General features: G+C 44.6%; 1 protein-coding gene across 1 annotated transcript; it reads left to right on the top strand.

Moving 5' to 3' along the window:
• The first annotated feature begins 66,224 nt into the window (after positions 1-66,224).
• SLC14A2 (solute carrier family 14 member 2) lies at positions 66,225-122,079 on the top strand. Its single transcript, XM_060170218.1, has 19 exons — positions 66,225-66,404; positions 75,381-75,561; positions 76,550-76,739; positions 79,249-79,377; positions 83,749-83,941; positions 87,843-87,990; positions 89,268-89,402; positions 90,936-90,985; positions 91,488-91,662; positions 106,825-106,947; positions 109,317-109,399; positions 110,458-110,617; positions 111,418-111,607; positions 111,929-112,057; positions 112,916-113,108; positions 116,014-116,161; positions 116,797-116,931; positions 117,998-118,047; positions 121,003-122,079. Exons 1-19 carry the CDS (start codon positions 66,225-66,227, stop codon positions 121,201-121,203), a joined length of 2,793 nt encoding a protein of 930 aa, XP_060026201.1. The 3' UTR covers positions 121,204-122,079.
• Positions 122,080-144,179: the final 22,100 nt, after the last annotated feature.

Raw genomic sequence — 144,179 nt, 5'->3', positions numbered from 1 at the left:
CCATTTTGATATCTGTTGATCAGGCAAACACTTAAGGTCCACATTTCCAAATGAATATTCACATTTCAGCAGCATTTACATACATCTGAGAGAGCCCTAGCAGATGCCTGTGAGTTGCACTGTTTATTAGGTCTGCAGACTATTCAATGAGTAGATGATTTCAGACCTCCTCCCCACATTGTCACCCCAAAATTGAGCACTGAAACTTCACTCTCTCACCTTTCCCGTTGCTCTGGCCAGCCTAAGCCCTGCTTCCTCAGACCTCTGATAGAAGGCTCCAATAAGCTTATGTGGGCCAGGATGGCAATGGCAATGATAACTGAGCAGGGATTCATGACTTGGAATTGATCCACAGGTGGGATTCGAAAGATCCAAAAACAGCCCAAAACTGTAAGCAAAATATCAGTGAGCGTGTACTATTTAAAGTCAGCTTCCATTCACTTCTCAATGGTCCTTTACTAAGAAAAAGAAGGGGGGAGGGGTAAGAACCACAAGGTAAATCAGTTATTCTTCCCAGATACTATATATGCTTTAACAGGGACTTTCAATGCTTAACCCCTAATCATGAGCACCAGATAGCAGAGGACAGACATTTTATAACCATATCCAGAAAGACCCACACAAGGTATAGATAAAAATGTAGTATCTCTGATTCCAGAAAGACAACTTGCTTTCCCTCCTAAAGTCGACCTTGAACCCTGCCTCTAACATGCTTAAAACAATGTAGGAGATGAAAAAAGGCCATAGGAGTGTTCTCATATGAGAAACAATAGAAAGGCAAGATCATTCATGAGGAACTCAAGTATTTGGAGCAATAAGTAAATAAATATTCCATCCAAAGCCTGTATGCTCCCTTTGGATATATTATGCTTGATTTGAAGGTCAAGAGCATTACAATGCCCTGCTTCACCAAGGTGTTATGAAAGCTGAAGCTTGTGGTTTGCTAGAAGAATTTGCAGGGTATAACTATGCACCCCTTCAACATCCCCACTGCCTTCCACATGATGTGAAACAATGTGTTACAGTCCTATACAGTCAAAGCAGTAATTTACAAGAGTCAGCTATTCCACAGGGCAGGTAGGCCATATTTCAAAATGGGAAAGGGAGCTGTGGGGAAGGAGTGGGGGACCAGCAGATCAATTTACAAAGATCCTGTTTCTCTGCCACTCTCTTGACCTTTCAGGCAAGACCTAATGCCAATTAGCTCAGTTATAAAGTCCATAATTCTTGTGGGGAAGGCTGTGTGTAGCACATGATCATTTTACAACGTTTGCCCTAATTTGCAGCCCCCAAACATGGACTCCTGGGGCTGCAGGGTGGGGGTGGGGGCAGTGTGTTGGCAAGCGATGGGAGCAGCTGGAAGGGATCACAGAGCACAATTACTGTCTGCGCATGGCCACATCTGGAAAACAGCTCCGTGCTGGCTTTAAAACGCTATTAATGAAGAATGGAACCTTGTGCTGGGAAGGATGGTGGGGGGGGTGATAGGAGGAAATAACAGGGGCGCCCTTCTACCCACCTTGGTGGGGATGAAAAAACAACAAAGGAAACAGCGGGCAGGGTATAAGACCAAATCCAAGGAGGAGTGGGTGTTGACAAGAAAGGGGAGGCAGAGAGATGCCGTGACTTTAGGGAGAGGTCTCTAATCCTTCTCATTTTTGCCAACTTCAAAACTGGGTATCCACACAGGACCGGCCCTTTCTGCATCGACTGGGCAGACATTTGTATATGGTGTGAGATTTTAGTGGCACCTGGAAGGTTCCCAACTAAAAGAATGTACCCCACCAGTACCAAGTTCTACCACTAAACACCCAGTCCTGTGGTCAAGGGGTCCCCTCTCCTGACATAGATTTGAAAATGCAGATGCACCAGCTACCTTTGGGATCCCAGGCACATAGTATTTGCTCAATAAATATTTGTTGACTAGAACTGAATGAATGGGCTGAATAAGTCATTTTGTGACTATGACCAAATTAATTCATATCTCTGGTTTCTCAGCGATAAGGGTTACACTAGACCAGTGATGTCAATGTGAGGGCAGAGGGAAAGGGCAGCAGGTCTTTCCAAGGGGGTAAATCAAATTCCATGGGGAGGGGAGAAGGTAGCATTTGTGGTTTGAGAAAGACCATTCAATAGTATAATGTAGTTTTAGTTTGGAAAACTGAAGAATCTGCTCCTAATATTGATACAAGAGACTTCCTTAATATAATCCACAGAAATAAATGCTCGACCAAATCTTCCTGGCTGGTGAGGATTCATAAACTGACCTTAGAATTCAAAATGGGCACTTTCCATCCCAGCAAAAATCAGAGCATCTCTAGAACTCCCAGGGAAGGAGGGGGATTTATATTATCATGGATCAAAAAAGGCTGAGGGCTTCCCTGGTGGCGCAGTTGTTGAGAGTCCGCCTGCCGAGTCAGGGGACATGGGTTCGTGCCCCGGTCCGGGAAGATCCCACATGTCGTGGAGCAGCTGGGCCCGTGAGCCATGGCCGCTGAGCCTGCGCGTCCGGAGCCTGTGCTCCACAACGGGAAAGGCCACAACAGTGAGAGGCCCGCGTACTGCAAAAAAAAAAAAAAAAAAGGCTGAGAAACTCTGAGTAGAGGGATTTGAAGCTCCCAACTCCAATCTTTTCCATTGGGCTGTTTCATGTTCCCACACTGATCAGACAGATCAGCTTCTCAGGTTCCCAGGGACTAAGGTAAACTTAAAGGGACAGGGCTTCCCTGGTGACTCAGTGGTTAAGAATCTGCCTGTCAATGCAAAGGACACAGGTTCGAGCCCTGGCCCGGGAAGATCCCACATGCCACGGAACAACTAGAGCCCACGAGCCACAACTACTGAGCCCGTGTGCGACGACTACTGAAGCCTGCGTGCCTAGAGCCCGTGCTCCGCAACAACAAAAGCGACGACAATGAGAAGCCCGCGCACCGCAACGAAGATTAGCCCCTGCTCACCGCAACTAGAGAAAGCCTGCGCACAACAATGAAGACCCAACACAGCCATAAATAAATAAATTTATTTTTTTAAAAAACTTAAAGGGATAGTAAGAACACATTGCAGCGAGAACAGGGAGTCAGGGAGATATAATCAAACTTCACCTTCCTGGCCTTTGTGTCTGTTTCTCCGCCTGCCCGACACTGCATCTTTGACATTGCACAGGGGTGTGGAGGGCATGGCCCCGAACTTAGCATACGTTTCAGTGTTTGCCTGAAAACCCCGGAGGCCAGACCATAGACCTGTAGAGGTGAAAGGAAGCCTATCCACCCCTACCCGTGAGACAGAAATTCCCCATCAGTGTCTGTACAAGACACTCTACACCGTCTCATTAGATACCTCCAGTAAAACATAGAAACTAAGACCTTCAAGCAGCCTTGGGCTCAAGTCCTACCTCAGCCATCTACCAGAGAAGTGACCAGAGAAGGCCAATTTACTTAACCTTTCTATGTCTTGGTTTCCTTTTCTATAAAATGAAGATAGTCGTACTCCCCATCATGGGATTATCATGGGGATTAAATGAGATAATATGTGTTGTGTGATTTCCCTGCTGTTTGGAATTCTACATTATATGCAATCTGTGTGTGGTCACATTCAGGATGAGTTGAGCGTGTGTGCCGAAAATGACGTAGGCAGTTATTTCTGCTTAGAGTCGACCCCTCACATTTAACACCCATAGAGGGCGATGTTTGTGTCACTTTCCCACTCTTGAGAGCACAGGCTTCTGCATGCTTTTACCAATAATAAGTATAAAAAGTTTATACACATGAGAATTCTTTAAAATACTCTTACCAAAGAAAGCATTCCCCACATGTTCCAAATAAGCCCCAAATGACATATCTGCAGACCTGAGCGCAGCCAGCCTTCTGCTATAATGAAATATAGCATCAGGCCCCACCCATAAGTTTTAAGAAAAGAGCAGACAATACTAGTTCAGACAGCACCTTCGCTGGTAGTTCAGTTCTTGTTGGGAAACCTGCACCCTCTAAATGCCTACTTCTGCCCCCGTGGGAGTACTACCCACAAAAGGTGAAGCTCTCACCCAGATGACAGTTCACTAGATCTGTGTCAACCACAGTGCTGTGCTCTCCATCTCTCACCCCCATCATCATTTCCCCATGCCTCCCATTTCCCTTCCCTAACAGTTCCTGCCACCTCGATCTGGATGTTCCCTGTGCCAGTGTCTCTCTTAAAAAGGGGGTGTACACTCAGGCAGGCTGCGAGCCCTGTTAACATGTCTAAGTTTGCATTTACTTTCCTGCCAGCCCTGTCATGCCACAGCTTCAGGGACTAAAGCTGTGCACACATAACTTCCTAAGGAAAAGGTATTTGGAAACAGCCTGGAGCAGTTGGGTTTGATTCACAGTCTCCTGTTGTCCCCCCAAAATGTCCCCAACACTGTTTCTTTCAGGGTCCCAATTCCCAGCATCTCTGGACTTGAATTATGGCCATGAGAAGTTCTTACCTTCATAAGACATGTCAGAGGCCCCACTTATTGGGTCTGGGGTCTGTGGGTAAGCATCACCCCAGTGTGGCTTCCTCTCCTACTTTTGCCTGTTTTGTCTGGAGAGCTTTCTCTCTTTGAAGCACTGGGAGCCCAGCCATAGTTTCTTGCCCACTTAGTTACTCTTGCCTAGAGACCATTCACACTCCTAAAGCAGGTAAGGCGCATAGGTGAGACTATCCCCAGACCCACATGGGTATGGACCTATGAGGATGCCCTCTTCCCAACTCCCAGTGGGCTGTAAGAGTGAATTCAGCCTGTGTCTGACGATTTGGGTATTTCCAAGAGTGACACAGGCATAAACCAATCTGATTGTCCCTGGCCCAGCACAAGGTGGGCACTCAGAAACACTTCAGGTATAAATACTTTGTCAGTATGCGTAATTCCCAATCCTGGCCCACCATCTACCTTTTTGACCCATCTCTTACAATCCTTTCCAGCCACTCTGTTAGTTCACTTTTCCCAGCACTTTTTGCCCTCTCGCTTCCACATCTCTCTTTCTCTCTCCTTTACCAGTCCAAACCCTGCCTCAAGGCTCAGTTCAAGCACCACACACTCTGTGAATCCCAGGACCCCACCTGGAAGAGAGCTCACCTCCTTGAATAGCTATGCCTTGTGTCACTAGGATGACCTTGCCTCGAATGGTGTTAATCTGTGAATCTGGTTTACTCGACCCCACCCCAGTGGAACTGCAAGACCTCGAGTATCAGGCACAGTGCAGAGAAGGTGGAAATGAGAAAGGAATCGTGCTGAGGAAGACAGCCTCTGGGCAACCACCTTGGGCGTGAGCTTGTTTCTCAGGAGCTGGAGGAAGTGGTTAGGAATTGAAGGGGTGTAGAGGAGAGAAGAAGCCACAAAGGCAGCGTCACCATGGCAGGATCACAGAGGTGCTGCATGTTATGTAGGGAACAGTAATGAGTCTAGCCTCACTGGGATAGGGGGACGGGGTATAGGGAGGTGGGAGCTGAAGCCAGGTGATGGTCACATGTTAACGCTTGCACCTTGGAGAGCATGAAAAGTTCTAATTCCCAAGTGTCCATTTGGTCACAGACACCAAGGGACAAGGTGTTAGTTGGTCACTAAGGACTCTATCTTCCCAAAAAGTCATCAAATATTTTTGGTTTCCCTATGTGCCCAGCACTTTCCTAGGTGGATTAAAGGACACACTGAATTATAAACTAAAATAATCAGTGTCTTCAGAGAACTTAACAGTGTAAAAGAAAAGGTGAGGCACTGTGAAACAGCCACGATGCTAGTCAAGGAATATTGAGTCAGGCGGAGGTGGAGGCACTGAGCATTCCGAAGCTTAGGAATGGGAGAGTAGAGTGGGGGAGAGCAAAAGGTGCAGGTGAAGTTGAACCCCTTAACCCAGTGGCAAGAAGATGGGGTTTGGGTGGGGCTCTGATGATGGAACAGAGCGGGCTAGAAAGAGAGAAACAAGAAGGTGTGTTAAAGTGGGTTGGGGTGCTCAGCTCCACTCAGCAGAGAGGGGGTCTGTGCAGGGTGGCCAAAGTGGGAGGAAACACCAGAAAGACCATCTGGCCGGTTTGTGGAAGGTTCCAGGGTCTAATTAAGAGGTTCAGATTTTCTTTCTCAGGGAACTAGGAAGTTGGGCATCCCAGATACATGAAGCCCTGTGGTATAAAATGTGTCCGGTCCTTACATTCTCCTCCCAGATATTTCCATCCTGGATTTGATTCTGGGTCTTTCCTAATTAACTTTATGATTGCTGGTCATCTTCTAAACGTGTGGTCTTGGTGCCCTGTGTGCCATTTGACCAGATTACTAAAATCCAAGGGGCTGCTCTGTTTCCCATGTCCTCTGTGGAGTCGACTCAGTCCTGAGCTCTGATGGGGGTGCTTGAACCATCAGTGTCTATAGAGTCTTCCTCTGTCCGCATATCCCCACCCTGGGTCTCTAGACCAACTGTGAGCCATGCCCCTCCAAGGTCTTTCACTCACTTGTCGCTCGCCTATTCATTCAGACTGGCCTGCGTTGGTCTGGCGTCCATCGTGCTGTCACACTGATGGCATTTATTTGTATAGCACTTGGGGTCGATAAACACTTTCACATATTTTACTTGTTTACATCTCAGCAGCCCAGCAGAGTTGTATCATGCCTTTTCTAAAAATAAGAAACCTGAGTCTCAGGGACGCTAAATGGCTTTGTCCAAAAAATAAAAGGTCAAAAGAATCTGTAACTTACCATTGCTACCCCACAGATGACGACCCCATCCCCGCTGCCGGGACTTCCTCTCCACCCTGGTCTCCCCCCTCCCCCCACCTGCCTCTCTACCTTTAAACCCCTGGGGCTTAGCCCAGTTCCCTCTCCCTCCCAACCATGGCCTCCCATCCTCTCTCCTGAGTCTTCTCTTCTCCTAGGACTGGCTGACGACTAGGGTGCTGATTCCTGATGTCTCCTCACCTTCCCAGCTGCCTCTGAAAGAAACAACACCCCTGCATTCTATGGGATCTGATCCAATGTCCCTCCAGAGGAGCCAGTGTTAAGAAACCCTGGCTGGAGATAACCTTGATCTTCTCTGAAATGAGAATGAACCTCCGCCTCAGCCTCAGGTTCTGAACCCTTGTCCCTAAATCTCCTCGTAGGGCCTTCCATGCTTCGCTCTCTCTTCCAGTCCTGCTTGTCCCCACCCCTCTCCAGGAAGGATCTCTTTTACGCCGACTCTGGAAATTCTGAACAATGTGGAGTAGGCCCATCAGACTTGCAGAGGACACCGGATTAGGCTCTGGTATTCTCGTCCCTTTGCTCAGCACAGAACCAGTCAACTTAGGTCCTTCCCTGACAGAGCGATACAAAGATAAGGCATCTTCCCTGTCACCAAGACAGAAGCGACAGCACAGAGCAGTTTGTGGTTAAAGCCAAACAGGCAGTGCAGATAGGAGTTCTGAGGACTGGAAGGGAAGGGGAAAGGTGGCATGTGGAGTCACAGGCAGGGCCTGGGCCAGGCAGAAGACGTTTATGGTTCAGAGCACTGCAGGGGGACATCCGGATGGGGAGCAGGTCAGGAACGAGTGAGGTATGTTTTGGGGACAGTGAGGAAGCCAGGCAAGATGAAAAAAGGGTGGAGGGCCTGTCTGGGGGCCCAGCCAGCAACTGGAGACTTCACCCTCATCTTGCAGGCCGCCAAGGTCCCTGGACTTTGCTCAGTGGTCATCTTCCCTCCCTCTTCCTGTTCCCTGCAGCCCAGCAGAGTCTGGGGAAGCTCCCTTGGGAGGTCACAGCAAGTCAATGACTGGCTTGCTGCCCACCCAGCCCAGGTGTTCCAGGGCCAAGACAAGAAGTGGTATCTGTCACTGTAGCCCACATGCCCCGGCCAGACTGAGGTCACGTAGCTGCAACTCACTACTGAGGAGGCTGGGAAATGGGGTCCGGGACTGGGCTGGGAAGAGGGGCAGCCCACTAAGAGGACACCTCTCCAGTCTCTACCTCACGGACAGCCATGTACTCACCAAGCCAATCTAGCAAATGTTAACATTCTCTTATTTGCTTCAGATTTTTATAATGAGAAGAAAATATCTAGAAGGAATTAAACAGCCTGGGGTCCCGTTCCCCATTCTCTCCCCTCCCTCTGCAGAGGCAAGCCCTACCAAGATTTACATGTATTTCTTTCTCACTCTGTGTTCATACATGGATATATTCACATGGATCCATAAAACGCTGTGTAGTATTGGTTTACGTGGCATTCAATCTACATAAATTGTATCTTAACCAACATATTGTTCTACAATTTGCCTGTTTCACTCAACATTTCTGTTCTGGGAATCTATATATATTGATAACTCAACTCCATATTCTTTATTTTAATTGCTCTAGAGCATGTTATCATATACCATATTCTTCTTATCTGTTCCCCATTGATGGACATTTTGCTCAGATTTTTTTTATTTTTTTGTTATTTATTATTATATTTTTTATTTTTTCTATGCAAACAATGTTGCATTGAAATCCTATTTCCAGAGGCACACAGTTCACTATCCTGTTGTAGAGAAAATGCTGAGACTCTCCATTCCAGTCCAAATGCAATTATTAAGCCTCTATCCCACGCAAAACACCAAACTAAATACAAAGGATGCACCCAGAAGAGTTCCCGCCTTGGAGGAGCTTACAGTCTGGATGTAGGGATAAGCCTGTTAGAAGTGTGTGTGTTAAAAACTCTAGGACGGATGCAGACAGCCCATAAGCAATTAAGAGATAATGCGAAGTTGACTCAATACAGAGGAGCTGAAGGCAGTGAGATTAAGTGGAAAATCTACACGGAGATGGATTTTATCAGGAAAGCTTTCTTAAAAGAACTTGATCTTGATCAGGGCCTCAGAGAAAATATAAGATTGAAGTGCTCAGGGCTAAGTGCTCATGAACAGGAGAGAGGGCATTCCTGGCAAGGGAACCTTAGGAGCAAGTGCCCTGGGGCAGGACTAAGTGTGGAATGTGAGATGTCTGGTTTGGCTGGAACGCCTGGCGGAGATGAGCGGGAGCCGTTCTCTCATTTTCAAAGTTGAGCTCAGGCCCACATGCGGGATGGTGTCCACGTGGCCTGTTGCCTAGGGCAGCCAGCCCGGGTGGTATTTTTCCATTACCCTGAGCAGGGAAGAAGTTCAGTCACTTGTTGATAGCAATGTGACCATTCAAGGAGAAAACAATTAGGGATGCTGACCTCTGGGCCCTCGAGAGGAGGGAGGGAAGGAAAAAATTTTCCCCAGAGGGAAGGGGCCCGGGTGGGAAACATCCAAGAGGGTAATTGGTAAATATTATTGTTTCATACCATGTTTGCCTGCTCCGCTCAGGTCCCTCTGCAAGTGGTGAGTTTAAATCACAGTCTGACTTTGGCAGGTTTAATTGAGTCGCCACTGAAAAAGAAATTAACCCTGTGCTATTAATTTTTATAGTTCCTTAGGGCTTTTAAAAAGTGTTTGGATTTTCTAGGTCTTTGAAAATGAAAACATTAAATTTTATTAAAAGGAAACACAGGGGGGCTGGCAGGGCCCAGCCAGGCCCTGACCAGACTGTTGGTGGAAAGGTTTGGGCCCTCACAGGCAGCGTAACAAAACTTTTGTCCCTTTTAGAATTAGTGTTAGATGGTCTCCAAGGATGTGTGATGTCAGCCAGGCCCGTGTTCCCCACCGGCTCACCGTGGGTGCCCTTGTCAGTGCCACCCAGACCCTGTCCGACATCCAGACCTCCTGCTGGCAGCCACAGGCCTAGGAACAGCTGTGCGAGGGAGCTCCTAGCTGGGCCAAGGGGTACATAGGGCAGACCCAGCTTGGGGGGGGGGGTCAGAAAATTTTACAATTTGGGGGACCCTTTTGAAGAAAAAGAATTCAAAATTCCAAATACAAATTATGTTTGAAGGTGAGATTATATTTATAAAGAGAAAAAGCAGTCACAACAAATTACAAATTTTAAAAAGCTGACAAATTCCAGGCATCACAAAATCTAAAATAACTGTCTGACACTCATGTGTAATACTTTTCTTCCTACTTTTTTTTTAGCGACAAACTCTTTGATCATCTCTTTAAATGAGTATCATTTTTCAATCTCATTTTTATAGATAGAATACAAAGATAATTCAGTCTCTCCTCTAACAAGTTGATCCAATTTTGTATTTTATTATTCACGGTTTGAAAAGGTTTCTTTCCGTCTCACAATTTGTCATTGGTAATGCCACGTGAATTTCCAGAATTGTTATCAACTTTGGAAAAACCTCTGTCAAGTATCTTTCATGCATGAACTATGAGATTTCAGGGCATTTCAACTTCTCTTTTTCAGCAACAAATCTAAGATACTCTGTGAATTTATGAAACTTACTACCAGATTGTCATCCAAGTCCTCATTGTAGTGGCGTATAATGAGTTTTATGTTGTCTCCGTCAATGTCACTATTTCCTGTCAAATCAGCAAGACATTTAAACATGAGGATTCTGATAAATTCGATGTCAGTAATTCCCATCAAAAAAGAAACAAAATGAATCGTGCATTTATGATTATATTACTTTGCATGATCAAATACATTCCTGACAAAAGAGAGCTTTCATTTTAAGGAGGCAGTGATGGGAACAGAATCCTCTGCCCACAGACCTGACGATTGGAGGAATCTCCAACCCACCTACTGGCTTCTGGCTCTGTATGTGTTATACTCTCCCATTCTCCGTGCACTTCCATGTCCCGGCACCATAGGACATGCTCACTCAGGTCTCCCTCTGTGGCCCACACAGAGTCTGTCTGCACAGGGAAGCAGGGTGTTCCTTGAAGACTTCCCCCACAGTGACAGCTAGCCACATGCAACTTACAAGAGAATCGACTAAACACCATGTAAATATGTCCCACTAAACCCAAACCAACACACCCCCAACTCAACTGCCCCTTAGGTAGTTTCCAAAGGGGACACTCTGATGCCACCAAAATGAGGATAGTATGAGGGGGATAAATCAGAGGTGAAAGAAACAGTGATATTAACAGATTATAACTGATATATTTTACATTCACCAGCTACACGAAAATGTATGACCATGAAAACACACTGTGCTGATGGGGGCCCTGAAGTTGAAGTGTCATTAGCATCACAGAAAATTTACTTCTGCACACTATGGAAGATCTGGGGAGAGGACCTTGAATTAACTAACTATGCATCTGGAGACATAAAAAGAGCACAGGACTACACAAAACGCAAACATGACAAGGAAACTGAAGGGACTTGGTGTGGGGCTGCCGTTGAGGTGTAGACAAGTAGGTGGTCAGGGTGTGATGGAGCCCAGGAAGGCAGGAGGTGGACCTTGACCTGATTCAGATGGTGAAGAGGAGTGCAACTGTGTGTGTGTGTGTGTGTGTGTGTGTGTGTGTGTGCGCGCGCGTGTACCTGTGCCTCTGTGAGCCTGTATGCTTGGGCATGTGTCATGTGGCCATGTGAGCACGTGCAGGGAGGAAAGTAGTAAGGGATCAGCATGAGGTCTGCAGGGGGATCAGCCTGGCGTGATGGTGGACATCAATCCGTCACATGAGGAGGACTCTGAGGCCCAGGAAGGTGAGGGAGCTGGGCCCAGCTTCCACAGGTGGTCAAGGGTAGAACCCAGAGCCACACCAGGCCTCCCGACACCACGTCCAAGGTGTTCTCCTCCACTTCACACCCCAGCTTGGACTCCTTTCCAGGGCTGGACCAGCGCATCCTGACCTGCTTCTCCACAGAGAGCACCCTTCTCAGCACAGGAAAGATGCAGGTGAGCCTACAGTCATCCTGCCTCCTCCTGAGGGTCACTGTTGCCGTAAATCAACCAGCCAGCCCTGCCCTCTTACCCTGTCCCCATTTAAAGCCACAGGCACTGGGTGCCAGGTGGGCGTTGAGTTCAGGGGAGATGTGCCTTTTGCTTCAGTGGCAGAGTAGTGGTGTTTTGTGTACTGCTTCCTTAAGGAAACAAAGTAGGTGGGGGTCATTTCTGTCTCAGAAGTAAGAACTCTAGGTGATTTATGCATTGTTTCAGGTGAGGAAACAAGAATGTGGAATAACTCCAATATCAGTTCAGGTAGAAAGTAAAGGAATAATAGTAACTTTAGATTTCTAGCCCTGTGCTAGGCACTCAGCGTTCTCAACCCTATAACGGTAATTCTTTGATCATGCCCATTTTATAGGCAAGGAAACTGAGGCTTAGAGAAGTGAAGGTGTTTGACCAAGCCACACAGGTAGAAGTAGCAGAGGCAGGATTTCAATTCAGAGGGTCTGCTTTCAGAGCCTGTGTCTTAACCACTATGATCTACTGCCCTCAATGGAGAAAAGTGGGATAATGCTCTCATAAGCACAGAACATTGACCAAACCCCCTAAAACATGGAACCATTTAAAAACCCTCTAAACAGAAAGCTGATGTCAGCCCTCTCCCTGCTATCTCTGACACACACACATACATAACACACATATACCACACACACACACACACACACACACGTCCACATCACTGCCTCCCTGATCTGGCCAGACGTCCTCCCCGTGGCTGTCCCTATCCTGACAATTAAGGCTCCAGCCAGTCAGCTACCGATCTTTGACTCTTGTTTAATCTCCACATGAACCTTCAATACTTGCTGCTTTCGCCTTTTAATATTTCAGTGTATTAAAGGAAAAATCTCAGGGACAGGAGATTCTATCTCCATTAGCAGATAACTGCAGGACAGGGCAGGCAGAGAATACTTCCAGCTTTGCTCAGAAGGTCAGGTTTGCGAGAGATACCAGAGAGGGGGAGGGGGCAAGGTGAAAGGTTTTCAGAATGTGTGTGTGTGTGTGTGTGTGTGTGTGTTTTCAAGGTATTTTCATGTAACACTAAAGATGCATCTTTTAGTGGTCAATGGGAGTCTGGTGACTGATTTGGGTTGAGTATTTGAGAAAATCTAAATGTCAACTACTCTATTGTTCTGTCTCATTTTACAGCTGGTGTATGTGCACATAGCATGTGTGTGTGTGTGTGTGTGTGTGTGTGTGTGTGTGTGTGCAACTCACAAGGAGAGAAAGGACCAGAGAGTTAGCCTGACACAGGCTGAGGGATACCAGTTCCAAATTTTCTTCGTAACTCTGTTTACCATTGTTCATGCCAAGAAGTAAAGGCCAACGCCTTCTCCCAGACTGAAGTCATAAATCTCAGGCCTGTGGGAACAGGGCCCACCCTTCCCAGCAGAGATAGACAGAGACACTGGCCCAGACACACGGAGTGTGGAAACTTCCACTGGCCTGCATTTGACCTCCTTACCTCCAAGTTCTTGAATCTTAAAGGGCCCCTGGCTGACAGAGAGCAAGCTGGCTGGACAGGCAGATCCATCTGCCGGTTTTGAGCTGTTGTCCTTGAGCAGGGGGCAGCTTCTCTGTCTTATTCAACACCTAGGATGCCTGAAAACTTCGGAACGACTCAGAGTGTCCCTTACATGCAGAAGCCTGAGCTTATTTTTACTCTACTTCTGAAAAAGCTAAGCTGTGTCTGGGGGTTAGCTGGGCGAGTGTGAGGCACACAGGGCATGTGCGGAGGCAGGACCCCTGGGCCTCGCTGCCCTGCTCTGAGCCAGCTGCTTGCCTTCTGGGCCTCCACCTTTGCCAACCATTTCATTGGAGAGTTGTTGAGTTCAAAGTCAAAGTGGTCAGTTATGTCAAGAGGAGGCCTGTTTAAGAAAAAAAAAAAAAAAACCAAGTAAGTGTAGATAATTCGTGAATAACAGACCCAAGCCACGGTCTTTAGAAGAGAGCAATGAGGACATGGAGAAGGGAAGCTATGGTCTCTCAGAACCTGCCCCTCAGAATCACAGGGCTTGACCCAGGCTTGTCCTTCCAGTGTCCTGACACTAATTACTGCAGTTGAACCAGGGTGGGTGTTGAGCTGTCCTCATCCCCTCAGCCAGACACTCACAGGATGCCCAGCTTCTGCTCCTGAGAGGTGCTGGGGGACTGGGCCTCTCACAATGGCAGCGTCAGTGCCCCCATGATGATGGGCAGCCTCCTTTCTCTGTCTTACTGCTTGTTCCTCATGTCCCCAAACCCTTCCCTTCCACTGCCACCCCCAACAGGACCTTGCCCCACCCATTCCCTGCCTTGTCTGCCTTCTGCATTTTGTGGCCTGTGGCCGTGGGGCCATGCTGATTGGTGAGCTCTGTGGGTGTGGCTGGCACACCACTCCTCGTGCCTGGCACTGTGGCTGCCCAATACGGCACCTCTACCAAGAAGCAGGAGCCCGGCATGGCCTTGCCTTCAGAGAGCATGTTGTCTGGCTGGAGGACTGTGGCAGTCATTAGCACTGTTGGTTAAATATGCATGGGCCTCCCCCATGCAAGGCGTGTAGTAGGATTACTCTTCCTGCTGTCTGTGGAGCGTAGAGTTCCAGCCAATGAGTTGTGAGCAAAAGCGTCGTGTCACTTCCAAGCCAGGACATCTCATTGCTGAGGCAAGACCTCACAAACGTTCTCTTATCTTTGGCATGAAGACCAGCTGCTTCATCAGCCTGAGTCTCTGAAGAACAATGTTGATCAGAGCCCACCACCCCCAACCCCCATAAACCACGTCAGACATTTAGTATGAGGAAGAAATAAGCCTAGTTTTTTAATCCACAGAGATATGGGGGGGCTGTCACTGCAGCACAACCTAAGCTACCCTGACTGGTACAGAGACACTTGGAGTGGAGGGAGATCTTGGATGAGACGAGAGTAATAAAGGGATGTGCATGGTCATATTCTGAATGTTACAGAACTGGTGGTAAGTGCCAGATGCAGTGAAAGAAGAATTTATCACAAGCTGGCATGGTCCGAGAGCACTTCCAGGAGTCTGAGTAGGATTTTAATTAGGTTGATGGGAGAGGGAGGAAATGCTCATCTCCCCAAGTTCCCCTTAAAACTCAGGCGCTTATTCCAGCCACAATGCACTTGCAACATTTCATTAGTCAGGAGGGCATCAGGCTTCACCTGCATCCCTCATGACCCCCTGCCCCCATCCCAACTGCCTCTCTACAAACACCTTCAATCTTCTATGTATTTCTATCTTCTCTCACCCTTACCTCCAGTCTGAGAAAATGTGGTGCCTTCCTCCTGTCCACATCCAATCCACCCACCAACGCTCAGGGGCTCTACTCTCAATGATCCACCCTTCCCTTCTCCTGTGTTCATGCCTCCCTCTCCACTTGTTCCTTGTCAACAGCCTGTAAATGCTCTCAAATGCTTCCCTATTTGAAATAAAAATCACCTCTAAGCCTTGAATCAATCTCTGCTCTAGTCTGAATGATTAATTAATATACCAATTCTATACTTCCCTATTCCTTTAGAATCCACTATGAGCTTCCTCCTTACAAAATCAAATTCAAGATTTAGGAATCAAATGCTATAAAAGCAACTCAAGGTATATTTAGCCCAGACTTCATATCTCATCCCTGGCAAGCGTTAGCCACATTGCAATATATCTGGGAAATCAGTATTCTATAAAATAGGGATTTCAAGAGGAAAGTTTACTTTGGCTGGCTAAATGTGGGTAATTAGGCATGCGGTAATGACAACAGACCTGATTTACTGTGAAATGCTCATGCCATTATGGTAAAATAATTTGGCTCATTAAATAATCTGTCTACCAAGAGTACTGGTCCACACCCTTACCCACTCTCAATGACAGTGGGAGATAGAGCTCTGGGGTGGAAGTCAGGAGTCCTTGGTTCCCAGCCCCTCCACCAGCTAACCAGCTGTGTGACCTTGAGCCCATCATGCGCCTTCTTCAGGCTTCAGTTTGCAGCCCACCCACCTCCACCCTTAATCAAGAGAGCTTGACTAAAATCCATGCATTGGTCTTTAAAACTGCAAGACTATTTGATTCTTTCTCATCATTCTTTTCTGTGCTAAATTATAGTGTTGTCAAGGATGAAGAAAGAATTGGAACTGTATCAATTTGTTCCAGATAAGCAGGAACAAAGTATCTTTCATCCTGTAGCAAGTGTGCCATTGAGGGGAACCAGCTGGTGAGGGATTGACATGAGCTGGTGTGTGGTTAATATCTCTTAATAGAGAGGAAGTATAGGAAGAGCACAGCACCCTGTTCTCGTCCCAGCAACACCCCTGTTAGCTGTGTGATCTTGAACTTGTCACTTAACCACTCTGGGCTGCCTTTTGGCTCTAAAATTCCATGACATCTTACATGTTCTTGAAGACCCAATCTGCAGTCTCCCCAAACCCTCACCTCACTCTCACCTTGAAATGAATCTTTTTTTGGATTATATAGTTGGCACTTAACCCAAATAATGGATCTTAAAGAACCATGGCAGAGGTCCTTCCTCTCATCTCCCAAAGCAGCCTGCCTGGGCAACTTCCTACTCTAAGACCAACCATGCCTACATGTACCCAAATACTGGGGTCTGAGAGTGACAGGAGAGTAGAACAGCAGTTTAGAGAATTCACAGCTTACTCAGAGTCCACTGCTTTCTGGCACTCAGTACATTAGTAACTTGGAATTATAAAATTCTTATAAAAAGTAACCATCCTTCATATTTACATTGTGTTGAAGTCTGCAAGTAGTGTGACGCCATCATTTTAATTGATCCTCACAAGACTCTCCTGGGACTTTTGGCAGTATCACACGAAGGGCCAGGGACCTGGGCCATGGAGCCTCCTACAGCGCCGTTTGACACCAGAATTGTGAAGCAAGGGCAAAGAGGGTGTTAAGAAATTGGAAGATGTAAGTGTTTCCTTGTTTCTATATTAACAAATGCAGATAAATTAAGGAATTTACCCTATCTCCCTCCACTAGAGTAGAAACAACACAAGACCAGGGTCTTTTTATTGTTGTTGTTCTTTGTTGACTCCCAAGTGCTACAGTAGTGCCATGCATATAGTAGATACTCAGGAAAATTTTGATGAATGAATGAAGGCACATAGTATATGAATTTTTAAGCTCAAACTTGAGACTTTGGGGAAATGGTGTCATCAAAGACATGTCACTTTAAGCTCTAACCCTAGGCTCCTTGAAGTTCATTAGTTTATTTGCCCGAGGCTATGGGGCACTTCCTGAAGACTGGAAATTAAGAAGTGATTTATCCCACTTTACAGAGGAGGAAGCAGAGCTCTAGGAATGAAAAACATGCTCAAGGATACACAATCCGGAAGGAATGGAAGCCAGGACTAGAACACATGTCAACTTGACAATCATTTATTTAATAAATTCTGTGTGCTGAGCATTGTGTAAGTTGCACTTTTAAATACAAGGGAGCCACGAGGGACTTCTGTTCCCAGCTGGCTTTCTTCCTGGCAGCCCTGTTCTTTTTATTCTCTTGACAGCTGTCCATACCCAGGCCTGGCCTGTGGGTTCCTGCCATTCAAGATGTTATGCCACAAAGCCTTCCATTTTTCCTTTCAGACCCTGACAACAGGCTTGCCATCCTTTTTCAATTCTAAAGATTTACTGGTAAATTCTATGGGGATACACAGAGGAGTATAAAAAAACAAACATGTGATAGTTATAAAGTCTAAGAAATTGGACAACATTTTTACAATTACAGTCCTGATCTGTAGCTCCTGACTGGTTATTAGGCATTATATGGAAGTCTTCAGATGCCTACACCCAGAGTCCTTTCTACTGCTCCACCATACCTTCTCTTTTCTTTTCTGGGTCCATATTTTTTAATATGCCAGCCAAGATCACTTATGTCTGCCAGACTCCCCAGCCTGCCAAGACCATGGCAATCTGCTCCATTATTTGAAAAGCCACCAAAACTCAGAGACAACTGATATCTGAAGCAACAGAAACATTTCCTCATTGAACACTATCTGTGCTGGACCTTCCTGGGGCAGCAGTTTACAACCCCAGCTGCACATGAGAACCACCTGGGGAGCTTTGAAAATATAACAGTGCATGGACCCCATGCTGGACTAATTAAATCTAGATCTCTGGGGTAGGATCCATTTGCTTTTCATTTTTATCTTTTTTTTTTTTTTTTTTTGGCCACACCATGCAGCTCATGGGATCTCAGTTCCCCGACCAGGGACTGAACCATGCCATGGCAGTGAAAGCCCAGAATCCTAACCACTAGGCTACCAGCGAACTTCCCTGAGGTAGGGTCCAGATATGGATTTCTTAAAGCTCCCCTGTGATTCTAATATGTAGCCAAGATTGAGAACCACTGCTGTGATGAACTTGCTCCCTTTCCTCTGGGGTATCTGAAATTTTGTGGTTAGACTAGTCTTTAAAACTATTAGGAGTTAAACACATAGACTGGCTCCATGGAGCCAGCCAAGGTAGATTCCAAGATAAGTTTCAAGGGTTCAGGCCTCAGACTCTGTCTTCTTTCCTGAAAGTATGTGATCAGATGCCCCCAACACAACACCAACTGAATAGCCCTTTGACCTTAGAAAAATCTAAAATATTACCAGTGACCTATTATGCCAGTTTTCTCACTCGGAGTTTCCAGATTCCTTTGCCCACTAATAAGACCCTCAATACCTGGCCCCAACATCCTTTTCAAACTTTCACTCATCCCTCAACACAGACCCAACTGCTGGTAGATGGTTCCCATCTGCAAGCCCATTTTAGTCTATATATTTAATCCTGGCATTCACCCACCTGGGCTGATCAAAAGTGCCCTTCCTCACTATCTGTCTCTCCACAGCTTATCTTTAAGTCTCAACTCAAAACCCATTTTTGATATGTAGCATTCTGTGTGACCATGCCAGCTCTCAGAAGCTGTTTTCTCTTTGAGTTTATTGTCTATCACATGTAGCATTTATTCTGACACTTCAAATACACTATATGGCCAAGTGAGTGTGCGTTCCCCAATGGGCTGTAACACCTACATGTGGTAGAAACCAAGATTTCTTGATTGTGAATCCAATGTAATATAATAAGAATCTGGGCTCCCTTGAGAATTCTGAGAGATTTTTAAAAGAATGCTGCTAGAGTGTACATGCAATGAATTATTTGATCTTTAGAAAACCTTGTAAATAGCGTTGTTATTTTCACCATGTCACCAGTCCAGAAAACTAAAATGAGAATAGTCCATCTTTATCCCCAAATATACCAAGACAGACAGAAAAACTGGCATGAGGAAATTAAGACTTAGAGTGAGTCACACAGGCTTTTAATAAAAGCGGCAGAACCAAAATTCAGGGTCTCCACTGCCAGCTCAGTATTTTTCAACTAATAGAGAGGTTCTCAGACTTTATCATACATCAGAATCACCTGAAGGGCTTGTTCAACTAGTAGATCTGGGTGGTGCTGATGGGTATTGGCTATCAGCAGTACCCATCAGATGGATACTGGTTCACAGATGGGTACTGGCTCACACTTTTGAGAACAACTGTTCTAATACAAGATATTTCCTAAAAGAAAAACAGATAGAAACAGAGATTCTGTTAGAAACTTAAACCAAAGTCATATGGAAATAATAAGAAATAATAAATGACTGGGCCTATTTATTTCAACATATGCTTGTCTATGAGAGTAATTTGTTATAAATTGCAAATAAAAACTCAAATTTGTAATAAAGAAATCATTCTTATTAAGACTTCAAGCCAAAATATCAATATGTTCAAAGGGGTTGAAATAAATCCTAGCATGATAGATGCATAATGGAATAGAAATAAACCAATGGAATGATTTAAAAAAAAAAATGGCAAGGGGAGAATGGAAGCCAGACCACCTGAGCTCTTTGCAAATTTCTTTATGCAGGAGGGAGGTTGGCAGCTAATCAACTGATCGCTCCACCAATCTGCCTGTCACTTAATCAGTTGAACTTTGCTGCATATCAACTTTTTATCATTATACTCTGCTGACCAAGGAGTGGAATATGAAAGTAGCCCAACAGAGAGTTCCTGCTCGTGAGAAATATGTGATCCAGTTTCAGATACAAAATCTACAACTAAGAAAATTTGGAGAGCGATGTAGAAATTTTGTTAAAATTTAGTCACAATAATGTTATACGAAGAAGAAATTAGAAAAATCAAGATCAGGGTGAGTTGAAGTAAAAACAAAGAAAGAAAGAAAGAAAGAAAGAAAGATAGATAGATAGATAGATAGATAGATAGATAGATAGAAAATAGATAGATAGATAGATAGATCTTCATGGCTGTAACCCAGGAATTGGTACATGCCAGAGTTTCACTGATTAGTTATTCAATGAATTAATTAATGGATAAAAAAAGTTTAAGAAGTTCAACTTGAACTAGATCTTTTTGGCCTTTCCCACTGTGGAGCACAGGCTCCGGATGCACAGGCTCAGCGGCCATGGCTCACGGGCCAAGCCACTCCGCAGCATGTGGGATCTTCCCGGACCGGGGCACGAACCCATGTCCCCTGCATCGGCAGGCGGACTCTCTACCACTGTGCCACCAGGGAAGCCCACCCTGCACTAGATCTTTAAAACTGGGTAAGATTTGGATGCGTGGAGAGCAGGAGGAATGATATCTGAGAAAGAATGTGTCATGAGTAAACTGAGAGGAAGGAACCTGCTCACGTGTGTGTGTGTGTGTGTGTGTGTGTGTTTGTGTGTATGTGTGTGTGTAGTAGAGGAGAGTAGGGAGAAGCAGTGAAGAAGTTTATACTTACACACAGAGGGTTCATGGAGGCAAAGAGGATAGTTGTAGGAAGTAGGTTTAGGACAGTAGATTAAGTCCAGAATGTTCCGTAGGTCTTCAGAGCTTTTTCCATATGAGAGGAGCCTTTGCTGACCCTTGAGCTGAGAAGATTTATGAGAGATACTAAAATTGAAAGCAATACCATCGCACACATACCATCCTACCCTCAAGGGAGAAGGCTGGAGAAAGGCTGAGCTCCCTGCAGTTGACAGAATAGACTAAAGTCATGCTCTGTCTCCGCCCTTTGCACAGACCCTCTCCTAACATTTGCAGGTCAAGGCAAGAGTGCATATGGAGGCCCATGTGCGCCATATGGCTACATAGGTCAGAGTTATACATCAAGATAACAAACGTCAAATATTCAATACAATATGTCCCCTCCTCCTCCATTCACAGATATACCTTTATATCAACCTGGAAAACCAAGTTTGAATTTAGAATGCTCAGTTTTCTGTACCAAAGCCTAAGGAGGTATAGGGTCCAGGCTCTGGCCTATATCTCTTTCCTCTTCCCACCCTTGGCTCCATCCACATTTTAAGGGCCTTGTGCACGTGCATGTGAACATCCCAGACCATGTGTCCCAGCTCCTCCTCCTATAAATAGCCACCACCCGGCCAACCCTCAAGTCTTGGGGTGTACACAGCACCTGTGTGGTCTGTCCTCAGAAAGATGAACCAAAGAGGAGGCCCATGCAGTCCCTGGTAGTGGGCTTGGAGCCATTTGGTCAGGGAATTACAGATCCCAGGTACCCAAGGTGAAGTCTAGAAGAGGACAGTGGGCTACAAATGAGCATGTCTTTGTAGTCCTGTGGGTTTCTTGCCTAGGTGGAAGGTGTGGCTGGAAGGGGGCAAAGTAAGGAGCCTGGATCAAAGGCTCCTCTTGCCTGGGTCTAAAGGTGATTCAGCCCCTGACCTGCTGTGGGTCTGGATTCTACTGTTATAATCCACTGCCAATCAGTCTGCTTCCTCCACAATCCTGTCATTCTCTCCATGCTAGAAATTTCTCCTTTCCAGCTAATGAAGGAAGGGTCAATAAATCAGAATGCCAGCCTGGGCTCTCAGATGCACTCTTTGATAGAGAGCTCATTCTATGGGGAGCATGCCAAACAAAGCGTCCTGCAGGAGTCTCACCTGCGGAGATTTGTAGCCCACCCTTCACAGGCCCCCCTCCCCACACTCCAGACGCCTGCAGATCGAGGGCTTCAGAAGCCCATCTCATCACTTCCTTTTTAATCTCCATGTTAGCACTTGTGCCCTCCTTCAAGTGTTCCAAGGTAATTTTAAAGAATACCTCATTTTGCTTTCATTTTGCTCTGGCCTGGCCTTCCCATAAATCAGGGCTGAGGCAGGACTTGAAAGGACTGGGCTAATCAAGACTTCAATCTCGAGAAATGTTTAAATATAAATCAAAAGACTTGAAGGCTCTCCAGATCCTCAATTTTCTTTGAAACCCTGGTTTGTCTCATTTTCGTTTTCTCCCCTCTCCTTTTTTTTTCTTATTGGCCACACTGAGCTCTGAATTTTATCCTGGTGCCCCCAGAAATATTTCTAAATAGTTTTAGATGTTTTCTTTGAGGCATTGCACCAAGTGATACAAGAGGGCTATTACTGGTGCTCTGGGGTAGGGGGGTAGGGGCAGTCTATAGAATCTTGCTAGAACTGGAGGAATTTCAAATTTCAGGAATTAAATGATCCTAAAAGACATGAACAGTGATTCGGCAGTCAGAGGGAACAGGAATGAAATCAGCAGAACCATAACTTTGATCATGCCTCCTGTTTCAGATACCTTTGACTCTGTAACAAACCATCCAAACTGAGCGATACAAAATAATAGTCATTCTTTATAATTACCTCCCACGGGAATTGACTGGCAGCCCTTGCTAAGGGTCATCCATGAGGTTGCAGTCAGAAGGTGGCTGGAGCAGGGGTCTTCTCAAAGGCTCCCACACATATCTAGCACCTGGGTTAAGAGGGCTGCAACATCAGCTGGGTGTCCTTGGGCATCTCCTTCCCTCTCTATGTCATGTCTACATGTGGTCCCTCCAGCATGGTGTTTTCAGTGTACCCAGACTTCTTACCTGGTCTTTTAAAATGTAGGGTTTTTTTTTTAGATGTTGGGGGTAGGAGTTTATTAATTAATTTATTTATTTTTGCTGTCTTGGGTCTTCGTTTCTGCGCGAGGGCTTTCTCTAGTTGCGGCAAGCAGGGGCCACTCTTCATCGTGGTGCACGGGCCTCTCACTATCGCGGCCTCTCTTGTTGCAGAGCACAGGCTCCAGACGTGCAGGCTCAGTAGTTGTGGCTCACGGGCCTAGTTGCTCCGCGGCATGTGGGATCTTCCCAGACCAGGGCTCAAACCCGTGTCTCCTGCATTGGCAGGCAGATTCTCAACCACTGCGCCACCAGGGAAGCCCTAAAATGTAGGTTTTATTGTTATTTAGGTATGGTAAGATCAGGAGACAATTTCCATTGAAGAGATAGTTTAGCACACTCACATATCCCAAGAGGAGGGGGCACATGGAGAGCCACAAGAGGAAGCACCAAGGTCTGTTAGGGGTGGGGGAAGGGTGGAACGTAGGGAAGAGCCTCTATTGCATTTCTGTGGGAGGAACTGGTGGTGCTTAAGACTGGCTGGTTTAAATAACCTCAGCAGGCTCAAGGGCATAGGAGCTGTCCCTAGTTGTCTGGTATCAGGCACTGGTGTCATTAGAGTAGGTAAATAATGGCCCAGAATGTGAGAGCCCAATAAAGGAGGTGGCTGGGGTCATGGACTGTATTGGTTAGTTTGCATATGAAGTATGTGCTCCCAGGTGATTTCCTTGCTGTCTCTAGGAATTAGCTAATTTTGGAGGGACAGCCCCTTCAGGGTCAGCAAGACATCAAATATCAAAGCATCAAAATGCAGAAAATAAAAAACACGGTTAATACACATGGTGACTCAGGGCTCCAAAGACGCATGTCCAAAGCTACAGAGAGCCAGGCAGAAGCTATACTGCCTTTTATGAGCTACCTTCAAAAGACCTGCAGTTATCACTTGTCACTTTCTACTTATAAGAAGCAAGTCACTAAGGTTAGCCCATAGTCAAGAGGAAGAGAATCAGCTTCACATTTTTTAAATTTATTTTTATTGAAGTATAGTTGATTTACAATGTTCTGTTAGCTTATGGTGTATAGCAAAGTGATTCAGATATATATATATATAAACATATATATATATAAACATACATATATATATATAAACATATATATGTATACATATATATATTCTTTTTCATATTCTTTTCCATTATGGTTTATTACAGGATATTGAATATAGTTCCCTGTGCTATCCAGTAGGACCTTGTTGCTTATCCATTCTATATATAGTTGTTTACATCTGCTAATCTCAAACTCCCACTCCATCCCTCCCCCACTCTGCCTCCCCTTCAGCAACCACAAGTCTGTTCTCTATGTCTGTGAGTCTGTTTCGGTTTCATAAATAAGCTCATTTGTGTCATATTTTAGATTCCACATGTGAATGACATCACATGGCATTTATCTTTCTCTTTCTGACTTACTTCACTTAGTATGATAATCTCCAGGTCCATCCATGTTGCTGCAGGTGGCATTATTTCATTCTTTTTTATGGCTGAGTAATATTCCATTGTGTGTGTATATATATATATATATATATATATATATATATATATATATATATATACACACACACATATATACCACATCTTCTTTATTCATTCATCTATTGATGGGCATTTAGGTTGCTTCCGGATCTTGGCTTTTGTAAACAGTGATTAATGGCTTAAAGACTTAAAAGTAAAACATGGCACCATAAAACTCCTAGAAGATAACATAGGCAAAACATTCTCTGACATGAATTGTACCAATGTTTTCTTAGGTCAGTCTCCAAAGGTAAAAGAAATAAAAGCAAAAATAAACAAATGGGACCAAATTAAACTTAGAAGCTTTTGCACAGCAATGGAAACCATAAACAAAACGAAAAGACAACCTATGGACTGGGAGAAAATATTTGCAAACTGCGACCGACAAGAGCTACCTTTTGATGGAAGGATTGCCAAAGAATTTGTGAACATGTTTAAAACCAGCACACCTCCCATAATAATCTCCAAAACTTTAATGGCTAATGGGCCCCTTTCCCCATACCTTATAATCCGGAAGTCTTAGACTCAAAAGCTGTGAAGTCTAATTGTCCCTCTCTGTTAGCATCACATTTCCCCAGCCACAATGCTAGGCAGGGTGTTGTGGTCAGAATAATCTTCAGGACTTCCTTAAATGGCAGGAGCCAAGGAGAGGAATTGTGATCCCAATGCTGTGAGTTACAGGAACTTGGCACAGTGAAATTCATCACGTAGTCAACATACAAGTGTCAACTCTCCCAGTAGACATCCAAACTGCAAGGATGACATAACGAAAGGAGGAAGCCAATTCTGCCCTCCAGGAACATGCTCTCTGGAGGAGGAGAAAAGTCGTGAAACAATTAATGCAGGACGTGGAGTTAAGACAAATGATAAACTAGTCTTTGGAGAGGAATCAGGGAAGGCTTCATTGAGAATGTGGGCCTTAAAGGACTTCTCTGACATTGTCCCACTTTCATGATTAACTCACTCCCTTCCAAGGCCCAGAAGCCCTTTTAGCCAGAAGAACCAAACCTCCTGATCAGTCCCACAAAAAATAATGCTCCTACCTTCCCTGGAGCCATATCATTCTCCTCCCTAAGAAGGCTCTTCCCTCTCTCCTTCACTCATTAAAATCCTATCCTGCGTTTCAATCCACCTTTTCCATGACCCCTTTTCTGACTACCCTCAATCAACCACCACCATCTCTACCGCACTCTGAAGACATAGAACTTCTACCAGAAATCTCATCACATACATGTCACCATTTTTATATTGTTCACCATTATTTCAGGCTTGATCTGTTTTTCTCCCACTAGATTGAGGTTATTGGCAACCATAAACTACACATTCTGCTTGCCCTGAATGCCACCAACTGTCTCAAGGCCGCGTCTAAGTAGTTTATATATAGTATACTGGGCCATGATGTAAATATACAGTTTATTTAGGGCCCTGTACCAGCTTGAATGGAAAGAGTGCTCTTTTGACTAGTTTTCCATATTGGGACCCTACACAATTTGACTTGAACAAAGGACTCTGTGACCAACCAATTATTGAAAGGCATTGTTGTGGAAACAGCATTGAATTAGGAATTGAAGTTTTGGATCATCAAGCCTCCCCATCTATAACTGCCATTCTTGTCCTACTTCTCTCACAGGGAGTGTATCAGTTAGCTAGTGCTGCATAACAATCTATCTCAAACTTAGAGGTATAAAAAACAATTAGTTTAGCTCACAAACTGAAGATTGGCTTGGGAATGGCTGGTCTAGGACGGTCCTGCTCATGGGTCTGCTGGTACATGGAGGGTCAACTGCCAGTTGGCTTTGTGAGCTTGTTCATGTGGCAGAGGTCTTGGCTGGGATGAATCAGCTGGCTCAGTTCTGCTCCATGTGGCCTCTCATTCTCCAGTAGACTGGCCTAGACTTATCACATGGTAGTCACAGTGTTCCAACAGAGAGACCAGAAGCCACAAGGCTTTTGGCGGCCTAAACTCATGTTTAGCACAATGTCACTTCCACCAAGTTCTACTGGCCAATGCAAATCACAAGGCTGGCACAGATCCATGGGATAGGGAAGTTTATTCCACCTCTTTTTTTTTCTTTGGCAGTACACGGGCCTCTCACTGTTGTGGCCTCTCTCGTTGCGGAGCACAGGCTCCGGACACACAGGCTCAGCAGCCATGGCTCATGGGCCCAGCTGCTCCGCGGCATGTGGGATCTTCCCAGACCGGGGCACGAACCCGTGTCCCCTACATCGGCAGGCAGACTCTCAACCACTGCGCCACAAGGGAAGCCCTATTCCACCTCTTGATAGGACAAGATACAAAGGCTCTTTATAAAGGGCACAGATACAGAGAGAGATGGAAAATTGGGGCGATTTTTGCAGTCTGTCTCAGGGAGGTTATGAAGATCACATGAGATCACACATATGGAGGTCTTTGAAAGAATATACGACTTTATGCAAGGGATAAATATTGTCATGGGAGTTTCCTTTTTCTCATCAATGGGTTGGCCTGGTAGTGATGATCTAAGACACATTCAGGTGTTCACATTAACAGGGATGTTCAGAGAGCAGGGAACTTCCCCTCCTTAAATGGTTTTCTAAGTTACAGTTATTCTCAAATGTTTTAAAATTATGTTTCCTTCTCAAAAAGGGGGAAAATATGCTTCCACGACTGCAGATTTGCTGTTGCTCAGTATATGTCATTGCCATGCCTGCAGCTTCCACGTTAGCAGCATAGGAGCAGGTGGTTCACCCATTCATTTACTAGGCATGGGCCAGGCACTAGCTCTGCACTGGGGCTGCCATAGGCACTAGAGCTACAAGGACCAATAAGACCCATCCCTACCCTCAAGGTGCTTATAGATTAGTGGGGGAAACACAGTGCAAAGTACTGGAAGTATAAACTGAAACCTGTAGGAAACATAAAAAGGAGCAGTTAATTTTTCTTGGGGGGAAGCAGGAAAATCTTTGCAGCAAAAGTCAACTGAGTGCTAGAGAAAGAGCCTATGCACCATGCAGAGAGCTGAGAGAAAGGTACACCTGATGGAAGGAGGAGTATGTGCAGAAGCGTGGGGCTGTGGAAGGGGATGGGGAGTTTGTGGAGCCCTGAGATGTGCCTTGAAACCGGAGTGTATGATGTGTAGGATGGTGTGTTGGGATATTGATGCTGGGGAAATAGATTGTGGCAGACCGTAAAGAGGTCACAATACCTCAATCTTTAGGCAGAGCCATGAGATCAGACCTGGAAGATGTCTGCAGGCATCAGGGAGGCTTTCAGTCATGTAGGAAACCAGACAACGTGAGCCAGAACCATAGCGGGGTCAGTAGGGGATAAAGTGTCTGTGAAATATCATCTTTCTGCACTGGGAACACCTGAATGTGTCTTAGGAATAAGAAAGGGAGCTGAGAAGAGAGGGCAGGAGGGTTGAGGCCCCAGAGAGGCACCTGATAGGCATGGGCCATGTGTATGCCCAGCACTCCCAGCAGAGCTCAGTACCGCAGGGCAGGGCTGCAGGGTGGAAGGACAGGCATGGGATGACATGGGAGCAAGGGGGTCCAGTGTCCTCGAGAGAGACCCCCTGGGGTGACCCGGCTCAGGATCCAAGCTAAGTCGAGAGGCCACAGAGCAGAGAGTCCAGAGCAGCAGGGGGACAAGAGAAGGTGCTGAGAAGTAGCACTCTTCATGGGCAGGCTTCACAAGAGAAAAGGAAAGCCAGAGGCTGAACAGGAGGAGAGAGTCACCATGCCACAAGCATTAGGCGGTGGCCAGAAGCCACACCCACATCTGCTCTGAGTCAGAGAGACCGAGCTTGAATACTGGCTCTGCAAGTACACCTGGGGCAAGTGGTGTATCTTCTCTTAGCCTCAGTTTTCTTGTTTGCAAAATGGATATAATAATAGTTCTACTCACACAGCTGTGGAGAAGTGCTTGGCACATAAGCAGTCAGTGTGGGCCTCTGAGTCCTGAGCCAGCCTCCGGGACAGTTATTCAGTCTAGTCTCCAAGTAGCACAAAGAGAACCACAGTCTGAGCTGCTCCTGGTCTTCCAGAGAAGCTGCCCTCATTTTCCTATGAGTCTGGGGAATAAGCCCTCCTGTCTGCACTCCCTTGCAGACACCTCTGAGGGTCCTGTGGCGCCCACAGCCCAGGGCCCACGGGACAGCCCTACTTAGAAATTTCCTTCCTCCCTGAGACCTCCACTTCCTTCTGAATGTCTACAGCCTCATTCCACCTTCCAGCTCCAATAAATCAACCATCTGCCACCCAACAGCCCTTAAGGTGTTTGAAAACAGCTTCCGTAACTGCCGCCACCTGAGTCTTTCCGGTTTTTTTTCTTAAAAATATTTATTTATTTATTTGGTTGTGCTGGGTCTCAGTTGCAGCACGCGGGCTGCTTAGTTGCAGCAAGGGAATTCTTAGTTGTGGCATGCATGTGGGATCTAATTCCCTGACCAGGGCTCGAGCCCGGGCCCCGTGCATTGGGAGCGTGGAGTCTTAACCACTGTGCCACCAGGGAAGTCTCCCTTCCTTTTTTTTAACTAAACATGCTCAGTTCCAAACAGACTTATGTCTAAGTTTTCCTGTTTGCATGTTTATTACAGAAATAGCTTGAGGGAAACATCACTGGAACTACTGTCATGACACTTAATCCATCACTGAGGGTTCAGAGCACAAGGCCTGGAAGCGGCACCTGGGTTCCACCTACTTCCTGGTCACTTACTAAGCCCTTCAGCTCCTGTTTTCTATTGTCATTTTGATCCTCACAAAATCTCTGTGAAGGAAGACAAGGAATATTATTCCCCTCTTATAGACAAAGCAGTTAAGGTGCCAATGAGGCAGAAATGTGTTCAGGGTCACGCGGCCCATTTGCAGGCAGGCCAGCACCCTACAGGATCTCCGCACTCCCAGACCCACTGTATGCTTTGGAGGGCAAGATGCGGACCGGGGGGACCAGGCAAGGACCCATAGCAAGCGTCTGTAGGTGCTCAGAGGATGTTCAGGGAAAAGACTTGAGACTAGGCAAATTTCACAAAGAGAGAACTTGAAGGAATTGAGAGTCAGAAAGGAAACGAGAGGTGTCTCTGGAGCTGGGTGGGGGGGCCGGTGATCAAGTCATCAGGGTGAGGAGAGGAGGGTCTTGGGAGCAGCCTGAAGGATGGCTAGAGGAGAGCGATGCTGGAAGAAGAGAGCCTCCTTCACCCAGTGGAACTGTGTCCTCTGACTCCCCAGGGTGCCACTGATGGCTAGAGGGCAGAGAGAAAAAAAGCGAGACAAAGCTGTCATTTAGGACCACTTTCTGACATAGGTGGGCAGAGTGACGACAAGTGAGGTACAGATGAAAAAGGAAATGGCCAAATAGAACACGCGTGACCCCGTCCAGTTCAGAAAACCTTTGCTCTTGGCCCACTGGTTTCTGAAGCAGCACGAGCCCCAGCCACGGAGAGATGATGAAAGGAAGGGCCCGCCCTGGGCACCTGGTCCAGGTAGCTGAGTCTCTGCATCTAACAACTAAAGAGTGCAGCCCCTGATCTCAGGATAGACTGAGACAGCCCCTGACAAGTGAGGAAGGAAATGATACTGGGCCAGAGATGAGAAAACTTTTTTTTTCCTTATGTGCTACTGACCAAAACCACAACAATAAAAAAGAAATTAGGGTTTATTTATGAGAAGTAGAAAATATTCTTAAAACTTAAGAAGAGGATACAGAAAATAATCAACAAATATCATAAATGTTGAAACATAGAATTGAATCTAACTTGCCCATTTTAGAGATGAGGAAACTGAGGTCCAAAAGAGGGGGTGATTTTCCTATTATAAACAGCGAGCCTCTGGCCATGTGCTCTTTTCACCATCCTTTACTGTAACGTCTCTATGCTGTTCCTACGCTGCTGCTGGCACCAATGGACAGAGATCTTATTTCACATTCACTCTGCACTTCCAGTGAGACACCCCTGTACTCCAAAATTACCCACCCCCTTAGGAACACTCCAAACGATGAATTACCCCCCAACTTCCACACATGGAGTCTCTGAGTCCATTGCCCTTAGAGGGGTCCAGTCTGATCTCCTCACCACTCACCAGGGTCTGACATTTGAAGTCTGTCTCCTGCATGGAATCCCTGACCCCTGGGAGATGAGGCTTGAAAGGTTAAACGCTGTACATTCCAATTTTCCATTATTAGGAAGAGACATTGGGGAAGGGGAGAAGAAAGGAAAAGAGAAAATATGTCTGAGGCTTCTTTGCATGTTATACAAAGCCTTCCTTGTTGTGTTCCAAAATTCTCTTCCAGTCTTATCTAACATCACTCCCCCATCCTGTTTCCCATGCTGTGCCAACCCCAAGTTACTTGGCAACCTCATTCCCCCTGGAATGATCTTTCCCAGATTCTCTCCTGACAAACTCCTATTCATCCTTAAAGACCCAGCTCAAATAACCCTTCTTCTCTGAAGCCTTTCCTGCCCCTGTGTCTCACCCCTGTCCAGGCTCTGCAGGCTGTCCTATTTATTTGACCCCATCTTTACCACTGTCAGAGTGGTCTGCCCCAACTTCTGTTCTCACTCCCACTAGATCCTGAATTCCCCAGGAGCAGGACTGTGATTTATTCATCATAAATCTTCATGGTCTAAACCTTATACATAGTACTTATTCAATGATTGTGGATGAAAGAATAACTAAATAAAAACAATAGTACAGGCACTAGGGAAAAGAGACAGAGGAAAACACACAAAACTCCCACATTCAACCTGCACACCCAGAAAGGAAATCTTAGGAAACAAAACACCTAGAATAGAACTAACAGTGAAATATAATGTGAGGAGTGGTGTGTTGATAAACGAACTCTTTAAAAAAAAAAAAAAATCCCTAATTTCTAGCACTTGCCAATTTCCATGGTGTTAAAAATCCCACCACTACTGATTCCAAGCCACTAACCTGACCTCACTAAATACAGAGTTGGGAAGAAAGGGCACACAACTGGCTCTCACAAGCTGGCATAAGCCAGTTCCAGCGACTGCTGAATATAAGCCACATATGTAATTTTAAATGTTTTAGTACTCCCATTAAAATTATTAAAAGAAACAGCCAAAATTAATCTTAATATCTTAACTCAATATATCCAAAATATTACTTCAACATCCAATCCTTATAAAAGATCATTATTAAGATATTTTACCTTCTTGATTTCATAATAAGTCTGTGAAATGCCAGTGTGTATTTTATACTGCAGGACACCCCCCACCCCCACCCAGCCCTGAACTGTACATGTGGCTGGCGACCACCGGTACTGACAGCACTCGTCTCGAATCAGAGTCAGAGCAACACAGAGTGACAGGGACATCCTGCCATTTTAAGATTTTGTCAATGGTGATGGTTTTTAAAATGGCCTTGTCTTTTTACAACTCAGGCAGAAAGAGTGCTTGTCCCGTGGGTTGGATTAATTTCAGAGAGGCCAGATCTTCTGCACCTTAACAGGACCTCAGGCCTCCTCTCACCCACACGCCTGAACCCTCGGGACCCTGAGCGCTTACTAATTGCCACACATTCCTTCCAGCTTTCAGTATGCGAGACTGAAGGCTGCTAATGAACCCAGCTACACCCTCCCCTCCGCGGGCCAATTTATCATCAGAAATGGCCCTCCCCCTAGGGCTACTCCTCCCCCACGCCACTACTGGAGAGTGCTGGAGCCAGGGGAAGGGGACTGGAATTCTCAGAAGCTAGATGTCAGTGGAAGCACTCAGAAACGCACCTGTCGATTAGCCAAGGAGGCGAGTTACCGCGAGGAGCCCGCAGGGAGATGCCAGGCCTTCATCTTTGAAAGGCGGGTTCTGCGACTCTAAAGTGGTGGCCTGGCGGGCATTTGCAAGTCAAGGGTTCGGGCTCCAGCTCTGTATGACTTTCAGAAATCCCTTCATCTCTGAAGCTCGGTTTATGCTCCTGTAATCTGACACTGAGAATCTGGCAGCAGGTTTCTGCATATAGGACAAAATGATGTTTGTGAAAAATGGTCTAGAAAATGTTACATGCTGGAATATTGAGATCAAAATCAGCAGGCCTTAGTAAGGGATGCACAGGCTGGAAACTGGAAAGCCTGGGCTCTTTTCTTGGATCTGTCAGAAACAGGCTATGGACTAGTCGTTTTACCTCTCTGGACCTTTTCCTTAGCACTAGAATGAAAGGGTCCGTCTAGGTGACCGTTGAGACAGACAAGACAAAGTTCTCTTCCCTCCTGTGACAGAGACAGACAATAAACAAATATGCTGATAAATATATAATACGCTATTAGGCGATGATAAATACTATGAAAAAAGTGGCATGATTTAGGTACAGAATGTCAGGGAGTGCTGCCCTAGATGCAGTGACCAGGGAAGACTGCCTTGTGAAGACCTCAGTGAAACAAGGGAGTGCGTCACATATCTGGAAACAACGCGTGCAAAGGCCCTGAGGCAGGAGTGTGCCTGGCTAGTGCAGGGAGCATGGAGAATGCTAAATGGCTAAGGAGCGGAGCACAAAAGGAGAGGGGGCGAGAAGTTAGGCAGGAAAGATAGCTGGAAGCTAATTCTCATAAACCTTAGAGGCCTTAGCTTGGATTAGGGCCTTGTTCCCAGTGCATTGGAAAGTGATTTAAGGATCCAGAGCAGAGAAGCAGCAAGATCTAATGTTTCTTCTGGCTGCCGCATGGAGAATATTCTGTAAGTGAACAAGAGTGGAGGCAGAAGGGCAGGCCATCGCCATAGTCCAGACGATGCTCGGTGGGGGCTCGGACGGGGCCCTGACTGGCTGCACTCCCCGTGCCTACCCCAGCCTATTGCAGGCTTGTGCACCCTTTGAGGACTTGCTCTTCCTTCAGAGCCCACAGGTCTCTTCCCTCCATCCTTCAGTCATGTGTCAGTGGTTGGCAGGCACCGGCTACCTCCCCCTGTAAAGTGAACGGGGCTCCCACAGACCACACACTCCCAGGTGAGAGGTGGGCGTCCCCAGGCAGGGATTGGTGGGGAAGGGTTCAGTTTTGGGGAAGCAGTGGTGATTAAATGCCAGCTATAACTTTGACCCTTTACCGCTTTAAGAACCTATAATAGAATGTGCATGACTGAGAATAATGTTATAGAAAAATATTCTTATTCTGCTTTATTTTTTTAATTACACACTCACAAACACAGTCCCTTAACTGTTACTGATAACACTTGGCTTGGAACATACCACTGCACAACCAGTTGCTTTCACCAGTGTGGCAACATTGGGAATGAGAATCCCCTTCCAGGATACCCTTTGGGGGTACATGGTTATAAGACGTCCTGCCCTGTCCTCTGATTCTGTCCTCGTTGTACCTCTTGTCTCATGAACCAGAAGGTAGGTTCCCAGCAGGCAAGAGCCACATCTTCTTCTTCTTGGTCTAGTGCACTGTCGGCACCAGTTGATAGATAAGCAGAAGGCAGTAGGATCAGAGATACAAAAGCTTCCAGGGCCTTGGCTCCAGTTGGCATCAACACCTGCCCTTGTGACCCTGTTAAACTAGAAGGAATCTTGGAAGTCATTTAATCCAGCTCTCTGATTTCCCAGAGGAAGAAGCCAACCCCCAGAGAGGTAAAGTGGCTGGCCCAGAGCCACCCAGCTAGGAAAGGCAGGTGAAGATGGTGAAGAAGGAGGGGAGGCCACCCCACTCTCACCAGCCAACTGTGTTGGTGCTGAAGAAAAATGCAGCAGAACAAACCTCCATGTCAGGGCCGTCCTCAGTCATTCTAGGCAGTGGGAACAAACGGCAGAACTACCCCTATTTTGTAGGTAGAACAAGCAAAGACCAAGATTGTGCTGAGTGGTCTAGACCATATATTGAATTGGGGTTGGGGGGAAGGAGTGACTGAAAAAGCTGGGCTGGTCCTTTCTTAATCCTTGGAAAGGGATGGTTGGGATGAATATGATAATAATATGATATGGATACAATGATACAATATGAATATGATAATATAATATGAATATGATAATGTGTGATATGAATATGACTGTCATTCAGAGGGATTGAATTCTATGTAGCTTCAGAGAACAAAATGAAGGCCAGCAAAAGCAAAGAATGAGAATTTGGATCTGGGCTCAATAGGAGAGACAGCTGTCTGATCATTAGAGCTCTCAGAATGTAAAAGAAACTGCCTGAGGAGATGGTGGGCTTTCGATTGCTGGAAGTCCTGGACGCTGTCAAGAGGACCCCAGCTCTTCAGGCGCAGCTGGACTGGATGGCGCCTGAGGTTCCTTCTAAGCCTGATATTCAGCAGTTCTATGCAAAAGGAACTAGGCATTGGGTTTCCTCCCTTTGAAACCAGAAGGAGTTGCTCCTACCCGCTTGGCTGGAGGCATTCTCCCCAGTGAAGTCGTACCAAAGGATGACATCTAAAAGTCTTTCACTTCCTAAGGATGTGATGAAGAGAAATGGCCTTAGATCATGTGACTGCCATAGGGCCTGTGAAAGACTTCCTATACTGTAAGCTTAGAGATGGGGTTCAGTTGCCAGAGAGTGTTACACAAACTCCTCTCTGGGTGATCTCTGAGGAGAGGTGGCTACCCATGGACCTCAGTGCTGTAGATAAAGCAGTGTGGAGGCAGGGCGATGGACTTCGCGACCTCTCTACGTTCCCGCCAGCCCATTCCAGCTATAATTCAATGATAAAACCATTAGAGGGTCCAGAGGTGGTTTAGCCTCATTTCTCTCATCCTGGTGATTGAACACATTTTTTTAAATCCCATAAACCCTAAGCCATAATTCTTTTACAGCAGAGGGAAAGACAGGACAGTCATGCACAGTTTGAAGCAAGGGAGTTGCGGGGAGAGGTTAAAGGAGAGGAAGTCTTGTTTGGATTGTGGTTGTCTTTTTTCATTTGGGGTTGATTGGGGGGGATGTTAAATGTGAAGTTTGATGACCGAACAAAAGCAGAGCAAAAGAGAAAAAAGAATGTGAAAAAACTCAAACCTGCAGTTTTCTGATACATAGAAAGGAAATCCAAACTCCACTCATTATGGCGCATATTTCTGGCAGATCATAACATTAAATTACAACCCCGCAGCCTCGGCCAGGACCGGGGAGTTCTTCCCATGTGCTTCCAATTAAGCGCGTTTGAAGTTGCCCTGGATATTTATTTGTAGGGGATTTAATGCACAGAACGATTAAAGTTTGTTCTTGTTAGGAGTTTGGAGCTAGTTTGGGGGCCAGGGAGATGGAAAAGAAGAAAGCTAGGGAGAAAGGGGGACGTCCAGGTTACCCCCATGAATACGTGTGTATGTTAGAAAGTGCACAAAAACACATACACAAGCGCCCTTTGTTTTCAACATGGGGAGGGTCCAACATCTCTGACTGTGATTTTGTTTATAGGAAATCCTTTATAATGCACGTTTAGTGTTTCCATATGGAATTCTCTTAGGACATTTCCCCGCACCACCCTCCCCCCTCCCCTTTTTTATTTGGATAAGGCAAGAGAAAAGGGACTGTACATTCCAAAGATTCATAGTCATTCCGGATCAAATTCAATGGATTTTGGCAAGAGTTGAAAAACCCAGATGCAGGGCTTCAGTCTCCCGCTGAGCCGCCTCCAGCTGCGAGTGTCTGGTGGAGGTACTTTGTAAAATCATGAAAACCCTATTAAATTCATGAAATATGATATACTGTCATTTCAGACTAACTTTCCATTGAACTGTCCACGAAGAGAGAATTTGGTTAACTTGCAGAAGAAGGGGGAAGTGGCAAGGCTGGGGCAGGGTGGGAACAGGAGGCTCTATGGAGGAAAGTGCAGAGAGGTGCCGGGAATTCCTAAGAGGCTGCACATTCGGGTGGGTGTGGGGAGGTATGGGAGCTCCTCCAGACCCCAGCAGCACCAGGCTTCCTCAAGGTTTGACTCCTCCAGAAAGGGGGTGGTCACCACCATTCCTCTCCCTGTCAAGATGCTGACCAAGACTCCAGCTAAACCGGGGGATATTTAGGTTGCAGACCCTTGTTTTATACCTGAGGGACCCAGGATGGAGGGAAAGAGAATGATTCACCCGAGGTTCCTGAAAACCCAGGGCTCCTGAATCCACCAAAGCATGCCACCTCCCTGCACAGACAGGGCACCAGCTCTCTCTGTCTCAGATCAGAGCTGCTGACATTGTTTTTTGCAGGAACTCACAGACCCAGACTCCCCCCAACTATGAAATGACCCATCCTGAAGGAGTTGAATGCTCTTACTTCATTTCCTATTGAACTATAATTCACATCATAAACTGTTACATGTTTATTTTCAAACAAAACAGGGTGAGGACTCCCTGGAGATGAATTGGTTTTGTTTTCTGGAAACTGCCCCAGGACATGGCAACGGCAGGAGCTCACTTGTGTGTTCAGAGTTCGCCTTGCAGGTAGCCACGTGGGGCCCTCCTTCCCCAGGCCTTGGCACCCTAGGGACCCAAAGTCCAGACCCCTGGAATGGAAGGGTGCACAGAGCATCATGACTCACTTGTCATTCAAGCGGTGGTCCCTAAAATAGGAATGTCACACTCTGCAGGCAGCGACATCTCTGACCCAGTTGTCAGGGGTGGCTTCATGCATGGAAATGATCAGAATAAAAACTGACTTTAATTAAGCATGTGCAGTGTGCTAAAGCGCTGTTCTAAGGGCTTGGCAAGAATTAAATCATTTCATCCTAACAACGACGAGATGATGTCGTGATACCATTATCCCCATTTTGCATATGAGAAAACTGAGGCAAATTGCCCTAGGTCTCAAAAGAGACTAAGATCACGTAGCTGACATAGTCAGAGTCAGTTTTTGAACCTCAGAAATCAGGCTCCAGAGCCTAAGCTCTGAAACTACCCACCCCCCTCCCCACCCCACCCCCTCACCACCCCCGCCCAAACACAGACCTAATTACCAATGTCAGACACAGGTCTTAACTCTCCCCTTCTCACCCCATTGGAGGTATACTTTTTGAAATAAACACTTCACACTCTCTCCTTACCCTTTTGTTGTGTAAATACCCCCGAATGCAGCAATGAATTAAGTCACTAATACCCTAAACCAAGGCTTCGCAAGTTGTAATGAGCACACAAATACCCTAGCAATCCTGCTGAAATGCAGGTTATCATTCAGCAGGTTTGTGGAGGAGCTGAGAGTCCGCATTTCTAACAGGCTCACAGGTGCTTCTGCTGGGCCACGGAGGCACTTTGAGCAGCAAGGCTGCAGGTTACTCACCTGGCTGCTTCCCTACACCAACAGAGACTTCCTCACGAAGGCACACGCACAGGAGGCAGCTGGCAGGGCCAAAGCCATTTCACTAACATCACGGCTGTGACCCAAACTAGCCCTACTGCCACCCGTCAGTAGAGCCAACAAGTTCCCAAGCTTCAAGTCTCGGGCACTGGGAGAACTGGGGAAGGTGCAGAGTCTTTGGGGCCATGAGAAGCCCTTTGACTGAAATCTTTGCAGCAGCTGGCAACAGCCAGGCACCGCAGGAACAGAGTCCAGTATCTCTACATCCCTGGCAGGGGTGGGGATGAGTGTGCTGTAATCACTGAGGTCAGGAACAGTCAGCACCAATACCTCTCCCACATCTCGAAGGGAAGGCTGCTCGCCAAGAGACACTGGCCCAGTGTGGCAGCTTCCACCTTCTTGATGGTGAGTTTGGGCAGAAGTTTAACCTTTCTGGTTCCATTATTCGACATGTAAAACGAGAGGATCATACTAGAGAATCTTTCAATCTCTTCTCTCCTTCCTATCCCAATCTATGAGTCTCTAAATGCCTGTACAGTAAATAAAAATTCAGCCAATTATCTGCATGTCTAAATATTCTGATGTCTTGTTGTCAGTGCCACACATCAGGATATCAGATGGAACCAGGTTCCTTTCCATCTGGAGGCTGAGTACCATAAACACAGCTCTCCCACGAACCTAGGCATCCCATCCCCATCCACATCTTGGGAAGCAGATGCAGGAGGTTGATTGCCACAGCCAAGCCTGCTGCCAGAGACTGGAAGGTGGAGCCTAGTCCCCAGGGCTCTGCTTCACAGCCCAAACACACCAACTGTATTGTGCCTACCAGTTCTGAAGGCTTCACTCAGCCAAGAGAAACAGGCATTTTAGATCAGGAAGGGACAGCACTTGACCCCTGGCCTCCTCCATCTGGCTGTCTCTGACAAGGAGCCTAGTGAGGGGCAGGGGGCCCAGTGGACGTCTGGTCCACCAGAGCTGGGCTTGGATCCTCACTCCCCCAGATCTCAAGCTCTGTGATCTCTGATGTCACTGTGCATGTCATTCCTTATAAGACTAGGTGCAGAGTAGGTAGGCAATAAGGTGAAGCTATCCTTTCCTTCACATGACTGTTGATAATAAATCAGACACTCCCCAGATCTGTCCTTCAAACTGACAGAGTCCAAGGGTACCCCTGGAACCAGCATCATCAAACAACCAGCGATCCAGGGTTCTAAACCAGCACTGTCTAATAGAAACATAACATGAGCCATTGATGTGTGTTGCATACATAATTTAAAAGTGTTACTAAAAACAGTTTAAAATTTTTAAGTGTATTACATTTTTTAAAAGTAAGTTTTAATTAATTTTAATAATATATTTAATTGAGCCTAATTTATCTAAACTAGTATCATCTCAACATGTAATTGACATTAAAACCTATTAATGAAAATTTTCACATTCTTCTTTTGTACTAAGTCTTTGAAATTTGGTGTGTATTTTACATTTACGGCACATTTCAGTTTGGACTAGCCGTATTTCAAGTGTTCAGTGGCCATATGCGGGCAGTGGTGACTTACGAAACAGTGTGGATACAGAGAACCGGTGGGGGCACCATGCCAGGGGTAGCGTTTAGCCTTTCCATCATCTCTGACACCACGCCCCAGCCATTCCAAATAATAATCCTATTAATAACAATAAAACCCTAAGACTAATGTTCTTAGATACAATGACTAGGCATTTCCTCAATCTTAGGTAAAGGATTTTTAGAAAAGTTTGCTATTTTTATTTATCTCTAGGATTCCAGGTAAGGAAAAACTCTGGGCTTGCTCTTCACATGCAACTGGAAGGTATTAACACCTCACCCTCCCAGCCAGACTATTGCCCTTAAGCTCCTTCAATAAAAAATGTTTGAAACTATGACTGACCAGTGGAGAAGGCAAAAAATATACCTGCGGGAGCTCCTCACTGAAGTGTTCAGTGCTGTTTACTTTTTAAAAATGTTATTTAAATGAGGACCTCGAACACCAGAGCAGAGGACACTGGTAGGATAGACTGCATGGCTGCAGGGTTTACAACAGTCAGGGCACTGGGGGCAGAGGGAAGCGTTCGTGAATACGAATGGCACAGATTATTTGCTACTAAACTACAGATTTGAGAAGCACCACGGTATAGATTCCAGCACAGGATACCAGGCTAGACGACTCAAGGATGCAGAGTATTAGGGGTCTTGCTATAGCGATGAAGGATTGAAGTATAAGACACATCACAGAATATTGGGCATTAGATACGAGACTCAAGGGAGCCAGGGCCTGGGGTGAAGGGAAAGCAGAGTCTGAACAACCCATGGCCTCCTCCAATCAGTTAGTGGCAGCCTCCAGCCTCGCCACTCCCTCCCAGCCCTCCTCTCTCCCTCCCACACACTCTGCAGCGTTGCAGGCAGTGTCCTTGTTCAAGCTGCCTGACTCAGTCCTTGGGAGCCAGCATCAGACTGAGACTGCTGCCCCTAGCAGATGCATTAAGGAGGTTTTTGCCACCCCGACAATCATGAAGACAGTGCAGAAATGGGATCGTGGGGCCCGTGTTGCTCATGCTTCATGGAGGCCCTCCTGTTGAGCCATGTAGATTACATCCAAGAAAAAGAAATCCACCCATCATCATGGACGGGGGCGTGGGGGGATGTGGGGGGAGAGGCATGGGGGGGAAGGAGGCCTCCCCCAGCTCACAAGGACCCTCTCCCTGCCAGCCCTCCTTTAAACTCCACCTATGCACCCAGTTGCCCTCTCCCGTCTCTCCATGGCAGCATGAGGCTAAATTAATAAATGTGGGTAAACCATGTGGAAATGTTTGGCTTGCCAAGCGCTCTAAGTGAGTTTGAAATACTATTGGAAGCAGTGGAAATTGGCACCGCTATCTGGAACAAAACTGATCTCGCCCCCAGGACTCCTGAGATTGAGTTTGGTTAATTGAGGCATATGCAGATAGAGCAGGATCTTCGTTAGAAACTTGGTGGATATATTTCAAACCCTTATTGGGGAGCAGGGAGATATTATTAAAATATTAAAAGAGATGGAAAGACAGCGAGGATGGGGATTCTCCTGTGATGTGATAAACCCACAGGGAATTGCCCAGGAGTTGACAAGAGAAAGGGGGTACTTCTAAAGTGAGGTGCATTGGGCTAGGTTGATTTGGGTCTCTGAGAGCCAAGAATCATTCCTGCCATTGCAGGGACGTGTACTTTGGCACACACACACAAGGTGGGTAGGTACGTGCTTCCCTTCCCCAAACAGACTCATCTTTGCTACTGGCTCCTCCATGGGGCTCCTGATAAAGGAGGCAGGGGAAGAGGCACCCTGGCCTGGGGAGTGACATGGCTTCAGGGAACCAAGAGGCCTTCCTCAGGTGAGGTGTGGGTTTTGTTTCCTCATAGCTGTTGTATCGATCAGGGTCAACCAGAAGAACAGAACCAGTAGGAGATTAGATAGATAAATAGACAGACAGACAGATAGACAGACACAGACAGATAGACAGATAGATAGATAGATAGATAAATAGATAGCAGACAGACAGACAGATAGATAGACAGACACACAGACAGATAGATAATAGACAGATAGACACATAGATAGATAGATAGATAGATAGACTTATTTAAGGAACTGGCTTATGGCTTATGGGATTGTGGGGGCTGGCTTGGCGAGTCTAAAATCCATACGGGACTCTCAGCTGCCTGCTATCCTCACCAGTCAGCCCACCTCCTCTACTGTCAGACCCTCGACTACCTCCTGAAGCCTCCCCTCCTCAAGCAGCTCCTAGTGTCCTGGTCCCCTGAGAATGGCCTTTGAGCTGTCTGCCAACCAATCCCATCCAAACCTCAAACAGGTCTCCAAGGTGGTTGCCTGCATGCCTCCTTACTCATCACTTCTTACTTACATCAATTCTCAAGTGAGTTCCTGAACAGCCTCCTGGTTGCTCTCCATGCCTTCAAGTCCATGTTACCCAGTGTATTTCTAAGCTATGCACAGGGCCAACCCATTCTGTGCTAGGTCCCCTGCAGCTCCTGGTGCAGCTCCTCCCCTGCCCACTCTTTGCTTCAACTGTCCTGTGCTTTCACAGTTCCTGGACGATCACACTCCATCCTCAACCCTGATGAGGGCTATGCTCTCCTCTGACCATAGCCCAGGTCTTTGCCTCACCACCTCTTCCTCCCCATTAACGACTGGCTCAGAGCACAACGTTCCCTGGTGTGGGAAGCCCCTCTTCTGGGCTCCCTGAGCACCCCTGCTTCCCTCTGCCAGCACTCATCACTCTGTGGCATAACAACCTGTCCACCGCCTGCCCCTCCACAAACCAATGAGCATCGCACCTCTGCCCCCACCCCCTACCCAGCGCAGGTCCCGGCATCCACCTGGCTCACAATGCGCGTTTCATCAATGTTGGCTGAATTAATGAACAAGATGTTTGCCAGTAAAATTACCTCAGTGCCCCTGTTTCATCGCCAGCTCTTCCAGCAGTGTTCCTCACTTTCTTCCTCTTCCCATAGCTCCATCTGAAATTTATTGGGGTGGGGAAATGATATTTTTCTTCTCCCTCTCCTTTGCCCGTCAATTTGAGAACTGTTTTGAGCAATAATAGTGTCATGATAATTTATGGTGTAAAAAAGTTACGACCTGAAACCGTGGGGCCAGCTTCAGGAACTGAAAAAGCACAGAATGGCTGTCGCCCAGAGGGCGAGGTGGGCGGGGCGGGCATGGAGGCTGGACGCTGGTCTGAGGGGTGTGCTGTTCCCTCGAAGGCTGCCGGGAGCCTCAGCAGGATTCTCGCAGGGGAGGCACGGGCTCTAGCTATATTTTAGAAATACTCTCCATTGGCAACATGTGGCTGGGGCAGGGAGACCAGCTACCCAACATTTGAAAAAGGTGAGGGATGGAACTAGGCAGGGGCCCCCATGAGACAAGGAAGAATCAGCAAGATTTGCGGTTCCAAATCTGGGATGAAAATGGAAAACCTGACCATACAGGCAGATGTTCAGACATTTTCAGAGTAAACTACTTTACAGTCCCAATCTTTTTTCCATTCATTCAACAAATATTATTTGAAATGTGATTTCTTGTAAGCCTAGAGATACAACAAGTAAGGCATGGTCCCTCCCTGGGTGGGGAGGGGGGAGGTGCTTTATCCCGATGGGAGGGACAAACAGTAAACAAATGGGGGATGTTAAAGCAGCAGGTGATAGTGAGTGTGTGGGGGAAAGTCCAGCTGGGGCTGCGATAGCAGAGAGGGAGCTGGAGGATGCATTTCTGAGGAGCCATGACTAACCAGGGAGGGTATTCTAAGCAGAGGGAATGGCGCATGCAAAGGTCCTGGAGTAGGAGCAGGTTCCACATGTTCGAGGCAGGAGAGGAGGTGACAGGAAGGAGGTGACATCAAAAAAGTAGCCAGAGTCCAGGTCCTGGAGATGCAGTGGGCAGCAGAAGGACTCTGACCTGTGTCTGAGTGAGCTGGGCAGTCACCAAGATCTCCTGAGCAGGATCCCAGCTACATACTCAAAGGACCACTCAGGCCGCTCAAGCTGGACTGAAGGAGAAACTGGAGAGACTGGTCCTGGTCCAGAGGCTGCTCACATAACACCGGAGAGACATGATGGTGCCTTAGGCTTGGCCACCTAGCAATGAGCTGATGACAAAAGCTGATTCCACATGTGATTTATAGGAGCAGCTAATAGGAATAGCTGGTGCACCTGGGTGTGGAGTGTGAGAGAAAGAAGGGCCTGAGCCTCTCTGGGCACCTTAGTCTGTTCAGGCCATATAACAAAATTGCACAGACTGGGTGGTCTGTAAACAACAAGCATCTATTTCTCACAGTTTTGGGGGTTAGAAGTCAAAGATGAAGGGGCCAGCAGATTCGGGGTCTGGTGAGAGCTGGCTTCCTGGTTCCTAGATAGTCTTTGCACTGTGTCCCCACATGGAGGAAGGGACTAGGGGACCCTCTGGGGCCTCTCTTATAAGGGCACTAATCCCATCCATGAGGGCTTCACCCTCGTGGCCTAATCACCTCCCACAGTCCCCATCTCCCAATTCCATCACATTGGGGGTTAGGTTTCAACACATGAATTTGGGGGCAACTCAAAGATTCAGTCTATTGCTGTGAGTGACAGTTGCTCTTACTGAGATGGGGGAGCCTAGAAAGCTGATCAGGTTTGAGGAGGTGCAGGCCAATCCACACACACCCAACCAGAGGTATGAAACACATTTTACTAAGTGGAACTTTCTATAAATGGGCACCCACACTTTGACATAGCAGCTGTGACTGGTACATACCCTGGAGACCCTCAGGTGCCTTCTGACCAGAACTGAGTTAGCAGGGGTTTGCTGCTCACTGTGTATTTGCTCACGCAGCTTATCTCTATCACTCTTTACCCATCATAACATGTTACTCAGAGCCCCTCTTCCCAGTTTGAAATGATCTTTCTGCAGAGAGATAGACAAAAACACATTTGAGACAAAAGAGTTTACTTATAAAGAGTGGTGTGGGCAGGGGGCAGAACCTCATCACCATGGGGTGGGGCTGATTCAGGAGGCTGGGTCCCCCTACCCCCAAATTTCTCCCACAGCTATCTTGGTTGGTCAGCAGGGCCACATTATGACTTGTGGGGGCCCTAGGCACTTGGCTTTCATAGGTCCCTTCTTCCATAAAGAAATATTAAAAATTATATTTTATGACTGCATTGGTAATGAGATAAATATAATGCAGGCTGGATTATGTACATTTTTTTCTTATGATTTTAAAAGAAATTAAAGCATTTTTGTGGACCCTTAAAAGTACTGTGGGCTGTGCCTTCTGTGCGCAACGGGGAAGTCGCGCTGTGTACAGGGCGGGTAGGAGGGCGGGTCTGGAAGAGCACTGGACATCAGGAGAGCCAGGCCCTCATCCTGACTTCTGAGCAACAAGCTATTAAGAGCTCTGATCAGTCCCTCCACCCCTCAAGGCATCTGCCTCCCCAACTTTCCTAGGAGGGTGGAACTTGACCATCTCTCAGCTGCCTACTAAGCAGTAACCTTCCAAGATTCTACCTAAATCGTGCAGACCTCGAGCTTCATTTTTAACTTTCTGATCCCAAAGGAAGGCTCTTCCCCACAACTACAATATTAAACCTGTTTTCCTTTTCTGGATCTCCTTCTCTCATCAAATCATGTGCTGGTGTGTGCAGCCAATGATCTCCAAAAAGCAGCCATAAAACCATAATGAGTGTGGAGATACCAACATGAAAATGACAGAGAGAAAGCCATAAACATTCAAATAAATATATAAACAAGTCTATAAACTAAACTCTGGAGGTATTTTAAACACATAGTATTTGTATCTCTTACTTTGCGCAGCAGAACTTTCAAAGGAAATTCATTTAATTCTATTGCTCACACCCCTAACCCCTATCCAGGAGTAATCGTTAATAACAAGCGCAATTATCACCTCCCTCCTGATCAAGAGTTCATTTCAGAAGCTCATTCTCGAATTCATTATCATGCTGGAAATGAGCTGAATTGCAGTGGATGTGACCACATGATGAGCCCCTTGCTCTCCTTCCAACTGAGTTCAGTGAAATGCCTGCCACAGCCCTGGTCCCGACCTGCCCTGTCTGTTGCAAACGTAGTTACCTGTCAATACCTGGCCCGATTTAAAGAAGTGTGTCTGGAGTTAGGAAGAGAGCAGACAATTCTCTCTTTACTGTGAGCTTGATGGGTGGAGGGACGCCCCCCAGGGAGCATGACTGCAGCCCTCCTGCTGCAGAGGAGCAGAACCTGAGCTGGTCCGCACCACCAGCCAGAAATGGACAAGAGTGCACTGAGCACGCTTCCGCTGGGCCCTGTCCCCAGCACCTTCAGGTTCTTGCTCATCTAACCCTCACCACAGCCCTGAGGCAGATTCAGGGCCAGATACAAAGCCTGTGGGGCTTCGTGCAAAATGAAAATATGGGGCCCTTGTTCAAAAAGCAGGAGAAATCTACGGTTAAAGGTACTGAAATATAAATTTTTTTATTCTTCCTTGGGTAATTTTCTCACTCTCTCACTCTCTTGCTCCCTCTGCCTCTCTCACCTTGGCCTGTCATGGTGTTTTCATCTGCTACTTAATGTTGCACTGGCCAGGTGAGTGCAGACCGTCCCAGATACCAGGAGCCCCACCCTGCATCTCAGTGCAAAGACAGAAGGCCCACTGGCTGCCAGGTTCCCGTCCCCCAGCCCTCAGACAGACACACCTGGTCCAGCGTGGAGGAGTTGAGCCAGGTTTCTCCCCCTGTAAGACGTCACCCCAGCCCTCTGTGAACGGTGACCCCTCCCCCTGACAAGGAATGGCAACCTCTGTGCCTGGATTCACTTGGTACCAGGAATGGCCAAGATTCCTCAGGGTGCACCACCCTACACTTGTGCCCATGTGCCTGAACGCACTTGTGCACAGAGGGCAGCAGCCGTCCCCAGACTCAGGGCAAAGAGGGAGAGGCTAGGCAGGGCCCTGGGCACCTAGAGACGGGGGAGCAGGCGGGAGAGATCAGGGGAGGTAGCAGGAGGCAGGACTGAGTGTGAGCTGAGGATCCAAGCCTCCCCCACTCGTGACCCATTGTCCTATCAGACTGCACTCAACGCAAATTTAAGATTTTGAATAATTGAAGGTATTTGAGTTATGAAGAATTTCAAGATGGCAATTATAAAGAATCAAACCCCAAGCCCAGACCCTCTTAAGCTCAAAACCATGTACAACTGCATTGGTCGTGTGTCCATGAAGCCGACTCTGGGCAGATTATACCACTGTCCTCATTTTGCCCAAGGGAGAACTCAGGCCCTTAGTCTGCCCAAAGTCATGATACTTTGGCGGGGGTGGGGGACACTGAGACTCAAACTCAGTCATCTGGTTCCAGAACCTCATTCTTCACCACTTCCTTATGTTGTCCCTTTTTCCGTCAAATCTGGCTGCCCCTGTGCAGTACAGTACAGTACTACATGATCTTGCAGAACAGGCAAAAGAGAGTGCACGCCCCAATCTGCACTGTCTTATTCAGTCAGCTACCCACTGGCTGTGTGACAATGGGCAGTTCCTTAGCCTCTATTAGCCCAACCTGCCACATGGGGGTGCTGTGGAAAAAACATGGAGTCCTAAAGGTCCATTTATATAGAAGCACCAGTGTCACCTAAAACACAGAAGTGGGAGAACCTGACCAGAATCATCTCCTCCTTTCCCAGGCTTTTCCCCACCCCTCACCAGGCAACTGACCCCAACCTTGAATGTCCAGAGAGGAGAGCGTACACGCTTTGTAAATGTAACTGCTCTGTAGCCCAGTAAGAAAGGGACAAGGTTAGGCCAATTCACCACTCAGGCCACTTAGGGCTGTAATATTTTCGGAGTCCGGGTACAAATGCTTTGATTTCATCATCTAATTCCAGTGGGGTTTTTTCTCTATCTATTTAGTCCAATGGGGTAGCTCTCTCCATTAGTGATCCAGAAGGATGCCCCCAGCCCAGCTGACATCTGTACCACAGAACAGATGTTTGCTGAATGAATGCCTTTGGAGGAAAAGTCTGCATGATGTTTTTCCTCAAATGCATTGATCAGACTGACCCATGAGTAAGCACTGACTTGAGGAACACCAAATCTGTAGTATTGATACCAACCAGGGTTCTTGGCCTTCCCCAATCAATAGAAATTGACTAGAGGCCAGACAAGAAATGCAGGCAAGGCTTTATTGGGGCCCCTGCTGCAGCGGGGGGGGGGGGGCGAGAACAAGTAACAGTTTCCCTTGCTCATTCGTTCCCCAAGGGGCGCCGAGCTTGTTCCTTGTATGGGGTAAGGGTAGGGGTGTGTCCAGAGGGGTGGCTTAGGTGTTTTGCCCACCCCTTTGTGGTGTTGAGTGCAGGGGGCATGCACAGTACCCTGCTTTTGCTCCTGACACCCAGTTTTTGCTCCTGGCTCTTCAGAAGTGGCAGTTGGGCATTTTTTCCTTTGGTTTTGTGTATCTTTTGGTCCAGAATTCACCCCAACTGCATATGCACAAAGTTATTTTTAGTCCCATATAGTTTCTTTATGTTTTGTTGCTCGAGGGGAGGTGCGTCCAGGCGCAAACACTGCAGCAAATGTTCCCAGGTCCCAGCCTGTCTCAGTATGATGAGACATAGCTTTGGTGACCCTCAACCTCTGAGTCTTTTCTGCTGAACTAGAGTGACATGAGCTTTCTCAGACAAGGTCAGAAGCATTTCCTTCGGTCTCATCAAAGAAGCTGCTACTTTGGCAGCACTGTCTGAGAGATCTGAACGGTCAGAGCCTTTGGCATCGGCCACTGCAATAACTCCCTCTCGGTGAGGGTGTACCTGGCCATACATGATACCCAAGGGTCTCCATCATTCTGGGATTCAGGGCCTGTTCCAGGAGTGCCAGTTCACTGCCCAGATCAGGCCAAATGCATCCAGAAATTTGCCAGAACTTCAATTCTAAACTGCCGCCCAGAACGTTAACTCATGAACTACCCAAAAGCTGTAGATGAGCCATATGATGGTCAGGGGTTGTTGGGAACAAGAAATGAGGTAGCATGTGTAAAGTGCTCAGCACAGACCTGGTACACAGTACGTACTGAAATGCCAGTCTCCGATGGGAATGTACTCTCTCTCGGAGAGCGTTAGTGAGCAGAGAGATTTGCCCCTCCTTCCTGGGGGGTATTAGAGGCTATTTATCCTAGAGAGGGACAGTATGAGGGCGTTAGACACTCTGATGAAGGAAGTAGGAGGGTGGAAAAAGTCATTTGAGGCAGGCTGAGGAGTGCGGATCACGAAAACTGAAAACTCATTTTACTGGTAGGCAAGGTTTTTCCATGGTCCGGCTCTGGACACCCCAAGGACAGAGTTAGTGTGAGGTCTCTGGTGAAACATAGAAAACATCTACCCTCAGGTTCACTTCTGCTGCTGCTACCCTCCCCAGAGACTTAAAACATGTAATTGTAACGGAGCACATAAGCTGGTCTTTCCTGGAGAAACTCAAGTCCTTACAGAGATCAGAAGACACAAAAGAATCACTCAGGTCTTTCAAAGAATTCTCCTCTCAGCTTTTTGTTTCTTGAAGCCAAACAGCTTGTACTTCCACCTTCTAAAACGCAGACACTTGAGTGCTTTCTCCAGAGCAAAAATTGGTTGACACTCCCTGCTGATGAATTCAAACATTTTGACTGAACTCATTCAAATTCCTGTCAGGTTAGTCAATTGATGTCATATCAGATATCTGTCAGCATAACCAGCCAAGTCAATTATATACCTGGTCTTTTTAGTTAGTTAAACTTATGTCTAAAAACAAAAATAAAAAATCAAGATAAAAATAACCTATCCATTTATTTAGCAACTGACTAATAACTTCTATCAAAAAAGTACATTTTTGTCAAACTACTTTGATTTTTTTCACTGAATCTACTAAATCAATCAGTTGTATGTGGCGGTGCCTTATCGAACACGCAGGGAGGTGAACGTCAGAAATGAAATCTTCAAAACATGCCATCAGGACGGCCACAATATCACACTCAATCATCCACAATAACAGGGAGAAATGGGATCCTGCAAGAGGATAGGTAACCCCTAATCACAACAATTTTGTGCATTCAAGAGCATTTTTCTATTCTCCCTAGAAATTCCCCTTCCTGTCTCTTGTTTGTCCATAGTTGATAAGAAAATGGTGTGATTGCTCAGAATCTGACTGTGCCTGGATTGCCCTTCAACAAACAAGCCAATACAAGTTCACTGAAAACTGGAAGTGGACTGTATTTATTGGGACCCCTTGAAGGTTGTATTATACTGAATTAATTATGAAAGATGTGATTCCTACCCAAGTCCAGAGGATTATGATAAATTCAGTGTTTGATATAGTCAGTTTTAAACCTGAGCTAAAGGGTTAAAATCAGGTTCTTTTTTTTGTTACAAATGAAACCATTAAAGCTGGCTTTTGGTGCTGTGCTTCTCTAACTTCACTCTCCTCCCACTCGCCCAACCTCCTCCTACATCCCCTCCCAGGATGCTCAGAGCCCTAGTACTCTCCCAGAGCTCTCTGCACAGGGGGAACCATTTAATAGACCAAGACACACTGAGGGACCGTTGACTCTCTGTGCTCTTTCCAGGGCTGCCTGTTTTTTGACAGAAGATACCTGAAGAGATCTGGGTTTAGCTCAGAAGGGTAAATCACTAATGACATACAGTCGTCCCTCCGTATATGCAGAGGATTGGCTCTTGGACCCCAGTGGATACCAAAATCTGCAGATGCTCAAGTCCCTTATATAAAATGGCATAGTACCGTCTGCCCTCTGTATCTGTGGACGCAGATCCCATGGTATGGAGAGCCAACAGTAATTTCAGATGCCAGGTAACTGGGCAGAGTCCAAGTGGCAGCAGACATGATGTTAACAAAAGCAGGTATAGTGAAGAGCCATCTTGCTTAGGGAATCAGAACATATTCACTCTCAAAAATATTCATACAGAATTAAACGACCCACTTTTGTCTGATTCAAATCTTCCTCTGGTCAGATTTTTCTCCTGGTCACACACATTTCTGCAATGGGAATAAGATGATTATTTATTGTTAGTCACTCACCACCTACAATTCACTTTTCCAATTCTCCTGTGTTGCCTATACAGTGCCACTTTGTCAATCCCTGCATTTTATTGACTGTGTTCTGATGGCTGGGGTAAACAAATTACTTCAAGAATGGCTGTGGTGCAAAAACGGCATTGCTTACTGGGTTCTAAATGATGCACGGGTGTGTGATCCAGTTGGTCCTAATGTCAGCAAGCAATTCACCATTACAAGGGTGCAGGTTGCCATAACCCATCCTAGCAGGGACATAATTTTGTATGGTATATAATAATTACCTTTTTTAATTCAAGGAAGTATGGGACAATATCCAGATCAAATGATTTTGCAGATAAAATACTCCAAATTTTCAAGTCTACTCCTTTAAAATACACTGTGAACATACTACACAGTAACAACTCCACTTTATAAATGCAATAAAAGCGTCAATAACCAAGAAGTTCACATTCTTGCATTAGGCCAGAGTTCATTAATTGGATCTAGGGCAGGTTCTTACAACGCCTAGACCCAAGTCTATGCGCAGCTCAGTGGTCTCCAAATTTCTTTACTGCGCAATTCTACCATAAAAATATTTTTGAGCAGGCACCCCGATATGTTTGTTTAATTATAATTTATACTCTTGTACTTACAGCAGCCAATATGTCAAGGCACAATACACACTTAGGTGAGGGTCATCTTTAATGACAGTGAATGTAAATCCTTTTTAAAGTCGACTTCATTATTTTTATCTTTTTTTGGCCTAATTCTCATTTTGGCTAATTAGGTTGTCATTGCCTTTACTTCCTAATATGGCTGATAATGAGTTTATAATCAGAACTGAGGAAGCAATAGCACCACCACTTTTTTGTGTGATTTATTTGGGCTTATTTTAGTCAATCTTTCTTTATAATCTGAAGTTTCTTTTTTTTAATTAATTTATTTTTATTTTTGGCTGCGTTGGGTCTTCGTTGCTGCACGTGGGCTTCCTCTAGTTGCGGCGAGCAGGGACTACTCAGTTGCGGTACGTGGGCTTCTCATTGCAGTGGCTTCTCTTGTTGCAGAGCACGGGCTCTAGGCATGTGGGTTTCAGTAGCTGTGACACACGGGCTCAGTAGTTGTGGCTTGCAGACTGTAGAGCGCAGGCTCTGTAGTTGTGGCGCATGGGCTTAGTTGCCCCGCAGCATGCGGGATCTTCACGGACCAGGGCTCGAACCTGCGCGCCCTACATTGGCAGGCAGATTGTTAACCACTGCGCCACCAGGGAAGTCCTGAAGTTTCTTTACAAGAGTCTTATTAATTGACTGTCCATTTTGTGTAAATCCTTTTGCACCATGGGGGTTCCACTCTTTACCAGGATGATAATAATAAAATTAAGAAGAATAATATAAGATTAATAACAAATAAAAAGCACGTATCCAGGAAGTCTGACTCCAGAGCCTGCATAGGTGACCTGCAGTGCTGACCTTCACACATGGTACCCAATGTCCACACGTGACATGTGATGACTTGAAAAATGATCTGAGCCAAGACTCCTTATCTTAAATTCACCTTAATTTTTAGATAAAAATATACATAGAAGTTCTAGTATTTTCTACTCACACCCCAGTGGACTGTTCTATGTACCCTTCAGGATGAATGTCCCACTTTGGGAACCACTGGCTCTAGTTCACCTTAAGATACAGCCTATTCTGGAGAGAGGGGTGGAGATGCCTACTGAGACCAAATCAGACTTAATGTCCTGCCCAGGAGTTTTTGACAACCTGGGGGCACTGGGAAGCATTAAAGAGTCTTAAAGAAGAGGGGATATGACCTGATTTGCATTCTTACAAGATTATTCTGGATGCATCTAGAAGAATGGATTGTGGAGTATGCACAGATATCAGGACTTGTAACAGGAGAAATGATAATGGTCTGAGTTAAGGTTGCAGCCTTTTAAATGGAGCAAAGTGGGCAGATTCATGAAATAGTTAAGATCTGGTTATTAATTAAACCTGCCCAAGGTTAAACAGCAGGTAGGCAGCAGAGCTAAATTTAGATCCCAGGTCTCCTCACTCCCAATACAGTGATTTTTCTTCTGATTTGCCATGTCAGAGAACACCTGGTCCCTCTGTTTTATCCTCCCCCAGGGAGACAGGTGATCAGGAACTGAGCCTGGACAGCAGCTTGCAGTTTCCAACGGGGTGATGGAGGAAGGTAAAAGGAAAGGAAAAGCACCGCCTTCTCCAGATGTATTTATCTTTGCAGGATCCATGAGGGGCTCCATGAGAGTCTGTTTTCTGGGTATTGAATCCCATATTGAAATAACACACTTCCCGGTGACAACAAACAGAAACTCCAAGAAACTGTTCATTCAAGTCTAGGCTTTAATGAAAAACATAACCCATCCTGCTGAAGGGTGGAAGGTGATAGAGAGGTACCAGCTTGGGAGGAGAAACAGGCTCTTTTACTCACTCTCACCATGGTGCTCTCATCTCTCCTCTTGGCTGTTTGAAATCCTTATTCCTTTATGCTAAAAATTTACCTCTTCCCCAAATTCCTTTCTTATTACCCCTTCTCAACTGTCCCCTGCTCTAATCTCTGAACACTGGGTTTTTTCTCTGACATCTATCAGTCAGGGCTCAGTACAGGAAACAGAAAACCTTGCAGGTATTGTAAGCAGAAAGGGATTTAACACAGGTATTTAGGGGCTTACAAAATTTGGGGCAGAGTTGTAGGAGGAAGCTCTCTAGGTTGGGCCAGAAATTACTCCCGGAAACTACAGAACTGATTTACCATAGGAGCTACTACCTCTGAGGCCACCACTGAAACTTGAGTTCAAGAACCACCACTGAATTCCAGGAATCAGGAAGCCAGAATCACGAAGTCACTACAGCTACTGCCTCTCAAACCCCACAAAGCTGGCGGCTGAGCACCGAGTGGCAGAGAACATCATATGTCCATGACCTGACTCTCATCAGAAAACAACTGAAGTCTTCTGATTCACTTACACCTTCTAAATATTTCCTAAATGCCTCTAATTGACAAAAGCTGATTTTCTTCTAAAGCCTAGCTTCAAGGGATGCTGAAAATTTTGACATTTAACTTTCCAGCCTCTTGGGTATAGTAAGGTACCCTAGAAGGAGGATTAGGCAATCCAAGCTACAGGTTCCACCATGGGAATTTTCCAAATAATACATCCTACGTCATTTTTACATGTCTAACCATCCTTCAGTCCCCAGAGGAAGGAAATCATGTATTTCACATTCTTCAAGGCTACAGCCTTGCAAATGAGAGGCCCTTGCTAAGGACAGCCAAATAATTAAATGATGGAGTGCTTTAACTCTGTCAGTACTTTCTCAATTTGCTTTCTGATTCTGTTCCTGCATTTAAGTGTTGTCTCTGCCCCCTTGAAGGTAATACTGGTTAGTACTTCTCAGGCAGGTCCCCACAGAATGTGCCACAGGGCTGGATATATACATTCCTCAAACACTGGGTTGATTGTGTTTCACAGCTAATATTCACAGCCAAAAATATTCACAGTCAATATTTTTCCCAAAAGATATTTCTGCCCCATGATAATCAATAGGAAACAAATTTCCTGCAAAAGTGTGAGGCAAACAGATCTTTTTTATAGGTCCTGTCATCACATTTTGGCAGCAGACTACCTCTAAGCTGGTAAGCAAGTGCCCTCCACACTATTCTACAGGGTTGCTATAAGGATTAAGTAAGATAGCATAGGGTAACAATACCTACCACACTGTAGGTGTTCAATAAATATTGGTTCCTTCCTTCTCCCCAAGAACCTTTTCCTATGAAGAAATGCCTTTCAAGATTCCTGCTAAGAGACTGGCTAAAATCAGATCCTTGAAGAGATATTGATGGCTAATGTATTCATTAGCGATTGATGTGTAACAAATTGCCCAAAACTTAGCAGCTTAAAACAACAATAAATATTTATTATCCTCAGAATGTCTTTGGCCAGGAATCCAGAAGCAGCACAGCTGGGTCATTCTGGGTCATTCTGGGTCTATAATAAGACAGCAGTCAAGATGGCGACGGGGCTGCTGTCATCTGAAGGCTTGCCCAGGGCTGGAGGATCCACTCTGAAGGTGGCTCACTCACACAGCTGGTGAGCTGATGCTGGTTGTTGAGGAACTCCTAAGGCTGCTTGAGTGTCATCACGACGTGGCAGCAGTTTCCCCGAGAACAAGCGAGCCAAGAGTGCAAGGCTGTCTTTTATAACCCAGCCTCAGCAGTCACAGACCATTATTTCTACAATGTTCCACTGGTTACACAGGTCAGTGCTGTGACTACCAGCAGGCAAGGATCATTGAGTCCCACCTAATAATAGTCTAATATATTAGTTCTTTTTTCTCTGGATAAATAGAATTAGAGATAGAAGACAACTTTGAATTACAATTAAAGAATAAAATAAAAACGTATAAACCTTGACAAAGCAAAAATAATAATGGTAATAAAATTAATAAAAATTGATAAAAGTATGGAAAACCAATTTCCTCATTTTTCTTAGTGAAGAGGTAATCAACACTACCTAAAAATGAAACATGGAATTTTTTTAAAGATACTGAATTCTTGATTTTTTTCCAAATAGTTTTTCTGTTTTCTTAGTCTTAAAGGGTTATAAAAACCAAAAATATTTCCTGTGATAAACACTTATCTGAAGATCAGCAGTTTCTTTAGTTTCACTTTAATTCATTTTTCTTTTGTTAAGGTCACATAAAATTAAATATAATACTTTTAACTTTAAAAAATATTTTGTAAAGCATGATCCTATTTCTAGAAAATTATTTTTGTCTGTCCATTTCTCTGGCTGCTTGTGACTATAAGCAAAGAGTTGTTTGGAATGATAGATCCCCAATGTTTATGATGGCCTTTTCTGCATCTGGACAATGGAATGAGTTTTTGCTCTCTTCCTGTACTCTTCAGTAGTTTACGTTTTCACAATGAATGTATATGATTTTATGAACATGATAAGTATAAACATGGTTAAATTTTAATTTAATTACAATTAAATTAATTTTAATTTAATTCTTAAAAGAATATGATTATTGGGTGGGTTATACTGTCATATCATTTTTAATGTGTATTCCCAAAAATTTATGTCTTAGAACCTCAGAAGCCCTTGAAGATGTTATAGATGGGTCATCAGTTTTTAGAGGGGTTTTCCTGACTCTTGTCTTAGTGAGTTAGCATACAGACATAATGCAGCCAAAGACAGTGTGTTCAGATCCACAATGAGCCATTTTTCTTCTCCCAAATCTGTGGTCCCCATCTGTACCCCTAATCAAAGCTAGACTCCTGGTAGAGGCAAATCGCTGATCAAGGGGGTCTGTGAATCCTAGAATCCTGATTAAACCCCACTTCTTAGTTCACAGTTGGTTGCATGAGCTTTGTGCGTGAAGGAATTAGGAATATTACCAAAAAATGAATGTAATCATTATATAGAAGGCAAGGCCCTAGGAGAAAAAGGCCTAGAAAATCTGGAAAACAAAAGAAACAGGATACAAGATCCCTTAACACCCAATTCAAAGATCTCTTAAAAGCTGATGTTAGGGAAATGATGATATTAAAAATATTTCTACCAGCAGGCAAGTTTTTGGTTTCCATGACTTTTTTCACACTTGGTCTATGATGGTTTCTCACCGAGCATTTTGAGCGGGACAATCCCTTGTCATATAGGCTTGTCCTGCATATTGCAGGATTTTTAGCCTCCCCATTCTTCCTCCCAAACATCCTAGTTATGTCCCTCAGTCTCTCAGTTCACCAAGAGGTGCTCCCTTGTTTTCACTTCCATAATCTACACTCCCGCCATGGGAACCAGACAATCCCATCCCTGGGCACTTACAGGTTACCTTCTGGTTTCCCTTAGGACAAGAAGGGCTCTTTCTTTCTCACTGTTGAATCTCCAGTGGCTGGCACATAGTAGGTGCTCAACAAATACTTTTGAATGAAAGAATAACATCCGATATAAGACCTGCTATGAAGAAATTTTTGGAAGATTAACATTTCTAAATATTTACATCAGCCAATCCACTCTCTTAAAATCCCTGGTAGTTGGAGTCCTTAGAATTTGTGGACAACCCCAGAACATGTGGGTGGATAGAGGTAGAAACTGACACCGGTTGACACCCACCGCATGCCAGGCAGTGAGCTAGGCCCTCTGCATGTGGCCTTGCAAGGTAGTTACCAACATCCTGCTTCACAGTGAGGAAGGATCTGTGTCTGAGGTGGCACTGTGGTGACTGGCAGAGCTGGAATTTGGCTGGACTCCAGAGTCCATGTGCTTTTTGTTCCATCCCAGTGGGATTTGCTCATCAACACTCACCCTCCTTTCAGATGTTCAAGAGAAAACACATCTTCAGAGATTTCACAACAAGCTCAATTTACTTTCCAGTGATGTCCAGACAAATTCCATCTCTTCAGATTTTTGGCTGTTTAAATATAGCCGACTTAGCTCTCCCATTACCTCAGTCAAGCCTCAGGGAGTCAGAAAACAAGCAGCTCGGCAAATGCCTTCAGCCACTTCCAAATGCACACATTCCTTGACACCCAACTGATGCAACCCCAAGTGGCTTCTTTGGGCATCTGAAGAAAGATTGTTTTGTCAATCTGATTAGTCATATGGGAGGAGTGAGGGTGGGATGGAGCTGGAATTGTTAAGCTCCTCTTTTCCTTTTTAGATAGCTGGCCTGGGGGCTATTTCTGAGTCCAGATGATATGCCAGGGTGATGAAAAAGAAGCTCCCCGATTCCTCTTCTCTATCCTTCACAGGATTCATGGAAGAGGGGAGGAGGGGGAAGCCAAGCCAAGGGGTGTGGCAGCTTGAAGGCCGTTGCCCCATCAGAGCAGAGACAACTGGCTCAAGGGCTGCTGTCTGCCTGCCCCGCCCTGTCCGTCTCCTCCGCAGCCTGGTTTTGCCCCCTTTCCTTTACTACCAGCACGTCAGCGTCTACAGCGTCTACTGCGCTGTGACTTCATTTTCTCTTTTTTCCTCTCCTCAGTCACATCTTTTCTCCTTCTTCTTCTTCCTCCTCCTCTTCTTCTCCTTCTTCTTCTTTCTTGTGTCTAGAATTCTCTAATCCTTCCACTTTTTCCTTCATTTCTGCCAATCCCAGCTGTATTTCTCTTCTCACTACCTGCACAAAATGTCCCTTTCCACATCAGGTGGGGCTCTCTCTGTCCTCTCCTCTCTGAGAGTGCACACTAATCTCTTGATCACTGAGTGTTTTCCTCTTGTTGTGTTCATCCCCACTGAAGCTTCTGGCAAGGCTGCATGAGGCCGCCACAACCGAAGCCCCCTAACTTCCACTCACCCCAATGTGGGCCCAAGCTTCTGTTCTCTTCGGGGATGGGCAAATCCACAACCCGTCTGTGTCTCCTCTTTACATTCTTGTATGGGCTTACAAGGCAAGGTGAGCATTCGATTTCGATATTCCAACAACTGAATGAGCCTCTGTTTCCATAGGCAGTACATGCTTATTTCTGAACTTGTGCAGCCCTTATAACTAGCTTCCTTGAGAGTAGGCCATTGCTATGACCCTGAGCAGGTTGCATGGAAAGCAGGGACTTAGCTTCTGCAGGCCAAGGCACACACTGGAAAAGACTGGAGTGTTTGCTACATCCTTTCATCTGGAGATAGAGGACGTAATGACATTTAACTAAAGTCATACATCTTTTGTTTTGATTTTGTTTTGCTGTTCTTAAATCTGTCTGGTTTTGCTTGTTTACTGCATGCTCTGACCACTAAGCAAAAAAGTTCTGAATTGAATGAAGATCTTTTCCAGGCCCTCTCCTACAGCTCCCACAGCCCACCCCTGCCACCAGCTGAGACCCCTACATCTGTGCCACTCAGACCTGAAGGAGCAGACATGGGGCTCTTGTTCAAATGCAGATTCTGCTTCTGCAGGTGGGGCTGAGCTCCTGAGTTCAGAACTGGAGCTGATGCTCATCACACATCTTGAGCAGGTGGGAGCAGACTGTATGCAAAACAAGAACAGACTTAGCGACCTAGGTCAGCACCTCTCCATCTGTGCTGCACGTCAGCATCCCTGGGGAGTTTTTAACCATCCCAGGCTGCAGCCCAGACTACTTAAGTCAGAATCTCTGGAGAAGGAGCCCAGGCAGCAGCATTTTTAAAGCTCCCTAGAAAGAGACGATGCCCGTGTGCTGTCAAGGTTGAGGACTTTAGCTCTCAGGGTTTAAAGGAAGGGGCATTCACATCCGGCTGGAGGGAATGGGGAGGTGCTTTGAAAACAATTCATCCCTACTCAGTTCCCACCAAACCAGATGAAAACGGTGGCTTGGGTTCATCATGTGCAGAAAATGGCTTATGTGAAGCCAGTTTTGAAAACTGGGAGACTGAGGGAAAGCCAGCTCCTAAGCATGTTACAGCACATTGAGAAGCGCTGTCTAAAGCCGTGGAGGATGGGGCAGGCGGGATGCCGCACTGGGAGGATCCAGTCCAGTCGCCCCTTCGGCTGGTGCTTAAGAATGACCTGAGATTGAACACCGGCCCCTTAGCTGCCTCCCCTCCCCCTCCCATCAGTACCCCTCACCCCATTCTAAACGCCTCCACTCTGTCCACAGAGGCCTTCCATATTCACCTGCCTCTGTTTTAGCTGAATAAGAGGCTCCAAGGACAGCGCCTGATGGGATCTGTCCCAGTTTCTGCACCCTCCCAGGGACAGCCTGACTCCCCTCTCTAATCAGTGTCGCTTTCAGAAAGCAAACATCTGTGCCGGGAAAAAAATTATCAAAGTTTGGTTGAAAAGAAAGGGCGTAGCTCAAGGGCCTTACGGACATGCCAAACAAAGCCTTTTGGAGAGGTCAAGTACAGAACTCTCTCCCTGCCACGGTGGCAGATGGGGCTACACACCATCCCAGTTACACACGCAAAGTCCCAGCTCACACTGTGGTCCAGTTCATGAAAGGAGGCATGTGTTTGTACACACGGCATCCAAAGACCAAAAGCATAAACTATATACAGCCAGGCCCCTGGTATATGCATGCGAGGAGAGAGTCCTCCTCAGGGAAGAGTCCAGGACCCGTAGCAAGGGTGTCAGTGATGCAGAAAGAGCCCAGGTCTGAGCATTAGGAGGCAGGGTCAGCCCCAGCTCCTGTGTCAACCCCCGTGTGACTTCAGGCAGCTAGCCTCACTTTTCTGGGCCTGTGAAGTGAGATGAATACACCATCCTACCTCTCTCCACACATCATGGGATCGTTTGAGGAGACAAATGCAGTTATAGTAAGGAAAGTGCTTTGTAAAGTATGAAATACTATGCGCATGAAGGCTTAAAGCAGTGCAAAATGTGTAGTGTTCATAGTGTGTGCACGTGTATATGTGTGTGCAAGAGATACGTGTGTGTGAGTGTATGTATGATTGTGTGCGTGTGGCGGGGGCATGTTCATGAGTGAATGTGTGGATGAGTGTGTGTGTGACTCTTGCACTGTAAAACAAATCCCAGCCACCACATGGGTCAAAGACAAGGTCAGAGCACCTCCGGGTGGTCAGGAAGGTACCGTAGTGATGACAGGGCCAGGCTGTGGGCAGAATCAGGGTGGATAATGGAGAGCACCACACATGACCCAGAATCAAGCCTGAGGGGGCCATGGGGCCAGAGGAGATCTCCTGCCCAAGCCAGGGGCACATGCTCGGGCACAGGGGGCCCAGCCCTCAGGCAGAGCCGCAGGGGAGGGAGGACAGTGGCCTCCTTCAGTGCTGCTTAAGTTTTCCCCCAACTGATGGAAGCACTTGACGCATCGCCCCCAGGCGGTCTGCGGACGTGCCCAAAGCAGCCAGCTACATCCAGAATTGTTTATCTTAAAAATTAAAATGTTTGCACGCTACTCTTTTATAAGCCATGTTTGCTTAAATATACAACAATTTCCCACCAAAAACAATTAGCATGTGGAGCAGTGTGCATATCCCGTCCAGAGGTAATGAGACACTCAGACCTGGAGCACCTGGGAAGCTTTTTGAGCCGTGGCATGACCAAGTAGTGTTTTAAGCTAATATATCCACCACCGGTGGGGAGGTGGAAAGGGATGTGAGCTGGCCTGGACAGGGGAGGGCCTGGCCCAGAGGGAGAGAATAGACTGATGCAGACAAAGGCCCTCGAAGGGAGCTCTGACGGCCTGGTAATTGCTGCAGTTGGGATGGTGAGGCAGTGGCTCAGTACATAGCCCATGGAAGGGTCATCCCACTTGAAAAGTGTCAGCTGAGAAGGGTGTGGTGCGCACCTCTGAATGTCCTTCCAAACACAAGCTAGTATCTAAGGCGGAGATCAAAGGTCTGGTCTCTTACCTCCACCTCACATAGACTCCTGAGACTTTCAGCTGAGGGCCCTGGTTAAATTCCCAGCTACAGGCCCCAGCCCTGGCCCTGAAGGAGAGGCCAGAAAGATACGGCCCCCGGCACACTGGCCACCAGCCGTCTAACCCCAGACAGTCTGCTGATGGCCCAGAGGAGTTTTGCTGCCTCCTGACTCCCGTCCCACCCACCTGACCTTCTGGCCCCAGTGAGTCAGGCTCCTCTGAGCCCAAATCAAACTCATTGGGCCGGAGCTGCCAAGAAAAGCTCTGAGCCACTCCTAACAAGAGGCAGCACTTGGACAACATCTTATACAACTGACCCTGAGAAAGGCACCTCTCACCTAGGCCCGGTGGCCTGCCAGGCCCCTTCCTTTCTTCCCCAGCCTATCTGTCTATTGACCAGGCCTCTCCCTGGCCTCCCTGGGGATGATCCACCAGCCCATGGGCCTCTTCTGTCCCCATTCCAGCGTCCACTGAGCCCTGCACAGCTGATTTCTCCCTTTCAGCAGCTGTCCACCAAGCTCAGGGATCCGCAGAGCCCCTGGCCTAGGGACCCAGCCTGACTCAGCAAGGTCCTTCAGAGCGAAGTCCCTGGCTTTGATCCTGCTGTCATTGTGATCGTAGCAAGACGGCAGAGAGTCTGGGGGCCTTGTCTGCTGAGCCAAATCAAAGGAAGCTCAAGGGCTCTGCCCTAGAGAAAGGAAGGTTTGGACTCAATCCCTGAAGTGCTCTTATGTGGCACAGGGAGTGCGAGCATCCTGTGCCAACGTGATAAACAGAACCAGAGCCCGCGATGGGTAAAACTCAGGGGCTTGATGTCAGCTCCACAGACCCAAGGGTTTCCAGTAATCAGAGCTGTTCACAGTGAGAGCAGACTGCCTCATGGGATTGTGGGACCCCAGCCAACAGTCAGAGGCACTAAAAAATGGACCTTCAAAGTTTGAAAGAGGCAAAGGATATCCCTTTCTGTCCTACAGTTGTAGAAATTTATGGAAACTCTCCCTTTCCATAACTGTATCAATTGTAAAGTCTTGGGTAAAATTAATCAATTCAGTAAATATTTTGGAAAACGTACTAATCACTTTTCCTTCTCCAGAACACTGCAACCTCAGTAACTCAGCTGGGTGGAAGATGACGTAAATGAGGCCATTTTAGATTCACTCCCCATGACAAAGTCACGGGCAGACTTAAACCCAACAAGCCACAGCGAGGGGGAGCTTCAACTGTGCACTGATTCACACCAAAAACTCAAGAAACCCTTCAAAAAAAAAAAAGATGGGCTTCCCTGGTGGCGCAGTGGTTGAGAGTTCGCCTGCCGATGCAGGGGACACGGGTTCGTGCCCCAGTCCGGGAAGATCCCACATGCCGCGGAGCGGCTGTGCCCGTGAGCCATGGCCACTGAGCCTGCACGTCCGGAGCCTGTGCTCCGCAACGGGAGAGACCACAGCAGTGAGAGGCCTGCGTACTGCAAAAAAAAAAAAAAAAAACAAAAAAAAAAACACAGAAACCCCTCAATCACAGGCCCTTTCCTCTCATAACTGCAGGAATATGCCAGGGAGGGTGCAGCTTCTCTCCACTGGGCAGAGGCATGTTTTTACATTGCTACTGGAAACAGTCTTTTAGAGAAAAGAGCTAGAAGAAGAATTTCAAAATTAGTACAGTAGAGTGGAAGCCACACTTTCTGATGTTGGGAGGTGAAATGGGGTCCAAGTATATGGACTGAGAACTCACAGTCTGGCTTCTAACACCCAGCTTCGCCTTGGCTGCTGGCTGACTCCGGCTCCAGCAGGCCCACAACTGGGATTTCCTGGCACAAAACAGGTGTGTATTTTTTCAGGCATTTCCTTGGCTGGAGTGCTCGCCTGCCTCTTGCCTGCTCAGCCAAGCCCTAACAGGAAAGCCTGGGCTGGTCTCCCTGAGGCAGGGAGGTTGGGGAACTGCCCTGTGCTTCGACAGCAGTCCCTGCATCCCCCCCACCCTGGCCCACTTTCCCTCCACACCGAGAGTCTGCTGCCTCTCTCCCTGCTTCTCTACCGCCAGAGCAGCAGCTCCGTGCCCCCTGGGATAGCCTAAGGGCACACAGTAGGTATTCAACAGGGAGCTTCTTACAAAGAGGAAGGAGGGCCCAGTCTATCTGAGAAGCCTCCTTGCGGAACGTTGAGGCCTGGCTTTTTGGAGAGATAGGAGGCTGATCCAAACAACCATTTCTGTCCACATTTCTGAGGGAGAAGAGGAGGTGCGGGCAGCCAAGGAGAACGTTCTCACGCCAAGCAGATAATTATGTGTTCTTGGAAGCAGGTTTCATGGACTGGCTCAGAACTGAACTGGGAATGGGCTCTGAGGGCTGCCGCCTTCTGACGGGACGTGGCTCGGGCAGCGATTTCACTGTCCAGTTTTAACAAGTGGCCGACGCCTTATGGAAACTTTTGAAAGGCATTCTGCTTCAGACCAGCCAGTTTGCACCTCATCTGGTTGCTTTAGCCATCTTTCCCTTCAATTTGGGAGAACACGAAGGGAGGAAAATAAAAATCACTGAGCACCTACTGTGTGCCAAGAACCAAGTCAGCAGTTTCACTGTCCTAAGAACCCGTTAAAGAGGGAGAGACAGAGGCCCATGCAGCAACTCCTGGCAGAGAAAAGAGTGAAGCTGGGCATCTCAGCTTCCACAGCCTTTGCTCTTTCCAAACAGTGACCTTCTCTTTACAAGGCCATTTTTGCTGCACGTCTCGCCCCTACCCCAAAGCCAAAATTCCCCCATTTGAACAGGATAAACATTCCCATGGCAAAGGAACACTGTGTTCCCCAGAGGAGATGCAATCACGTTGTGGGCTTATGAAATAGGACACTGGGCTGAGGGCCTGGCCCCAGGCTGGAGGGCTGCCTGCCTCCCCCCCGCCTCCCCCAGCTGTGCCCTGCAAGGCAGTTGGAGTAATAGAAGGAGCCCAGGGTGGGAAACTGGGTCTAATCTTGACTCTGCAGCAAGCTGGTGTCTTCCCTGGGTCTCTGCTCCCTGTAGCCGTCACAAGGCAGCAAGTTTGCTTCAGAAAGTGCAGAGAGTTAATCCACGTGAGAAACAACTCTTGCTTTGCTTTCCTGGGCCTTGATTTCTCCATCGGTAATTGGGAATATTATCTGCATACAGGAGGGACTCAAAGGAAGAGAAGATGGAGCCTTTTTGGAGACACTCTGGAGAGTATTTCCGTTGTGCAATCATTCATTCTTTCCATAATCATTAAACATATATTGAGGGTTTATTATGTGTCAGGCTTTCTGCTGAGCAATGCAAATACAGAAATCAACAAGGTAACAGGCCCTGTTCTTAAAGGGCTCATAATATACACACACATTTTTCATCAAAAAAATATATAAATGTTTGAAGTCCCGTAGTTAGAAAACAATTCCTACTCCTGAGTATTCCTGAGCCGCATCACTATGATTTTTATCATGTTTCCTTGATTATATAATATACATCTTTCTCATATTTTAACATTTCTTAACTCAGGGTGCAACCTGCAATTTTAATTGCCAGCATTTTCTTCTTTCTTGGTTATATATGAAACAATGATACATCTTACAGTTGATAACATCTTAGATTCAATGAAATATGTTTGGGGAAAAAACTTATTTTTCAACTGGATTTTTAATGTAATTCACAGCCACTGAATTTAATACACGATTTTTCCAGAACATTTCTAGTTCATTCAGATATATAGTGTCATGCAGATCGTGTGTCTAGATATCTCACTGCCCCTCACGTTTTCAACTAGGTGACTTGGAAGGAATCGTACCAACAGGCTGGGATGCTGTATCACCTCTTGGCCACCAGAGGGAGAGAGTGCATTGGGAAGGGACAGATTCTCAGGCTTGCGGGCTTTCCCTCTCCTAAACCTTTCCAGGGTGCCCCCTCCAGGGCAGTCTGAAACTCACTGAAACGCCACCTGCAAACTCAGAATAGAGGAAAGGCCCTCTTTCAGAGCCATGGCAGAACGAGAAACAGGAGTTGGTTGGATCTGAATGATGTTTGCTGACCCATGCTAAAAATCACCCATGGTTCAAATGAGCTCTTCCTGGGAATGAGAACAAGTGCTAGACACAGCAGAGTTTTGCCTCAAAGTGCAGAGCTGGTGGGCAGGCCCACACCTTCTTAAACCATTCAACACCTGAGACCCACAGTGATTTGTAAAGTTCCCCCACTCTAGCAGTTACCTGTAGCTTTCCACCCTTCCTTCCCCCTTTTCTTCCTTCCCTCCTTCTCCTTCACTGAACTACTTATTTATCGAATACCTACTATGTGCCAGGCTTTGTGCTAGGAGCTGGGATACAGCAGTATAAGGAAAAATACTGGGTCCCATGAGGACATGTGACAGGAGACCATCAGGGAATGCATCACTGATAGGTGATAATTGACACAAAGGGAAAAGTAGGAGTCACCCAGGTAAAGAATGAGGGAGAAGCCTTCCAGGCAGATGGACCAGCGTTTACAGAGACCCTGAGGTAGAAAGTGCTAGAAGGAGGCCAGTGTGGAGCCCAGTGGCTTTCCCTCTGTAGCCACTGAAGGGATTTAATCAGGAAACAGACATGAGTAGTCTTGAGTGTTAATACGACAACTCTGACTGCCTGTGGAGCACGGCTTGGAGGAGAAATTTGAGAAGAGGTAGAGGTGATCATTTGAGAGGTTATTGGAGAAGTGACAAGAAGTAATGACAACTAAGTGGTGATACTGTACATTAAGGTGTATCTTAGAGATAGAATTACTGGATTTGGAGAGTGGAAGAGAAGGGAGCATGAAGTTTGACTCCTGAGTTGTCTGAAGGAGAAGCTTGGAAGGGGGAGGGGACTTTTCCTGGGATGGGCCCCTTTGAGGGAGGAGGACAGGACTTGGGAAGGGAACATTATGAGTTGTCTCAGTGTATTAAGTTTAAGCTGCTTCTGGAACATCCACATGCAAGTATGAAGTAAAGAATTAAATCTATGAATCTAGTGCTCAAAACTGGGCTGGAAATGTTAGATTTGGGAGTTACAGGTATGTAGATGGAAGGTTAACCCATGGCAGCACGGACCAATGAGGAAAACTCTAGCTCATACTGAGATGAGACTGTGTGCAGATCCAAAACCACCTCCCAAAGAAGCAATAAAGTCAAAGTCAAGGAAGACGTAATTGAGCTGGAAGAGGCCAAGGAAGAATGGCTGAGACAGGAAGAGGAGAAGTACAGAACTACGAGGGGGCAGGCAGACTAAACTGGAAACTAAGGATGCTGGGCAGAGGTTGTTTAAAACCAAGTCCTGGCATAAGCCCTGGCCCAGTGGTGAAAGGAAAAGGAGCCCCACATAGAGGGACCGGTGCACATAGCCTCCAAGAGATCATACCAGAGCTGCTTACTGCTCCTGGGGAAGGGAAGGGGGGAGGAGCTGGAAAAGGCACTGAGGGCAGAGGGGAGAGAGGGGGCACTGCAGGCCAACTGTCAGCAATATAAGCTGCACAGCAACTAAGAAAACAAATCTCTCTTAGACCCCCATTTTGTTGGAAGACCCAGATCCACATGTATGTATCAAGGGGAAAATATATGTACAACTAATTACCACAATAAGAGAGTACAATAGACGATATGAAAGGTAGAGAAAAAATATTTTAGTGATCAGAAAAAAAAAAAGAGATCTAGTCTAGCTGGGTGGTCAGGGAAATCTGCACAGCAGAAATGGACTTTCTTCTGGGCTTGGAAGAATGGGGGGATTTTGAAAGGTACAGGTCACGTGGGTTGAGGAATGGCTTCAGGCCCCTCTGGAGACTGGAGGAGTAGGTCCCTTGTGTCAGGACAGACCTCAGTCCTCCTGGGGCCTCCATCCAGCCTTGGTCAAGTCCCTGAGGCCCCATCCTGACTCACCTGTTCTTTCCCTTTCCTTTCACCAGTCACATGATCCATGAGTGACCGCCGCATGGAAGAGATGTCTGACACTCACATTCACAGCAGTCCTCTCCTGCCAGAGCCTCTTTCCAGCAGACACAAACTCTATGAGTCAGAGCTTACCAGCCCTAGCTGGCCCTCAAGCCCCCAGGATACACATCCGGCTCTGCCCCTCCTGGAAATGCCTGAAGAAAAGGTGAGGAACGTCCCTCCCAGGGTGTTTCCCAGGTGGATAGTAGGAGAAAGAGTGTAGAAAGATGCTGCCTCCCAGCACATGTGACCTAATGCCATGGAAGTGTCGCCGCTGGGGAGATTCTGCCCCCCATACGTGCTCACACCCACAAGCAGCCCTACTTGGCCTTAGATGGAAAATGTGGCTCTGTGTGCGACATGATTTTTAAGGACAAGTAGAGAATGCACACACACATACCAGTCTTCCAACCAGTCCCCAAAATCTTTCCCCTTACACCTGCACCCTTGAATTACTCTACTATCTCCAAAAGGAAGTCCTCATTCAAACACAGGCCTTCAGCACTCCTTGGACCCAGAAGCACCAAGGCAGCCCGGCTAGCTACAGATTCAGTGGAAGAGAACCCAAGACTGCTTAGGTTTTTTTAATGAGATGTAATTCAGGTACCGTAAAATTCACGCCTTTCAAGTATACATTACAGTTTTTTAGCATATTTACAAAGCTGTGCAAACATCATCATTATCTAATGCCAGAATATTTTTATCACCTCAAAAAGAAAATCCATACTCATTAGCAGTCAGTCCTCATTCCATCCTCCCCCCAACCCCTGGCAACCACCAATCTACTTTCTGTCCCTATGGATTTGCCTACTCTGTACATTTCATATAAATGGAATCATGTAATTTGTGGCCTTTTGGGGTTGGTTTCATTCATTTAGCATAATGTTTTTGGGTTCTTTCAGTAGATCATTCCTTTTTATGGCCAAATAATATTTCATTGTATGAATATACTGTATTTTATTTATCCATCAGCTGATGGACATTTGGGTTGTTTCTGCTTTGAGGCTGTATAAGTAGTAATCCTACTATAAGCATCTGTGTAGAAGTTTTTGTGTGGACACGTTTCTATTTTTCTTGGGTATATACCTAGAAGTGGTATTTCTGGGTCATATGGTAAGTCTATGTTTAATATTTTAACAAACTGCCAAACTCTTTTTCCAAAGTGGCTGCATTAGTGTATATTCTCACCAGCAATGTGCACATCGTGCCACTACACCTCCTCATCAAAATGTGTTGTTGTCTTTTTTGTTACAGCCTGGGTGAATGTGAAATGGCATCTCATTGTGATTTTGATTAGCATTTCCCTAATGGCAAATGATGTCGAACATCTTTTCATGTTCTTACTGGCCACTTGTATATCTTCTTTGGAAAAATGTCTTTTCACACCTTTTGCCCATTTTTTAAATTGGGTTATTGGTCTTTTTATTGTGGAGTTGTAATCATTCTTTTTATATTCTGGATATTAGACCCTGTCCAGATATATAATTTGCAAATAATTTCTCCCACTCTGTAGGTTATCTTTTCACTTTCTTTATCATGTCCTAGAAGCAGAGCTTTTCATTCTGATTAAGTCCAATTTATCTATTTTTTCTTTGATTGCTTATGCTTTTGGTGTCATATGCAAGAAAACATTTTCTTATCCAAGGTCACAAAGATTTACTCCAATGTTTTAATCTAAGGGTTTTATAGTTTTAGCTCTTACATGTAAGTCTTTTATCCATTTTGAATTCCCTTCTGTATATGATATTAAGTAGGGGTCCAATTTTAATATTTTACCAAGTGGATGTCCACTTGTCCCAAAATCATTTGTTAAAAAGATTATCCTTCCTCCACTGAATTGTCTTGATATTCCTATCAACAATCAATTGACTATAAATGTATGGGTTTGTTTCTGGACTCTCATTTCTATTGAACTGATTTATATGTTTATCCTTATGGCAATACCACACCACCTTGATCACTGTAGCTTTGCAGTAAGTTTTGAAATCAGAAAGTATGAGTTCTCCAACTTTGTTCTTCTTTTCCAAGATTGTTGTATCTATTCTGAGATCCTTAAATTTCCATATGAATTTTAGGATGCAACTTTCAATTTCTGAAAAAAAATAAAAAGGCAACTGGCATTTTGATAGGGATTGTGTTAAATCTATAGATCAATTTGGAGAATATTGTCATCTTAACAATATTAAGTCTTTCAGTCCTTGGACATAGGTTATCTTTCCTTTTATTGAGTCTTTAATTACTTTCAATGATGTTTCGTAGTTTTTAAGTGTACAGTCTTGCACCTCTTTTGTTAAATTCATTCCAAAATATTTGATTCTTTTTCATGCTGCATAAATAGAATTGTTTTCTTAATCTTATTTTTCAATTGTTCATTGCCAATGTATAAAAATAAATTTGTTTTGTATATTGATTGTCTATCCTGCAAACTTGCTGAACTCATTCATTATCTCTAATAGTTTTTTGTAGATTCCTTAAGGATTTTATGTATAAAAGGATGTTCCATCTTCAAATAGAGATAGTTTAAATTCTTTCTTTCCAATATGGGTCCCTTTTTTCTGTTTTTTTCTTACCTAATTCCTCTGGCTAGAACTTCCAGTACAATGTTGAATAGTAGTGACAAGAGCACACATCTTTCTCTTGTTCCTGATCTTAGAGGGAAAGCATCCAGTCTTTCACCATTAAGTTTGATATTAGCTGTGGGTTTTTATTATTAGGTTGAGGAACTTCCTTTCTATTCCTAGTCTGTTGATTGTTTTTTATCAGGAAAGGTTGCTTAATTTTTCAAATGTTTTTTCTGTGTTTATCAAGATAATCATGTGAGTTTTTTTCTTTATTCTATTAAACAATCTGTTGATAGTTTTTATAGGTTGAAACAGTCTCAAATTCTTAGAATTCTCTTCTGGTCATAATCTTTTTTATATCCTGCTTGGATTTGTTTTGCTAGTATTTTGTTAAGGATTTTTGCATCTATATTCATAAAGCATATTGGTCTATAGTTTTCTTTCTTGTGATTACTTTGTCTGGTTTTGATATCAGGATAATAGTAGCCTCATAGAATGTGTTAAGAAGTGTTCCCTTCTCTTCTACTCTTTATAAGATATTGGTATTAATTCTTTAAACATTTGGTGCAATTCACAAGTGAAGCCACCAGGACTTGGGGTTTTGTGGGAAATTTTGGTTTGGTTTGGTTTGGTTTTTAACTAGTTCAGTTGCTTTACTTTGTTATGAGTCAATTCAGATTTTCTATTTCTTCCTGAGTCAGTTTTGGTAGTTTGTGGCTTTCTAAGAATTTATACAGTTCATCTAGGTTATCTAATTTATTAGCATACAATTATTAATTTCTTTATAATCCACTTCCTTATAATCCTTTCTTTTTCTTTAAGGTTCGTAGTAATGCACCCTCTTTCATTTCTGATTCTAGTTATTTCAATCTGCTCTTTTTTTTCTTTGTAAAACTAGTTAAAAGTTTGTCAATTTTGATCTTTCCAAAGAACCAACTTTTCCTTCCTTCTACTTGCTTTGGGTTTAATTTGCTGTTATTTTTCTAGTTTCTTAAAGTGAAAGGTTAGGTTGTTGAGATATTTCTTCTTTTTTAACATAGGTATTTATATTTACAAATTTCACTCTACTCAGTGATTTAGCTGCATCCCATAAGTTTTGGTGTGTCGTGGTTTTGTTTTCATTCATCTCAATGAATGAAATATTTTCCAATTTCTCTTCTGATTTCCTCTCTGATCCATGGATTATTTAGGAGCGTGTTGTTTAATTTCCACATATTTTCCAAATATCCTTCTATGTTTGATTTCTGATTTCACTCCATTGTGACCAGAGAACATATTGTGAATGATTTCAATCCCTTTACTGATATTTTTATCAGTAAAAATGTTTTACTTATTTATGGCCTAGCATGGTCTATATTGGAGAAGGTTCCATGTGCACTATAAAAGGTATATTCTGTGATTGCTGGGTGAAGTGTTCTATAGATATGTATTAGGTCTAGTTAGTTTATAGTGTTGTTCAAGTCTTCTATTTCCTTGATCTTCTGTCTAGTTATTCTATCCATTTTTTCAAGTGGAGTATAGAAGTCTCCAATTATTATTATTGAGTTGACTTTTCCTCCCTTCAATTCTGCCAACTTCTGCTTCATGTATTTTGGGGCTTTGTTAGGCATGTTAGTGTTTATAATTCTTATACCTTCTTCATAGATTGATCCTTTTATCATTAAAATTGTTTTTCTTACTCTCTAGTAACAATTTTTGTCTTAGCAAAAGGTTTATTTTGCTGATCTTAGGATAGTCACTCCAGCTTTTTTTTTTTGGTAACGGTTTGCACAATATTATCTTTTTCCATCCTTACAATCTATTTACATATTTGAATATAAATTGTGTCTCTTGTAGACAAGATATAGTTGTATAACTTTTTAAATTCCATTCTGCCAATCTCTGTCTTTTAATTGAATTGTGAATCCATTTATATTTAATTTAGTAACTGATAAGGTAGGATTTATGCCTGCCATTTTGCTATTTGTTTTCTATGTCTTTTTTCTGTTTCTCTATTATTTCACTATGCCATCTTTTGTCTTAAACAGATATTTTCTAGTGTATCATTTTAATTCTTCTGTCATTGTTTTCTATATGTTTCTAGTTATTTTCTGAGTAGTTGCCCTGGATATTACAACTAAACATCTTAATTTATAACATTCTAGCTTGGATTAAAACCAACTTAATTACAATATTATCCAAAAGCTGTGTTCCTATGTAGCTCTATCCCCACCTCCTTTGTGCTGTTACTGTCATACAAATTATATCTTTATACACTGTATGCCCACCAACACAGACTTACAATTATTTTATGAAGTTGTCTTTACATCAGAAGGGGAAGAAGAGAATTACCAAAAATACATTTATACTGTCTATTATATTTACCTATGTAGTTACCTTTACCAATGCTCTTTATTTCTTCTTGAGATACTAGTGTCCTTCTTAATGTCCTTTCATATCAGCCTGAAGGACTCATTTTAATATTTCTCATAGGCAGGTCTACTAGCAATAAATACTCTCAGTTTTCATTTATCTCAGAATGCGTTAATTTCTCCTTCATTTTTAAAAATCTGTTTTGCTGAATATAGAATTCTTGATTGACAGTCTTTCTTTCAGCACTTTCAATATGTCATTCCACTGCCTTCAGACTTCCATGGTTTCTGAAATTGGGTGTTAATTCTATTGAGGATTTCTTGTATGTAATGATTTGATTCACTCTTGCTGCTTTCAAGAGTCTATACAAAATTACTCTTGTCTTTGACTTTTAATAGTTTATGATATGTCTAGGTGAAGATCTCTTTGAGTTTATCCTACTGGAAGTTTGTTGAGTTACTTTGATGTGTCTATTACTGATTTTCATCAAATTTGGGAAGTTGTCCAATATTCCTGCCCCTTTCTCTCTCCTTCCCTTCTGGAATGCCCATTATGCATATGGTGGTACACTTGATGGGTCCCACAGACCTCTGAGGCTATGTTCATTTTTCATCTTTCTGTTTTCTTTCTGTTCCTCAGACTGGATAATCTCAATTGACTTGCCTTTAGGTTTTCTGATTCTTTCTTTTTTGTTGTTTTTTTTGCGGTACGCAGGCCTCTCACTGTTGTGGCCTCTCCCGTTGTGGAGCACAGGCTCCGGACGCGCAGGCTCAGCAGCCATGGCTCACGGGCCCAGCCACTCCGCGGCATGTGGGATCTTCCCAGACCGGGGCACAAACCCGTGTCCCCTGCATCAGCAGGCGGACTCTCAACCACTGCTCCACCAGGGAAGCCCTGATTCTTTCTTCTGAGTGCTCCAAGCTGCTGTTGAGCTCCTCTAACAAATTTTTCATTTCCATTTTTATACCTTTCAACTTCAGGATTTCTATTTGTTTCTTTTTTATAATTTCCTCTTTATTGATAATCTCTATTTAGTGAGATTGTTCTCATATTTCTCATACTCTCCTTTAGTTTTTTTTGTTTGTTTGTTTGTTTTTTTGCGGTACGCGGTCCTCTCACGGTTGTGGCCTCTCCCGTTGCGGAGCACAGGCTCCGGACGTGCAGGCTCAGTGGCCATGGCTCACTACATGGCTCCGCGGCATGTAGGATCTTCCCGGACCGGGGCACGAACCCGTGTCCCCTGCATCGGCAGGCGGACTCTCATCCACTGTGCCATAAGGGAAGCCCTCTCCTTTAGTTTTTAAACATGGCTTTCTTTTGTTCCCTGATGATATTTTAAGGTGATTTTAAATCTTTGTTTAATAAGTCTGGCCTTCCTCAGGGACAGTTCCTATTGATTGCTTTATTTCCCTTGTCTCATACTTTCTTGTTTCTCTGCATGTCTCATAATTGTTTGTTAAAAAACTGGATGTCTTAAATAATGTGACAACTCTGAAAATCAGATTCTTCCCTCTCCCCAGATTTTGTCGTTGCTGGCTTGTTTGTTTAATGGCTTTTCTGAACTAGTTCTGGAAAGTCTTTATTCTTTTGTCATTTGTAGCCACTGAAATCTCTGCTCAGTCAGCTTAAAGTTTAGCTAATTATTGGCCAGAGATTTCCTTAAATGCCTGGGATCAGTAAGCTTCTCAGTCTTTGCCAAGGAGAGCTGTCTGTGTGTTGGGGCATCTTCAACACTCACCTAGGCAGTTTTCAACTCCACCTAGCCTTTAATTTCTGCTTTCATAGAGATTCAAACTAAGCCAGAGGTGAGAGCTTAGGGCATTCTCAGGTCTTTCTTGAGCATACATACTGTCCTGGGCATGTGCAAGCCCTACACATGCATGAGGTGTTCTAGATTCACAGCAATATGCCCAAGGCTTTTAAAGCCCCCTTTGGATATCTCATTCCCCAGTTTTTCCTTTTAAGGTTTTTGATGAGCTTCTTGTTTTCCTCAACTGTTATCCACCACCTCCAGCACATTTTTTTCCAATGTTCTCATTGCCTTAATGGAGGAGAGAATTTGAGGAGGTCCTCACTTCACCATTTCTACTGACATCTTCAAGACATTTAAGTTTTGATGCAGTGATGAGGTTAGAGAAAGCTGTAGACCATCAGTATACAATAGTAACATAATATGAGCCACACATGTAAGTTTAAATTTATATTAACTACATTTTAAAAAGTAAAAAGAAAAAGAAGCAGGTGAAATTAATTTATTTTTTATTGAAGTATGGTTGATTTACAATGTTGTGTTAGTTTCAGATATACAGCATAGTGATTCTGTTATATATATAACTATATATATATTATTGTTCAGTTTTATATATATATATATATATATATATGTTCTTTTTCAGATTCTTTTCCCTTATAGGTTATTACAAAATATTGAGTGTAGTTCTCTGTGCTATATAGTAGGTCCTTGTTGGTTATCTATTTTATACATAGTAATGTATATATGTTAATCCAAACTAACCATCCCTCCCCCCACTTCCCCCTTGGTAACCATAAGTCTATTTTCTAAGTCTATGAGTCTATTTCTGTTTTGTATATAAGTTCCTTTGCATTATTTTTTCTTTAGATTCCACATATGAGCAATATCATATATTTGTCTTTCTCTGACTGACTTACCTCATCTAGTATGATAATCTCAAGGTCCATCCATGTTGCTGCAAATGGCATTATTTCATTCTTTCTTATGGCTGAGTAATATTCCATTGTATGAATATACCACATCTTCTTTGTCTATTCATCTGTTGATGGACACTTAGGTTGCTTCCATGTCTTGGCTATTGTAAATAGTGCTGCAATGAACATTGGGGTGCATGTATCTTTTTGAATTATGTTTTTCCCCGTATATATGCCTAGGATTGGGATTGAAGGATCATATGGTAGCTTATTTTTAGTTTTTTCAGGAACCTCCATGCTGTTCTCCATAGTGGCTGCACCAATTTACATTCCCACCAACAGTGTAGGAGGGCTCCCTTTTCTCCACACCCTCTCCAGCATTTATTGTTTGTAGACTTTTTGATGATGGCCATTCTGACTGGTATGAGGTGATACCTCATTGTAGGTTTCATTTGCATTTCTTTTATAATTAGTGATGTTGAGCATATTTTATGTACCTTTTGGCTATCTGTATTAATCAGGTGAAATTAATTTTAATAATATATTTTATTTAGCCTAATATATATAAATACATATATTATTATTTTAATATTTAATCAATATAAAGTATCACTGAGATCTTTTACACATTCTTTTTTCATACTAAACCTTCAAAACCTACTTCGAGCACATCTCAGTTCAGATTAGCCACATTTTAAGTGCCAAGAGCCATATGGATACTATATTGGAAAGCACAGTTTTAGAGCAAGGAGTCCTGACCCAGGCATCCATAGACAAGATTGACGGGGATATGAACTTGGATGGAAAAACTAATTTATCTTTATTTTCACTAACCTCCAGTGAACTTTAGCATTTACTTCAATTATAAATATAAGCAAAGAACAACAGCCGTATTAGTAGTACCTGAGATTTTTGTCATTGTCACATGATTGGGTTCCCCGAGAAAGCTGACTCTGAGATGGAGAGTTGGATGTAAGAATTTTACTGGGGTGTATCCTTGGGGTCAATACTTGTAGAGAAGTAAAGGCAGCAGAATTAGGCAGAAGATGGGCTGTGAGGCAGTCACAATAAAGGCCTCAGGTGAGCCTACGGTGAGTTCCGGAGCTAGAATGGCCCTATAGAGTTGTCCTGAGTTGTTATCCCACATAGTCACTCATCAATGCTTTAAAATTATAATTGGTATTGGATCTGCTGCCCTTATATGCATAGCAGGTTTTTTTTTTAATACTGTGATAACTGCATTTCAATATAATTGGTTTTCATTGCAATCTTATTTATTTTATTCATTTACAAACATTCTGGAAGGAAGCCCACAGGCCTACCAAACTGCCAAAGGGGATCCATGGTTCAAAAAGTTAAGAACGCTGCTATGAGGAACGTGTAGAAGTCCTGGGAAGAGCAGGCCTGCGTGGGGCACTCTAGACAGCATTGCACAATGGACATTTATTTGTCTCATGATCCTCTACCTTTATCAAAAAATCTGACAATCTTCCCTACCCCCAAATGCCCCTGCTCTCAAAAAGCTATATTATTTGATGTTTTGTCATGGCTTCTCCTTAAAGGATCTTCGGTCATCCAGCGAAGAAAGCCACATTGTGAAGATTGAAAAACCCAATGAAAAGCGTAGAAGAAGAGAAAGTGGGGCAGCCCCTCAGGGCTCTTTGGGCCAAGGGGGCATCAGCCTCTTTCAAGCTGTGGGCTACCTCACAGGCGAGATGAAGGAATGCAGGAACTGGCTGAAAGGTAGGCCAATGCCCAGGGCAGAAGCAGCCAGACCAGGCCAGGCCAGAGAGCCAGCCCTCCCTCTGGCTTGGACTGAGGAAGCTGCTCCCACACTCACCAATGGCAGGGCCCCCACATTTGAGGTCCTCCAGCTCAGGGCTGGCTCTGGGTGGCCGTAATGTATCCTACTACCTGAATTCCCATGGTTTCAGAATTCAGTGCATTCCACTGATTTTAGTTCTTTGCAAATTCTTCACTCCTACGTGGAATAGATATAGGACAACCACATTAGCAACGTAGAAGCCATTTTCAAACAAACTGAATGGTCATTCCTTCACTTATTCCACAGTCATTTTCTATGTGCCAAGAAAATATTGGCCTCAGCCTCCCCAATGTTCCAGATTCTTCCCTTTTAACATCATTCTTCTCCTAGTTTCCCTAAACTAAATGTTGCAACAAATATCCCTAACCTACCCTCCCCCGCTTGCCCCCCACTTGTATATATTGTCCTGGAAACCAAACCAGAGAATGAGACAGAATGCATGTCAATACTCAATGTCAATACATAACTCAATGCTGATTTCACAGCTGGGCTAAAATCATTTCTTTCCAAGCCTTTTTTTCTCCAGACTGTATTCTTTGCTGCTCAGATACCAGCCCTCAACTGAGTCATACAGCTCTACACAAAAAGAATTTCCTTCCCTCCCCACCTCTTCCTTTGGACCAATAAATTTCCCTTGGAATGTTCCTGGGGCTTCCTTACCAACCAAGGTGATGGCTGGAATAACGTTAAATTGGTCTCAGCATGGTGCCTCAGTCTGTATGGCAAAACTGAAACCACTGTGGACTGACTGTCAGGCCACGCAGAGATTCGGGCTGGGCGCCAGACTGAATGAGGGAAAATGTCCTGGCTAGTGCATCCCTGTCTGCCTTGGTTGCCTCGCCAACCAGTGGTCCAGCAGGGAAGCACAGGCTGATCCCTGCTGATGACTCTGCTTATCTCTTTCAGATAAGCCCCTGGTCTTCCAGTTCACAGACTGGGTTCTGAGGGGGACCTCTCAGGTGATGTTCGTCAACAACCCTCTCAGCGGGCTCATCATCTTCATAGGGCTCCTGATCCAGAATCCCTGGTGGACAATTGCTGGGGGTCTGGGGACATTGGTGTCAACTTTAACTGCCCTTGTCTTGAGCCAGGACAGGTGAGTTCCTCTCTCTGAGGGTCTTGGGTTCTTGGGATAGACAGGTGGAGAAGTGTTTACTTGAGTGACCTTATCCTAGTATCAGCCAACCACAGTCTCCTGAGTATCAGCTTTAAACATGTCACTCAAGTTCTTTACACAGTTAAACTTCTCCTAAGTTCACAACAAGTGACAGTACCAGGCTCCATCTGACTGTAGAGACTTCTGGAAACATTCCCTCGAAGGCAGGTGCAGAGGAACACTTAAGCTGCTCTTCCTTCATGGAGCCTACAATCTAGTTGAGGAAGATAAGACTAACAGATAAGAAATGTCTCAGAATAATACAAGACAGTATATACTGGAGAGCTCAGAGAAGGCAGACCTCATTAAGTGTTGGGAAGTTTAGAGAGGGCAGCCTTGAGCTAGTAACATCGATGTGGGAGAGAGAAAGGCGAGAGGAGAGGGCAGTGAGGGCGTGGGGGGGTGGCATGGAGAAGGGAACAACAGGAGCTGAGAGGGGGCAGGTTGGGTCGGGGGGTGGGGGGCAGCTCTGCACTGGTGGTCACAAAGCCCAGTAACAACAACAAGTGCATTTTAGAGAACGGGACCATTTCCTCAGACTTTGCCATATGTTATTCCAATGGTTCCCAAACTTTCCTGATGGCCAGAAACACCTGGAGTGATTGTTAAGAAATGTAGTTTCTCAGCACCGCCCCAGTCCCCCTCCCTCCCAGAGATATTCCCATTCAGTGGGTCTGGAGGTGGGCGGTGTTTTAAACAAGATTCTCCTGGGTAGTTCTGATGATCAGAGAGGTCTGGGAATGCCCAGAGTCTCAGGTTTTTTTAAATTTGGTGGTCACCACTTCATTTGTAGATCATGAATTTTTAAAAACAGGATTTTTTTAATTAAAATAATAGAGTAAAATAAAACAGATTAGAGTAATCCATATGTAGTAAAGGTAAATATTATTTTGTGAAATTTTTTGTTTCAATCATGTTGGGTGTGTGTGTGTGGGGTGAGAGAGAGAGAGAGAGAGAGAGAGAAACTGGGCCATACTATAAAATATGAACACATTCCTTCCTTACCATGGGGTACTGTAAAAATATTGAAAAACACTGTCGTGCCTTGTTACCTGTGATTCTTCCTGCCACTTCACAAGGCAGACAGTGAAGATAAGAGGGTCCACATTTTGCAAGTGAGAGAAAGAAGGCTAGGAGGAGTAAGGTGCTCACGGAAGGAGCCACAGCCAGTGGATGGCAGGGTTCAGGCTTGGACACATGACCTGCGTCTTCTAGGCTGGAGGTCAGTGCTCTCCCTGGCATGTGGAAAGAGTGGACAGCAGATCCGGGGGCCCCTGGTGACCCCAGAGCCTGGGGAATGATCCGAGTTGCTTGTGTTATAACCAACGCTGCAGCCCCCCTGACATTCCAGCTCCACCAAGGCACAGGCGTGGGTTGACTTTTCTCCCATGAGAAGTGTCAGTGCCCTTCTAAGGTGGCCTTGGGGGACCACGCCAATTCTAGCTGGGAGACCATATGAGATCAGATGAATAAGAGGCTGAATTCTTTGGGGTGTAGGTCTGGTAGGTGACAGAAGAAATGGGCTCCAGCCAAGATTGTGTCTGTTTCAAGCAGTGGGTTCCCTATTCCTTGCCGCCACTCACCTACAGCCTCACGGAGAGCTGGCATAGAAATGGCCTCCAACAGGATCAGCTCTTGTCCTACTGTTCCATCACTGTTCGCCAAAACTGCCCTGAGGTGAACTCCATCCAGCCCACCTACAGGTCACCTTCAAGAAGCCTGTGTCCTTTCCTGCTCTGACAGTCTAATTCACCAACTTCCCTCCTGACCATAATTCACTGGAAAACTTGCCAAGCCATTCAAAGAGTTGCTCCATGGACTCTTCTTTTGCTCCCAGTTTTATGAGGGAAACACACACACATTCTCTGCCTAATCTTCCCAAATATCCTGATTAAGAATCTAAGACAAGTGTGCATTAGCTAAAAACCCAATCCCTCAGCTTGGTTTCCAAAGCCTTCTCTGACGGGTCCCACCCAACCTACCATGTAGCATCACACTCTTCCCAACTGAGCACTTTTGCTTCGGCCTAACTAATCCTACCCTTCCTTCAAATCCCTCCTCTGCCAGGGAGCCACCCCTGACTACCCCAGTGCTCTCTGAACCCTCCTTTCTCTCTGAAAAACCACACACACACACACACCCCTTCCCCGTGACACACCTCAGGTTTCTCTTAGATTTCCCTCTATATAAAGCAGTCTAGACTCCCCTGAGAAGCAAAGGGGAGCTTAGACACAAAGTGCATTATTTAATTCTAGATCAGTAAGGGTAATCAAGGGGTGTGTGTGTGTGTGTGTGTGTGTGTGTGTGTGTGTGTGATCTAGAAATGTGCCGGCAGCTGTGTGACTACCCTATACTCATTGACTAAGCTGACTTTTTTCTGTGAGCAGCAGGAGGAACAGACCCAGTAAGTGCCAACAAATTCACACAGTACCTCTGTTTTCAACCCCAGGACCACCATCGCCTCGGGTCTCCATGGATACAATGGGATGCTGGTGGGAATGCTGATAGCTGTGTTCTCCGAGAAGTTAGACTATTACTGGTGGCTTCTGCTTCCTGTGACCTTCACAGCCATGTCCTGGTGAGGCACCTCCTTCTTTCCGCTCTCGGACCTACAGGGTCCCAAGGTGCTGTGTCTGACACTGTTGTGGGGCCCAGTGTCTTCATAGTCAACCTGGTTTGTCTCTATCTTGCAAGAGTCCATGAGTTGAGTTGCAACAGAAGAGGATCATTTTGAGTTTGGAATAACACGGACCTTTCAAAGAGCAAACGCTACATTTTTTTTTTTGCAATACGCAGGCCTCTCACTGTTGTGGCCTCTCCCGTTGCGGAGCACAGGCTCCGGACGCGCAGGCTCAGCGGCCATGGCTCACGGGCCCAGCCGCTCCACGGCATGTGGGATCTTCCCGGACCGGGGCACGAACCCGTGTCCCCTGCATCAGCAGGCGGACGTTCAACCACTGTGCCACCAGGGAAGCCCTGCTACATTTTTTTTTTTTTTTTTTTTTTTACTGTGCTGACAACCTCCTCTGAATGATAGGCTTAGTAATAAAGGCTAACATTTACTGAGTATTTTCTACATGCCAGGCACAGTGCTAGGCAAGGGAGGACTATTACTGTCCCCAATTTACAGAAGGGAAGGCTAAGGCATGCAGAGGCTATGCAACCTGCCCCAGATGATGAACCCAGAGTCTGCACTATTCAACTCCAGCCTACATGGGAATCGTCTATCCCGTGGCCTCACCAAGACCCAAAAGCTGAAACTCACTTGTGATAGAATCAGAGAGCTTTCTTGAAACAAAATGTCTATATTTAAAGCATAGAATCTTTGAACAAGAAGCATCAGTTGAGGTTTTGCTATGCATTTGCCTCATTTTTCAGAAGGAATAAAAGTCAAGATGAAGGGTGTTAGCAACAAATAGGCCTCTTACATATGTAATGTTCAGCTCACTTGAACCTACAGTGGTTCCTGTAGCGTTCCTATAGGTTCCTAACCTATAGCGTCAAGCGGTCTGGTCGCACCCACTGTCACATGGTAGCAGGAAGCCTGAGGGGAGCCCATGTCCCCCAACCCCCTGAACTCTACCACTCTCTGACATGTCGACTGATTTTTAACATCTTTCTTTGGTTTCAAAGTCTGGAGTTACTAAAACCAGTTAGTTTAGTTTAGTTTAAGTGCTGTTCCGTTACTTTTTAGGAGTGTTTGCAAATAAATTACTACATTAAGCATTCTGGGCAATTTACATTTCTTCTTAGGATTTCTTCGTTAATCTATCAAAACAAAATGCTAACACAGTCATTTCTGTGGGGATTTCCTTAATGTCCCCCACACGCCACGCCTGAGGAGGAGGAGAACTTGTCTTCATTTGCATACATTTGGTTTATAACTACATAGATTAAGCCCCTCAGACACAGTGCACTGGGTGGCAGTGTGTCTACCGTGCCCCCATCCCCACCCTCACTTCCCAATTTAAAGTGAAAAAAAAAAAAAGAAAAAAACATTGGGCCCCTACGCTGGCTGAGCTCTGTGCTACTATCCGGGCACTTCATGAATCCACTCACACAATCCTGGAAATCCAATCCACAGCGTAGGTACTAAGTAGTGCTGGAGTTATCCAACAAACAAAAATTTGCTGAGGGCCTGCTATGTGCAGAGACTATTCTAGATGTCGGGGAGAGCTGTGAGCAAGAGAAAGTCTCCATCCTCTGGGAGCTGACATTCTTCTTGGCAAAGATAGAAATAAACTCATCAATTGTTCAGTAAAACGATCGTTTCAAGATATGATATGTGCTTTGAGGAAAGCAAAATGGAGCAAATGGGACAAAGAGTGATCCCAGACTTGGGTGGTCAGGGAAGGCCATTTGGAAGAGGAGACATCTGAACTGTCACCTAAATAAGAAAGTACCTGTCATCTGAAGATCTGGGTGAAGTATATTGCAGGCAGAACCAGTGGCATATGCAAAGACACCTACTGGAGAAGTATGATGTGTTCAAGAAACAAGACCAGAGGGGCTGAAGCCCAGTGAATGAAGGAGGGGTGGCAGGAGGTGAGGGCAGAAGTAGATGATGGCCAAGGCCCATACACCTTGTGGATCTAGTAAGCCTTTCTTTTAATTGAAATATAGTTGCTGTACAACGTTATATAAGTTATAGGTGTATAATATAGTGATTCACAATTTTTAAAGGTTATACTCCATTTATAGTTATTATAAGATTGGTTATATTCCCCGTATTGTACAATATATCCTTGTAGCTTATTTTGTACCTAATAGTTTGTACCTCTCCAGTAAGCCTTTTGAGTTTTACAACTGTGATGAGAAGCAGTTAAAGGGTTTTAAGCAGAGGAGTGATAGGATGTGGTTTAAATTTAAACAAATCACTCTGCTGGTAGTGTGGAGAACGGATTTTAGCTGGAGTGGGAGTGGATGCTAGAAGCATAGTTAGGTGTGCTGCAATAAGCCACAGAGGACAGGAATGCTTTAACCAGGGTGATGTCCATGAAGGTGAAGAGAAGTGGTTGGGCTTGGGATATATTTTAAGGAAGGTAGTTGGCAGGACTTTCTGGGAGGCTGTGGAGTTTGGGGGTGGGGGTGAAGGAAGACTCGGTGCACTCCTATAATTTGCCTGAGCACCTGGGTTGATGGAGGAGACGGAAAGAAAAACCAGTTGATGGTGAGGGACAGGACACACGTCAAGAGTTCTGTCTGGACATATTAAACTTCAGCATTCTGAGTAGAGATGCTGAGAAAGAAATTGGATGTGCAAATCTGGAACTTAGTGATTTGGTCAAGATTAGGAAGGCAGAAGCATATGGAAGATATTTCATCCTTGAAACTAAAGGTTATCACCCAGGAGGAGAGGATTCCAAAAGAGAAGATCCAAGACAGAGCTGTAGGATCTTCCAAGATTTAGATGCCTGGCAGAAGAGTGGAAGAACCACTGAAGGGGACTTGAGAAGGATAAGCTAGAGAAGCAACTAAGTGCAGTGTCGTGGTAGCCCTGACAGAAAGTGTTTCGATCCAGGCGGAGGATCCAACTGTCAAATGAAAGGGGCAGAGAATGACCACGGCAAGAGAGATGTCATCGGTGAACTGGACAAAAGCCATTTCTGTGGTGTGGGGAGAATATCCACCTGACTGGAGTGGGTTTAGGAAAGAATGGGAGTAGAAAAATTGGGGACAACAAAGATAGACAAGTTTTGAAGAGTATTGTTGCGCAGGGGGCAGAGAAAAGGGGCAATATTTGGAGCAGAAATAAGAAAGGGGGAGGATTTTTAAGGTAGAAGGTACTAGAACACATTATGTATTTATGAGAGTGACCTGGAGAAAAAGGAGAGGTTGAAGCTGCAGGAGAGAAAGGAGAGAATTGCAAGAATGAAGTCTTTGAGAGACTGGATCCCAAAGTACAAGGAAAAGAATTGGCCTGATAAGGGAGCAAGGACACTTCCATTATATGAAAAAGGCAGAGAGGAAGAGTATGTGGGAACAAAGCAGTCGGAGTATGAATCTTACGGTCGGGAAAATGAAGCATTTCTCATCTTGTCATTTCTGTTTTCTTAGTGGCGTAAAGCAAGGTGGTTAGCTGAAACTAAAGGGAAGCAGAAAGTGAAGAACTGAGAAAGGAGAAAATGCAAAATTGTTGTCTCAGCAAGTTGGAGTTAATTTGCTAGGGACGTATAGTAGGGATTTCAGGCAGTCTTAAATGCCCAATTGAGATTCATCGTACTTAATTAAAAGTGAGCCAATCAACTGCATCACATGAGTTCAAGTTTTGTCCTGCAGCTCACTGCTTGTGGGAGATGTAGAGTGTTGGGTGCCAGGTGGATGGCCCTTTCAGAGGAAACTGAGGCTAAGGAAGGTTAATTTCCTAACGCAGCTCACTCAGCCTGTAAGTGTAGGAGTTAGGATTTGCACCTCGCTCCATCTTTCTCCAGAATCCACTCTCTCCCCAAGGAAGACACCAGGAAGACAGAGGACACAGACAACTGAAGGTTTCATTTTCACATGGTGGCTCCTAGCATAATTCCAAGTACTTCAGCCGAATTGCTATATTCGTAGCAGCCTCCTCTTAGAAGGTTATTTAAAGCATACAGTCTAAATGTTATCACAGCCCACGATACATTGTGATGTACATTGTAATGACCCAAAGGCAATACATGACATTTTGTAAGGATAAGATCTTGTTTAGTTTTCTTGGTTTAAGAAACAAGGAAATATATAAATTATTTTGTAACATTTTCTATTGAAAACAAGTTATAAGACTTTTAAGTTTTGTTTCCCAAAGATGTAGACTTATATTGAACACCTTATTTCCAGTCCCAGGTAAATGGACCACTCGAGTCTCAAGGGAGCCAGGAATGGCTGTGCCAAGGAGAGGGGATACAGAGCTGACTAGACAGTATAGACTGAAGGATGAGCACAGCGATTAATCCTTTGTCCCTTCCATCTCCAGCCCTGTCTTTTCTAGTGCCTTGAGTTCCATCTTCAGCAAGTGGGACCTCCCGGTCTTCACACTGCCCTTCAACATCGCAGTGACCCTGTACTTGGCGGCCACGGGCCACTACAACCTCTTCTTCCCCACGACGCTGGTGGAGCCCGTGTCTTCAGTGCCGAACATCACCTGGTCAGAGATTGAGATGTCTTTGGTAAGTCACCAGTGGCAGGTGTGTGGGGCCCTGTTTCCACTGCAGACCGTCTCACTCACCACCACTTTGTGGATTACTCAGGCTCTCATCTTCTCTAGATGCACCTCCAGCAGATGATGGGTCTTAGCAGAGAGGAGGACAGGAAACGGTCACTGCCACCTCCATATGTTCTTTCAATAAACCCCTACTGAGGACCTTATTTGTGTTGGGCACTTTATCAGACACTGGGAATACATGGAGAACAAAACAACATCCCTGCCTTCATGACGCCTACACTCTGCACAGGGAAACAGATAATAAACAAGTTTACAGATAAAGGTTAAGTTGACAAGACAGAACGGTGGGATTAAGGGGAAAATATTAACTAAAACAGATAGTTGGGTGAAGGGTCAGGACACTAAAATAATGTTTAAAATTAAGATTTTAAAGATATTATCAATAGAAGATGGGGTTAAATTTTTGTTTATTTTCCATATCAGCGGTTCTCAAGCAAGAGTGATTTTTGCCCTCCTGGGGAAGGCAAATGTCTGCAGAAATGTTATAATTATCAAGACTGGGGAGAAAGGGTGCCACTGGCATCTAGCGGGTAGAGGCGAGGGATGCTGCTAGATATCCCACAATGCACAGGTCAGCCCCTGTCCCACAGCAAAGAATTAACCAGCCCAAAATTTCAGCAATTCCAAAGTTGAGAAACTCTGCTTTATATTCTATCGCACATGTACATATTCATTTATTCTACTGATCTCTAGACATCAGAGATCAAGGGATATAATAAAAACCTAACATAAGATTAGATATACAGAATCGTAAAATTTTGCCTTTGTTAATGAATATAGAGATAGCTAACAGCTTACACTAAAGCAAGTTTATTACGTATCAGACACTGTTCCAAGTCCTTAGCTTACTAACTCATTTAACCCTCATCATAACCCAATGCTGTAAGTTCTATAATCATCCCCTTTCACAGACAGGAAAACCAAGGCACAGAGAGGGTTAGATCCCTGAGGTCAAACTGTAGCTAGTGCCTCAAATATTGTTCACAATATCTGATTTCTGAGCCCTCCCCCCCCCCCAGCCAAGTCCTTGTCTAGATGTGCTTAAACCTCTGGGTGGCCCTGGTGCCGGGCAGACACCAGGTGGGGTGGACAGCACAGGCCCTGCAGCGTCAGCCAAACTCCGAGCCTGAACCTGTCAGAAAAGGAAAGGCTCCCCTGCCCCTCATGGCAAACACTGCTGCCAGCAATGCCAACCTTTTTCAGGCTTTTGTCTTTTTAAAAGCTTTACCTGAGGCTGAGGTTAGAATGGGATCAGAAGCAGGATTAGGGTCTAAATTCAAGACAATGGAAAAGACAGGAAAAGACAGAGCCCTGCATTTAAGCAAAAGCCCACCCTCTCAAATGGGAAACTGCTGGGGTCAGAGCAGGGACAAAACTAATTTTGAATCATCAGTGATCAGCCATCTGGCGACTGGACATACACGGCCTCAGGGGCACAACCCGCTATCCCTGAGCCCTAGGGGTGAGTCTGAGTGACAGCCACAGGGACATGTGGCACTGCCAGAGAGAAAGGGCCACTAAGCCCCCCACCCACCCTGCACGGTGAGGCTGTACTGTCCTGTGCTGAGGGGACCAGAGTGGAGACAGCCACACTGTAGAGGTACCTCTTGTTCATCTTCAAAACAAACAAAGTGGTAGGAGCCAAATTCAGATACCCTGAGGCCCAAGCACACCCTCTGAATTCCCCACCACCACCACTCTGACCACTGGCTCCTTTTCTTCTGCACATCCAGATCTGAGTTTTGAAGAATCAATGCCATTTCCCTCTTTCTCTTCAAAACAATGAGGGGAGTGACTTCTGTTTTGTTTAACCAGCTTGTTGTTGTTACACAAGGATTATCCGGAGTACATAGGAGGCCGGTCCTTAGTAAATTTCCACCGCACACCTGACTGCACTGCGCACCAGGGTATTGGCTGTGGCCCGGAGCACAGCTTGGAGGGACCAGGGCCACCATTCGCCAGGCTGAAATTTGGAAACCGGCAGAGCTTCATTCTAAACCCAGGCTTCACTCCAAAGCAGCTTGTCCCCTCATTCTTCTCATTCTTGCCTGCTTGGGCCTTAAACCTGGGTCCCCAGTTGGGAAGGTGGGAGTCGGATTCCCCGCAGCATCCTGCATTCCTCAGATGTAGGGAAGTCATGGAATATTTACTGAGTAGATTTCCAACCTGTTCCCACTCTGAAGCTGAGCTCCCTGGACTGGTACAAAGGGTTTTCAGGGTTTCTTTAAATGAGACGGGGCCCCTACCCTATGATTCCTTGCAGAAGTCTATAGACTCTGGCCCAAACAGTGCTTGGTGATTAAAAGGCCACCCATTCGGAGACAAGAATGGACATAGTTTAAAAGCTCTCTGGGACTCCTCAAATTCTCTAAAGAAATCATACTGACTCCAGAATTAAGTCAAGTTGTTAAAAAGAACAAAATTTCATCAAAGGGAGAAATGCAATGCTCCCAACATCTACAGTAGATTGTCTGTAGCTAATCCATTGGTCCCCAAGCTCTGTTGTACATTAGAGTCACCAGAGGCCCCAGCCATGCCTCCTGACCCCCCACACCAGTTAAAACAGAATGTCTGGGGAGGGGCCAGACATCAACATTTTTTTAAAAGACCTTTAGGTGATTCCAATGTACACAAGGTTTGGAAACCACTGAGCTAACCAACACATATTTATTAAGCACCTATTATGGGCCCAGGTAAAGGAGACCTGTCCTCAAAAAGGTCATGTGAGCTGGTAATGGAGAAAGGAGTTGGCAGAACCTTAAAGCTGGAAGATAGTCGGCTAGGACAGCCTCCCCATCTTACGGAGGAGGCCACCAGAGGAGGCAACATGCCAGCGGTTACACAATGACCTCCTGCAGAGCCCCTAAAAGCTAGAGCTCTCGGGCTTCCCTGGTGGCGCAGTGGTTGAGAGTCTGCCCGTGAGCCATGGCCGCTGAGCCTGCGCGCCTGGAGCCTGTGCTCCGCAATGGGAGAGGCCACAACAGTAAGAGGCCCGCGTACCGCAAAAAAAAAAAAAAAAAAAGCTAGAGCTCTCGACTCCCAAGCCAGTCCTCTCCCTGCCCTGTCAATCTCCCTCCTTTCCTTTTTGCCCTCAAAGAACTTTTTGCCAAGGTGTGGGTGGTTCAGCTAGGGCAAAAAAAGGCTATCTGACATCACTGCCAAATCAATCACCTCCAATTCCAGCGCCACCCAATGACTGTCAGGCCCAGGGATTTGGGGCTCCATGCTGTTCTCCAGATGTTCCTCGCGCTACCTTTCTGCAATGCGAAGTGCTCCTCCAGAGCAGGGGAAGTGGCTTCCCCTCCTTCCCAGGGTCCCACCATCCCCCAGGTAGCACTGAATGTGAGGCAGCCACCAGTAGACTAGGGGTCAAGCTCAGAGGCTCTAGCCTGGGCTTGGCCACAATGAGCTGGCTGACCTTTGGTCAAATCATTCATCAAAATGGCCTAGAATATTTCTAAAATTCCTGGAATATTTCTAGAATTTCAGAAGGTCTAGGGGAAATCCCCTAGTGCCTGAAATCCCCAGTGGCAGTCCAGGGAGGTATCCTCTGGTCCCCTCAAAGCAAAAGCCATGTGTCCCTCAGAAGCACTTCTGTCTGGCCTCTGTGTTGGGGGACCTGCCCGGCTTTGCATGAGGGATGCTCAGATGCCTGCCAGGTGGTGGAGTGAGGAGTTATTTGTTCCAGTTTGTGCCCTCCCACGTTCTCCCACACACTGGAGGGCACAACCATCCTTCCGTTCCACCCCATTACCCACCCAGGAATGGCTCACTCCTGGCCCTAGGGCCTGGTCCTTGCATTATCAGCCCACGCTCCAGTGACCTGGATTCTGTTGACTTTGCAGCTGCTACAATCCATCCCCATTGGAGTCGGACAGGTGTATGGCTGCGACAATCCCTGGACAGGTGGCGTGTTCCTGGTGGCCCTGTTCATCTGCTCGCCACTCATCTGCTTGCATGCAGCCATTGGCTCAATCGTGGGGATGCTAGCAGGTAGGACAGGGCCCCCTCTCTGCAGGGATCATTTTCCTGGGGTCATTTTTCCCCAGCACACAGCAAATTGTCTAGACTTATCTTCACTGGAGTTTTTAAACACTGTCAGGGCTTGAGAATTATTTTTCCATTTCTCGAGTCCGCAAAGGGAGCAGATTGCAGTAGCAGGATGTGTGGAGAGATGCAAAGGGACTGAGACGTGTTGGCCTGTAAGCTGAGCCCCTGGGAGCTGAGGGGTGGGAGGAGGGTAACCCAGTGAGGGTGGGGGCCAGTAGCAGACCAAGCAGAGGTATAAATGACCCAGCCCTTCGAAATTTTGACTAAGCTAAAAGGAAAACTTTTCTCAGAAATTGAATTACCATTTGACAAATGTCATTTAATTTCTATATATGTGTATATATACACACTTATATATGTAACTGCAAACAGTAGAGTCAGAAATAGACGTCGGGCGCTTTAAGAATAGGAGCCTGTTGATTTATCGCAATATTTTTCAAAAACTTCTTGGAAGCACAACTTTAAAAATAAATTGTTATATTTGGAAAGAATTTCAAACTTATCAAAAATTATGAAAATAGGGCTTCCCTGGTGGCGCAGTGGTTGAGAGTCCGCCTGCCGATGCAGGGCACATGGGTTCGTGCCCCGGTCCGGGAGGATCCCACATGCCGCGGAGCGGCTGGGCCCGTGAGCCATGGCCACTGAGCCTGCGTGTCCGGAGACTGTGCTCCGCAACGGGAGAGGCCACAACAGTGAGAGGTCCGCGTACCACAAAAAAAAAAAAAAAAAATTACGAAAATAAAAATAGTCCAAGAGGCACCCACAAATTCTTTACCCAGATCACCTGCTGTTCACATCCTACCCCTTTTGCTTCTCATTTCTCCAACTGTATATATAGATATAGCTATATCTGTATATACATAATGTTTTTCAACCAGCTGAAGCAGAACTTTTTCAATTGAAATCTTTCTTGCTAAAAATGCAGCTGCTCTGGCCAAAGGAGTGGGGAGGGCCTAGAGTCCACCTGTTTGGCTTACCCTCACCATAGAAGTAGTCATACCTCTGAGTGAAATCTTTGAAAAACAGTGGAAACCACTGCTCTCCTCCCATTTTTAGTTTCCTAAGACCAGACACTATTTGCAGAGGCTCCTCTGATGAGTAGGGGTAGCAGGTGTGGGGGGAACGACGGAAGAGAGGCCACCTGAGACCTGGCACCAGCATGGGGTGATCTTTGTGCTGTGACCCTGAATCAGCCAGAAATGCAACACCTTGTCCCACAGCCCTGACGGTGGCCACGCCCTTCAAGACTATCTACCTGGGCCTCTGGAGCTACAACTGCGTCCTCTCCTGCATCGCCATCGGTGGCATGTTCTATGCCCTTACCTGGCAGACCCACCTGCTGGCCCTCATCTGCGGTGGGTATCTGGGAAAGCTGGCAACCAAGCCACTCTGCTGTTCCTTGCCCTCCCCACTCCCCTGGTTATGTGACATCCATGGTGGCCACTAATCAGTACTGAGCAGTAGTGATGGAAGGACTGTGGCTGGGGTCCTATCACTAGAGGGTTTAATGGTAGAGTCCCTAACAGCTACGGGATTTGAGGCTCCTCCACTGTCAGATGGAGTCACCACCACTATCACTGCTACTATATGTACACAGTGTTATAAATTTCACAAGGAAATCCCACACACGTTTCCTCATGTGCTAGTGGCAGTGTTCCTGCCCTGAATAACTCTTCATTCAACCACTATTTGTAAGGCACCACTAAGCTCTAGGCCCTTGGCTAGGCATGGAGAATACAGAGGTGACCACATCCTCATGAAGCCATGGTCTAGCAGAGGAGAAATAATTGCACAATTATTCAGGCTAAGATATCTAAAAAGATGGTTGGAAAGATCCAGTGAGATGATGTATGTACCTGGCAGCACTGAGGTCCCAGAAAATGAGAACATAGCGCTAAGGAAGCTTGATTTTCATAGAGTAAACAGAGAAGAGAAGAGAAATGGACCACGATCATTACAACTGCACCCCAGCACCATGTTCTTAAAGGGCAGAATATCATCTAGAAGAGCTTTTCCTGTTTTTTCCCCACTTACGTGTGGGGACTGTAAATGACTTCCATGTCTCTCGTATCCTCCTCAGCATCCGGCACAAGGCTGGGCTTGGAGACAGTGGGCTCTGTAAATATTTACCAAGTCAAAAGTGCCGGGTATTTTGAGGTTCAAACTGTAACTGTCTTTGTCCTTCAGAGGAGTGGCAGATTCCTGTGGCTGGAACCATCTGGGAAGGCTTCAAGAGGAGGCTGGGGTTTATCTCAACACTTTCAGGGTGGGATTTGGATAGGCAAAGATGGGGGAAAAGGTGTTCTGGACAGAGAAACAGAGCAAAGGTACAGCGGTAGAAGGAGCTTGTCCAGAGGCACCAGGGGTGTGGATGAGCTCCCCTAACTGTCCAACTACTCTCATCCTATGGGTGAACCCACATGCCTGGCTCAGGGACCCAATAAGGCCCAGCCGTGGTGGGACTTGATTAAGGTCCAACAGCATCACAGCAGCTCAGAATCGTGGACAGGAGGGACTTTATCCAGAGCTCACATAGTCTGACCACTCACCCCCAGACAGATCAGCCTGTGCTAGACCATCACCAAGGTCAGTGTGGACAAGTGAAAGATGCTTATTGACCCCTGACTCTATTCAAGGCCACCATGGAAGTGGGGAGGGTATAAAGGGGTATGTAAGCTTTAATCTCTACCCTCAGAGAACACACAGCCTGATGGGAGATGGGTCACATCTACCTGCAAAGATAACTAATAATGTCAGGCAAACATGCCAGATGTCAGGGTATGGTGCAAACACCAAAGCTGCTGGAGCCAGAGCGGAGCCCTGCTCTTGGGGAGGGCTGGGGGCGGACCCTGGAAAGCTGACTCCCGATGGTCCTTGTTTTTCCACAGCCCTGTTCTGTGCATACATGGGAGCAGCCCTCTCCAACATAATGTCAGTGGTAAGTTTGGGGTCTCCTGACACTACCCTAAAGTGCCCCTCCCCAGCCAGGGCTTCAGGACATTTGGAGTCTTGTGATTGTGTTCTGGTAGCTAGCACTCCATACAACACCCTTGTCAAGGTTTATCCAGGGTCTGTGCAGAGAGGACTGGCAATAGTATACATGTGCCTCTGAGGGTGTGTGTGTGTGTGTGTGTGTGTGTGTGTGTGTGTGTGTGTGTGTGTGAAAGAGAGTATTGTAACTAGCAGTGGAGAACATGGATGGACAGATGGAGGTACTCATGTTTGGCCAGATATGGGAGATCATCCCTGGGGGATTTTCAGCTCCATCATTAAAAGATTCTGATTGTGCCCAAAGGTACCAACACCTCAAATTCAGACCAGCTACTCTGACATGATAAATCCAGAAACCAATGCCCCATCCTCAACCCCTACCGCATCCTTCTCCCCCAAGGTCCCTGGAACCCAGGAACATTTTCAGATCCCAGTGTTTTTGATTTCAGGTTGGTGTGCCACCAGGCACCTGGCCCTTCTGCCTCTCGGCACTCACCTTCCTGCTCCTGACGACCAACAACCCAGCCATCTACAAGCTCCCGCTCAGCAAAGTCACCTACCCAGAGGCCAACCGCATCTATTACCTGACAGTGAAAAGCAGTGAAGAAGAGAAGTCCCTCAGTGGTGATTAACCAAGTTACAGGCAGAAATGCTCTTTGCCTGGACCTGGGTCTGCTCCCTGTAATCTCAACTCTGGGTCAATCAGCTGCAGCACTCACTTTCTTTGCTTCTCTTTGTACCCGTGTGGAACCAAACACACCTGTAACTCCCTTTCCCTGGTGCTGATTTTCTCTTCCTGCCCAGATCACCTTAACTAACCATTATGCATCATTAGAGGAAGTTGGTGAGGAGCTTGCTGGCTCTAGTAGTAAGGGATGTGTTTTCAATGTCATTGGCTTAAGTCTTTTGGAAAGGTGATTAAGAGATGATCTTCTTGGCATGTTTAACTAAATAATAGATGCTGTGAAACTGAACTTGCTGAGTAGTTCCTGAGTGGGTGAAAATTCGGGGGATGTAGGCACCACAGTGCACGGAGCTAATGGCTGATGGGCACATACAGCTTTCCATTAAAGAGAGGAATTTCACACAGGTAGTTTTAAAGTAAAAACAGGGACAGCTAGGGCACTGAAAGTGTCTAAATAGGGAGTCTTGAATGTTCAGGGGTCAAAGTAAAGGACGAGAGGGTATACCATAGCAGGAAGGAATCAGTAAGTTAGAATCCTATATGACTCATGATGAAGGATAAGCATTTCTCAGTGTAGGTCAAGCCAGCAACTTTAAGCAGGGAATTCAGTTGAGGAAAGTACCTGAGCTCAGTATGTGAGAGGCTGGGGAAATTTATTTCATTTTCCTGTCTGCTTGTGGGTGTTGGAAGCTTTATGAGATTTATGATACTTTAAACAAAGGGTTAGGCTTGAGTAGAAGAACAAAACTTATCCATGAATTTCATAATTTGCCTTCCCAATTATAGGCATTAGCTTACATTCAATCTTTATTTATATATAGATCAGGGGTTGTCAACTTTTTCCCAGAAAGTGTCAAATAGTAAATATTTTTGGCTCTGGGGGCTATACAGTCTCTTACAAACACTCAACTCTGTCATTGTAGAGCGAAGCAGTCTTAGACAACATGTAAATGAATGATGGCAGCTGTGTTCCAATAAGACTTTATTAAGCAAGCAGCTAGATTTGGCCCACAAGCCATAGTGGGCTAGTCCCTGATGTAGATGATCAATATAACAACACTTAGGAGCTGGAGATCCACATAACAGTTATAGGAGCTGGTGGGAAGTGGGCAGACCCAAAGGACACCACCATGTTCTTTACACCAGATAAAGCCACAAGGCATTTCCATGCTGGGTGATAGTGTGAAGATACTTAGGAAATGGAGGGCACTCAAGAAACAGTGATCAGTGTGACCGGAAGCAGGAAAATCTGCCCTGAGGCTCTTTCAGAGACTGACAGGGCCAGTGATGAGCACCAAGAGGCGCAGTTTTACACGGGGACTTCCTTCCACACACATGTCTGGGAACCACCCCAAGGCTCACCCTCTCCGGCCCCTCACTCTCTTTCCCCTCTGCCAGCAGGTGCACCACCACGAGAGGAAGAAGAAAACTCAGGCCCTTCAGTGCAGGGGTTTCTAGGCAGGAAGAGGAGGGGGGCTCTGGAATCTCAGGGTTATAAGGGAGCATGCAGGCCAGGTTGTCCCACCATCCTGTGATGAGTGATCCCCTCCATATGGAGGATGAAGGCTTCTGGGGCTCAATCACCCAAAATGGAGGGAGACACACCACCCCCACCCCGGCTATTCTAACAAGAGATAGAACCAGAAACCCTATTCATTCATTATGGGCAAATTGTCATAGGAAGTCCCCTCTTCTCTCTGTTAAGCCCTTGAGAATCTCCATCCAAAGCACTGTATCTGATGGGAACAGTCCTTCAACCATGCTTTCTATTGGATTTTCAGGAGAGGAAAACTATTTGGATATGAAAAATGCTTTCAGCTCAACTGGACAAGATTATCTCTCCCCCTCCCTTCTCTCCCCACACCACTTCATAGTTTGTCATTTACAAGGTACCACTTTGGTCACTGGTATCTGGGTTGTTTTTCCCTCCCAAGTTCCCCCTTTAACCCCCACAGGAATTAAAAGTTAACTGTAATACAAGCTGCCAAACTCATTTGGAAAGAAATGGATAAAAGCTAAGTTATTCAGAGAAAGGAAAAAGTATGTCCAGCAAGTCTGGAAAAACCACAGGACCCCAGAAACTCTATAACGCACTGTGATCAAGATGGCCAGGTTATATATGTACAAATAAAAAAACACATTATCTGCTAGTGTGATGTAAGAAAGAACCGCCGGGGCCAAGTATTATTAATCACTGAATTCTCTGGCCAAGAGAAGTTGTACAGGAGTGATAAAATGTTTAAAAAAAAAAATCTTTGGGGGCTAAGAGGCCGAAAATTGATGGTAATTTTTCAAATTTGGTCAAACAATCTCCTTCCAGAGGCAGAACAATTCTCATTAAGCCAGGCTGGTGGGCAGAAGCGGCATCTCTCTCTCTCAAGTATGGATGAGGGTGGGGTAGAAGTGAAAATCCCCACCCCTCTAAGAAAACTCTGCCCAGTGCAGGGCACTCTTCCCACAGGCCATAGACGGATGCCCAGATGTCCTCTGAAGTAGCCCAAATAGCCTTTCGGGACCTGAGAGCTAGCTCCCTGGAGTGATCTTGTCCCACCTTCACCAGAGCTTTGCCAACTACTGTCCCCTTGAATGAGTATGTCACGAGCCCTAACCTTACAGATTCTCACCACCAACATGGGGTTGCTTGGGAGCAGGCCCCCAGGAGGGAAGGAGAAGGGCTTCAGGGAGCATATCATAGCTGTTTTCCTACTATCACCCCAAACTACCAGCAGCAGCCCTTGGGTATACAAATGATAGTTGAACATAAGTATTTATGGATGAACAGAAATAAGCAGTCATTAAAGAGAGTAGGAATGTATGTGTGGGGTTGGGGATAAGGGGGCTTTAGAGGAGGCACTGTCTTAAACTATCTTTCCCCAACATACCCCTTTCTCCCTCTCTCCACTGTCTCTTCCCTCTGACCTGGCCATCTCACCCTCCCATTTTCATCTTCTCTCCTACAACACTGATGAGTTCTACTATCACTGTGAAATAGTTTTGTTCTATTTTTAGAACAAAAAATTCTATTTTTTGTTCTATTTTTTTGCTGTATTTTTAAATAATCTTAAATCATCTCTCCTGTCTTCTTCTTCTATGATAATTGACATAATAAATTTTTTTACTTCTTCTTGGTCAAACTTGGGAGTTTGCTAGGGAATAATCCATTTTCTTTAATTGTAAAATTTTGTTGCCATACTATTACTCATAATATTCTCATGATAATCTCTATCTCTCTTGTTATCTGTTGCTTTGTCTCCTTTTTCATTTCTAATCTTATGTAATTTTGCTCTCTTTTGCTTAATCAGGCTTGTGAGGGCTTCATCCATTTTATTGGTTTGTTTCAAAGAAACAGTTTAGAATTTATTTGTCCTTTTCTACTCATTTTGGTTTTTTTTTCTATGTCTTTTTCCTATTTTCTCATGGTTTATTTAAATGGTTTTCTTCCTAATGTTTTAAAATTCATATAAAGTTCCTTTATTTTAGATCTTTCTCTTTTAACAACAAAGGCATTTTAAGGCTATTAATTTCCCTCTGAGTACAGCTTTAGCTGTGTACTGTAGGTTTTGGAATATTCTACTTTCATCAGTTTTAAACAGTTCATAACTTTACTTTTTATTTCTCTTTGATGCAAGGATTATTTAAGAATGTGTTTTTTTAATTTCTAGCACTTTAAACTTTTTGATATTTTTTAACTTCTTATATCTAGTTTTATTGGATTATGAGCAAAGAATATGGTCTGTTCAATCTCTATTTTAAAATGTTATGCATTTTTCTGTGTGGCCAAGTATTTGATTGATTTTGGACATACAAAATACAGATTTTTGATTTGAAGGAAATACATATTAAATTCATTTATTAATTGCATCATTCAACTCTTCTATGCACTTATTTATTTTTTGTCTATGAATCTTAATTCTGAAGTGTTTATTAAAATTCAACTATAATTGTATAGTTTTATTAAACTCTCTTTATATTTCTGAAATATTTGTCTCATATATTTAGCAGCTACATTGTTTGGTGCCTATGGACTATGACTGTCAGTTTTCTTCTTAAATTTTATCTTTTACTATTACAAAGTACCCATTTTTATACTCATTAGTGCCTTTAACCAAATTCCAGCTCAGCTGACATTTATGTTGCCATACTTTCTTTCTGGTATTTTCTTTTTTTTTTTTTTTTCTGGTGTATTCTTATCCCTTTATTTTAAACTTTATCATTTCCTTTTAACTTTATCATTTCCTTTTAACTGTTTTTCTGACTTCATTCACTCATTCATCCAGAAGATATTGTATGGGGATCTATTAATATGTTACTCAGGCCCCCCTGACAACAAACCAGGAAAGAATCAGACCAGTTCCTGCCTTCAAGGAATTCACTTTATGCGGATTTGCCTGAGCAGGTGATTAGTCTCACCTGAAGTAAAGGTGAGGCTGTCACCACAGACTACCTGTGCCACATAAGGTCACAGCACCAGTTTCATGATTTTGAGTGAATTATCTTGTTGAGTTAGTCTTCTGTTTAGGAAAAGTATCAAGCATGATATTAAGGGTTTAAGGAAAATTTCTATGCCTCTTCTGCTCTTGTCCTCTATCTTGCCATTATCTGCTGCCCAAACATTCCCAGCCATCCCTTCAGTTCAAGTCTTTGAACCTGTTAAAATGTAAACAGTCCTGGGAAGGTAACACAGTAAGCATGATCAATCACTTGCATCTTAGTTTGAAGGAGTCATTTCTGAGAATAGGTTGGATGAAAAAAGAGGGGAGAGTACAAAGGAAAAAATGGGTAGCACATTCTGAGAGCATCTTTGGCAAGGGAGGGCATGCTGACATGGGGCTGGGCTGGGTGAATGAGGTCTGGAGGCCCCTTTGTTTCATCAGGAATGATGATGAAACTGTCGTATTCGGCTTGGAGAAGAAACGTCTGGGGCCATGAATGTCCGTAGTATGAGGTAACACATGTGGAAGAAGAAGTCAGTTTACTCAACAATACTTCAGAGCATGGAATACGGACTACTACATGGGAGTGTTAAGCAAGCAGATATTGAATCAGTGGAGAGGAGTGCTTTTTCACAGTGGAAGTTGCCTGAAAAATGGTTGTCCTCTGAGACCCTGAGCTCAGGAACAGGGCTGGGGGCCTGTTGGAGATGCTTGCTTTGGGTGGATGTAGACCAGCTGACAACTGCAGCCTCTCTTCCAGCTCCAAGTTTCAGTGATTCTATAGCCCTGAGTTCCTACAGAAGAATAAGGGGGAGGTATCATTAAGGTGGCAAAAAGGTAAGAACATGGAGATAAATATATCAAAAGTATACCATTGCTGCCATTATAGCTTTTCCTAGAGCTTGACTAGTTAACCATTTGGTCAGTCTACCAAAATGCTCAACATGGCTGCTTGTGTGAATGCAAACTGAGGGGCCAGCATCACTCAACTGTGCCTTGTCCTTGACTTTCTCCTCTTCATCACTCTCCCCTCTCCAGGGATTCTTCTTCTGGTCAACCCTCTAAGATCTGCCCATCAAAAAACTTAATCTTCCTGGCCTACTTCTGTGGCTACATCAAACCTGTGTGCCCCAGTTTGTTTGTGCTTCCTGTATGAGTCCGAGCTTTGTCTCCTCAGGTCATAAATGCTGTGAGGGCCTGGGGACAACTATTACCTAAAACCAGCTAGGAGCTGGCAGTTTCAGTGTGGGTATGATTTCCACCCAATAAACCACAGTCTCACCTGACAACTTTAAAAGGTATTCACTTTTTAATGTGAGATTTTTCAACTTGCCTGGGCTTCCCTGCCTCTTGCCATTCAGAGAAGATAGAAGAATCCATAGAGAACACTTCTGTCCCTAATGGAACTAGAATTCCAAGGCCCCAAGGAGGGAGGCAGGGGGCATTGCTAAATAAGTCCTTATTCTCTGTGAACTGATAACTAGGAGTTGCCAGCCCCTCCTACAGCTACACAGGCTGCTGGAACAGAATGAAGTAAAGGAAGTAACTCTCCGGGGAACTTCTAGCTTGGCTTTCATTTATTCCACAGGAACTCTAGGCTTTTCCCCTGGAGGAATCTGACCTCCCCAAGTTTGGCTCCTGGAGGTCAATGCAGGCTCCTCCCCCTACGAAGTTGGAAATGCAGAGTTGAAGCCATGAGCATTATGAAGAAGACTTAGTTCTGAAGTAAATTCTGATGACCAAGCCCTCCAGGAGATAATCTGTACGCATAGATTATCTTGGGGATGCCACAGAATCTGAGCTGTGGCCTCTGGTAAGACCCTCAGGGGACAAGGGTCCACCTCAGTCTTCTGCTTTCCAGGAGCACTCGACTGCCCCTCCCTAATCTAGTGTGCGTGACAGATACTCACCACACTTCTGAGTACACAGCTCCATTTGGCTCATGGAACGTGTGAGAATTTCCTGGATGGCTCCTCCCTCCCAGGTGATCATTTCTTATCTTTTCAAACTGTTTACATGTTGTACGTGGGTAGCATCTCCCTGTCACTTTTAGATGCTTAAGGGCTGGAGTGAACACACCACAGGAAGTTCAGGAGCCTTCAAGGAGAGGCTAGAGTAAGAGGTCAAGAGATGGGCCTCCAGAGCTGAGCCAAGAGACCAGCCAGCTGGGGGGACAAGGAACGTGTCCTCAGCAGACAGCCATGGGCCTTGAACTTGCAACACCAAAAGAAGGCCCCCTGTGCAGGAAGCTGACCTCTTGTCAGTTCCCCACCCCTCCCTGGAATGTGGGTCCCTCCGGGGCTCCTCCCTCACTCTTTTGTTTGCTTTCCTTCTTCATGAGGCCCTCCGTAATCAGGACCCCTCCTCTGCAGTTCCAAAACACCTGGCCTGGTGAGAAGGGGGCCTTTGACGTCAGTGGGGAGTTTGTCTACTCAGGTGTAGCTAATATCCTCAGTGTGAGGTTCTGTTTCTGAACTTGGGTAGCCACCTCACACCCTGTCACTGAGGGGGGTTGGGGGTATACATGTGCAGGGGTGGGGGTGGGTATACAGTTGATGCTTGACCCATCATACTCACAAAGCCAAACAAAACATGTTTGGATTGGGCCTCATCCCCAGACTCCAGCCCACCAGAGCCCCGCCCCCCCAAAGGCCTCATGGGACTTGGGAGGGCCGCTTCCCTAATATATAGAGCTCAGAGTCCTTTCTGGATGCGGGGGTTAGGTCATGCCCTTCTTGCTCTGAGACAGACCCCAGGACCCAGTCAGCAGAAGTCAGAAGGAGGAAAGGTCTAAATATTTCCACAAAACCAGAAAGACAGCATCTAGTATTAGGCTGTGCAGAAATAACCATCAAGACGCTGATGGCAATACTGTTTCCCAGCCTGTGCCCTGCCTGTGGTGGGGGGAGTTAAGGGAGTTCATTGAGGTGGGAAGGCAAATTGGCACCCTGAGGAGACAACACTTAGGTAATTGCTTTAAAGGCAAATACTGGAGCAAGAATTCTAAGGAGAGGAGTAACTGGGAGGTGATGCTTGAGGGAGGACAGGGAAGTTATTATCAGGCAGTCCAGGCTCTGGCCCTTTAAAGGAAACCTGCCTGATCAAACCAGTTTGGAGGAACCATGGTAGCCAAACCAGTCTTCCCCGGGGAGTTTAGGAAGGTCAAAGAGTGAGCAAGCTGCAGGAAGAACGTTGTCTTTCCTCTCCCTCTTCCTCCATGGTACCCTTCCTCAAGTGGAAGGCGTGCACAAGGCATAGGGTTAGGAAACACAAAGGGAATTTACAGAAAGCCAGTAAGAGGATGAGCTGCGGGCTCTGGGAACCGAAGGGGTTCGGCTTTAGGGAGAAGTCCAGCGCCTGAGTTGAGGACCAGAGACGCCGCCCAATTGGAAAGGAGCTTCTTCCCAAATCCTGGTGGTCTAGATTCCTCCAGCCCTGTGCAGAAAATCAAAAAGAGCTCAGGTAAGAGGTCCTGGGGGAGAGAAATGAATCAGATAGAGCCCTAGCCAACAGGACCATCTATCTGACTTTTCAAAGGAAGAGAAAAAAGGTAGGCCAATCTTTTTCCATTCCTTTCTTCTGCTGAGCTGCAGGAGGGCAATCCTGGGGTGGGGGACCTTATTAAGAACTCCAGAGAGAGTTCAGATCCTGGAAGCTTGAAGCTGGAAGGGCTCTTAAATAGTTACAGTTCAAACCCTTTACTTTTAGATGAGGAAACCATGGCTTGTCCAGGAACCTGCCCAGGTGATAAATGAGCCTGGACAAATGCCCAGGTGTTCTAACTCACAACCCTGAGCTCTTCTTGCTTATCTAGTGATGGATCCAAGTTAACCCATCAGCCCTCAAATCCCCTTACCACCTTCCTGCCCACTGGATGAGCCTTCATATTATTTATCATCCTTTCCACAACTCTGTAACCCACAGCTCTGACATCAGTATGGTTCCCAGGGCAGCCCCTTGTTGAGCTGACTGTGGGATGCTAATGAGGTAGATTTGAAAATCTTCTTCCCAGGAGTCCTTCCTTACCTGCTGCTTCCAGGGTGGAGGCACCTGGTCCAGGCTCCTTAGCCTTTCTCCTCAGGTCCTGTACACCTTCCACAGACAAGCCAATAGAAGTAGAGCATCTCAGGAACCACAAATATCTTAACATCCCAGCTTAACAGCCCATCTCCTCAATGGCCCTCTCTTACATGGCCATCTTAGATTACTTTAGACATGTTGTGTGTAGCTACAGAGAGTGGATGTAGAAACATCCAGAAGGAAACAGATAGCCATGCCATGAGGAACAACATTCCAGGACATTGAAGTTATCTGATCAGAGAATGGGATCTCCTCAAAAACTGGCCCCAAAGGATATGAGCCTTGGTGAACTTGCTGAAGTTAGGCCATCCTGTAAGTCTTGGAAAGCCCATGGCCAGGCCTCTGCCTACTGTCACATACCCCTTCTCTCAGACTTGTATAGCATCCACACCCTCATTTAAGATTAGAGGGGAAAAATAAGTTTACTCTCAAGTGTCAACTGTGACTAACTGCTATTGGTTGTCTGGAGCTTTGTGTTAAGAAGGATTCTGAGGCTGTATTGAAACTTATTGGGAAAGAGTGCTATGATCAGTTAGCTATGTTTGCCATTGGTAATGCAAAGAAAGGGTGGCAGGGAAGAGAATGTGGGGAAAGGGTGTATGGAAACATTGCCACAAGAGAAGAAGCTAGTATACAATGGCCCAGAATTTCCTTGGGCTTTCATTGGATGGCACAAATGCAATGGTACACAGGTGGGTTCTTTTTATTTGTTTTTGGTGACTTCTGTTACTCCTTTTAGGGTATGATATACTTCATAATTTTTTTTTAAATAAAAAGTCACAAGTCCATTGGTATCATTTGCAAAGGCTCCAGCTATCTATAAAACACCTACACTACATGGGAAAAGAATCAAAACCAGGACGTCAAAATCTAGCTCCATGAATAATTAGCTGTATAGCCTCAAGGAAGCTACTTCTCTTTGGGCCTCAGTTTTTTTCTGCTAATGCCTAGACCTAAAGTTCACTTGGTTATAAAGGATTGATAATTTCAGGTAGTTTCATTTGATTGGAAAATTTTCATGTGCATTGTAACTATAAAAGTCCACCATGGCCCTAACTCCAAAAGATGGATCTAGGGTACCTTCTGCAAATAATGGAATGATCCATGTGGCCAAATAAGCCAAGGATGGCTTCACGGAGGAAGTAGAACATAAAGCAGACACTGAAGGGTGCATAGAAACTAGGCAAGAAGAGGCACAGAGGGCCAGAGATAAGGCCAGAATGCCAAGGCAGGGTGTGTGTTGGGCAGAGAAGGCTGAGCAGGTTGATGAAGTCAGCTGTATTGTGGAATACCTGGAAAGCATGGCAGAGGAGTTTGAGCATTATTGTACTCTTGGCAATAGGGAGCCATGTAGATTGTTGAGTAACAGAGTCATGTAATGATATGGTCTAACAGTTGAAGCACAGAATGGATTGAAAGGAGGGAAACTGACAATGTACACAGGTAATGCTGAGGTGTGAGCTCGGTGTAAATAGGGGAAGGAGAGTGAAAACTCACTCTAAAGGAAGGTCAGTCAGGTGTTACCCCAGTGACAGAATGGGCACTCTGACCTTTGCACTCTCTTCAGCCTCATTCATGAGGTTGTAAATGAGGACCAACTCATATATGCTAATTAATATCTTCACGGCATGAGACAGAGACACCAAAGTCCCCCCAATACTCCAAGCCTTCATTTCCTCCTCTATGAGGGGGCGGGTACTCGGTGGGGGGGGGACTGTATGAGAGGGCTGGACTGGATAATCTCTAAAGCCTTTTCCAATTCTAACGTTCGATGCCTCTGATAGTTTATAGAATGATCTTTGAAAATGTCAGCTAAACACAACTTCACAGAAAAAGATAGCACCTCATTTACCACCCACAGGTATCTATATCACACACACACATACACACACACAGAGTAGCCTTGAAAATTACACATCACAGTGCAAAGCTCAACTTCCACATGGGGAAACATATGCCTAAATTGCGGCCAAAGTGTTATCCTGTAGAACTGGGTGTAGGAAGAAATCAAGTTATGTACTATTGTCACTTCAAAAAATCCTGCTGGCATAGTAGCTAGGAAATTACCTCCTGGTGTGTGGTTGTGTCTGCCACAGTAAGTTGGAGGAATAAGAGACCCAGTGATCTGGGGAGGGATGACAAAAAGGTCTTGATAGTAGGTTCCAGATCCTCTATATGTTGGGCATTGCTAGTGATAGATGGACAGTATTGGTCCACCTCCAGGAGACAGGAAAACCTGTTCAAAACCTGAGAAAGACAGCTTGTAGAAGGAGTATAGGTAAAGGCTTGAGTGAAGGTTGATTTTAATAAAATAGACTAGATCATTTTTCTTCTGAAAGGATGTCATATATGGTTTGGGTTTGTTTTTTTCCCTTCAAAGAAATTGCAGTAAGCTTCAAACTTGTATTTGACAGGTGGGCTCTTCTGTAAAATGTTTTTTACCCAGGATATTTGAACGGATTGCATTTTCTGTATGTTAGCAGTCAGTAGAGGTGTGGGTACTATGGGATACTACTCTCCAGGAAAAAAAAAAAAAAGTGCTTCTGAACAAATCATTATGGCTCATGACTATTCTTTTCTTCTCTGAGTCAATGGGAGGAAAGCATCACTGGACTCTTGCCTGTTAAAACACAGGATGGTGGCAATCCTCAAGGGCAGGGACCATGCCCCTGAAATGGTCCTGAACAGCCCCAGTGTGAAGCTACACACATTGGGACACTTGAAAGGCTTGTTAGAGAAGGAGGGGGCGGCAGTTCCTACACCAGGTGGGAAAGCCGAGGAGTTACTCAGCTGCTAAGGTTTACCTGCAGGTTCTCAAGGACAGAGCTTCTCAGCACGTATGTAGCTAAGTCACGAGAGCAAAGCCCTTGGTCCTCGAAGCAGACAGAGGTGGGCTGGTGAGGCCAGAGTCCTCAGGCCCAGGCCGTAAACATCATCATCTGTTTTCTGCACCATGCCACACAGTATTATTTTTATGTGTGCCATGATGCTGGGGGGCAGGGGGAAGGGGAAGCTGGAAAGAACTCCCCAGGGTGAGTTATTGTCAAAAAAAAAATTTGTTCTTGGGCTTCAGAACACCCAGCTGCCCTCTTCCAAGAAGCCTTGGGGTTTTCAACCACCTGGTGTAATCTCTTGTTAACCAAAGCAAATCCCATCAAGCAAGATCTCTGTCTTCAGTGGCCTGTTTTATTCTGTCTCATTAACTGGGTTCTTCTATCCACTCATGAAGGATTTCTGGGTTTCTGGTTGGTTGGTCATAGATGGCCAATCACTTTATCACATCTATAAACTTCCCTTCTTTTCTCCAGGTACTGCTGGAGATAATCAGCTCTTGCCCTGAAACTTCTAAATCCCTACACAACTCAGCTATTACCATCGTTAACCTATGAAAGGCTCACTTTTATTTCAATATTTATCAAGCATTTAACATTTACAACGAGATATATTATTTTTTTAATAGTTCATACCCCGAAATAGCCAACGGTTGTTCATTTTACTATTCAGAAATTAAAATGTGTAGGATAATTATCCCTCATTAATGTATTCAACAAATACTTCTGAGTGCCTACAATAGGCCAGGCTCATGCTAGGTGCTGGAAGTGCCAATATAAACCTCTGTAACCCAGGCTGTCAAGGATCCCACCGTCCTGTGAAGGTGACAGACAGGAACACGAAGTAGGAGTGGGTGATGATAGGTATAAAATGCCAGGCCTGCCCTGACTTAAGGACCCACCCTGCCCAGAGCACAGGCTGTTCCAGAGACATGGCCTCCCTGAGGAGATACTGACATGAGCTCTGCAAAATTATTTTCCCCAACATTTTGCAAGCATTAATTTCATCTTCATAACAATATGAGAATGAAATAGCAGGTACCCTCCGAAATATCTGTCATCATTCTATAGGTTGGGTTTGCAAGGTCAGCTCTACAGGGTCTGTATATCTCCTTCTGAGTGCCGTGCTTGCAATGAGGGAAACTGTCGATGAAATTACTTGACTTGCAAAATGCCGTGCAGAATGAGCGATGCTGGTTCCCGGCCAGTGTTATCGTTGTTTTCTTTTTTCCCCCACCACACCAATGGAACATTTATTTCTAGAGCATTTGATAGATGTGTTCATGATATTTTTGAAATTGCCTTTATCCATTATGAAAGCCCTGAGAATCTGTCCCAAAGGTAGTGGTAAGTTGCTATCACCTTAGCTTTAAGTATTTTCACAGCCTCAGGAAATGTGTTACTTTCTCTCCAATCTTCCTTGTGGCATCCGTCCCACCTGTCATCCTCACCGCTTAGCCGGCACATCTGGAGGGGCCATCGCCCTCCCTGGGTGGTTGGTCTACAGCTCAGCACTCCCGTCCTGCCCATGGGAGGTCCAGGAGCAACACGATGTCAGACCACATTTGGGGCTACCTCCCCAATCACCCCAAATAAGAAAAAAAAAATGTGTTCAAGGAAAAGAAAGATACTCTTCATTTTTGTTTCTGTGGCTGGGACATCGATTCTGGGAAGATGTAGTACTGTGGACCCTGACCCACTTTCCTGGGCTCTGAGCAAGCAGCACAATCTAAGTGCTGAAAGCGAAGGGCCAGGGCAGGAAACGGGAGCCAGGTCTTCTGCGGCCATCCGTAGAGCAGCGAACTGGGAGTCTGGAGACCTGGGTGCAGCTCCTGGCTGTGCCCTAATTAATAAGCTATGTGACTTGGGTGGGGCGAGGTGATTTCTCTGGATATGGGAGGCAGACTGTGATCTTGAAGATCCATGCAAGTCTGAACCTATGATGCTAAGGTCAAAATATGGCTCTGCTCAGGGCGTGGCTAGGGTGGCTGACCATTGGCACGTGAGAAATGAGAAGCATTGAGCCAGCAGAGGTGCCCTTCCAGCCTGGGAGGTGTACACTGTGGACTGGCTATGGGAGAATGCCCTGCTTTGCCAGATGATGCAATAATACCCCCTCGGTCCTCATTCCCCTGCCCAGAACCTATCTGCAGAGGTGCCCTACGGAAGGCTGACCTTCCACGTGTGTCTTAAGCACAGGGTCAAGGGGGCTTCTCCAGCCTCTGGAGTTATGGCTCCATGGTGACCCACGGGCCGGGTGATGAGTGAAAAAGGAGCTTTTTTCCCATCCCGAGCCTAGAGGGAAGGGACACAGTCACATGTGTGACCTTTCAGTCTGAGAGTATAGACAGAATACCTTCTTTGCTCACACATGTCCCACATACTCCGGTTGTTGGTCCTGCTATAGTCTCAGCTTTGCTAAAGTTGTTTCTACATGAGCAGTGTGAACTAGACCAGTTTTTTCAAACTTTAATGTGCACACAAGTCAGTTGGAGATCTCGTTTAAAAAGAAAAAACAAAAAACTTATTCCAATTCAGTGGGTCTGAGATGGGACCTGAGAGTCTGCATTTCTAACAAGCTCCCTTGGATGTCCATGAAGCTGGTCCACAAAGCAGACGCTGAGCAACAAAGCTGCAAAGAGGACTGAGGGCTGAGAGCCACATGGCTCACTGTTTGTAGGATGCTTCAGAAATCATCTGAGCCTCAATTTTCCATCTTTTGGTGATAACAATGCCCAAGTGAGTTAACTTACAAAAGTGTGCAAATGTAGTAACAGTGTGAAAGCTCTCCAGGCAGCCACTTGATCATCTAACTCTAGACTTCACTGGAACCACAAGCAGAAAGTGTCAGAAGTGTCTGTCTTGTCACCACGTACTCCAATTAGTCAGTGTGGGCCGGGTGTAGTAGGGTTTGGGGCATGCATCATGACAAGCCGTCAGGTGACCTGACACTGTCAATTCTCAGACTCAGTTTGAGAAACTCTGTGCCACGTGGTAAGCTGCTCTGTTCTCCACAAGGGTAGAAATGTTTCTTGTAGCTGATTGCAGCTCCCCACAGAGCAAAGCAATGTGCACAGAAGTCACCTGGGGAATCTTGTTGACCTGTAGATTCTGATTCTATCAGTCTGGGTGTAAACTGAGATTCTGTATTTCTAACAAGCTCCCAGAGGAGGCTGCCGGTCCAGGGACTACACTTTGAGTAGCAAAACCCTGGATGAGAGGTTCTCAGCCCAAACTGCACATTAGGGCCACCTCCTAAAACATCTTGGGCATTAAAAACTCCAATTTTTAAAATGGGTCTGGGGTAGGGGTCAGGCATTTTTTTAAGCACCCAGGTGATTCTGATGTGCAGCGAGCACTGAGGACCCACACACACAAACTCCCTACCACAGGCGGAGGCCACCGGCTGAAGGACGGGAACGGGCGGTCGGCTCGGGCCCACCATCCACGCCAGTCCGAGACCGAGTGAAGGAGGTTTTAGAGCAGTGTATTACTGGGGAAACAAGGCAGGCTGGCCCGTCCATATCTTGACACTGATAGGTGTCTGGGATGCAGTTTCTGTGAGGAAAGGAAGTGGAAGTTTCATCGGGAAGAATGGAAAAGAGGGATTTTTCCGCAGATACTGGTGCAATCACTGCTGCAGCTCACACCACGTTGCTCCTCTGGCTCTGCACATGATTTCCCTGCACTCTCTGCTTGCCTCTCGGGGGGTGGTCCAGGGTGGGACACTGACCTGTCTTGTTTTGCCCCCGGCCAGGCAGCGCTGGGGGGCCGCCGCCCACGACGAGCCCAAAGGCAGATGAGGGCTCGGAGGCTGTGCACCCCAAGCCCAGGAATGTGTTCCACATCGAATGGTCATCCATTCGCAGAAGGAGCAAAGGTGTGCGCTTCCCACCACCCTCCACCCCTGACCCCGCTCCCGGGTCCTTGATCTGCTCACCTCTAAAATGGGGACCATGGCAACACCTCCATCACAAGGCAGGGGGAGAGCCACAAGGGTGAGGTTCAGTCTCATCACCCCCGACCTCTGACCACAGCCACGGGTTCCAGGGTCTAGACGCCCTGGGGCAGGGAGACTGGAGCCACGACAAGCAGCTGACTCTGTCAGTCTAGGCCAGGAGGTTGCAAACTTCACTGCACATTGGAACCACCTGCATCTCATTCCTGGAAGTGCTAATCCAATTCACCTGGGAAGAAGCCTGGGTGGCAGAAGGAGCTTTAAAAGCTCTCCATGAGGGAGTTCCCTGGTGGCTTAATGGTTAGGATTTGGCCCGTTCACTGCAGAGGCCTGGGTTTGATCCCTGGTCAGGGAACCATCCCATATGCCGTGCAGCACAGCCAAAATACAAAAAATAAAATAAAAATAAATAAAACTTTGCACTTTTAAAATGACCCCAAAAAAAGCTCTCCATGAGATTCTAATGTGCTGCCAAGTCACAACCACTGATCCTGATGCTACTGGTCCTGATGCTGATGCTGGTCCTGATGCTAGACTGTGGTGATGTCTAGACAAGAGAACAGATGGAGAGCCCTGGAGGGGAGGGGCTCCCAAGGTCAAGAGGAGGGTCTAGAGGGCAGCCAAAGCGGGGAAGCCAGAAACTTGAATTTGGACGCTGAGGACATGTTGTGTCAAACAGGGAAGAGCTGGCAGTGGGGGAGGGGTGTGGGGTCAAGTGGGGGTCTCCCCAGTCAGATGCATGGTGGGAGCAGCGTCATGAAGACCCAGGGCAGAGGGGCAATCTAACTTTGCCCTCCAGAGAAGGGAGGCGACTTGCCCAGGGTCACACAGCTGGTGAGGGCATGGCAGGGATAAAACTGATTCCTGGGTTAGCGTCCTTTTACAGTATCACATGCTTCCCAGAAGCATGTGACTTTCTTGCCCCAGTTTGTCTGAGCCTCCTTGTTTTATAGCCAAAGTAGCCAGCCAGAGAAATGGCCTGGGGTGGTCTGGGAAAACCTCATACACTGGGGAGAGGGCACCAAATTAAATCAAGGACCCCTTTAGCCCAGGAGTTTGTGTTTGACAGAGGCCCCAGGGCATCCTCAGGAAGAAAGCATAGTTTGCCTCAAAAAGTTAACAATCTCCCTGCAAACATATTCTTAGGATAGTGGCTGGGGGCTGGGGTGAAAGAGGGCCTAGCAGAGAGCCCCACGCAAAGGAGCCTGGGAGGCGGGTTAGCAGAAGCTGCTGAAGAGCTGGCGCTTCAGACAGAAGCAGAGAATCCATCAGGATATCAAACACACTAGCCTCACAGTCTAGAGTCATCCTCTTTGCTTCCTACTCTTCCTTTCAAACTTCCTTAATTTGTTTCTCTTGCATAGTGTAACTTCCCAACCACACTGGTATTTGCAGTCCCTGCTCCTTCAGATGGGGGAGCTCAGAGCCATTGACGTGTCTCTTCTAGTGTTTAGGTGCCCTGAAATCTCATGAATGCAGACAGAATGGCCAATTGAAGATACAGGGCATTCTGAGCCCAGACAGCCATTCTCACACTGGACCACAAGAGGGCACCAGAGCATAAACAGCAAAACCTCCAAGGGCCTTCTTTCATGTTACTTAAAACCTTTCTGAAATTACTCACCTTTACAAATAAATTATCTTGTAATAATGAAAAATACATTCAGAGCTACTTAATAACAGTTTTCTAGAATTACAAGGACATGCCAAAATCTGTTTCAAGTGACAACATGGATATCACTTGTCTTAATCCAACAAGAAGCTGCTGCTAAAATACCTAAAATTCTAAGACATACATCCTAAAAATACCAAAACAGCTGAGGTTATCCAGTTGGAAAAAGTTGTCGTATAATTTGAACACAGACGTATGGTTCAGGCAGCTTAATGCTTTATGAGCAATAATGCCTCATAAATACCAATCTTCGTGTTCATGTGGAAAAAGAACCCTGGGTTCAGGGCTCACAGACAGCTTTGTTTCCTCACCTAAAAAATAGGGGAGTTGAACAAGATCAGAGCCTCTTAACTAAAAGTCAGCTGAGTCTCTGAATTCCCTAAATTCTTGTAAAATGTCCAATTTACATGAAGATGTGAATTTTTTTCCCCGAAGAGCTTGCCCAATTGGGTGTGTGCAGTAGCAGAGGAGGGGGTCCTCCTGCCCCAGGCGCAGAGGCTGGGGCATCCTCACTGGGGTAGAAAGTGCTGAGTATTCCAACTTGAGCCTTGCAGGAAATTTGCTGCTAAGGTGCCAGGGTAGAGGTCCTAACAGTTGATGTTCTCCCTGCCAACTCCAGTATTTGGAAAAGGTGAACACCAGGAAAGGCGCACCAAAGACCCTTCTCCCCACCAATACCGGAAGCCCACGGTCGAGTTGCTGGTGAGTAAAGAGTGGCCCGAATCAGGGGCAGCGCCCACATCACATAGTCCGCAGCAAGGTAGAGAGTTGAGGTCCAGAAAAGACGTCCTCTGATTTAGGCAAACTTTTCTTGAGTTCATATTTCCAGAAACAAAATTATGTGGGATAAAGATGTCTACTTTTCAGTTTACTTTATAAAGTTTCATGTTTCTTTTATTTTGATTATTTCTTATCCATCTTCCTCTGAATCCAGCATTCAAGCACTTAGGAAATAAGCTGGTGCCAATTTTCAAAACAGAACATTTACTTGTTTAATTTTATGGACAGTTAAATTTTAAAGACTAGACATGCTAGGGTGGGAGGGGATACTTTCTTCTGGAAAGAGTATGGTACAGTAGAAGTAATATTTGTTTTAAAAAAAGAATCTAAAAATCTGTGGGTAAATCTAAATTCTATCATTTGACCTTGACTTTTACAAATGAGAACCTCTCCATCCATGCCTGAGACCTCATCCACAGAATGAGGATAAAGATGTTGTCTTGTTATACTACAGTCATGAGGTATTGGTTCCAGGACACCTGATGTGTACCAAAATCTGTGGATGCTCAAATCCTTTACATAAAATGGCATAGTATTTGCATATAACCTATGCACATCCTCTGGAATACTTTAAATCATCTCTAGATTACTTACAATACCTAATACAATGTAAATGCTATGTAAATAGTTGTAAGTACAATGTAAATGCTACGTAAAAAGTTGCCAGTGTGCAGCAGCAAATTCAAGTTTTGCTTTATGAAACTTTCTAGAAATTGTTTTTGAGTATTTTTAACCTGAAGTTAGCTGAATCCATGGATGATACAGATGGCTGACTGTGCAAGGCTGTTGCCCATATTAAATGAGGTAAAAGATCAAACAAAACAAAAGATATTCTGGTCTACAGAAACAAAAATGATTAAATAGCAATTTCACTAAATACCAAGTGAAAATCTTAGCTTGTCCCCAAGCAAGCAAGTCACTCCTCAGTGTGAGAGCCTCAGAATGTGGGAGCTTCTTGCCCGTCTCTTGTCCCTGGACAGGATCTGGACACCATGGAGGAGAGCTCCGAGATAAAGGTAGAAACAGACATCTCCAAGACTTCCTGGATTCAGAGTTCCCTGGCTGCCAGTGGGAAGAGGGTCCGCAAAGCCCTCGGGTACATCACAGGAGAGATGAAGGAGTGCGGAGAGGGCCTTAAAGGTAAAGTTTCCATGAGAGCAGCCCCTGCTCCTATCCCTAAAAATGTCCCCTCTGGTCGTCCCCCAGGAAACACGCTGCACAGATCTCTGTAGATGAGACTGAGTCCCATTTCCATGGATAGTATAGGATAGGATAGGATAGGATAGGATAGGGTAGGGTAGGATAGGAGTTTCACTCTTATGACAGACACGCAGTCTCTCAGGATGTAAATGCCAATACATGTAGGTATACAAGCTCTCAGTTCTGAACATAACAGTCATGTGCTTTCAAATATCCCCTCAGAATGTCACATTGTACACAACATTGCAAAGCAACGATACTCCAATAAAATTTTTTTTTAAATAAAGAATGTCACATTGTAGGACTGGGATTCTAGAGCCAGCATTCTAGAAAAATGCCTGCCCTAGAGATGGATCGTGGGAGAGCCGTGTCTACTATTCCAATAGGTTCCCGTTAGCAATCCTTCAGACCTCAGGCCATGGGTTTGATGCCTGCTGGGCTGCAAGAGTTTTCTTTCTGGATCCCTCCTCTTGAAAATTCATGCCACTCTCACAGGGGCACAGGTCGCACGGGGTACCCACTGCCTGAATGACAACCTAAAGACCACAGCCAGCTCTCAGTGGGTCTGAAGGGTTTTCTGGGCAGTCAGATGCCCCCTCAGGTTCTTGGTGTACCCTCCTCTGTGGCAGGTGACAGCAGGGAGCTGAACCCACCTTGGACACCCAGCTTCCCTAACCCCCTTGCCCTCTGGGGCCTCGCCTAGAGGTGTAACAGCTGAGCCTTGACTGGTTCTATTTCAGACAAATCCCCAGTGTTCCAGTTCCTCGACTGGGTCCTCCGGGGCACATCCCAGGTGATGTTTGTGAACAATCCCCTCAGTGGCATCCTCATCGTCCTCGGCCTCTTCGTCCAGAACCCCTGGTGGGCCATCTCGGGCTGCCTGGGCACCGTGGTATCCACCCTGACAGCCCTCATCCTGAGTCAGGACAAGTAAGTCCCAGGAAACCCAGGGTCCAGGCCTGAGACCACAGGTAGATCCCCGTGGGGACATTCACCAGCCTCACATCCTCACTGCCTGGCTCCCGGCTCAGAAACCCCTCACAATAAGGTCACTAATCACTCAAAACAACCATTCCCTGGTTACTTTTAACAACCACACATTGTCTAGGGGGCTGTGAAGGGTTGATGGTTTGAAGGGGTGTGTGTGGTCAGGCTCCAGCTGAGAAAAGCCTGACTCAGAAGGAAAATCAAGAAGGCAGTGCCCTGCGTCAGGCCTCAGGGAACACCTCCTTCACCAGCCCTCCCCCCCAGGTCCGCCATCGCAGCCGGACTTCATGGCTACAACGGGGTGCTGGTGGGGCTGCTGATGGCTGTGTTCTCGGACAAAGGCGACTATTACTGGTGGCTTCTACTCCCCGTCATCGTAATGTCCGTGTCTTGGTAAGTTTGCTTCCAAGGCTGTGGGTGTAGATCAGCCTTTCTACCCCAACTCCATGACTGTCTGTCCAAACTGGAGTTTAAAGAAGCATTTCCTTAGCTTGCACATCAGAAACAGCCACTAGAAATAATTACTGATGTTAGACAGCAACAGCACCACTGTGCTAGGTGGTCTGTACACAGTATCTCATTACATACCCTCCTTTACTCTTCATTTTTGTAAGATCTAAAAGAGCCCCTGGTCCTACCCCGGCAGAGCACAGGGAAGAGAACTGAGGCCCACAGAGGTTAAGAGCATACTATGGGGTCCTGTCAGTGTCTGGAGATCTTCCCATCCCTCCTGCTCCCCCAGTGCTACCCTGTCCTTGGGCACCCTGACCAGACAGGGACAACCTCCCAGTGTGGGCTGCAGGCCCAGCCCTGCCCAGAGCCCTCATACGGCCAGGCTCCAGGTCCTTACTCACCTGCAGAAACCACAGGGCACGCCGGCCAGGAGTGCTCTCTGCCTCAACAGACATTTGCTGAATGATTGAATGAATGTGATTCCCCTCACCATCAGCCCCTTTCCCATGCCTGTGCAGGGAGCCATGTGGCTCTTCAGGGAAGGTCTGTGGCTCCCCGCCTTAGGATCTCCCCTGAAAGCCCTCCTTCTGAAGTTGAGTCTGGGTGTCCACCCTGTTGCTGTGCAGGGGCAGAGGAAGGAAGTCCAGGGGAGGAGCTGCCCAGGGCCAGTCAGGCTGGGAGAGGGAGCCAGCCAGCTGCTTTTCCCTGGGAAGGCACAGGGGGCCCCCTAAACCCACTCAGGCTAGTGTCAGGGCCAGGGGGCATCTTGAACAGCATCTCCTGTGCTTCTGCCCTCAGCCCCATCCTCTCCAGTGCCCTGGGCACCATCTTCAGCAAGTGGGACCTCCCGGTCTTCACGCTGCCCTTCAACATCGCAGTGACCCTGTACCTGGCGGCCACGGGCCACTACAACCTCTTCTTCCCCACGAAGCTGCTGCAGCCCTCCTCCTCCATGCCCAATATCACCTGGTCGGAGGTCCAAGTGCCCTTGGTAGGTATCGTGGAAGGTGGAAGGGCAGCGTCTGTCCAAACTCAGTGTTAAAGTGGCATTTACTTATTTTGCATGTCAGAAACACCCATGAGGGGCTTTCCTGGTGGCACAGTGGTTGAGAGTCCGCCTGCCGATTTAGGGGACACGGGTTCGTGCCCCGGTCCGGGAAGATCCCGCATGCCGCAGAGCGGCTGGGCCCGTGAGCTATGGCCGCTGAGCCTGCGCGTCCGGAGCCTGTGCTCTGCAACGGGAGAAGCCACAGCAGTGAAAGGTCCGCGTACCGAAAAAAGAAAAGAAAAGAAAAGAAAAGAAACATCCATGAGTAACAACTATTGCCAATTATACAGTGCGAGACACTCTACCTCAATATCTCATTAGCCACCAGCTTTTTCTTTCCTCTTTTTAAGAGCTAAAACGGCCATTTTTGGCCGCACAATGTCCTATCATAGCACAGGGGGAGAGACTAAAGCCAGGTTAAGAGACTGCCTGAGGTCACATGGTTAATCAGTAAGGAGCAAAGTCAAGACTAGAACTCCCGTATCCTGACTCCTACACTTGGGTTCCTTTATCTTTTTTTTTTTTAAAAAAAGCCTTTTTGATGCTTTACTCCAGTTTCAATCCAAGCGACTCTGTGTATTTTTGTCCTCCTTCAATGTCATTGAATCATTGAAGATGTGCACATCACACACACTGCCATCTGTTGGCTCGACAAGTCTCTGCTCCAGCCTGGGGAGCAGCTTCCCCTTGCTCTCTGGGGCATCCTCACACTTTAAAGCACAGGTGTTGCTCCACTAAGAATTATCTATATAACAGAGATTTTTACGCTTTTGGCAAGTATTCTGTATATACTGCTGGCCGCTGGAAGTCTGCCAAACTAAATAAGAAGCTACTCTAAAAGCGTTAAGTCAGCCTGGAGAACTATGCCCATCAGCCTTCTTTTCTAACTGGGCACGTTTTCTCTGAGGCCCCCCTACTCTCTGTTACACTAAATGACTCCATAGGCTAGAGCTCACTCTGAACTTTGTTATTGGCAATTCATCATCTAACCACAAATCCACCTGGGCTTGTTGAAGGGAATTTGTGTCAGAAATAATGGTGCCTAGTTTCTCTGAACAGTTCAAGGGGACAGCAGCATGGCAGGGCAGAAAGAGCCCTCCATTTGTCCAAGACGCATTATCTAGGAAGAGACGTATTCACATTAGCCCCATCCTTGTTGGTGTGTGTGTGTGTGTGTGTCTGTGTGTCTGTGTGTCTGTCTGTGTGTGTCTGTGTCTGTGTGTGTCTGTGTGAGTGTACCTTCATGAGCCAAAGGTGAGAAAAGGTGCTGTTAGCAGTTCAGCCCCTCAGGCTTCCCTTTCACGATATTAAACCAATCAGTATCTTTTGAAGTCAAAATTGCTCTAATTGTCGTGCTATGGGGAAATGATGGTAGAAAAGGCAAGTTTAAGATATTTTGCATGCTCCAAACCACATTTTCAATTGAAAAGATAACCAGGAATTTTGTAAAAATGAAAAAAATGGAAAATATTGTACAAATGCTTTAGAACCACCAAATTTCCAGGAAAGACAAATTCAACGTTTGGTGGTTATTCTTTAAGAAATACTTTTCTGGCCAATTTTGAATGGATTATGGTAATAGTGAGTATGTTTTGTCATTTTGACAATTATAACTAGAGCCTTGAGTTTTGGGGAAACAAGTGGTAGATGTCAGAGAGAGGGTCTAAAGCTCCCAATGATTTTGAGGCCCCACAAGCTCCTCTGCTCTTTGGTGAGGGGAGAGCGTGCTGGAGGGTGCAACCGGCTGGAGACCAGAGGAACCAGCACCACTGCCTCTGCACCAAACTCTCTGCCTGTCCCGCCATCCCCCGCGTGGCGATGCCGGAGCCCAGTCTTGCTCTCTGTCCTGGGATAACGGGGGACGGAGCCCAGAGGGTTGCCCACAAGACTACCCTGCAGTCCTGTCGCTGCACACTCTCGTGTGGGGCGAGGGCCCTGGAGCTACAGGACCTCCCTCCCCTGCACCCCAGGAGGAGTCCTCAGAGGACTTGGGCTGAGGGAAGAACTGCCTTATCATGAAATATACACAAGGGGAAGGATGGACCCCAGTGCATCCCAGCAGGGCCCAGAGCCCCTCCTGTAAGCGTTTCTTTGCTCAAGGGCCTTTGGCCAACCTTCCAAAATACAGGACCCAATCTCAGTTGCTGGGGAAGCCCATGTGCCCTGAATCCTTTTCCCAAACTCCAGAGTACGTGTGCAAGTGCCCACTCGACATTGCACCCTGGCCTTCCTGTCTCATTCACACACAGGTCTGCTACCTGAGACACACAGAGGCCTAACACAACAGGGTTCTCCTCCATCAGCCATGTGACAGGTTCATCAATAAAACCCGCAGATGCCAAGATACCACCTGCCCAGGTGCTGCTCTGTGGATACGAGTCCAGCTCCTCGCCCAGACGACGGCACAAACGTGACCACAGCCCAGACATGCTGTTCTTGGAAACAAAAAGGACCATTTTTCCATCTAATATTTAGCCTTCTAGTCATGTTTTTAGCTTTAAAAAAATGTTACAAGAGTTTTTCAACCCCAACTTTGGTTAGACATCTATTACTTTTCTAATGAATAACACCCTCATTTGAAGTATTCAGTTTCTCTTCACTGAGAGTTTAGTGCCTTACACTCATGTTTCTAAATAAAGGAAATGACATTTTAACCCCTTACTGTTCTAAGAACTTAAGATTAAAACAATAAATCTTGTGTGCCTTTTAGAGTGAACCTATTTGAAAATATCTTGGAAAACTGTTGCAAAATATTAGTGTGGAGGGTTTGGCCCCAAACCTTTTCCAGCCAAGCTTCAAGTTGTCTCTTTTGCCTCCATAATTGCATGTGCTCTTGTTGGACCTGCAGCTTTTGAGAGCCATCCCTGTTGGAATCGGCCAAGTGTACGGCTGCGATAACCCCTGGACTGGAGGCATTTTCCTCATAGCTTTGTTCATATCGTCACCTCTTATTTGCTTGCATGCTGCGATTGGATCCGCCATGGGGATGTTAGCAGGTTAGTGTCATTATTAATTAATGGGCCCCTTATTAATGGGCAATAAGGATGCTGTATCTGGGGCCTGCTCCAAAGAAAATGGTGCCATGTGTCTTCCATGCTCCACCGGCTTATTCCTATAAACTCTCCCTCCTTCCATTACACCTGTCTTTCCATTTTGGGTGCCGGTGCCCTCCTACTCCCCTGAGCAAAAGCTGTCCTCAGGAAAGGCTCTGGTGTTAGTCATTTCCACCTCAGTATAAATTAAAAGCTGGGGAGGAGTTGCTTCCAGGCATGTTTATATTTTAAGTCTTATCTCTAATCACGATAAGAAGCATTTGTCCTCCATTAGAGAACATTAAGGTTCTGTTAACCCGCCTTTTTCTGGCAGGGAAGGGACCTTCTCTGGACTGCTCACTCAGACTTCAGATCACTACTCAAAAGGGTCTCTTGTACCCATACCAGCTTAACCACTGATATGCATGTGACCAAGGCCATTTGTTTCCTTTAGATGTTTTTTCACTGAATAGTCAGAAGTCCTTTTTATACATACTTTGGTGTTGATAACTGGTCTGGGTTGAGGACTGTGGAGGGCTTTGGGGCTGGTGGGTGGGCCCACGCGACCTGCACAGCACTCAGCCTGTCTTCTCCCCCAGCCCTCACTCTCGCGACACCCTTTGACTCCATCTACTTCGGGCTGTGTGGCTTCAATAGCACACTGGCCTGCATCGCCATAGGAGGCATGTTCTACGTCATCACCTGGCAGACGCACCTCCTCGCCGTCGCCTGCGGTGGGTACTGCCAGCGGGATTCCCTTTCCACCTCTGATGATGCCGGGGTCCATGCCCACAGGGAAACCACCCCGCGGAAATTCTGCTGGTCCTCCAAAGATAAATGGGAGGATGTGTTTGCTTTATAAAAGAGTTTTTATTTTAAGCTGTTTTGAATGGTCCTTTAGTGATTAGTACATTGAAAACTATTCTCAGTGAACACTAAGTGTTCAGCCACATGGAGGTTGTTCGGTTGTTGCCCGTGGGCTGTCTGCTGTGGTTGCTGCTTTCCGTGCTGGTGATTGGAACTTTCCGACAGAGCAAGTCTTATGCAAATTAATCTTTATATGTGGAATTGGGCAGTTTACATCAGATACAGCAGTTAACCTTATGCACCCAAACATTAACCACAGAACCTTCAAATAATGCTTGTAGGAATGCTGAAGAATGTGATCAGGGCACTCAGTAACTCTCTGATAAAGGTTTGCTGTTGTTAATATCCTAGGGACCATTGGGATGGTTTTAGTGGAGAAAGTGAGAGCTCAGAAGCAAAGCCAAATTACTGTGGCCCGTTTTCACGGAACCTCACCTCTCACCAGCACTTGGGTCTTCCCAGTGGCCAGCCTAGTGGTACCCTCCACACACAAAGCCCAGAAGATGAGGTAGTAGGTGTATTTGGTCTTCCTCAAGCTTAAAGAATGCTGTTCCTCCCTGGAAACCCATATTATGTTAATAACTTGTGATGAAATATCACAGCAGGGAGTTCTGGGATTCACGTGCCTTGGCTGTATAGTAAAATGTTCATTTATGGTTTATGTTCCTAAATGTTCCTTTGCTAGAATGCAAGGTGGTAGGACCCAGGAGAACTGTAACAGCTAAATTCTGGTCCTTTTCAACAAAGTTCATCTGCTGTCTTAGTTGTGCTGGAATTTGCATGGAATTTAACACTTTTCAAACCTGCCAAGCAACGGAAACATAACTCGATTTTTTTTAACCTGAGAGATAGCATTTGTGGCATGAAACGTATGGGGGGAGAATATGTAAACTCGAGACACTCTTAGTCACCTATTTCTTGGTTCTTTTGCAGCTCTGTTTGCAGCCTACCTGGGTGCTGCCCTGGCTAACGTATTATCTGTGGTGAGTCAACATGGGCTAGGAATGTGCATTACACCCTCCTCTGTATTCTCTCAGCTCCCCAAACCCCTCCTCCAGGAACCCCTTCGCAATCCATCCCTCATGTCTCAAATCACGCTTCCCTCCTTCACAGCCGCAGACAGAAAGAGCTGGGCCTCAAAAGTGTTAATGTCAACACTGGTCAATCAGATCCTGTGGTCAGTGGGCCAGTGGGGCTCCGTATAGAAGGACAGTCTGAAGAGCATTATCTTGTAAATCAGACTCGTTTCTTGTAAATCAATCCTCTGCAACTAGTTTTAAATCTTCATATTTAATTTTTTTTCCTATGTTTCTAGATCATCTACCCAAGTAGCTTGTGGGCCAGTGTACATCTTTGTTCACCCCATAGCTACTACCAGGGAGTCAGGAGTCACGAGGCAAGGCTTCCAGGAGGACAAGGCCAAGCCCGAGGGAAGCCAGAGCTGGCGGCTGAGGGCCTGTGCAGCAGTCTGAGAGCCCTTCTCTGCCTGAGCCCCAGTGCAGGTTGTGTGTGAGGTTGGGGGAGCCACATGGCCAGCCCAGCCCCCAACACACACAGGAGGGACACTGGCCCCATCGCAGAGCACACAGGGCTCAGCCTACAGTCTATGCCTCCCCCTCCATAAAGGTTCAAGGCCCAGCTCACACAGGCAACCAGGAAAAGTCCCATTGGTCCTGCAGGTGGAGGTGGAGATGGGCATTCCACTAACCCGTGTTTAAATCCCTCCTCCATCCTCAGTGAAATTGCATGATTTGGACAGAGCATAGGAAGGAATTTTGTAAGCAATAGAATTCGACTTCCCTAATACCATCCTGTGTCCCCCAGTGGACTAAGTCCCTCTTCTGGGCCACATCACGTTTTGTGTTTATATCTGCTATGACGCTTGACAACATTGTGACAAGTCTAGTACACACCAGTCCTCTTCCACCTTCAGCCCTTGTGCTCCTTCGAACAGGGGCCCGGTTGTATTCTTATCTTTATCTCTAGTACCTATTATAGTGCCCAGCTCATTGTAGGCGCTCAAGAAATGCAGAATGAATGAAACCCTAAGGTAGTGAGTCCCCACCATGGGATACATTAGAGCTGGGGCTAGATAGCCGACCATCAGAAACAGGACGGAGCCTGGCCTCTGAGGTTCCTGTCTGCCCCAGGCTTTCCCACCTCTTCTTGCCCCCATCCTTTCACCCAAGTGTCCATCCAGTAAATACGTGTCACGTGCCTTCCTTGGACAAGGTACTAGAAGGGATGCAAACGGGATACTTTGGTTCCTGATCATAGGAATTTACAGGATAACTGGCCCCTTCATCTTGTGCAGAGAAGTTACAGGTTATATCACTCTACCTAGACATTTTTCAAAACAAAATCATGTTTATTTTCTGTGTACCTACTATGTTTAAGACACTGTACTGCCCACTCTCAGGGATACAAAAAAAGTGCAAGCTGTTAATTCACTCTGAAGGAATTTCCAGTCTCCTTGAGGAACAGGATATAAAAATGTTGAATGACATTTATGAGACCGTTCAAGCCTCTACAGAAGAGGGCACTTAGGAGCCGCACAATTTTGCTTTCTAATCGGCTCCTGCATGTGCAGCCCCGTATCTTCAACAGCACTGCCCTCTGCCTCACGACAATAACCACAAACTGAGGACCATTTACTGAGCGCTTAGTATGCACTAGGCACCAACTCTGAGTAGATATCTTTATCCCTATTTTGCTGTTGAGGAAATAGTTGTCAGAAAGAGGAAATGGCTCCAACAAGGTAACCAGAGCTGAGATTTGGATTTGGGTCTGTGGAACTCCCAGCCCACATCCTTCTCACTGTAGGACTTGAAGGAGATGCTTTCCAAAACACCCTATGCAGTCTTAGCAGGGCTTTGGTAAGACTCACGGAGTGGAATTCTTCAGTCATGGGTGTTCCTTAAGGCTACAGTTCTGGTACCAGGCTGTCATTGCTCCTCCTAAAGTCCCACCCAACAGGGCCATCTTTGACCACACACCAAGTGGAATCACTCCTTCAATGGTACTCCCTGAGGCTTTTACTGCTTATGATAAAAGGATGTTTGGGGGAGAAGGGGCATTGATTTGCTCGGCTTCATAGTTGACTTTGTAGGCTCTTTGCTAACAAGCTATCCAGGTTATCTCAAATGAAGAATGGGGAAGGGTATGTAAAAGCCTCAGGGCATCTTAAGATACAAAAAACAGGGGAACATCATGAGAAAGGCTGTTGGGAATGGGAGAGCCCTTGAGGAGAGAGGTAGCTACTCCTGATCTCCAGCTCCCTGGGACTAGGATGTGACATCTCTGCCTCTCTCCATATGTCTGTTCTGTTTCTGTGTCTCTCTGGGATGGGTTTCTTCTGCTGCACAGAGGTCCCCAAATATCCACCCAGCACTGGTTGGCTCTCTAGTTTTTTCAGATCGAGTCTTTGGACGCAGTCTCTGTATCTCTTAGCTCAAATTCTCAAGACAGGGATTCTATTCCCAGGTAGCCTGCCTATGGGAAGCTGCATTTGGGTCAGGCACTTATCTCTAGTGCAAGCAGACATGACCAAAGAGAAAAAGGTTTTGAACGAAAAATGGCTGCCGATGCTGTTCTTTCCACAGGGGCTTTGGGAGAAGGTGGGGAATGGCCACAAGTCCTAGAGTGGGAGGTAGAGCCTGGCCAGACACCCAAGACAAAATATGTCTTCCACATAAAGGCATATTATAAGAGGGTTCCAGCGGCTGCATTTTGAAGGCTATGTGTCCCCTGTTACAATGCAGACTGACCCCAATGGAACGATTTGATTTATGTTGGTCATGAATTAAGTATTATTCTGCTCAGTGCCCACCAAGCCTCCCCTCCTCCACCCAGGACCCTAGGTGATTGTGAAGGGCCGATGAGACGAGCACAGGCATCTGATATAACCAAGGCTTCTCTTGTGATCCGCCTCCCCCCAGTTTGGATTACCGCCCTGCACCTGGCCCTTCTGCCTCTCGGCACTCACCTTCCTGCTCCTGACGACCAACAACCCGGCCATCTACAAGCTCCCGCTCAGCAAAGTCACCTACCCAGAGGCCAACCGCATCTACTACCTGTCCCAGGAGAAAAACAGAAGAGCATCGACCATCACAAAGTACCAGGCCTACGATGTCTCCTAAGTTGCCCTTTCCAAAACATGTCACTGTAAATTCAGCCTTCAGCAGGCTGTCCAGGTCCCCAGGCTGAAGGTCACTTAAATTCTCCTTCTGATGGTTCTGTGATTCTGCCCCCAAGCAAGCCTATACCCCAGGTATTCCCAAGAACAGGGAAATAAGCGTGCAGTCCCTATTCAGGAAGTTCTATGTTCTAAGATGCACAATACTTATCAAAAACATGGTTAATTTAGACCTTATACCTATAGCTCACTCCACAAGAGCTCTCTTTGTGGGGAATTTTCTCTCTTTTGCAAAATAAGCCACACCCCTAAAGAGAATTCACCAGGAAGGGGACAGAGATGGGTGACATTGTTAGCCAACTCAGTCATTTGATGCAGTGACGTAGTGTCAGGAAATCAGTCTACAAGGCAAAAGGGCAGGTCTACCCCCAGCTCTGCCATGAGTGAACTCCAACCACTTGGGTAGGTCCATCCCCCCCTCAGCCTCAATTTCTTATTGGTTTCATGACGAGGAGGGGCCCTACAGTCCCTTCCACCTCAGAAGTATTGATTCTTCTCTTTCCTATAAACTGACAAAATCAGTATGACCAATAAATAATTACTTTAAGTAAAAGATGAAAGGGCTATCTGGAGAAGAGGCAGGACAATTTTAATGTTGTGTGGAGATTTATTCTTGAGTCATGAGATGTTCTCCAGACTTGGGATTAGGAACCTAAGTTCACTGGAAATTCCAACATGCCTTCCTTTACGTAACAATTATTACTAGAAATGTCATCAGATGAAAATTGATCTTTTTCAACATTTAAATCATATTTTAAACAAATGTGTTTCCTTTTATAATATTCATAAGCATACTCTCATTAAATGTTTAAGGTTGCAAGTTGGTGTCAGGGTTTTCTTAAAATGCGGCTCAGCTACATTGTCCACACCGTGCTCATTTGAGGGGCTTTCCACGGTCAAGGATGTGTTTGAAAAGAGATGAGGATGAATAGATAAAATGCATTCTTACCTCTTTCCACAGAATCACTTGCCACCCATTCTGTCTTAACACTGAAAAAGAAACAGCTATGTATTCACTGTAATGACTGTATTACATAAAGTCCAAAACAATAAAAGATACCTCTTCCAAAAAAAAACAGAGAGAGAGGAGGGTGGGTTGAAAGTTATCAGAAGAAGGTTTGATTTGCTTACAGAGGGAATTATACAGTAATGACCATGGTCATTGTTTTCTGTTTCAGTTGAAGTGCAAGTTGTTGCAACCCATCTCATTTCTTAGGGGATAGTCTTGCACCCTAAAATTATTAATCCAGCCCTTCTTGAATGGCCAGTAACTCTTGTTATTTAGTTGCTGTGGTTATAGCATTGAGCTCCTAAAACACAGGGTCCCTTTGCGGGAAGCCACGTGGCTCAGCCTTCCCACCCCTCCCCCAAAAGACAGGGATGAACCACTTATAGTGCCTCAGTGCCCACCCCCTGCACCCTTCCAGGTTAGCATTGTGGGGTGAGCACATAAGGCGGGAGATGAGGGAAGGAAACAAGGGGGAGCGGACAAACTATAAATCCATCATTTAGCAAAAGCTGGTGTCTACGTTTATATTTTCTTTCCTCTGTCAGCCCTGAGATCCCAGCCCTCTTCCATCAGCCCAAAAATACTTGGCTGCCTATTTCTCTTCCAGATTATATCTATCCAATTATGGCTTCTCCAGGAAAACAGAACACTTCTCGCTGGAAACAAATGCCCCACATAGGAAATGGGAACAAGTCACACTCCAGAGGCTACCTCTGAGTTTGTGATCACACCTTGAGGCCAAGAAAGTCTCAGGCTCTATTTTCATGACCAGTGAATTATGGCTGTCTGAGGATCAAGCATCCGAGAATTTCACCAGAATGCTGTTTATGCTCACAGCTCACTCAGCTGCCCCAGAACCTCTAAGTGATGACATAGAACAATTAAAATACCATTTTTCATGCATTTTCCACCAAAGTGTTATAATCTGGTTTTATTAAGAGCAGGAAACCCTCCACATGCATGCCATTCTGATTATTGACCACTAACAAATCCATTCAGCTGTTCTAAGTATTTCAATATCCTCACCTATAAAGCAAGTTGAGTTGGCCCAGGATACCAAGCAAGGTGGAAACAGATGGGATAAAAGAATTTGATTTATGAAATGTATGACATCTAGAGGTTACCAAAGGATTTCTCCTCCAGCCCTTCAATTCCATGTCAGCAGTGGAGAGGGGAGACAGCTCCAACCAGCTCCTGAAAGCTGGTTACCCAAGTGAGCATATCCCTCCAGTGCCACACTTAGTGACATCACCTTGGTAGCTGGAAATCAGAGAGGGTGGGAGTATTTACACCCCAGAAATTACAAACCTGATCTTTGTTTTCCCGGATGGCCAGTTCACCAGCACACCACTGACACATCAGTTTGGTGAGAAGGAACTAATGTAGGCTTCCTAACCAGAGACTCCAAGACTAGGGCCAAAATATTCAATCCAGCGATGCTACATGGATACCACTCTACATACAGGAGGCAGCTGAGAGAATAACAAAAGTGTTCTCAATCATAAGATTTACCCACAGAAGCCTGTACTGAAAACACTTTGAGTGGAAGCATCCAAATAAGGAGAAAAATGAAACCAGGAAATGCTGCAAAGGACACAAGAAGTGTAAGGTGATCAAACATGTTTATTGTTTATTAGGACCAAAGGGGAAAAACAGAAGAAATAGACCTACAACTGGAATATCAAATGATGGTGGCAGGGTGGGTGGGGGAAGAGGCAGGAGAGCCTATTAGAGTATTTAGCTTGTACAAAAATTCATACGTTTACAAGGTCCACAGGGAGGAATAAACATGGGTGATAAGGGCAACCACCATGAGAACAAAATCAGAATTATAAATTTTAAACCAGAGGAAAATTCTCTTTGCAATGGAAAGTAAAAAAGGAGTAAAATATTATAGAAAGTCTCCCTTCCAAAAAAAAAATAAGCACAAAAAAATAAGCAGAAGGTAGAAATTAGTCATAATATGACCTTAATTGACCCCAAAAAAAAGTTAACTATTAAATTCGCCACTGAAAGACAGACTCTCAGGCTGCATTTTTTTAAAGACTGAACAATTTTCTATTTACAATAAACATTTAAAACAGAAAGACATAAATGTTTGAATACGAGAGGATGAAATAAGATATACTAAACAAATCTGGACTGAAAGAAAGCTAGGGTATCAGCCATAATACCTTGAAAAGTGAAATTAAAGCCCAAAAATAAAGGACAAATAATGATGTAAAGGGAACAATAAGCCAAGAGCACACACTCATCATCAACACTTGTGACCTAAACAGTCAGTCTCAAAATACATCAAGCAACAAATGACTGAACTGCAGGGGGAAACAAACAAATTAATAATTGTAGCTAAGATTTTACCAAAACCTCAGAAACAGATCTATCATGAGAACAAAAAATGAGCAGAGATATCAGGGCTATGAACATTACAATTAATAAGTGTGAGCTCTTATGTACATGTAGGATTCCAAACCCTCCCACTCAACACCCCTCAAAAAATGTGTTCTCAAATAGAGAACAGATGTTCTTTTAAAGCACTCATGGAGCAAGCTTGGGGTCCTCATGAGATGCTGGTGGGAAATTGAACACTGTTGCCTTTTGGAGAGCAGGTCCTCAGAATTCAGTCATGTTGAGTATCTACACACCTTGTGGCCCAGAAATTCCTGGCCAGAGTATAAACAGTTCCAGATGGGGCTGTTCACCACGGCCTTGGTTGCATTGCAGAGAGCTGGAGAGAGGGCAGAGGCTGAGTGGGGTGCTGCACACCAGGGAGCCAGCACAGCAGGTAGAAGGCCAGAACCACACATAGAGCCATGAGGATAGATCTTAAAAACATAGTGCTGGCATAAAGAGGAAAATGACATTTATAATCATACCAATTCATAAATTTAAAATGCATGCACACAAAATAATAGATATTTTGCAAGCATGCAAACAAAAAAAGAGGTACACTGGAATGTGAGAGAGAAAAGAGAATGGAGCATAGAAATGAAAAGACACACAGACCTTCACACATTCAAGAGAGGGTCTTGCACAGACCAAGAAGATAATATGGAGGGACTAAGCCACATGATTAACTCAATCCTCGGTCAGAAGAAATTATAAAAGGGGTGGGGCATAGTGTGTGCTCTGCTCAGCTCTGTCAGAGCCTCAGAGTGAACGCAGAATTGGGTGGGGTCAACCTGCAAAGCCTGAGAGCATCCCATCTACCTCCGCTAGCATATGGAAGCACTCTGGCCACACTACAAACTGAGATAGATAGATGATAAATAGATAGATAGATAGATAGATAGATAGATAGATAGATAGATAGATACTTAGATAGATGATAGATAGATGATAGATACTTAGATAGATGATAGATAGATACATAGATACATAGATAGATAGGTAAATAGATGATAGATAGATAATAGATAGACTGATGATAGATAGATGGGTAAATAGATAGATGATAGACAGGTAGATGATAGATACATAGATAGATAATAGATGGATAGATAGATATAGATAGATAGGTAGATAGACAGATACATAGATGATAGATGACAGATAGATGAGGGATAAATAGATAGATGATAGATAGATAGATAATAGATAGATGATAGACAGATACATGATACATAGATAGATAGATATGTATTAGATAGACAGATGATAGATGGGTAGATAGATGATAGATAGATAGATAGATGATAGATACTTAGATGATAGAGAGATGATAGATGATAGATAGATACTTAGATAGATGATAGATAGATGATAGATAGATAGATATAGATGTGAAGATTTTGCACTTCACCTCCAAATTAGTTGAACATATTTTAACCCCTAGAAGAACAATAGTAAAGAATGTGTTTTATTTCTTCTTTTAGAGTGTTTTAGAATCTCTGATGAAATGTAGGAATAAGAGGAAATTTTTGTTGCTGTTGAGATTGCAGAAAGGTGGGAAAGAACATTTCTAAAAATGAAAGATGTAGGAATTGAGGATATAAACTGAGTTCAGAAAGATCATGAACCTACGAGAAAGATAATAAATTCACAACACCTCCTACAGTCATCAAACCTAGTTGGTGAGTCAGAAGGTAGGTGTGAAGAGGTCCCAGCTGTGAACTAACCTGGTTTTGAATCCAGTCCTTACAGGCTGGGAGGTTATCTCAGAGCCTGCAGCTCATTGTCTATGAAACGAGGGCTGTACCTGCCTCAGAGCAGTGTTCATGTGAAGGCTACTTAAGAACCCTTGGGGTCAAGATGGCGGGGTGGGAAGACGCGGAGTTTGCATATCCCCACAACTAGGGCACCGGCCAGACGCTGGTGGGGACTTCGACACCCAAGGAGATGGGAGGAACCCCCGAGTGACCGAGTAGAATGTTGGGGGGAGTGAGGGGAAGGAGAAGTGAAGACCAGACAAGACTTGTGCCCCTGAGTGGTGGCTGGAAGAGGCGAGGGGTTCCCATGCCTGGAGGGACCCTCAGGGGCCTGGAAGATCAGACGGACAGGGGAAAGCACAGCTAACATTTCCCCTGCCCAATTGGACCCCGGGAAGCCTGCTGGGCTCCTAGGACTGGTCCTCTGCCCTCCAAGGCCAGAGGCACTCCTGGGCCCCTCTTGTGGCACTGAACCTAAGCCCCACCCCCTACCCCCTCCAGGGCCGCCTTTTCGGGCAATGTGGGTATTAAGCATAGGCCCCGTCCCCCACCTAAACTCCATCCATGCCTAAGCTCCACACCCCACCGACCAGGCCTTTTCTGGCTTTCTTTTTTTTTCCTTCGATAGCTACTTGCAAATATAATAAAATGCTTAAGAGTAACAATTTTATTTTTTTAATTTGAATTTTATTTTTTATACAGCAGCTTTTTATTAGTTATCTATTTTATACGTATTAGTGTATACATGTCGATCCCAATCTCCGAATTCATCCCACCAAAAACAACAACACACCCCCAGCTTTCTTCCTTTGGTGTCCATACATTTGTGCTCTGCATCTCTATCTCTATTTCTGCCTTTCAAACTGGTTCATCTGTACTATTTTTCTAGATTCCAAATATATGCATTAATATACAATATTTGTTTTTCTCTTTCTGATTACTTCACTCTGTATGACAGTCTCTAGGTCCATCCACGTCTCTACAAATAACCCAATTTTGTTCCTTTTTATGGCTAAGTAATATTCCATTGTATATATGTACCACATCTTCTTTATCCACTTGTCTGTCGATGGGCATTGAGGTTGCTTCTATGACCTGGCTATTGTAAATAGTTCTACAATGAAAATTGGGGTACAAGTGTCTTTTTCAATTATGGTTTTCGCTGGGTATATGCCCAGTAGTGGGATTGCTGGGTCATATGTAATTCTATTTTCAGTTTCCTAAGGAACCTCCATACTGTTCTCCATAGTGGCTGTATCGATTTACATTCCCACCAACAGTGCAACAGGGTTCCCTTTTCTTCACACCCTCTCTGGCATTTGTTGTTTGTAGATTTTCTGATGATGCCCATTCTAACCAGTGTGAGGTGATACCTCAATGTAGTTTTGATTTGCATTTCTCTAATAATTAGTGATGTTGAGAAGCTTTTCATGTTCCTCTTGGCCATCTGTATGTCTTCTTTGGAAGAATGTCTATTTAGATCTTCTGCCCATCTTTTGATTGGGTTCTTTGTTTTTTTAATATTGAGCTGCATGAGCTGTTTATATATTTTGGAGATTAGTCCTTTGTCCGTTGACTCGTTTGCAAATATTTTCTCCTATTTTGAGGGTTGTCTTTTCATCTTGTGTATAGTTTCCTTTGCTGTGCAAAAGCTCTTAAGTTTCATTAGGTCCCATTTGTTTATTTTTCTTTTTATTTCCATTACTCTGGGAGGTGGGTCAAAAAAGATCTTGCTGTGATTTATGTCAAAGAATGTTCTGCCTATGTTTTCCTCTAAGAGTTTTATAGTGTCCAGTCTTACATTTAGGTCTTTAATCCATTTTGAGTTCATTTTTGTGTATGGTGTTAGGGGGTGTTCCAATTTCCTTCTTTAACGTGTAGCTGTCCAGCTTTCCTAGCACCACTTATTGAAGAGACTATCTTTTCTCCATTGTATATCCTTGCCTCCTTTGTCATAGATTATTTGACCATAGGTGCATGGATTTATCTCTGCACTTTCTATCCTGTTCCATTGATCTATATTTCTGTCTTTGTGCCAGTACCATATTGTCTTGATTACTATATCTTTGTAGTATAGTCTGAAATCAGAGAGTCTGATTCCTCCAACTCCATTTTTTTCCCTCAAGATTGCTTTGGCTATTCAGGGTCTTTTGTGTTTCATTACAAATTTTAAGATTTTTTTGTTCTAGTTCTGTAAAAAAATGCCACCGGTAATTTGATAGGGATTGCAGTGAATCTCTAGATTACCTTGGGTAGTATAGTCATTTTCAAAATATTGATTCTTCCAGTCCAAGAACATGGTATATATCTCCATCTGTTTGCATCATCTTTGATTTCTTTCATCATTGTCTTATAGTTTTCTGAGTACAACTCTTTTACCTCATTGGGTAGGTTTATTCCTAGGTATTTTATTCTTTCTGTTGAAATGGTGAATGGGATTGTTTTCCTTAATTTCTCTTTCTGATCTTTCATTATTACTGTATAGGAATGCAAGAGACTTCTGTGCATTAATTTTGTATCCTGCAACTTTACCAAATTCACTGATTAGCTCTAGTAGTTCTCTGGTGGCATCTTTAGGATTATCTATGCATAGTATCATGTCATCTGCAAACAGTGACAGTTTTATTTCTTTTCCAATTTGGATTCCTTTTATTTCTTCTTCTCTGACTGCTATTGCTAGGACTTCCAAAACAATGTTGAATAATAGTGGCGAGAGTGGACATCCTTGTCTTTTTCCTAATCTTAGAGGAAATGCTTTCAGTTTTTCACCATTGAGAATGATGTTTGCTGTGGGTTTGTCATGTATGGCCTTTATTATGTTGAGGTATGTTCCCTCTATGCCCACTTTCTGGAGAGTTTTTATCATAAACCGGTGTTGAACTTTGTCAAAAGCTTTTTCTGCATCTATTGAGATGATCATATGGTTTTTATTCTTCAATTTGTTAATATGGTGTATCACATTGATTGATTTGCATATATTGAAAAATCCTCGCATCCCTGGGATAAATCCCACTTGATCATGGTGTATGATCCTTTTAATGTGTTGTTGGATTCTGTTTGTTAGTGTTTTGTTGAGGATTTTTGCATCTATATTCACCAGTGATATTAGTCTGTAATTTTCTTTTTTTGTAGTATCTTTGTCTGATTTTGGTATCAGGGTGATGGTGGCCTCATAGAATGAGTTTGGGAGTGTTCCTTCCTCTGCAATTTTTTGGAAGAGTTTGAGAAGGATAGGTGTTAGCTCTTCTCTAAATGTTTGATAGAATTCACCTGTGAAGCCATCGGGTGCTGGACTTTTGTTTGTTGGAAGATTTTCCATCACACTTTCAATTTCATTACTTGTAATTGGTCTGTTCATGTTTTCTATTTCTTCCTGGTTCAGTCTTGGAAGGTTATACCTTTCTAAGAATTTGTCCATTTCTTCCAGGTTGTCCATTTTATTGGCATAGAGTTGCTTGTAATAGTCTCTTATGATGCTTTGTATTTCTGCTGTGTCCGTTGTAACGTCCCCTTTTTCATTTCTGATTTTATTGATTTGAGTCCTCTCCCTCTTTTTCTTGATGACTCTGGCTAAAGGTTTATCAATTTTGTTTATCTTCTTAAAAAAAACAGATTTTAGGACTTCCCTAGTGCTGCAGTGGTTAAGAATCCGCCTGTCAATGCAGGGGACACAGGTTCGAGCCCTGGTCCAGGAAGATCCTACATGCCATGGAGCAACTAAGCCCGTGCATCACAACTACTGAGCCTGTGCACTGGAGTCCAAAAGCCACAACTACCGAGTCCACACGCCCTAACGACTGAAGCCCGCACACCTAGAGACCATGCTCCGCAACAAGAGAAGCCACTACAATGAGAAGCGCTCGCACTGCAATCAAGAGTAGCCCCTGGGCTTCCCTGGTGGCGCAGTGGTTGAGAGTCCACCTGCCAATGCAGGGGACACGGGTTCGTGCCCCTGTCCAGGAAGATCCCACATGCCGCAGAGCGGCTAAGCCCATGAGGCATGGCTGCTGAGCCTGTGCGTCCGGAGCCTATGCTCCACAACGCGAGAGGCCACAGCAGTGAGAGGCCCGTGAAACCGCAAAAAAAAAAGCAAAAGGGTAGCCCTTGTTTGCCACAACTAGAGAAAGACTGCAAGCAGCAATGAAGACCCAACATAGCCAAAAGTAAATAAATAAAATAAAATTTTTTCGAAAAACAGCTTTTAGTTTTATTGATCTTTGCTATTGTTTTCTTTGTTTCTATTTCATTTATTTCTGCTCTGATCTTTATGATTTCTTTCCTTCTACTCACTTTGGGTTTTTTTTATTCTTCTTTCTCTTGTTCCTCTATGTGTAAGGTTATATTGTTTATTTGAGGTTTTTCTTGTTTCTTGAGGTAGGATTGTATCGCTATAATCTTTCCTCTTAGAACTGCTTTTGCTGCATCCCATAGGTTTTAGATCATCGTGTTTTCATTGTCATTTGTCTCTAGGTATTTTTTGATTTCCTCTTTGATTTCTTCTGTGATCTCTTGGTTATTGAGTAATGTATTGTTTAGTCTCCATGTGTTTCTATTTTTACGTTTTTTTACCCTGTAACTGATTTCTAATCTCATAGAGTTGTGGTCAGAAAAGATGCTTGATATGATTCCAATTTTCTTAAATTTACCAAGACTTGATTTGTGACCCAAGGTGTGATCTATCCTGGAGAATGTTCCATGTGCACTTGAGAAGAAAGCGTAATCTGCTGTTTTTGGATGGAATGTCCTATAAATATCAATTAAATCTATCTGGTCTATTGTGTCATTTAAAGATTGTATTTCCTTGTTAATTTTCTGTTTGGATGATCTGTCCATTGGTGTAAGTGAGGTGTTAAAGTCCCCCACTATTATTGTGTTACTGTTGATTTCCTCTTTTATAGCTGTTAGCATTTGCCTTATGTATTGAGGTGCTCCTATTTTGGGTGCATATATTTTTATAATTTTTATATATTCTTCTTGGATTTATCCCTTGATCATTATGTAGTGTCCTTCCTTGTCCCTTGTAACATACTTTATATTAAAGTCTATTTTATCTGACATGAGTGTTGCTACTCCAGCTTTCTTTTGATTTCCATTTGCATGGAATATCTTTTTCCATCCCCTCACTTTCAATCTGTATGTGTCCCTAGGTCTGAAGTGGGTCTCTTGTAGACAGCATATATATGGGTCTTGTTTTTATATCCATTCAGCCAGTCTATGTCTTTTGGTTGGAGCATTTAATCCATTCACATTTAGGTAATTATCAATATGCTTGTTCCTATTACCATTCTCTTAATTGTTTTCAGTTTGTTTTTGTAGGTCCTTTTCTTCTCTTTTGTTTCCCACTAGAGAATTCCTTTAGCATTTGTTGTAGAGCTGGTTTGGTGGTGCTGAATTCTGTTGGCTTTTGCTTGTCTGTAAAGCTTTTGATTTCTCCATCGAATATGAATGAGATCTTTGCTGGATAGAGTAATTTTGGTTGTAGGTCATCACTTTAAATATATTGTGCCACTCCCTTCTGGCTTGTAGAGTTTCTGCTGAGAAATCAGCTGTTAACCTTATGGGAGTTCCTTTGTATGTTATTTGTCATTTTTCCCTTGTTGCTTTTAATAATTTTTCTTTGTCTTTAATTTTTGTGAATTTCATTACAATGTGTCTCAGCTTGTTTCTCCTTGGGTATATCCTGCCTGGACTCTCTGAACTTCCTGGACTTGGATGGATATTTCCTTTCCCATGTTAGGGAAGTTTTCAACTATAATCTCTTCAAATATTTTCTCAGGTCCTTTCTCTCTCTCTTTTACTTCTGGGACCCCAAAATGTTAATGTTGGTGCATTTAATGTTGTCCCAGAGGTCACTCAGTCTGTATTTATTTCTTTTCTTTCTTTTTTCTTTATTCTGTTCCATGTCAGTGAATTCTACCATTCTGTTTTCCAGGTCACTTATCTGTTCTTCTGCCTCATTTATTCTGCTACTGATTGCTTCTACTGCATTTTTCATTTCAGTTATTGTATTGTTCATCTCTGTTTTTTTGTTCTTTAATTCTTCTAGGTATTTGTTCTTTAATTCTTCTAGATCTTTGTTAAACATTTATTTCATCTTCTCGATCTTTGCCTTTACTCTTTTTCCGAGGTCCTCAATCATCTTCACTCTCATTATTCTGAATTCTTTTTCTGGAAGGTTGCCTATCGCCACTTCATTTAGTTGTTTTTCTGGGGTTTTATCTTGTTTCTTCATCTGGTACATAGCTCTCTGCCTTTTCATTTTGTCTATCTCTCTGTGAATGTGGTTTTTGTTCCGCAGGCTGCAGGAGTGTATGTCTTCTTGCTTCTGCTGTCTGCCCTCTGGTGGATGAGGCTATCTAAGAGGCTTGTGCAAGGTTCCTGATGGGAGGGACTGGTGGTGGGTACAGTTGGAGGTTGCTATGGTGGGCAGAGCTCAGTAAAACTTTAATCCACTTGTCTGCTGATGGGTGGGGCTGAGTTCCCTCCCTGTTGGTTGTTTGGCCTGAAGCAACCCAGTACTGGAGCCTACAGGCCCTTTGTTGAGGCTAATGGCAGACTCTGGGAGGGTTCACACTAATGAATACGTCCCAAAACTTGTGCTGCCAGTGTCCTTGTCCCCACAATGAGCCACAGCCAGCCCCTGCCTCAGCAGGAGACCCTCCAGCAGTAGCAGGTACGTCTGGTTCAGTCTGCTATGGGGTCACTGCTCCTTCCCTGTGGGTCCTGATGCACACACTACTTTGTGTGTGCCCTCCAAGAGTGGAATCTCTGTTTCCCTCAGTCCTGTCAAAGTCCTGCAATCAAATCCCACTAGCCTTCAAAGTTGATTTTCTGGGAATTCTCCCTACTGTTGCTGGACCCCAAGGTTGGGAAACCTGATGTGGAGCTCAGAACCTTCACTCCAGTGGGTGGGCTTCTGTGGTATAATTGTTTTCAAGTTTGTAAGTCACCCATCCAGCAGTTATGGGATTTGATTTTATTGTGATGGGGCCCTTCCTACCATCTCATTGAGGCTTCTCCTTTGTCTTTAGATGTGGGATATCTTTTTTGGTTAGCTCCAGTAGCTTCCTGTAGATGACTGTTCAGCAGTTAGTTGTGATTCCAGTGGTTTTGCAAGAGGGAGTGAACGCACGTCATTCTACTCCACCACTTTGAATGAATCTCATTTTGTTATTTCTTATGGTTGAGTAATAGTCCATTGTATATATGTACCACATCTTATTTATCCATTCATCTGTTGATATACATTTAGGTTGATTCCTTATCTTGACTATTGTAAATAGCGCTGCAGTGAACATTGGGGTGCATGTATCCTTTCAAACCATGGTTTTCTCCAGATATATGCCAAGGAGTGGGATGGCTGGATCATATGGTAGCCCCAGTTTTAGTTTTTTAAGGAACTTCCATATTGTTCTCCATAGTGGCTATACCAACTTACATTCCCAACAACAGTGTAGAGGGTTCCTTTTTCTCCACATCTTCTCCAGCATTTATTGTTTGTAGATATTTTGATGATGGCCATTCTGACTGATGTGAGATGATATTTTCTTGTAGTTTTGATCTGCATTTCTCTAATAATTAGTGATATTGAACATTTTTTCATGTGCCTCTTGCCCATATGTATGTCTCCTTTAGAGAAATGTCTAGTTAGGTCTTCTATTCATTTTTTGATTGGGTGGTTTTTTGATATTGAGCTGCCTGAGTTGTTTGTAAATTTTGGAGATTAACCCCTTGTGGGTCTCATCATTCGCAAGTCTTTTATCCCATCCTGTGTGCTGTCTCATTGTCTTGTTTATGGTTTCCTTTGTTGTGCAAAAGTTTTGGGGTTTAATTGATCCCATTTGTTTATTTTTGTTTTTATTTCCATTACTCTAGGAGATGGATTGAAAAAGATATTGCTGTGATTTATATCAAAGAGTGTTCTGTCTATGTTTTTTGTTAAGAGTTTTATAGTATCTGGTCTTATATTTGGGTCTTTATTTCATTTTGAGTTTATTTTTCTGTATGGTGTCAATGTTCTAATTTCATTCCTTTACATGTAGCTGTCCATTTTTCCCAGTACCATTTATTGAAGAGATTATCTTTCCTCCATTGTATGTTCTTGCTTCCTTTGTCATAGATTAATTTATCATAGGTGTGTGAGTTTATTTCTGGACTTTCTATCCTATTCCATTGTTCTATATTTCTCTTTTTGTGCCAGTACCTTACTGTTTTGATAACTGTACTTTGTACTATAGTCTGCAGTCAAGGAGCCTGATTCGTCCAGCCCCGTTTTTCTTTCTCAAGATTGTTTTGGCTATTCGGGGTCTTTTGTGTTTCTATATATTGTAAAATTTTTTGTTCTAATTCTGTGAAAAATGACATTGGTAATTGGATAGAGATTGCATTGAATCTGTAGATTGTCTTGGGTAGTATAGTCATTTTGACAATATTGATTCTTGCAATCTAAGAACATGGTACATATTTTCATCTGTTTGTGTCATCTTCAATTTTTTTCATCAGCATCTTATAGTTTTCAGAGTACAGGTATTTTGCCTCCTTATGTAGGTTTATTCCTAGGTATTTTATTCTTTTTAATGCAATAGTAAATGGGATTGTTTCTTGAATTTCTCTTTCAGATCTTTCATTGTTAGTGCATAGGAATACAACAGATTACTGCGTATTAATTTTGTATCCTAAAACTTTACAAAATTTATTGATGAGCTCTGTTAATTTTCTTGTAGCACCTTTAGGATTTTCTGTGTATAGTATCATATCATCTGCAAACAGTGATGGTTTTATTTCTTCTTTTCCAATTTGGATTCCTTTTATTTCTTTTTTTTTTTGTCTCTGACTGCTCTGGCTAGGACTTCCATAACTATGTTGAATAAAAGTGGCAAGAGTGGACATCCTTGTCTTGTTTTTGATCTTAAAGGAAATGCTTTCAGCTTTTCACAGTTGAGTATGATGTTAGCTGTAGCTTTGTCATATATGGCCTTTATTATTTTGAGGTATGTTCCCTCTGTGCCCACTTTCTGGAGAGTTTGTATCATAAATGGGTGTTAAATTTTGTCAAAAGTGTTTTTCTCCATCTATTGAGATCATCATATGTGGTTTTTATTCTTCATTTGTTAATGTGGTGTATCATAGTGACTGATTTGTGGATATTGAAAAATCCTTGCATCCCTGGGATAAATCCCACTTGTTCATGGTGTATTATCCTTTTAATGTATTGTTAGATTTGGTTTGCCAGTATTTTGTTGAGGATTTTTGAGTCTATGTTCATCAGTGACATTGGCCTGTAATTTCTGGGGTTTTTTTGTGGTATCTTTGTCTGGTTTTTGTACCACGGTGACGGTGGCCTCATAGAATGAGTTTAAGAGTGCTCAAGAGTGTAGTTGCTTTCTAATCCCATTTGTCTTTCTCTTTCTGACTTCAATTTTTGGGAAGAGTTTCAGAAGGGTAGGTGTTTTCTCTAAATATTTGATAGAATTCACCTGTGAAGCCATCTGGTCCTGGATTTTTGTTTGTTGGAAGTTTCTTAATCACTGTTTCAATTTCAGTACTTGTGACTGGACTGTTCATATTTTCTATTTCTTCCTGGTTCAGTCTTGGAAGCTTGTACCTTTCTAAGAATTTGTCCATTTCTTCTAGGTTGTCCATTTTATTGACATAGAGTTGCTTGCAGTAGTCTCTAATGATCCTTTGTATTTCAGTGGTGTCAGTTGTAACTTCTCCTTTTTCATTTTTAATTTCATTGATTTGAGCCCTCTCCATTTTTTTCTTGATGAGTCTGGCTAAAGGTTTATCAATTTGGGTTACCTTTTCAAAGAACCAGCTTTTATTTTCATTGATCTTTTCTACTTTTTGTCTCTATTTCATTTATTTCTTCTTTGATCTTTATGATTTCTTTCTTTCTACTAACATTGGATTTTGTTTGTTCTTCTTTCTCTAGTTGCTTTCACTGTAAAGTTAGGTTGTTTATTTGAGATTTTTCTTGTTTCCTGGTGTAAGATTGTATTGCTATAAAGTTTACTCTTAGAACTTTTTTTTGCTATGTCCCATAGGTTTTGGATCATTGTGTTTTGTTTTCCTTTGTATCTAGTTATTTTTTTGTTTCCTCTTTGATTTCTTCAGAGATCCATTGGTTGTTTAGTAGCAAGACATTTAGCCTCCTCATGTTTGTGTTTTTTTACAGATTTTTTCTTGTAGTTGCTTTCTAATCCCATAGCACTGTTGTTGGAAAAGATGTTTGATATGATTTCAATTTGCTGAGGCTCACTTTGTGGCCCAGCATGTGATCAATCCTGGAGAATATTCCGTGTGCACTTGAGAAGAATGTGTGTTCTGCTTCTTTTGATGGAATGCTCTATAAATATAAATTAAGTCCCTCTGGTCTAATGTGTCATTTAAGGCCTGTGTTTCCTTATTGCATTTCTGTCTAGATGATCTGTCCATTGATGAAAGTGGGGTGTTAAAGTCCCCCACTCTTATTGTGTTACTGTCAATTTCTTTTTATGGCTGTTAATATTTGCCTTATATATTGAGGTGCTCCTATGATGGGTGCATACATATTTACAATTGCTATATATTCTCCTTGGATTAAACCCTTGATCATTATGTAGTCTCCTTCTTTGTCTCTTGTAACAGTCTTTATTTTAAAGGTTATTTTGTCTGATATGACTATTGCTACTCCAGCTTTCTTTTGATTTCCATTTGCATGGAATAGCTTTTCCCATCCCCTCATTTTCAGTCTGTATGTGTTGCTATCACTGATGTGGGTCTCTTGTAGACAGCACATATACAGGTCTTTTTTTTTGTATCCATTCAGTCAGTCTATGTCTTTTGGTTGAAGGATTTAATCCATTTACATTTAAGGTAATTATCAATATGTATCTTTTTATTGCCATTGTGTTAATTGTTTTGGATTTGTTTTTGTAGGTCTTTTTTCTCCCCTTCCTCTTTTGTTTTATTCTCTTGTGATTTGATGACTAACTTTAGTGTTGTGTTTGGATTCCTTTTTCTTTTTTATGTGTATCTATTGTAGATTTTCAGTTTTCAGTTATCATGAGGTTTTGATATAGCAGTCTGTATATAAATAAGATTGTTTCAATTTGCTCATCTTTTAATTTCAAATGCATTTCCAATTTCCTGCATTTGTACTCTCCTCTTCTCACGATTACTCATTTTGATATCATATTTGTGTGTGGTTGATTCCCTACATTTACTGTATGTTTGCCTTTACAGATGAGCTTTTCCATTCGTAATTTTCTTGTTTCTAGAGGTGGCCTTTTCTTTTCCTCCTAGAGAGTTCCTTTAGCATTTGTTGCAAAGCTGGTCTGGTGGTGCTGAATTCTTTTAGCTTTTCCTTGTCTGTAAATCTTTTTATCTTTCCATCAAATCTTAAAGAGAGCCTTGCTAGGTAGAGTATTCTTGGTTGTATGTTCTTCCCTTTCATCACTTTAAATATACCTTGCCACTCCTTTCTGGCTTTCAGAGTTCCTGCTGAAAAATCAGCTGATAACCTTATGGGAATTCCCTGGTATGTTATCTGTTGCTTTTTCCTTGTTGCTTTTATTTATTTATTTATTTTTTACATCTTTATTGTAGTATAATTGCTTTACAATGGTCTGTTAGTTTCTGCTTTATAACAAAGTGAATCAGTTATACATATACATATGTTCCCATATCTCTTCCATCCTGCATCTCCCTCCCTCCCAACCTCCCTATCCCACCCCTCCAGGAGGTCACAGCCCCGAGCTGATCTCCTTGTGCTATGCGAGTGCTTCCCACTAGCTATCTACCTTACGTTTGGTAGTGTATATATGTCCATGCCTCTCTCTCACTTTGTCACAACTTACCCTTCCCCCTCCCCATATCCTCAAGTCCATTCTCTAGTAGGTCTGTGTCTTTATTCCTGTCTTACCCCTAGGTTTTTCATGACTTTTTTTCTTAAATTCCATGTATATGTGATAGCATACAGTATTTGTCTTTCTCTTTCTGACTTATTTCACTCTGTAAAGACTCTAGGTCTATCCACCTCATTACAAATAGCTCAATTTCATTTATTTTTAGGGCTGAGTAATATTCCATTGTATATATGTGCCACATCTTCTTTATCCATTCATCTGATGATGGACACTTAGGTTGTTTCCATCTCTGGGCTATTGTAAATAGAGCTGCAATGAATATTTTGGTACATGACTCTTTTTGAATTATGGTTTTCTCAGGGTATATGCCCAGTAGTGTGATTGCTGGGTCATATGGTAGTTCTATTTGTAGTTTTTTAAGGAACCTCCATACTGTTCTTTATAGTGGCTGTACCAATTCACATTCCCACCAGCATTGCAAGGGTGTTCCCTTTTCTCTACACCCTCTCCAGCATTTGTTGTTTCTAGATATTTTGATGATGGCCATTCTGATTGGTGTGAGATGATATCTCATTGCAGTTTTGATTTGCATTTCTCTAATGATTAATGATGTTGAGCATTCTTTCACGTGTTTGTTGGCAGTCTGTATAACTTCTTTGGAGAAATGGCTATTTAGGTCTTCTGCCCATTTTTGGATTGAGTTGTTTGTTTTTTTGTTATTGAGCTGCATGAGCTGCTTATAAATTTTGGATATTAATCCTTTGCCAGTTGCTTCATTGCAAATATTTTCTCCCATTCTGAAGGTTGTCTTTTGGTCTTGTTTATGGTTTCCTTTGTTGTGCAAAAGCTTTTAAGTTTCATTAGGTCCCATTTGTTTATTTTTGTTTTTATTTCCATTTCTCTAGGAGGTGAGTCAAAAAGGATCTTGCTGTGATTTATGTCATAGAGTGTTCTGCCTATGTTTTCCTCTAAGAGTTTGATAGTGTCTGGCCTTACATTTAGGTCTTTAATCCATTTTGAGCTTATTTTTGTGTATGGTGTTAGGGACTGATCTAAACTCATGCTTTTACATGTACCTGTTCAGTTTTCCCAGCACCACTTATTGAAGAGGCTGTCCTTTCTCCACTGTACATTCCTGCCTCCTTTATCAAAGATAAGTGACCATATGTGTGTGGGTTTATCTCTGGGCTTTCTATCCTGTTCCATTTATCTATATTTTGGTTTTTGTGCCAGTACCATACTGTCTTGATTACTGTAGCTTTGTAGTATAGTCTGAAGTCAGGGAGCCTGATTCCTCCAGCTCTGTTTTTCATTCTCAAGATTGCTTTGGCTATTCGGCATCTTTTGTGTTTCCATACAAATTGTGAAATTTTTTGTTCTAGTTCTGTGAAAAATGCCAGTGGTAGTTTGATAAGGATTGCATTGACTCTGTAGATTACTTTAGGTAGCAGAGTCATTTTCACAATGTTGATTCTTCCAATCCAAGAACATGGTATATCTCTCCATCTGTTTGTATCATATTTAATTTCTTTCATCAGTGTCTTATAATTTTCTGTTTACAGGTCTTTTTTCTCCTTAGGTAGGTTTATTCCTAGATATTTTATTCTTTTTGTTGCAATGGTAAATGGGAGTGTTTTCTTGATTTCACTTTCAGATTTTTCATCATTAGTGTATAGGAATGCCAGAGATTTCTGTGCATTAATTTTGTATCCTGCTACTTTACCAAATTCATTGATTACCTCTAGTAGTTTTCTGGTAGCATCTTTAGGATTCTCTATGTATAGTATCATGTCATCTGCAAACAGTGACAGCTTTACTTCTTCTTTTCTGATTTGGATTCCTTTTATTTCCTTTTCTTCTCTGATTGCTGTGGCTAAAACTTCCAAAACTATGTTGAATAAGAGTGTTGAGAGTGGGCAAACTTGTCTTGTTCCTGATCTTAGTGGAAATGCTTTCAGTTTTTCACCATTAAGGATGATGTTGGCTGTCATATATGATGTTGGTTTGTCATATATGGCCTTTATTATGTTGAGGAAAGTACACTCTATGCCTACTTTCTGCAGGGTTTTTATCATAAATCAGTGTTGAAGTTTGTCCAAAGCTTTCTCTGCATCTATTGAGATGATCATATGGTTTTTCTCCTTCAATTTGTTAATATGGTTTATCACATTGACTGATTTGCATATATTGAAGAATCCTTGCATTCCCGGAAAAAACCCCACTTGATCATGGTGTATGATCCTTTTAATGTGCTGTTGGATTCTGTTTGCTAGTATTTTGTTGAGGATTTTTGCATCTATGTTCATCCGTGATATTGACCTGTAGTTTTCTTTCTTTGTGACATCCTTGTCTGGTATTGGTATCAAGGTGATGGTGGCCTCGTAGAATGAGTTTGGGAGTGTTCCTCCCTCTGCTATATTTTGGAAGAGTTTGAGAAGGATAGGTGTTAGCTCTTCTCTAAATGTTTGATAGAATTCGCCTGTGAAGCCATCTGGTCCTGGGTTTTTGTTTGTTGGAAGATTTTTAATCACAGTTGCAATTTCAGTGCTTGTGATTGGTCTGTTCATATTTTCTATTTCTCCCTGATTCAGTCTTGGCAGGTTGTGCATTTCTAAGACTTTGTCCATTTCTTCCAGGCTGTCCATTTTATTGGCATAGAGTTGCTTGTAGTAATCTCTCATGATCTTTTGTATTTCTGCAGCGTCAGTTGTTACTTCTCCTTTTTCCTTTCTAATTCTATTGATTTGAGTCTTCTCCCTTTTTTTCTTGATGAGTCTGGCTAATGGTTTATCAATTTTGTTTATCTTCTCAAAGAACCAGCTTTTAGTTTTATTGATCTTTGTTATCATTTCCTTCATTTCTTTTTCATTTATTTGTGATCTGAGCTTTATGATTTCTTTCCTTCTGCTAACTTTGATGGGTTTTTGTTCTTCTTTCTCTAATTGCTTTAGGTGCAAGGTTAGGTTGTTTATTCGAGATGTTTCCTGTTTCTTAAGGTAGGATTGCATTGCTATAAACTTCCCTCTTAGTACTGCTTTTGCAGCATCCCATAGGTTTTGGGTCGTCATGTCTCCATTGTCATTTGTTTCTAGGTGTTTTTTGATTTCCTCTTTGATTTCTTCAGTGATCACTTCGTTATTCAGTAGTGTATTGTTTAGCCTCCATGTGTTTGTATTTTATACAGATCTTTTCCTATAATTGATATCTAGTCTCATAGCGTTGTGGTCAGAAAAGATACTTGATACAATTACAGTTTTTGTAAAATTAACCAAGGCTTGATTTGTTACCCAAGATATGATCTATCCTGGAGAATGTTCCATGAGCACTTGAGAAAAATGTGTATTCTGTTGTTTTTGGATGGAATGTCCTATAAATATCAATTAAGTCCATCTTGTTTAATGTATCATTTAAAGCTTGTGTTTCCCTTTTATTTTCATTTTGGATGATCTGTCCATTGGTGAAAGTGGGGTGTTAAAGTCCCCTACTATGAATGTGCTACTGTCAGTTTCCCCTTTTATGGCTGTTAGTATTTGCCTTATGTATTGAGGTGCTCCTTTGTTGTGTGCATAAATATTTACAATTGTTATATCTTCTTCTTGGATCGATCCCTTGATCATCACGTAGTGTCCTTCTTTGTCGCTTCTAATAGTCTTCATTTTAAAGTCTATTTTGTCTGATATGAGAATTGCTACTCCAGCTTTCTTTTGGTTTCCATTTGCATGGAATATCTTTTTTCATCCCCTTACTTTCAGTCTGTATGTTTCTCTAGGTCTGAAGTGGGTCTCTTGTAGACAGCATATATATGGGTCTTGTTTTTGTATCCATTCAGCCAATCTGTGTCTTTTGGTGGGAGCATTTAGTCCAATTACATTTAAGGTAATTATCGATATGTATGTTCCTATTCCCATTTTCTTAATTGTTTTGGGTTCGTTATTGTAGGTCTTTTCCTTCTCTTGTGTTTCTTGCCTAGAGAAGTTCCTTTAGCATTTGTTGTAAAACTGGTTTGGTGGTGCTGAACTCTCTCAGCTTTTGCTTGTCTGTAAAGGTTTTAATTTCTCCATCAAATCTGAATGAGATCCTTGCTGGGTAGAGTAATCTTGGTTGCAGGTTTTTCTCCGTCATCACTTTCAATATGTCCTGCCAGTCCCTTCTGGCTTGCAGGGTTTCTGCTGAAAGTTCAGCTGTTAACCTTATGGGGATTCCCTTGTGTGTTATTTGTTGTTTTTCCCTTGCTGCTTTTAATATGGTTTCTTTGTATTTAACTTTTGACAGTTTGATTAATATGTGTCTTGGCGTATTTCTCTTGGATTTATCCTGTATAGGACTCTCTGTGTTTCCTGGACTTGATTAACTATTTCCTTTCCCATATTAGGGAAGTTTTCAACTATAATCTCTTCAAATATTTTCTCAGTCCCTTTCTTTTTCTCTTCTTCTTCTGGGACCCCTATACTTCGAATGTTGGTGCATTTAATGTTGTCCCAGAGGTCTCTGAGACTGTCCTCAGTTCTTCTCATTCTTTTTTCTTTATTCTGCCCTGCAGTAGTTATTTCCACTATTTTATCTTCCAGGTCACTTATCCGTTCTTCTGCCTCAGTTATTCTGCTATTGATCCCATCTAGAGTATTTTTCATTTCACTTATTGTGTTGTTCATCATTGTTTGTTTCATCTTTAGTTCTTCTAGGTCCTTGTTAAATGTTTCTTGCATTTTTTCTATTCTATTTCCAAGATTTTGGATCACCTTTACTACCATTATTCTGAATTCTTTTTCAGGTAGACTGGCCTATTTCCTCTTCATTTGTTAGGTCTGGTGGGTTTTTATCTTGTTCCTTCATCTGCTGTGTGCTTTTCTGTCTTCTCATTTTGCTTATCTTACTGTGTTTGGGGTCTCCTTTTTGCAGGCTGCAGGTTCGTAGTTCCCGTTGTTTTTGGTGTCTGTCTGTAGTGGCTAAGGTTGGTTCAGTGGGTTGTGTAGGCTTCCTGGTGGTGGGGACTAGTGCCTGTGTTCTGGTGTATGAGGCTGGATCTTGTCTTTCTGGTGGGCAGGTCCACGTCTGGTGGTGTGTTTTGGGGTGTCTGTGGACTTATTATGATTTTAGGCAGCCACTCTGCTAATGGGTGGGGTTGTGTTCCCATCTTGCTAGTTGTTTGGCATAGGGTGTCCAGCACTGTATCTTGCTGGTCATTGAGTGAAGCTGGGTGCTGGTGTTCAGATGGAGATCTCTGGGAGATTTTCACTGTTTGATATTATGTGGAGCTAGGAGGTCTCTTGTGGACCAGTGTCCTGAAGTTGGCTCTCCCACCTCAGAGGCACAGCACTGACTTCTGGCTGCAGCACCAAGAGCCTTTCATCCACACTGCTCAGAATAAAAGGGAGAAAAATTAGAAAGAAAGAATTAGTAGAAGTAGAAAGAAAGAAAGGAAGGAGGGAGGGAGGAAGGAAGGAAGGAGGGAAGGAAGGAAGGAAAAAAGAAAGAAAGAAGATAAAGTAAAATAAAATAAAGTAAGATAAAATATACTAAAGTTATTAAAATAACAAATAATTAAGAAAAAAATTTAAAAATCAAAAAAAAAATGGACGGATAGAACCCTAGGACAAATGGTGGAAGCAAAGCTATACAGACAAAATCTCACACAGAAGCATACACATACACACTCACAAAAAGAGGAAAAGGGGAAAAAAATCATAAATCTTGCTCTCAAAGTCCACCTCCTCAATTCAGGATGATTCGTTGTCTAATCAGGTATTCCACAGATGCAGGGTATATCAAGTTGATTGTGGAGCTTTAATCCGCTGTTTCTGAGGCTGCTGGGAGAGATTTCCCTTTCTCTTCTTTGTTCTCACAGCTCCCAGGGGCTCAGCTTTGGATTTGGCCCCACCTCTGCGTGTAGTTCGCTGGAGGGCGTCTGTTCTTC

Source organism: Lagenorhynchus albirostris, chromosome 14 (genome assembly GCF_949774975.1).
Source record: "Lagenorhynchus albirostris chromosome 14, mLagAlb1.1, whole genome shotgun sequence".
NCBI lineage: Eukaryota > Metazoa > Chordata > Mammalia > Artiodactyla > Delphinidae > Lagenorhynchus > Lagenorhynchus albirostris.
This window is presented reverse-complemented; position numbering and strand designations above follow the sequence as displayed.

Coding starts and splice junctions, on each gene's coding strand:
- SLC14A2 (XM_060170218.1), top strand. CDS start 66,225: ATGAGTGACCGCCGCATGGAAGAGATGTCTGACACTCACATTCACAGC. Junction 112,058..112,915: donor ATCGTAATGTCCGTGTCTTG/GTAAGTTTGCTT, acceptor TTCTGCCCTCAG/CCCCATCCTCTCCAGTGCCC. Junction 116,932..117,997: donor CCTCCTCGCCGTCGCCTGCG/GTGGGTACTGCC, acceptor GTTCTTTTGCAG/CTCTGTTTGCAGCCTACCTG.